The following is a 144,179-nucleotide window of genomic DNA, read 5'->3' as shown; positions in this document are numbered from 1 at the left end:
ACATGTACTTGAATGAAAAAAGGAAAAGTCAAATATTGCTGATATTGATTTTTCATCCATGTTTTTAAAGGAAGTCAGCCATTATGACGATGTAGAATACTACCTTAAAACTTTTCTTCGGCAAGAGTTCATTTACATCCGAGACTGATCACATCTACGATTAACACACCTGCTATCATAGACAGATGCAACTAACTAACCAAACGGCATAATGCATGCACATTCAAATGATAGACAATACGGATTTCTAGGAAAATATAATATGATCATGATTTGGTAACGGGGGAGGGGTTAATTCATAATTTACAAGTGAAACGTTTCTGTAAAGTTTTACGAATGTCGTTAAAAATGTAATTTACAAACTATATACACAAATAGATGGACTCTTGGAGTCCCGACCCTTTGTTAAGAAGTGCAATATCAACAATAATCTTAAATATAATGATCTGAATTATCCATGTACATCATCGCGTAAAGCCGGAAGTACACATGTTTAATAGGCTAAACCGGGGAAAATGCAGAGTCCGTGATTGAGAGGACAGTCCAGGGTCCGTGATTGAGAGGACAGTCGGGGTCCGTGATTGAGAGGACAGTCAGGGTCCGTGATTGAGAGGACAGTCGGGGTCCGTGATTGAGAGGACAGTCGGGGTCCGTGATTGAGAGGACAGTCAGGGTCCGTGATTTGTTTGAAATTTGTACAGCTACAGTACCAACCATGCCCAGCCTGACACCAAGCTGTCCCAGGGACTGCTCTCTCAAAAAGTGGGACTGCTCTAGAAAGCAGTCCCATCAGTGCCCGGGACTGCTTTTTGGGATTGCGTTGTTCAGCCAAGCGTGAATGAATCACGTGATGTTATGATTGACAAGAAAAGAAAGCAGTTTTTGTTAGTTTAATATATATACGATAAGAGAATAAATCATATCGGCGACTTTAAACACATTCATTTCAATAACCCAGTCAAGAAATAATTATAATTATGCTACATATTTTCACTCGTATTCATAAACTATCATTTTGTTAGAAATTCACGAAAAAGTGTCCAGAAGTATTTTGAATATGTGCTGTTTTCACGTATAATGTATTGTTTTTTTTTCTTTAATTACATTGTAAGTCATTTATCTTTGATTTGGACTACCGTATTGAAGCGCTCTAGCGATTATCGACAATGTTTATTGATAATCTCACTGTCGGCTTAGCTCCTCTCACTAGTTATTTTAACCCCGCCTACTGGGACTGCTATTCGGTTTGTTTACTGGGACTGCTGCGGGACTGCCCCGGGACTGCTTTCTGTCATGTTGGAACTGTATATATCAGCAGTGTTGTAGTGTATTTACAACAAGCGATAAACGAATACATGTATATATCCATGGTTTAAAGCGTGTTCGATGCTGGACGAAATTTACCATATACTTTTTGTTATTATCATTTCTTTTAAGATCTTCATCATTTTATGTTCTTATTCTTTTTTGTCCTTTGAATATAGTTTATTTATTGATTGACGGAAACTTGTCTTACTTTAAAAGATCGATACATGCTTAAAAATGACATTTAAAATTCTATAAAATGTAGATATTTTATATTACTTGTTTTTTAATATATTTCTTCTATAATATTATAAGTTTCATTTAAAAAAACCCACAATAAACATTATCCTATTAATTTATAAATCTAACATTCTAGGAATTGTCAGTACGTTACACTAGAGATCGGGTTCAAGATTTTTATTATCTTCATCAACAACATGGATTTGTCATACATATTGTACACATGTAGATTACTGCAGACGGTAAGGATGTATTCAAAGTCATGAGGAAATCATGACTGAACTTTTCTCTCCACAGTAAGATTAATTTTAAATGTATCTCCGTAGAGAGAAAAGTTCTAAAACGTCAGACGCAATCGTAAGTGTTACGCCTACGACAGGTTTCGTGAAACGCTGGTATACCTGCGCGTCAGAGTGATCGTAAAAGTAATCGTGCGTTTACGACTTACGACCAGTTAGTGAAACGGCCGTCTACTGCAGGTCTGTGGCACTCAGTTCTTCAGACGAGCATTTGATGAAGGAACAGTCATACCCCGTACATGTACCATGTTCAGGTCTAACAGCATTAAGAGACTTTGTCTTTTGATCTCGCATAATAGTGTACTGGTCCCCACACAATAGTGCACTGGTTCCCCACACAATAATGTACTGGTTCCCCACACAATAGTGTACTGGTTCCCACACAATAGTGTACTAGTCCCACACAATAGTGTACTGGTTCCTACACTATTGTGTGTACTGGTTCCCACACAATAGTGTACTGGTTCCCACACAATAGTGTACTGGTCCCCACACATGAGTGTACTGGTTCCCACACAATAGTATACTGATTCACCACACATGAGTGTACTAGTCCCCACACAATAGTGTAATAGTCCCACACAATAGTGTACTGGTTCCCACACAATAGTGTACTGGTTCCCACACAATAGTGTACTAGTCCCACACAACAGTGTACTAGTCCCCGCATTATCGTAATGTATCAATTGGTAGCGGGTTTGTGGTCGGGCCACCAGCTTCGTTTTTAGGGTAGTACTTACGACGGTATAGCGTCTCTGTTTTGCAGGAGGATGTGTGAGGGACATACACATTAGCGTACCTCTTCACGTCTAGGCTTACTAAGGGGAACTTACCAGCCTGAAAGTCGTATCTATTTTCTTTGATTAGGCTATTTAACGCTTTCAAGTCCAATATTCCGTATTTTCTAAACTCGTTTATTAACTCCGAAAATACGGGAAGGTCCAACTCACGTATGATTTTTCTTTGCTTTGCTCTTATCATCAGCACTTCGTACTGAGAGGCCATCAAAACCCAGTTAGACTTCCTGTTTCTCTGATGGTCCATATAGAATTGGTTGTCCTTTGTATGAGAATCGTGAATCACGCTCAGAAAGAACTCAATGTCCATTGAGGATTCCGCCTTAGAGAGGAGAACAATCAGGAGAATCATGACACGGCGCCAAAACTCCAGGACAACTGCCACGTTCCAGGCCGCAAAGCGGACCTCCAGCTCCGAACGGCTGACGTGCTTCAGAATCTGTCGACTCACGCGGAAGTCATAGAGAAACCTTGCCCCCCAAACGTTGTGCGTTTTATGTTCAATTATGTTTTTCCAAATGTTGGTCTTTGTCAAAAAATACGTAGGCATACATGTTTGATCAAAACACTTGGCAAAGTGGATAAGAACGTACAAAAGAAATTGAAATTCATTCTCATAATCCTTCTTCGACTTGTACATGATGGTGGATTTCAGCGCATATGACGACAAGAAGTTTGAGTTATCAAATTTTTCACTGTTCACAAACAGCAATTTTAACACACGGTGACATTTCTTTTTCTGCGCGTCCATATTCCTAATCAAGGTACTTTCGGCATGAGCAAATGAGTTATGCCAACACTTTCCTTCATAATGGTGTTCGCATGAACGCGGGATCAGAAAACTAGAATGATCGGCTCCTAGCTGCTCCATCCTGCTGTCAGTGCACGGTTCACGTAAAGTTTGTGGTAAATCTCGGTAGTGGACAAGAAATGCCGGCATCACGTCCACTGCGATGATCATGTGATCGTCACGATTCTCCCAAATCAAGTCAAATGTCCGCTTCCGTCTCTTCCAACCACGCAATGTCCCGGATGTAGTTTTGACTGGTTCCAGGTCCCCTAGTTGATTCGGAAGAAGGCTCTCGAACCGCCTCATACAGATATGGGGGGACAAATAGTGACCCTGACAGTAATCGAACCACTCATTAGCGTTGCCCTGTACGCGGATCTTTGTAAAACCAGGTCTACAACCGGGTTCTAAGCGCATTTTCTTATCATATATGATATTGTAATCAAATACTGCAAAGAAGTCGAATTCATTCTGCTTCACAATTTTCGTCTCCTCGTGGACGCTTCCAATAAGCTGAAGAAACTGAACTTTAAATCGATGATCGTCTTCCGAGGACTTTAGTATGATGTTACTCATCAGAAATCTAACGGCTTGAGTGATGTCTGCCTCCTCACGAGGCGTAGAGGTTCTCGTCTTTCCGGATTTTTGGGAACTTCGAAATAAGGTGGCATCGTGTCTGATATCGATAAAGTCTGAAACAGCTTGGATGGTCTTTGTCGTGAAACATCTGGTGGGGACCCGGATGTTTTTGACCAAAGCTTTCCTTAATGTGGATATGCCAGTGAACATAGCCTGTAAATAAATAAATAAAAAATTAGACAAAAACCAAAGAAATACTCTCTCTGTCTCTCTGTGTGTGTGTGTCTCCCTCTCCCCCTCTCTCTCTCTGTACAATCTCTCTCTCTCTCTCTGTGACTTTCTCTCTCTGTGTGACTCTCTCTCTCTCTCTGTGACTCTCTCTCTGTGTGTGTCTCTCTCTCTGTGTGACTCTCTCTCTCTCTCTCTGTGACTCTCTCTCTCTGTGTGTCTCTCTCTGTGTGACTCTCTCTCTCTCTCTCTCTCTCTCTCTCTGTGTGTGTGTGTCTCTCTCTCTCTCTGTGCGTGTGTCTCTCTCTCTCTCTCTCTCTCTCTCTCTCTCTCTCTCTCTCTCTCTCTGTGTGTGTGTGTGTGACTCTCTCTCTCTGTGTGTGTGTGTGTGACTCTCTCTCTCTCTCTCTCTCTCTCTCTCTCTCTCTCTCTCTCTCTCTCTCTCTCTCTCTGTGTGTGTGTGTGTGACTCTCTCTCTGTGACTCTCTCTCTCTCTCTCTGTGTGTGTGTGACTCTCTCTCTCTCTCTCTCTCTGTGACTCTCTCTCTCTCTGTGACTCTCTCTCTGTGACTCTCCCTCTCTCCGACGAAAAGTGCATATTGATTATGTACTCACAATGCCTAGCAGAAAATAAACACAAAGTTAAAATTATAATATCTTATACAGTTAAAATTATAATATCTTATACAGTTAAAATTGTAATATCTTATACAGTTAAAATTATAATATCTTATACAGTTAAAATTATAATATCTTATACAGTTAAAATTATAATATCTTATACAGTTAAAATTATAATATCTTATACAGTTAAAATTATAATATCTTATACAGTTAAAATTATAATATCTTATACAGTTAAAATTATAGTATCTTATACAGTTAAAATTATAGTATCTTATACAGTTAAAATTGTAATATCTTATACAGTTAAAATTATAATATCTTATACAGTTAAAATTGTAATATCTTATACAGTTAAAATTGTAATATCTTATACAGTTAAAATTGTAATATCTTATACAGTTAAAATTGTAATATCTTATACAGTTAAAATTGTAATATCTTATACAGTTAAAATTATAATATCTTATACAGTTAAAATTATAATATCTTATACAGTTAAAATTATAATATCTTATACAGTTAAAATTATAATATCTTATACAGTTAAAATTATAATATCTTATACAGTTAAAATTATAATATCTTATACAGTTAAAATTATAATATCTTATACAGTTAAAATTATAGTATCTTATACAGTTAAAATTATAGTATCTTATACAGTTAAAATTATAATATCTTATACAGTTAATATTATAATATCTTATACAGTTAATATTATAATATATTATACAGTTAAAAGGTCTATATAAATGTTTGTTATTCTCTGTGAATAAAATGTTGGTTTTCCTTTATTAATTGATATCAGTAAAGACAACACCATTCCCCTCTACTTTCATTCTGTGAGTCCTGTGTGTGGGAACGAAATAATAAGAACACAATATTTGTCCCCATACAAAGTAAATCACAGGCTCGACTGACAGAAATCGTCCTTGTCCCTTCTCTCTTGTAATATAATACACGTACAAAAATGTGTCGCGACGTGATCAATAAAAACAATATCCAATATCTCTGCCCCTCTTACAAATCATTTCTTCAAATATTAGTGGTTGAAAAAATTCTAATACGGTGATAAGAAATCACACTGCCTATGTGCATTGACCGATATATTCAAGTTATTCTTTATGATTTAAAGTTCAAGACGCGGATTGTTACAGCCCAATACACCCGTATTTCTAGCGTGTACATAAATAGAGCTAGATTTCTACAGTGTATAAATAGAGCTGTACAGGTAGATTGTGAAATATAGGATTAAAAATTCGAACTGTTAAAGACAGAGAAAAAACACTTCTCACCCCATACAATGTCCACTTTCTACTGCACGCCCTTTAAATGTCCATTAACATGTATACAGAGAAGCTGAGTGGGTCCTCACCCTCCCTATAACTTACCCATAGTCAACATGCAATACCTATAAAAAGAACGGGGAAAACCCGAAGTTTCTGTTTTCCATTTCCTGTTACTGTTAAACTCTAAATATCAACACTCAGGTTTTCACCCTTTAGTGAATAGTACACAATGGTGTAAGTACTTGTGGTACTAAGTTAAGCCAAATTCTATACCACTGCACCGTCGCTAGCCGCGGCCCGGTAGTACACTGTACCGATGTGTTCACGGAGACAATAGGCGTGGCCTGCGACGATGATACCTGTCTCCTGGAGTTTAAGCATATCCAAATGAAATAAATACATTGATAGAATGTTGTGATTTATTTAGTCATACCAGTGCCAAAATTACATTCTAACACTTTTATTTCTTTAGCAACTTAATATCAACATTTTCATTATATATTTTTCATTTAAACATTGTGTCTCTTCATAATTTTAATCTGTATTTTTATTTTACTAAATCTATTTGTGTCCATTTAGAATTTTTATTGTTATTTACTTTTGTAATAACAAATCTGTTTCTGTTTCCGATTTTGAAATATATTTTTGTTTTTAAGAAATTTATTCAACATTTTTATTTCTGCTTATTATTTTAATTCTATAATTTAACTAACATTTTTATTTTAACATTTTTGTTTGTGTACAGTGTATGTTTACAATTTTTATTGCATAGTTTTGTGTTAATATTTCTGTTTCTAATTTTGATTCAATTTAATTCAGCATTTCTATTTCTGCTTATAATTGCAATTCTATAACTTCATTTCAGCAATTTTCTTTTAACATGATACATCTGTTTATGATTTTGGATTAACAATTCTATTTCGTTATAGGTACGTTTTCCTAGTCTCCCTAACGCCTAACGAACCCGTTATCTGTATTTTCATGTAGTTTCTAATTTTAATCTCAACTTAATTAACAATTAATTTGATAGTCAGACATCAAAATCTACAAATATTAAAGATTTCCTCATTCACTTTATCATAATGTAAGGCGTTAAACTGAAATATTTAATTAATCAATAGAGCAGTATATTAGCAGTCAATCAATACATCTAAAGAAGGTTTGTCTTATGTTTCCAGTGTCACAACAACACTTACCTGAGTATATGTACCGAACAGATTGCAGACAGTCACCGTTCATCAATTCACCACGAACATTGAAACAATGCGTGTACTGAATATATACCTATACCATCATATACAGGTACCGTCCATTAATTCACTACGAACATAGAAACAATATATACCTATACCATCATATACAGGTACCGTTCATTAATTCACTACGAACATTGAAACAATATATACCTATACCATTAATATCTGCCTTGTATCATGTTGATTTGGGGGTGGAGGTGTTAATGCCTGCCTTGTTGAGTTGGGAGTGAGGATGTTAATGTCTGTCATGTTGAGTTGGGGGTGGGGTGTTAATGCCTGCCTTGTATCATGTTGAGCTGGGGTGGGGTGTTAATGTCTGCCTTGTATCATGTTGAGCTGGGGTGGGGGTGTTAATGCCTGTCTTGTATCATGTTGAGTTGGGGGTGGGGTGTTAATGCCTGTCTTGCATCATGTTGATTTGGGGGTGGGGGTGTTAATGCCTGTCTTGTTGAGTTGGGGTGGGGGTGTTAATGCCTGCCTTGTATCATGTTGAGTTGGGGGTGGGGTGTTAATGCCTGTCTTGCATCATGTTGATTTGGGGGTGGGGGTGTTAATGCCTGTCTTGTTGAGCTGGGGTGGGGTGTTAATGCCTGCCTTGTATCATGTTGAGTTGGGGGTGGGGGTGTTAATGCCTGCCTTGTATCATGTTGAGCTGGGGTGGGGGTGTTAATGCCTGCCTTGTATCATGTTGAGTTGGGGGTGGGGGTGTTAATGCCTGCCTTGTATCATGTTGATTTGGGGGTGGGGATGTTAATGCTTGCCTTGTTGAGTTGGGGGTGGGGGTGTTAATGCCTGTCTTGTTGAGTTGGGGTGGGGGTGTTAATGCCTGCCTTGCATCATGTTGAGTTGGGGGTGGGGGTGTTAATGCCTGCCTTGTATCATGTTGAGCTGGGGTGGGGGTGTTAATGACTGCCTTGTATCATGTTGAGTTGGGGGTGGGGATGTTAATGCCTGTCTTGTACCTTGTTGAGCTGGGGTGGGGGTGTTAATGCCTGCTTTGTATCATGTTGAGTTGGGGGTGGGAGTGTTAATGTCTGTCTTGTACCTTGTTGAGCTAGGGTGGGGGTGTTAATGCCTGTCTTGTATCATGTTGAGTTGGAGTTGGGGTGTTAATGCCTGCCTTGTTGAGTTGGGGTGGGGTGTTAATGCCTGTCTTGTACCTTGTTGAGCTGGGGTGGGGTGTTAATATCTGCCTTGTATCATGTTGAATTGGGGGTGGGGGTGTTAATGCCTGTCTTGTTGAGTTGGGGTGGGGGTGTTAATGCCTGTCTTGTATCATGTTGAGTTGGGGGTGGGGGTGTTAATGCCTGTCTTGTGTCATGTTGAGTTGGGGTGGGGGTGTTAAAGTCTGTCTTGTATCATGTTGAGTTGGGGTGGGGGTGTTAATGCCTGTCTTGTGTCATGTTGAGTTGGGATGGGGGTGTTAATGCCTGTCTTGTATCATGTTGAGTTGGGGGTGTGGGTGTTAATGCTTGCCTTGTTGAGTTGGGGTGGGGGTGTTAATGCCTGTCTTGTTGAGCTGGGGGTGGGGGTGTTAATGCCTGCCTTGTATCATGTTGAGTTGGGGTTGGGGTGTTAATGCCTGCCTTGTATCTTGTTGAGTTGGGGGTGGGGGTGTTAATGTCTGTCTTGTATCATGTTGAGATGGGGGTGGGGTGTTAATGCCTGTCTTGTATCATGTTGAGTTGGGGTGGGGGTGTTAATGCCTGTCTTGTATCATGTTGAGTTGGGGTGGGGGCGTTAATGTCTGTCTTGTATCATGTTGAGTTGGGGGTGGGGGTGTTAATGCTTGCCTTGTTGAGTTGGGGTGGGGGTGTTAATGCCTGTCTTGTTGAGTTGGGGTGGGGGTGTTAATGCCTGCCTTGTATCATGTTGAGTTGGGGGTGGGGTGTTAATGCCTGTCTTGCATCATGTTGATTTGGGGGTGGGGGTGTTAATGCCTGCCTTGTATCATGTTGAGTTGGGGGTGGGGTGTTAATGCCTGTCTTGCATCATGTTGATTTGGAGGTGGGGGTGTTAATGCCTGTCTTGTTGAGCTGGAGTGGGTGTTAATGCCTGCCTTATATCATGTTGAGTTGGGGGTGGGGGTGTTAATGCCTGCCTTGTATCATGTTGAGCTGGGGTGGGGGTGTTAATGCCTGCCTGGTATCATGTTGATTTGGGGGTGGGGATGTTAATGCTTGCCTTATTGAGTTGGGGGTGGGGGTGTTAATGCCTGTCTTGTTGAGTTGGGGTGGGGGTGTTAATGCCTGCCTTGTATCATGTTGAGTTGGGGGTGGGGGTGTTAATGCCTGCCTTGTATCATGTTGAGCTGGGGTGGGGGTGTTAATGACTGCCTTGTATCATGTTGAGTTGGGGGTGGGGGTGTTAATGCCTGTCTTGTACCTTGTTGAGCTGGGGTGGGGGTGTTAATGCCTGCTTTGTATCATGTTGAGTTGGGGGTGGGAGTGTTAATGCCTGTCTTGTACCTTGTTGAGCTAGGGTGGGGGTGTTAATGCCTGTCTTGTATGATGTTGAGTTGGGGTTGCGGTGTTAATGCCTGCCTTGTTGAGTTGGGGTGGGGTGTTAATGCCTGTCTTGTACCTTGTTGAGCTGGGGTGGGGGTGTTAATATCTGCCTTGTATCATGTTGAGTTGGGGGTGGGGGTGTTAATGCCTGTCTTGTTGAGTTGCGGTGGGGGTGTTAATGCCTGTCTTGTATCATGTTGAGTTGGGGGTGGGGGTGTTAATGCCTGTCTTGTGTCATGTTGAGTTGGGGTGGGGGTGTTAAAGCCTGTCTTGTATCATGTTGAGTTGGGGGTGGGGGTGTTAATGCATGTCTTATTGAGTTGAGGGTGGGGGTGTTAATGCCTGCCTTGTATCTTGTTGAGTTGGGGGTGGGGGTGTTAATGTCTGTCTTGTATCATGTTGAGATGGGGGTGGGGTGTTAATGCCTGTCTTGTATCATGTTGAGTTGGGGTGGGGGTGTTAATGCCTGTCTTGTATCATGTTGAGTTGGGGTGGGGGCGTTACTGTCTGTCTTGTATCATGTTGAGTTGGGGTGGGGGTGTTAATGCTTGCCTTGTTGAGTTGGGGTGGGGGTGTTAATGCCTGTCTTGTTGAGTTGGGGGTGGGGGTGTTAATGCCTGCCTTGTATCATGTTGAGTTGGGGTTGGGGTGTTAATGCCTGCCTTGTATCTTGTTGAGTTGAGGGTGGGGGTGTTAATGTCTGTCTTGTATCATGTTGAGATGGGGGTGGGGTGTTAATGCCTGTCTTGTATCATGTTGAGTTGGGGTGGGGGTGTTAATGCCTGTCTTGTATCTTGTTGAGTTGGGGTCGGGGTGTTAATATCTGTCTTGTATCATGTTGAGTTGGGGGTGGGGGTGTTAATTTCTGCCTTGTATCATGTTGAGTTGGAGGTGGGGTTGTTAATGCCTGTCTTGTATCATGTTAGATACACAATCGTCGTCCCCATCCTGGGTTGACCTGTCAATAATGTTGATTATCATTTACTAGGACCATCTTACACTACAGATGTTTTGATTGATTGCTTGATTGTATCTTGTTTAACGTCCCACTCGAGAATCTTTCACTCATATGGAGACGTCACCAAGACCGGTGAAGGGTTGCAAAATTCAGGCCTACGCTCGGTGGTTATGGCCATTGAGGAAGGAGGGATCTTTATCGTGCCACACCTGCTGTGACGCGGGACCTCTGTTTTGGCGGTCTCATCCGAAGGACTGCACCATTTCGTCGCCTCTTACGACAAGTAAGGCACTGAGGACTTATTCTAACCCGGATCCCCACGGGACACAGATGTTTAGAACAATTAACTGAAAATAATATTTACAGAGCACAAAGGACAGCAACAATAGCATCAAAGGGGAGGGGGGGGTGCTTCTTTTCGATTCCCCATAACTAGCAGAAACAGTTATGCGCTCACCGTTATAAAAACTCCCGTAATCCAACAAATCAACTGAAATAAATCGTCAATGAAAATATCATGTCTCAATAAATTATTGCTGGTCCCATCCACTTCCGCTTGATTTTGAAGATTCTAATTAATGTACCAAACATTCTAATTTTGAAATTATATAATATATGATCAATGCATATACTTTAACACAGTTTAAGAAGCTACTACACTGTAAGTCTTCATAGTACTTTTACGAGCCAGTAATTCAGTTCTCAAGAAATGGATTAATACACGTGGACCTATTTTTACAGTAGTTTTACCGATACTAATTTTACAATTGTGTTAAGAAACTGCTGGCATCCTGAGTTATACTGTGACAATCTTATCAAAACCTGAAAAGACCCCAGAGATTTTTTTTAATATAAAAAAGCCGCCCTGCATAATTAGCGGTACAATTAATTATTTCATTCGAGCTTAAATCATCTATACAAAAGTGTTCACCGTGCTTCAATACGTTTTCACCCCCGCTGTTTTACACTTTGAAATGATAATATTTTCAAATAAAGAATTTGTTAAAACTATAATTCCCTCTCTTTATAACAATATCTCTGTATGTAAAATTTGGCGATAAAATCTGAAATGCAGAATTTGAAATAGAGATGGACGCCGTTTCATCAAATATCATAACTAGTTGCGTAAGCTTAGTTTGGCGTAACTTTCTGACTAGACTAAATATTCTACGTAAGTCCGTTTCATCAAATGGCGTAAGATTAGAATTTACGCAAGTTTTCTACTAACTAGTACAAACACTACGTCAGGTCGAACCCTTACGTAAGTACCTACGCAAGCAAAAACCATGGCCGACTGTTAGCTGTTTGTAAATATATATGGAATTTTTACCGACGAGCTTTGCGTCGTGATCGATTTTTTAAGACAGGATGCTTTTAGACGTTTACAACGATAAATATGTAAGGCCATAAGGGTTACTTCCCTTTGAAAACTAGTAAATTTATGGCTTGCCTTTACTGTATGATTATTTTTCACACGTATCTATCTGTACATGAATGATGAATGTACAGTGTTATTCCCAAATCCCTTTGTAAAGTAGTCCACCGTAAAGGGAACATTCACTTTGTTGTATTATATGTAAGCTATTTATAAATCTCTTCAAAACTTCCACTCTGACTAACTTGGAACAAATGACAAGCGAGCCCGATTCAATTCGATCCCTGTCGTATGGTGGGTGGATTGACGGGAGTGTAATGTATATTTCATGAACAGTTACTTTAAGATCTACTATCTTCCATTGTATATCTTAGATCTTGAAAAAAATATCCTGTCTTAAGAGATACATCATATATTAACTATATTATGATAATAAAGTTCTTCCAAATAAAATAAAAGTTTGATACTTGACGAATTTCGGTAATAAGTGATGTGCAAGATAATCCGTGCAGATATAGATTTTATGTCATCAAATAAAGAAAAACATCTACATGTGCATGTATATTAGGCACGAATCGGAGTGAATGGGGGGGGGGGGGGGGGGGGGGGGGGGTCACCCCGCGTTGCTACTCCACTTATTTTAACAATACGATTTTCAAAATTTTGTACTGTAAGTGAATGAGAGTAATTTATGAATAAAAACTATATAGTGAGGTATGATCATGAACATTAATAGAAGTAGTCTAACACCCACCCACCCCCACCCCACACACACATGATGTTTGTAGGAAAATGTTTTGAAGCACTCATAATAGAAGACTCTAGCACTCCCACGATTGAAGAAAATGAAACCTGAGAGAGAGAAAAATTGTGTAAATCACTGCAAAAGATTCCAACACCATCCAGTCCACCCCGCCTCCGAATTAGGATTTTGCAGATAGGACAAAACATTTTTTTTTTTTTTTTTGCGTTATAACGCAAGATAAAAAGATTATTTGAAAAGCCAACATCTAATTTATGTCCCAGCTGCACCCCCCCCCCCCCCCCCCCCCCCGTCATTTTGCAAAACGATGGTACGTGCCTGTATATAATCCCAAACTGTAAAATATGCACACATATTCAATTTGTTCAAACAGATTTAGGCTACAATAATTATCCAATTAAAGTATGAATATAATTATAGTTAATATCTATACACAATGTAGATGCATCGTGTCGACCTACATGCACTTAGAATATAATAACCTTTGAAATCATAAAACAACTACTTTTTGTAGAAGAAGAGATGTACAATATATACATAGGCCTATATAGATAAAAACAATTTTTGTTTATGGAGTGATATCTTTGATTTAGTATATAGTGCACAAATAGTATGGTATAGGAAAATGTTACTGCCTCTGCCAACACGGCCACCTCCGTCTCCTCCCAATTCCGCTTGTGCATTTTCTTTGCGTTCTTTTCATTCATTATTTTGGTCCAGACACCAAGTGAAAAAAAAAGTATGATGTACGCATGCTCAGGACGCGGTAACTAAGCACGTAAGCTTAGTTGAGAGCTTAGTCTAGTAGTAACGTACACATATATTTACGTCGTTTCGTGAAACGCAGTTTGCGCTAAACTAAGATTGTACGAAACTAGATTTACGTAGTCGCATAAGACTTAGTTGAAATTTTACACTTATTGATGAAACGGCGTCCTGACCGTTTGTTCCCATCTTGGCCTAAAGCGTTCGTTCCCGACCCAAACCGCTTGTTCTCTATCTTGTTCTCTATCTTGTTCTCTATCTTAAACCGTTCCGTTGTTTGTTCGTGTAGTACTACGCGTCATGATTTGTAACAACTCATCTTGATGACAAACGGCCGCAGTGCTGGGAATCGGTGAGAATTTCATAATATTTAGATGATTGGTTTACGTTAACGAATTATCAATTATTGTCGGACATTTAGAAATTCTATCATAAAGTCATGTAACTACTGAAAAATTGTAAATGAATATTTTCTACGTTTATATTTGTTGTTTCTATTGCTGAAAAAGTGCAAACGAATATTTTCTGTGTGTATTTGTTATTCTTTAACTATTTTGATATCTTTTAATTACGTCAATTCGACTTTTAGAAGGGTCTACGCGCCAAATATGGATATCGTTTGCTTCAGTGATATTCATCAAATTTAAATCCGTCATAATTAAAATTCAGCAAAGGAAAATAACGAAAGAAGAATATTTTATATTTTTGAAAAATCAGATCTATTGTCACCAATTGAAAACACGATATGCACGTGCAGAGCAACAGTGACCCTTGAAAGCGGTTTTATGTACTTAATTCTATATTCTTAATGGCTTTGCTCGTTGAGGCTTATATGCCCGAATCAAAGTACGTCTATCTGACAATGCGAACATACTTTATCCCCGTGGTATGGATACTTTCGCTTCCATCTGCACCGACATTACGAAACAAAATATTTGGGCTAATAAATAGGTGACCTATATTCTTTAAGAAAATAAAATCTAAACATCGATTGATTTGAATAAAATTTTCATAATCGAGTGTTTAAAATTGCCAGCAATCGACTGGTTTTCGATGATAATCGATGCGTGGAACACCATTACCAACGGGATGACTTTAGCTTCTTCATGGGCAAAGGTGATGTCCCCATTGGGATGAAAAAATCTCGAGAGGGACATTAAACAATATAGAATCAACCAATCGGCTTTTCCGTCGTCAACTTCCTATATTTATGTAGCAACATTCCATTATCATCTGCGTATGGTGGTTATGTCTCTCAACTGATTCTATACGCAAGAGAGTTTTCTGTGTGTGTTTAGTTTTTAAGGTAGCTCCATCCTCATGTGACTTATCAATATTAATGGTTAAAAGTGGGAAAACTGTATTAATTTCCACTCAATATAGCTTAATTTAATTAATAACCAAAGAAAATATATATGCTGCCACATTTTTAAAGATGTCAGACATATTAGGTAAACAGAATAATAAAAATAAATAAAGACTTGTTGAAATGACAAAATTTAAATATCAACAGTTTTAAAAAAAACTGATAATTCATAAATATATATAGATTAATTGTGAATATTAGGTAAACCAATGTATATCCAGTAGAGGGAATTCCAGCATAGGAGTTATTGCCCTTGACAAAATTATTTTAATAATAAATAATTGATTATCAATGAAAATATAAACTTTTTCAGTATTAATACTTTACCAGATTTTTTATTATATCCAGTGAATAGAATTCCTCAGATAGATATATTTCTATCATGCTCAAAGTTTGATTTATTAAGATTTTTGCAAAAACCTATGACATCACATGAGGATCGATCAACCTTACATTGAGGCAGGCTGCTGTCAAATAAGTTTGTTTTACAAGGGTTTCAACAGCCGCGTTCAAAGTCAGCATTTCGCGAATTGTATGGTCACTACGATGATCTGGATTACCACCCTGCCAGGTGACAGGGGACTGGTTTTTTTGGTTCCGAAACATGTGGGTAGGGGGTATACATCACAGTCAGTTTATGACAAGCCAATGAAAAGTCATATTTCCCTTTTTTGTCAAAAATTGTATTTCATATTGATGTAGTTAATAAAGCATGACCCTAAATTACATGTAATCTATAAATACTGGTGCTGGTGCACACAAAATGCTCTGAGCAGGTGTCTTTTCTCCCTTTGATTTTCTCTCCTTTGGGCTAATCCACACCAACCACACCACATCACAGTACCATGCGAGGGGCTTTATACACTGTGCACTATCAACAACCCTGCCAGTCCTTAAAATATACCGTTCATATGGAGTCATCTCCCTTCTTTCTCAGCTGCAGACTTTTTCTTGGCTATGCATGTTTACCCCGAATTTTCTTCAGCAACTGACCACGTGTCTTACTTTCGTATTTGAATCTATATGCTAGGAATCATGTTGACACCTACATGTTGCATATCAACATTTTCATGAAGCACTTAGCTACATTTGACATGTATCCTAAAATTTTTGTATACATTTATAATCATGTAATATTACTTCAGATATAGGGTATTTCTTTTTTAAAGAAAGTTGGCCAGTCCTATAATGCGAAACTATGCCGTTACTTCAGTGGGTCAACAGCTGTCTGACGTCTTTTCTACCTATTGTTAGGCTGTTCTTGGCACACTGATGTTGACTACGGATTAGTCCGTTTACTTATTCAAGATATGGGGCTTGCGGTAGGATAATAGCCTATTATGTTTATCCCCCCTAGGCACCTGATCCCACCTCTGGTACATCCAAGGGTCCGTGTTGCCCTATACTTAATTTTGCATTTTTTATAAGAGTTATAAGATTGGCCATCACCTTTTCATTATGTGTGTCATCCCAACACCTCACTGCTTGTTCAAAGTAAAGAGGTCCCAGTTCAAATCAACATAGGTCAAACTAGACAGTGATTCTTCCCTCATCAGCTTCAAAGCTCTAATAGAAAGTCACAGTACCAGATGTATAACAACCATGGTCTAGCATCAATATAGATAATGGCACATTCATGAACCTAACTAAAGACAAGAAAGACAAGAAAGGTGACACATATTTCATACAATTCAAAGTTCGAAGGAGCACAACACAGTATGTGCACTAGGTTTTATAAAACTTTGATATATATCATCGCTGACTAGAGTACTACACGCAGCAAAAACAATCAGCGAACCGTTTACATTAAGATTTTTTGGAGGGGGAAGTTAGATAGTTTTTGACTACGCATTACTCCATTTACCTGTTCAACGTGGGCCGCTCACGGCGGGTGAGGACAGAGGTGGGATCAGATGCCTAGGAGTAGTAAGCACCCCCTGACGACCGTCCACACCCACCGTGAGCCTTATATCTTGACCAGTTAAAGTATACTTACTTATACCACATGTCAATTTTATGAAGATGTATTTTTTAATATGGGGATATTGATAAGATAAAGTTGTACATCTTTATACATGAGATCATGTGTTGTAGCACTAGATCACGGCTTTGCATTGCTACATAGATTGGATACAGAACAGTGGTCAATAGTAAAAACAAATATCAAGTTTGGTTGTTCGTAATGTTATCAGCTTAGACAGAAGATTTAATGAGATATAATACTATTAAGAAATAGAATTGTACTCAGTGAAGTAACATCACACAGAAACATAGTCCATTATACACACAGATCAACACAGAAAAATAGTCCATTATACAAACAGATCAACACAGAAAAATAGTCCATTATACACACATATCCACACAGAAACATAGTCCACTATATACACATATCCACACAGAAACATAGTCCACTATATACACGTATCCACACAGAAACATAGTCCATTATACACACACAGGTCCACACAGAAACATAATCCATTGTATACACACATATCCACACAGAAACCTAGTCCATTATACACACAGATCCACACAGAAACATAATCCATTGTATACACACAGAAACACACAGAAACATAGTCCATTACACACATGTACACAGAAACCTAGTCCATTATACACACACAGATCCACACAGAAACATAGTCCATTGTATACACACAGATCCACACAGAAACATAGTCCATTGTATACACACACAAACACACAGAAACATAGTCAATTATATACACATATCGACACAGAAACATAGTCCATTATGCACACACAGAGACCTAGTCCATTATACACCAACAGATCCACACAGAAACATAGTCCACTATACACACACAGATCCACACAGAAACATAATCCAGTACACACAGAAACATAGTCCATTATACACACACAGATCCACACAGAAACATAGTCCATTATACACACAGACACATAGTCCATTATACACACAGACACATAGTCCATTATACACACACAGATCCACACAGACACATAGCCTATTATACACACAGATCCACACAGAAGCATAGTCCATTGTACACACAGAAACATAGTCCATTACACACACACGGACGAATTTGAAGCTGTACATTAATATAATAACTGAATCCACAGGAACAACAGACTGCGTCACTTACAAGCTATATCAAACTATGTATATCAATTACAAGATTCCTATTTCATAATTTATACGAGAATTGTGTACAGTATAATTATGTAGATACATACAGGATGAAAGTGCATAATGTATACATGTTGATATTAATATTGCAGAAATATAAAGGTAAATGTATATATTATAACAGGGCTAATGTACAAAATGAATAAGATATATGTATATATTATAACACGACTAATGTACACAATAAGGTATATGTATATATTATAACAGGGCTAATGTACAGAATGAATAAGGTATATGTATATATTATAATACGACTAATGTACACAATAAGGTATATGTATATATTATAACAGGGCTAGTGTACAGAATGAATAAGGTATAACTGTAGACAGGTGTAAAATACAATGAATGTAATGATACAGAAACCCAGTACAGATTACTATGCCTTTATAAGAATTTGATAAAATCCTGTAACTTTTCATTCTGTGAAATTGTTCCGTATAACTATTCTGAAACATTGTGAATAAATTGAGAGAAAAGAAGACAACTTTAGTTTCCTCACAATATGAGTGTTCTGAGACACTGGACAAGAATAAACAACACTAAGCCTCCCTGTTGAATGCCTTTTGCGGAATTGTCCCTTATAAACGTCTCTGGTGTAGTTGTGGGTTTCTGTGTTAGTCTGTCAGGCAGATCTTCTGTCCAGAACTTGACCCTGGAGTCGGCGTATCTTAACTCGGGTTTGGTGCCTGTGTCCAGGATTATATAGCTTCTGCTCTCCGAGTTGTAGGCTGGCCATCTCACCATAGAATTGTCATTGGGGTCACTATAAATGATAAAGATATCCCATTACTATCTATATAGCGAATACATTTCAGAGCCTTTTCTTCAATTTAAATGAAAAAAGGCACATAATGGAAGTGACACATGCATCCTATCATTCAAATCAGTAACTGCATTTTCCAATATATGTTTGAATTTCTCAACGCGCATTTCGGAAATTCTATGGTCGCTATAACAATATAGTTCGTCAATATAACCTATCATTGGGTCAAATGCTGTCTGACGTGTTTCATAACGATTGTGAAGCCGTTCTTGGCACACTGATTTTGACTACGGATAACTCCATTTACATGATTAAGATATAGGGCTCTGGATATACCAGAGGTGGGATCAGGTGCCTAGGAGAAGTAAGCATTCCCTGTCGACCAGTCACACCCGCCGTGAACCTTATATTTTGAGCAGGTAGAATCTACATTGTATATAGAAACTTTCATAGCTTTTCAGGGTAAGTAGTTATTAAAAGGTATCAACTGAAATACCCATTCTAACATAACCCTTTCTTGAATGGTCATCACTGGGTACAGGACACTTTCGTTTGTAAAACTGTGTTTTTTTGGGTTAGTTTAACTGATCCTTGAGAAGTTGAAAACGTAAAATAATGAATAAGACAAAGATCGGTAGGCAGAGGACAAATAAACTTTCATGATAAAAATTCATTTGAGCTTGCTGTGTAGGAACGCTAATGATTGATTTGATTTGAAATTTGCTTTAAACTATTTTTCAACATTTGAATTTTTTTAGCTTACCCATTTTTTGCAAAATTACTCCAGTAGGAAATCATTTCATCGGATACTGCTAAATACTCTTGCAAACCATCTTTGGGCGGAGTGTAAAATTGGAATATAAAACCAACATCATCTCCGTGAGCTGGACCTTTGAACCAACTGGGATACGCGTAGTATGGGTAGGGGTAGTCTTGAGTCACAAGATACTGGAAAGTCCTGGCGTGCAAATTTTTGGAACTGTGAGCATCCAGCACGTTCACCATAGGTACAGTGAATAGCAAGTCTGCAATGAAATTCAGTGTTTGTCTCGCCTGGTGTGCCTGGGATCTGATATCTTTATATTCATCACACGCTGCAGATTTTATCAACTGTTGGTTTCCCGGGAGGTGGACGAAATCAATAACTGCGGGGATGTAAAAGTTGCAAACGAACTCAGTTGGTATGCCAACGCTCAGATTAAAGTTGTAATGTGTCTGTATATCGGGAGTGATGTAGTCAAATAGAACAGATCCTTCCTCCTTCATAACACCAGATATCAGATCTAAGGAGGAAAAGAAATTAAACTCCTGGGATGAAGTGTTTTTGAATATGTCGGACGGTGTTTTTCGGAAAAGTTCATTGTCAATGCCTGGCATGAAATCGATACTGGGTGCTAATTTTTTAGGATTCCTTAATACAAAAGTCAAATAATGCTTTGATAGGTCCTCGGCAGATATATTACGCATGCAGCTGATAAATTTCACACTATCAGAATTATGTTCACATTGAGATAATTTGCCAATCTCGATTGTGCCGGGACGAGAGTCGCCAAGAGCAATAGGAGCGAGAGCTGTTCCACTCTGAGCAATAACTCTGTGAAAGAGTCCTTGATTCTGTGGTATAAGAGAGAGAAGCGATACACTGAAGCCTCCAGCCGATTCCCCAAATATTGTAATGGAGTTCGGATTTCCGCCAAAAGATGCGATGTTGTTTTTCACCCATTGTAAAGCTAAAATTTGATCCCATAGTCCATAGTTACCTTTCGATGTACTGTCATTCAAGCTGAAGAAACCAAACACACCAAGACGGTAATTCACAGTCACCACAATAACGTTTCCTTTAGTAGCCAGGATGGATCCGTCATTTTGAACGGCGGATCCCAGCGCGTATCCGCCTCCATGAATCCACACCATCACCGATCTCTTGTTTGATGTGGAGATATTGTGAGGTACATATATATTAAGCTGTAAGCAATCCTCACTATACTTTTCAATGTCTGTATAAACTGGTGGTTGTAAACAAGCGCTACCAAGTGTTGTTGCATTGTACATACTGTTAAATCTACCATAAGACACAGGTTTAGCAAATCTCAAATCCCCTACAGGCGACTTGGCAAATGGGATGTTATAGAATACAAACACCCTGTTGTTCGGTTTCTCTGGTAGAACTCTTTCTATCCCCCGAATTTTGCCCACAAGAGTTTGAACAACTGTACCGGAAACGGATGTGCTTTCTGTAATTCTGGGTATATCGTCTATCCAAAGTTTCATGCGATCCTCCTCGTATTTCATCTGTACTGTTGGATTGTCATCAAATAATAAATAAGCCTGTTTATTGGTGTCAAATGTTGGCCAAAATGGTAACAATGGATCGTTGGGATTGCTGTTTAAAAACAAACCACTCATAATTTCTTACCAACCAAAGATAAATGAATTATAAACATTAGCTTCATTGAAAGTTAAAGATAGATTGTAGGTTATATACACATTACATTTAGAAACTGGATTACCACGTGCATTTTCAGATAAATTTATTGCTTAATGAACAAACTCGGATACGGGTTAAATAAATGATCAGATATCGGATATACCTTAATATTTTAACAATACGAATCAATTTTGGTTTAAATCAGTATTCTTTAAAAAGAGTGTTGTGCTTAGAAATGTATGCAACCCCCTTCCGATATTTGGTCCTTTATTCAACCTGTCACTGAGTCTCTTCATAAAAACGAAAAGCATGGCAGTTTGTTCACTTATACATTTCAAAATTGAAATCAACAATTAAGGTTTACATTCTAATTTGATTTCGGTTGGAATTCCCAGCCATAGAAATATACACACCTTAATTATTTGTATTGATACGCGAATTATTTACAGCCAGATCAAGTTCGTGAGGAAATGTCTAAGATGTTCGGCATCAAGAAGGTTAACGATCAAACATTATATTATTAGTGTTGCACTCATGAATATAGTGGATATATTCCCGGCATTTGCTTTTAACAGACGACCGTAATAAACCACGGGCCTTTAATTTATTATGATAAACTTAATCAGATATATATAAACACTCATTCTCATTTCATTATCTTATCAAATTGAATTGCGGTAGGTAGAGTTTGATCAATAATGCTATTTTTCCATGTGTGTTTAATCATTAGTGGTATTGGAATTGCGATAGCAAAATGGAATCAACTCATCCTATTTATTTTCGTACTGAGGGAATCTATTAACTCATCCTATTTATTTTCGTACTGAAGGAATCTATTAACTGATATAATTTAATTTCGTACTCAAAGATACATATTTTCCTTTAAGTAAATAGCTGTGAATTCTATAACTGTTATCTTATTTTCATCACACGCTTTATTTCGTTGACACTTTTCAATATTTATTTGGTGTATCTTTCAACACATAAATATGACATCGGTTTCTACTTGTACGAAATGCATGTTTCACGGGTATTCTGTTTGAATATACATATAAGGTGAAGATAACGAACAGTGGTCAATCTCATAACTCCTACAAGCAATACAAAATAGAGAGTTGGGCAAACACGGACCCCTGGACACATCGGAGGTGGGATCCGGTGTCTAGGAGAAGTAAGCATCCCCTGTTATATTCGCATATTTTCTCCGTTTGTACTAAAACCAAAACTCAAGTAGCGTAATGATATTCTCTGTGATTTAACATTTCAACTCTGCAGTCACGACTGAATGACATGTTTATTTTTTTTCTTTATAGATATATCTATTTACCATTAATACTTGCGTATTTACATATTCATTGCTTTTCTTGCATACTTGTAAATACTGTTTCATGAAAGAAATGCAAATGATTGGTATAAATGGATTCTGCAAGTTTGGAAAGTATATAATATCTTCAGGTTTAATGTTTTTGGAACATTTGATGAAACAACTTCATTGCGGTTCTGTATTTGTTATTCGTGTATTGTTTGTCGAATGTCTTAAAAGTTGATATGCCATACACATTTGAAAACAAAATGTGTTCTGGGTTTCAGCCAATCCAATGATCTCCTAAGTATCCGGGACTTTCGATACGGATCCTCTCTGACGTTTATCGCGCGTTAACCGTAATTTGTAGGGCATGTCACTTCCGGATCACAATAACAACTAAGTAAACAAGCATAGAATATTTCAATTGCTATCTTTGAAAGAAAGGAATCACTACAACCATTTTATAGGAAAATGCATTTGATTAAATTATGTGAGTTGGCGAAGAAAATAAATCTAGGGAGTATCTTGAGGATATCGGTAAAACTTCACGTCTTGCATCCAATGATACACGTCGAAATGCGCCTTTTCCATTCCATCTAATCTACACCCAGGTACTGAGCACCAATACTGACTAGGATCGCCATCGTAGGACTGCGCCTAGCTCTTTATGGACCGTATGCTAGCGAAACACCATTTGTACCTATGTCAACTTTGCCCTACAATTGGTTATTATCACGTGCCCGTGGTGTATAAACTTCAGATATAACTGGTCGTTCCGGCATATCCCGAAAGTTCCGTATTGATAACTATATCTGTAACAGACACGCATGATAGATCTGTTATTTCACCGTTGTTTAGAGGTTCTTGAATAGCGATAAAAAAGATTGATTTTGTAAAAGCCAAAACCCTATATCGTAATTTGTGCGGAGGCTGTAATAACTACAAAAAATGATGGGGGTAAGTTTGGTAGATACTTTTGATGGCTACCAATACGTTTCGGTCGAATTTGAAGCTTTGGTAAATAAGTTACCTTGCTACTATTTGCAGGAAATGTAAATATAATCAAATAAAATTGAAAGGAACAATCTGAAGAACAAATGAGTGATTAGAAAATGCTAAATGACATGTTTTCAGACAATATTTAATATCCAAATATGAATGTTCGAATAAAAATCGGAATTAACCAGTTAAAAATATAAATAACTCACCCAGTTTTTGCAAAGTTAATCCAGTAGTGTCTCATGGTAGAGCACACGTGTTCCTTCTGTGCAGAAAGAGGAGTGAATGGAAATAAACAGACTAAATCATCTCCGTGGCCAGGCCCTATATACCAAGGGGGAGGTGAGACTGGTAACGTCGATTCCAAGTTCAATTCAAACGCATAATGAAATGTGTTGGACTGAATATTATCGTGACTATGAAGGCGGAGGCTTTCAAATGCTGGATAAGCAAAGAGAAAATCTGTGTACATGTCAATCATCTGACGACTCTGCTGCGAAATATTATTTTTGATTTGGTATTTTTCGCAGATTGTTTCATAAATCAATGAATTGTTTTTAAAGTAAACTGATGTGAATGGCAGGGCAAACACGGTGCAGAATTCATCGGATGAAATTCCGGTAGTTAAATTAACACCATTATTTTTTTGGAAAAACTCAGATATTGCAACTAACACTATATTGCCATCCGCTCTGACTGAACCTGTCATAAAATCCAATGAAGAGAAAAATTGATATTCCTCGCTTGAATAGTTTTTAAGAAGGCTCCCTGGTGATAACCTAAACAACTCTCCATCAATAACAGGCCCATTCTCTGCAACGGAGGGGAATGCGGTGGGATTTCGGTAGGTATATCGCAAAAAGTTATTTAGAAGTGTGGTGGGACTTAGACTTTGCAAGCAACGGACAAAGGCTGCAGTTTGTAGAGTTTTTGAACACCCCGACATTTCACCTATCGCGTGTGACGCTCCTGTAACATTGGACATCGCCCACGGTGCCGTCAAAACGCCACTCTGTGCGATCACACGATGGAATCTATTTCTGTTTCTAGGAATCAACGACAGAAGGGACACGCTTGCTCCACCGGCAGACTCCCCAAATATTGTCACGGACGTTGGGTCCCCGCCAAAAGAGTCAATGTTCTGGTGAACCCACTCCAACGCAAGCATTTGATCCCAGATACCATAATTACCCAGTGCTTCTGATGTACCTAGAGACAGGAATCCAAAGATACCGAGTCTATATTGAATGGTGACAACAATAACATCCCCTTGTAGTGCCAGGTGTCTTGAATCATATATATGTGCAGAGTCACTCCTGAATCCGCCGCCATGCACCCATACCAAGACAGATTTCTTCGCAGACATAGACACATTGTTTGGGACATAAATATTGAGAATTAAGCAGTCTTCTGAGGGGACCACTCCTGGTAATTGGTAATTAGGATTTACTGCTTGCATGCATTGGTTCCCGAATGCTGTAGCATTCAATGTACCAGTCCAGCCTCCATGAGGAACGGGTTTTCTGAATCGAAGATCTCCAACAGGCGGTTTAGCAAAAGGAATATTGTAAAAAGTCAGAACTTTTTTGCTGTAATCATTATCGACATAGTTTATTTTACCAGTTACTACACCAAGTCTTGTTGGGATTGTAACAGTTTCTGCTGGTGCTGGTCTCATCAAAAGAGGAATGTCTCTTTCCCAAAAGTACATCCGCTGTTCCTTGTATCTCAAGGCTGTAGACTGGTTGGTATCTATTATCAGGTGAGCTCTCTTCTGATTATCGTACTCCTCCCATGGTGTAAGCGAAGGCCCATTTGGATCCCTATAAATAGAAATCTTGACATATTTATGACACAGCGTCAATGTATCAATTTGTCATTTAAATGCAGTGATAAACGTGAAAGTTTAATTCCGATTTTTAACAAGAGAGAGAGAGAGAGAGAGAGAGAGAGAGAGAGAGAGAGAAAAATGGACATCTTTTAGATGTTACATGCATTTCTACATGCTCTAAAGTTTCCCTTATCATATGCCCCATGTATTTATTCCTACATTATTTAACTAAAAACCAACCATACCCATGTCTAGCAAAATTTGTCCAGTATTCCATAATGAGGGAAGACACATGGTTTTCTTCCTCTGATAATGGGAATATATGAAAGAAATAATTCACTTCATCTCCATGACCAGGACCGATGTACCAAGAGGGAGGCGAAGGAAAGAGAAGCGATCTTCCATCGAATTCAAATACATAGTGAAATGTACTTGAATAAACGTTGTCCTGACTATGAGAACGCAGGCTTTCAAACGCCGGATAAGCATAGAAAAAATCAGTGTACATATCCATAATTTGCCGGGTCTGCTCTGAAACATTGTTTTCCACCTGGTATTCATCGCAGATATGTCTGGAGACTACAGAATTGTTTTGGAAGAAGATGTTGACAAAAGGAGGAATAAGTATGTCACAAAACTCGTCGGACGATACACCAGTGGTTACATTGAAACCGTAATACTTCTGTAAGGGTTCAAACATAGCATACAGCATTACATTTCCATCTGCCTTCATAGTCCCTGCAATGAAGTCTAAAGAAGAGAAAAACTTATACTCTTCGGATGAAGAGTTTTTAAGGAGGATTTTAGGTGCAGTTTTGATCAATTCACCATCAATAACCGGCCCGAATTCCGGACTATAAACAAATGCATTTGGATTTCTGGAGAAATATTCCAAATAGTGCCTTAAAAGCGTGTTTGCATTTGAAGTTCGCAAGCAATTCATAAATGCAGATGTTTCTAGATTTTTTGCACAACCTGCTTTTTCTCCTATCGCATATGAGGCTGCCGTAGCATTTATCAGTGCCCCTGGTGCTGTCATTGTACCACTTTGAGCGATCACTCGATGAAATCTGTCTTTGTTTCTAGGAATCAGAGACAGAAGGGACACACTTGCTCCTCCCGCAGATTCCCCGAATATTGTCACGGACGCCGGGTCCCCGCCAAAAGAGTCAATGTTCTGATGAACCCACTCCAAAGCGAGCATTTGATCCCACAGACCATAATTACCCAATGCTTCTGATGTACCTAGAGAGAGGAATCCAAAGATTCCGAGTCTATATTGAATGGTGACAACAATAACATCCCCTTGTAGTGCCAGATGTCTGGAATCGTAAATATGTGTTGATCCACTTGCGAATCCACCTCCGTGTATCCAAACCATAACTGGTTTCTTTACAGAAGTGGATATATTATTAGGCACGAAGATGTTGAGTTTTAGACAATCTTCAGAGGATTTTACCCCCGGCAGTAGTAACAGGGGATCACTAGGCTGCATGCATTGATTTCCAAACACTGTGGCATTATGAATCCCAGTCCATCCTCCATAGGGTATTGGCTTAGCGAATCGGAGAGCTCCTACTGGTGGTTTTGCGAATGGAATATTGTAAAATGTTAAAACTTTTTTACGATAGTCATTATTCAGATAGTTCATGTTACCGGTAATCAGACCAAGCTTTGTCGGGATCGTGATAGTTCCTGTGGGAGCTGATTCCTCTAAATATGGTATATCTCTTTGCCAGAACTCCATCCGACGTTCCTTGTATTTCACTTCTGCTGATAGGTTGTAGTTTATTGCCATGTAAATTTCCTTCTCATTGTCATATGGTGGCCACCTGGTATGTGAACGATCGTTCGGGTCACTAGTAGAAGGACATAATTTGAAAGTTTAGTAAGTAATACTTATTTAAAGACGGAATTATTTACTATGAACAAATAACTTTTGGTGTTGTTTGTTAACATTAAAGTCCTGATAATTTTACCCGATTAAGTTGTTTACAATCTAATTAAAATCAGACTTCTTAGATCCGTGCCCTATACTCTGCGTAAGTAGATCGTACATAACCCGACCAGGGGTCATGTTCATTTGAACTTTATGTTAACCAATTAGCGCGTCGCCAATGAAATTGTTGGTGTTTACAATTCAAGGAAAATGGATGAGATACTTTGCTTTAAAAGAAAACAGATCGCAGCTAGATGTAACGTCACAATGCTTCATTTACGTTGACTGGCGTTATATTGCTCGCGTTAATTAAGTAATTAAGTAAACCATTTTGAAAACTATTGAGATCGTACCCATTCCTGTTGATACATAAATCGCATTTCACAATTAATTTAATTTGGGTGTATTTCATATCGTACAATATATTGTTTGAATGAACGGAATAGATTATGCATTATTCCGAAAGATTAAATTGCCTTATGTGAGGATAATATAGGGTTATTGAACTCATATTGGTGAATATTGGTACGAGTTGGTTGTGAAAATGCACGAGTGCCAATATTCACCAATATAAGTTCAATTATATAGTTAAAGTATTTAGTGGTTAAATTACATTCCTTTTCACCTAAAATACTCCAATAATTCATCAATACTGGCAGTGTACAATAACAGCATGCATTTCTTAACTGTTCAATATTTAACCCGTCATTAATGCATGAAGCAAACTGATATTTTGAATGGGGACATCATAATCTATGTACAGTAAAGTATTTTGTTTAAATAAATGCGTATGATATAAAATACCGGCTCTGTCAGATTTGGAGGACCGTCGTCTGCCATTTTGGCTTGTTTATGTCGTTACGGTAAGGTTGATATTGAACGCTCATACATGTACTAGGAATGTTTCGGGCGCACACAATTTACGCAATGCAATGTTAGGGTTCATTGTAAAACTTATATGGTACCAATTTTGATGCACCAGATGCGCATTTAGACAAATAATGTCTCTTCAGTGATGATCAACGAAAATGTTTGAAATCCGAAATAACAATGAAGGTTTAGAGCTATTATAGGGAAATATAAATTTTCAGGATATTGAACGCTAACATTCTCTAAATTTTACGAAGATTTTGTAATAGACTATATAAAACAACAATCTTATAGTGTGAAATAAACTTCGTGGGGGAGATATTACTGCAACTTACATGTATTTACGAATTGCCGGGAACGGCCTAAATAACTATCATTGTTTGTGCAAGGTGAAGATAACGAACAGTGATCAATCTCATAACTCCTACAAGCAATACAAAATAGATAGTTGGACAAACACGGACCCCTGGCACACCAGAAGTGGGATCAGGTGCCTAGGAGGAGTAAGCATCCCCTGTTGACCGGTCACACCCTCTGTAAGCCCCATATCCTGATCAGGTAAGCGGAATTATCCGCAGTCAAAATCAGTGTGCCAAGAACGGCTTAACAATCGGTATGAAACACGTCAGACAGCATTTGACCCAATGCGAGGTTGTATTGACGAACTAGATCGTTATAACGACCATAGAATTTGCGAAATGCTGACTTCAATTGAGACTGTTGAAATCCCATTACCATCAACTTGTTTGTCAATAGCTTACCTCGATTTAAAAACTGACTATACGCAGAACAAGCTCTTGCATATCGAATCAGTTGAGATATATAAACACCATATGGAGGTGATAATGGAATATTCCTATATAAATGGAGAAGCTGAAATCATCTCGTTTGTCATACAGTTGAGTTGTTAGTTTGCCGTTAATGTCTACTTTCAATAAAATGTCTAAGTATGAAGCAGAAGTGGACGACTCTGTGGTGTCCTTTATTTCGAGCTCACGGGGATATATGCGCAATCTGACTGGTTGATAGTTCTTATGAATATTCCAAGCGAAAGGTCATGTGGTGTTATGTTAGAGCCCATTTTAGCGATTGTGAACGTATCTTAAGATCTGATTTTGGTAATCAAACTTTCAGACAAATGACAACAGCTAACAGAATGCATTAACCTTCCATAGAACATGACATTTTTCAAAACCATGTTTTAGTTTTAGACACATTTAATATCCCAATCAATGAGTCGAATGAATATGAGTTACCGTACCTATAATGGATTCATAAATTACATAAAACCCTTACAAAGAAAGATACATTGCAGGATCTAGTAAGTGCTCTAACAAGCCCTATCTATTCACAAAAATATTAACAGCTGCGGAGCAGAGACGTAAAACGTACTGTGCAACTATATATACCGCGAAGGGTGCAAATCAAATATGGATTCTAAAAAATTCAAAAGAACTTTTATTTAACTAGAAATCGCAAAACTCCTCAAATCAACAACATCAAAACGTATGACTTCTCAACATTTCACACGATCATTCATCACGATAAATTAAAGACTAGACATTTTACATTATAGACAGTTGCTTCTTCAATAAAAATGGAAACCGGAGATAGTCATATCTAGCGATGAGTCATCCAAAATTATTTTGTTAAACAACACTCTGATTCCACGCACAAGTACTCTGAAGTTGAAATAAAACGTATGCTAGATTTCCTCATTGACAATATTTCATGGTCTTTGGTGATCAGGTCTTCCAACAGTCTGTTGGAATTCCCATGGGCACGAATTCTGTTCCTCTTTCTATCCATACGATGGATGAGAAGAACAAATATCTTGTGGTCTTCAATTTGACATTTAGATCTATCGAAGACGTTTTATATATTAAGTATGATAACATTCATTCATATGTCGATTCGATATATCCCTATGAACTCGAAACAAAATACCACAGAGTCGTCCACTTCTGTTTCACATTTAGATATTCTATTGATAGTGAATAACGCGAAACTAGGAACTCAACTTTAACACAAACGGTATGATTTCAGCTTTTGCACCGTCAACTTCCCATATTTGTGTAGAAATATTCCATTATCACCTTCAAATGGCGTTTTTATGTCTAAACTGATTCGATACGCAAGAGTTTTTTTTCCGGGTATGGTCAGTTGTTAAATCAAGGTAAGCTACTGTTAAACACGAAGACGATGGTGTAGATTTATAGTGCAGACTGCCCAGTAGGGGCCCTGCTACACTAGGTTTGTTACCGCGAGGCGACGAAGGTGGTCGACCCTCGGATCCCCTGGAAACGGGGACGGGTCTTCTTGAAGATTCTGGGATGGTTAGGTCCTCCAGAAGGCGGTGGATGGGTCCATCTCCTCTGCCTAGAGTTGATCGTCCACGGATCCCCACAGTGTAGTCAGGGGAAACTTGACATTCTTCATCTGTGGTCGATCGACGATCGGATCTCACTGAGAAACATGTTGATGGTACCGGGGTTTCTAAAAGTCTCGTTTCAAGTAAGGATTTCGCAAATCCTATAGTCCTTATAACGATCTAGTATGCAAATAGAACCTATCATTTCGGTCAAAAGCCGTCTTATGTGTTTCATACCGAATGGTAGACCCGTTCTTGGCACGCTGATTTTGACTACGGATAACTCCTTTTATTTGAACAAGATATAAGGCTCACCGCGGGTGTGATCGGTCGAGAGTGGATGATTATTCCTCCTAGGCACCTGACACCACCTCTGGTATGTCCAGGGGTCCATGTTTGTCCAAATATCTTTTTTGTGCTGCTAATAGGAGTTACGAGATTGATTTCCGTTCCTTAGCTTTGGGTAACTGTCCCCACCCCACTATTTCGATAGTAGCATCAAACGGGGAAGAATGTTAGCTTAATGTTATGAATGTTGACCCCATGTACTGAATGACTAGCGCTTACCTTGCCGGATATGTGGACCCCATGCACTGAAGAAGTAACGCTCCCCACGCCTCGATACAGGGTTATGAATAGGTTGACTCCATGTAATGAGGGACTAGCGCTTCCTACCCCCGATATACGGTTATGAGATTGATGAGTGCTCATTATCTACACCTTCATTTACTGAATGACTAACAATCTCCACCCTCAGATATGGGTTAAAAATATTTCTAGAACTAACATTTGGGTTTGTCTGCAAACCTGTTTTGTTTTTCAAAACTTTTAGAGTACTCCGATTGCCCTCTACCTTCATTTTGAAAAGTGATGTTGCGTGCTTGTAACATCATCTAAGCAAATCTAATTTCATAGTGGATGCGCCCTTTCCATACATTTCGAGGTGACGTTATTTTCCTCCAGCTTAACATTCCATAACTGGCGTACGTACTCTCGATCTCGTATTCTTTAACGGATTCATGATATTGATCTCTATTGTATCTATTCAATTTTTCATCATCAACAATGGACAAAAGGAATATTCAGTGAAATATAACTTACCCATTGTAAACAAAGTTCGTCCAGTACGCCATCATGATAGAGGAAACTTTCTGCTGTTCTGATGATAGAGGACTGAACGGAAAGAAATAACTCAATTCATCTGCATGTCCAGGACCGATGTACCAGGCAGGGGGCAGTGCATACATCAGCGATGGTCCATTCAACTCAAATACGTAGTGGAACGTGTTTGATTGGAAGTTATCTTGGCTATGGTGGTGAAGACTTTCAAATGCAGGATACGCAAAGAGAAAATCTGTAAACAGATCCACCATTTGACGACTCTGCTCAGATACATTGCCTTTTACCTGGTATTCACTACATATTTTTTTGGAGATGAAAGAGTTATTTTTGAAAAAATCGCGAGTAAAGGCATTTACGATTATGTCACAAAACTCATCGGATGATATGCCTGTAGTTAAATTGAACCCATAATGCTTTTGAAAGACTTCATTCATTGCAACTGGTATGAGACTACCATCTGATTTCAACGTTCCCGTCATGTAGTCCAAAGAAGCGAAAAACTTATACTCTTCACATGAATAGTTTTTCAGAAGGATTTCCGGTGTCATTTTGAATAGATCACCATCAACAACAGGGCCGATTTCCACAACATAAGGAAATACATAGGGATCTCTATAAACAAATCCCAAATAATTATTCAAAAGCGTGTTGGCATTTGCATTCCGCAAGCAATGTACGAATGCAGAAACGCTTTGATTCTTTGGACACCCCGTTAGTTCACCTATCGCAAAGGAAGCTTCTGTAGCATTTGTCAGTGCCCATGGTGCTGTCATTGTACCACTTTGAGCGATCACTCGATGAAATCTGTCTTTGTTTCTAGGAATCAGAGACAGAAGAGACACACTTGCTCCTCCCGCAGATTCCCCGAATATTGTCACGGACGCCGGGTCCCCGCCAAAAGAGTCAATGTTCTGGTGAACCCACTCCAACGCAATCATTTGATCCCACAGACCACAGTTACCCAGTGCGTCGGATGTACCAAGAGAGAAGAATCCAAAGATTCCGAGTCTATATTGAATAGTGACTACTATAACACTGCCTTGTAGTGCCAGTGCTCTTGATTCGTAAAAATGAGACGATCCGCTGATGAATCCGCCCCCATATATCCACACCATCACTGGTTTCTTCACTGACGTAGATACATCCCCGGGTACATATATATTCAAATTAAGACAATCCTCCGAGGTTTCTACTCCTGGAGGATAATTTGGATCAACAGGCTGCATACATTGATTCCCCCAAACCGTAGCGTTCAGAGTACCTGTCCAGCGTCCATATGGCTCTGGTTTGGCGAATCGGAGATCTCCTACAGGCGGCTTGGCGAATGGAATATTGTAAAATGTTAACACTTTTTTACGATAATCATTATTCAGATAGTTTATGTTACCGGTGATCAGACCAAGCTTTGTGGGGATCGTGATAGTTCCTGTGGGAGCTGATTCCTCTAAATATAGTATATCTCTTTGCCAGAACTCCATCCGACGTTCCCTGTACTTCACTTCTGTTGATAGGTTGTAGTTTATCGCCATGTAAATTTCTTTCTCATTGTCATATGGCGGCCACCTGGTATGTGAACGATCGTTCGGGTCCCTAGTAGAAGAGCATAATTTGAAACTTCAGTTAGTAGTTTTTATTTAAAATGGGAATTAAATAACTTTTGGTGTTGTTTGTTAACATTAAAGTCATGATAGTTTATCCCGGTCACGTTGTTCATCTCCTGGCTGATATATTAAGCAAAGTTTCAAACGAATGACAACGGCTAACATAATGCATAAAACTTGCATAGATGCTACGTCATGATAATGTACACTCTCTCGAGGTTGCTGTGGGTTAGTATTTCTTTTATGCTATACTCCGTCCGTGTAAAGAAGAGGATACAAACCCTGTAGTAATATTTAATCTAAGAACATCCTATCGTTTTGATTAGTTGCGATAGAGGAATTCACTACAAACATGTGACGATTGTAACAACATTGTTCATTTATGCACATAAACTGCATAATTTTTAAAATCTGTCCTACACAGAGAGAGGGAGCTGTCTTAAAAATTATTTTGATTGTTTACATGATAATATTTTGTATTATAACAACATGACATACATGTGCTTCCGTATGACGTCATTGCATGACTGTTATGAATAGATCACGGATGTACCTTAATAGAACATGGAAAGTAGCACACTGTCCTAGGATTTAAATATTGGTCTAACTGGCGATAATGACTGTAAAATACCGATAATATATCAGAGTTCCTGATAGAATCCTACCACTTTCAGTAAGAAATAATTAATAAACATTTTAACACGAAACCCTCTACCGCATGTTTTACATTTTGCACGATGAAATGTAATTTTCTTTAAACGTTTTCTTAACAGACGATTCTATCAGTAATTGTCGTGTACATTAGTTTATAACCTTTCATACGATGTAAAAACGTTTCTAAAAGTATGCGGCGTAGTGTGCTACTTTCGCAGTTTTATTTCAGTGTGTTACAGAAGAAAATCGAATCGGCATGCTAAATAAAATATTTTCCCCGTTAAACAAAATTGTCAATGAACGACATCAGCATACCTTCATAATATCAATGAATTCTCAGCGTTTCACATATATATTCCATATATCCCATATCATATATTTCAAATACTCCACATTTTGTCGATTTTTGTATGACACACATTAACAAATTCCTTCCATGTGTCAACGTCACTCGATGTATAGTCATGACGTCATCAGTGTACTTTCATGTTGATCAGACAGAAATTACACGACAGCAGTATAACATTTCGAATTTCTTTGGATCTTAGTAGTTGCATGTTCTATTTTATGCATAAATAAAATCGGAATTTAAAGTATACTTAGCGATATACTTAATTCAATTATGACTTCACATTGTTTCGCAGATTTTATCCCAGTAAATATTTTCATAACCTGCCTAACGTACCCGCGCAGTTTTAGACACATTTAATATCCCAATCAATGAGTCGAATGAATATGAGTTATCGTACCTATACTGGATTCATAAATTACATAAAACCCTTAAAAAGAAAGATACATTGCAGGATCCAGTGAGTGTTCTACCAAGCCCCTATCTTTGCTATTCGCAAAAATATTAACAGCTGCGGAGCAGAGACTTAAAACGTACTGTGCGACTGTATTGACCAGGCAGGGTGTAAATCAAATATGGATTCTAAAACAATCTAAAGAACTTTTACTTAACTAGAAATCGCAAAACTTCTCAAATCAACAACATCAGAACGTATCACTTCTCAACACTTTACACGATCATTCTTCACGATAAATTAAAGACTGTACTTTTTACATTATAGACATTTGCTTCTTCAATAAAATGGAATACAGAGATAGTCATATCTAGTCATCAGTCATTCAAAAATTATTTTGTTAAACAACGCTCTGATTCCACGCACAAGTACTCTGACGGTGAAATAAAAAAAAATCATGCTAGAGTTCCTCGTTGACATTATTGTCATGGTCTTTGGTAATCAGGTTTTCTACCAGTCTGATGGAATTCCCATGGGCACGAATTGTGTTCCCATGTTAGATGACCTGTTTTTCTAGTCATTGTTATTTCGGATTTCAAACATTTCGGTTGAGCATCACTGAAGAGACATTATTTGTCGAAATGCGCATCTGGTGCATCAAAATTGGTACCGTATAAGTTTTACATGATGCAGAATATTTTTAAAGAAACACTTTTACATGAAAAGAAAAAAAATATCTTGTTGTGGCCTTCAATTCCACATTTAGATCTATCGAAGACGTTATATATGTTAACAATGATAACTTTCATTCATATGTCGAATCTATATATCCCTATAAACTCGAAACAAAAGACCACGGAGTCGTCCACTTCTGCTTCAAATTTAGATATTCTATTGAAGGTAGAATTACGGGGAACTAACAATTCAACATTAAAATAAACGGGATAATTTCAGCTTTTCCATCGTCAACTTGACATATTTATGTAAAAATATTTGATCATCATCATCATATGGTGTTTTTATCTCTCAACTGATTCAATACGAAAGAGCTTTTTTCTGCATATGTCCAGGTGTTAAATCGAGGCAAGCTACTGACAAACAAGTTGATGGTACAGGGGTTTCAAGAGTCGTTTAAAGTAAGGATTTCGTAAATTATGTCGTCGTTATAACGATCTAGTTTGCTAATACAACCTATCATTGGGTAAAATGCTGTCTGCAATCATACCGATTGCTAGACCCGTTCTTGACACGCTGATTTTGACTACGGATAACTCCGTTTACATGATCAAGATATAAGAATCACGGCGGGTGTGATCGGTCGAGAGCGAATGCTTATTCCTCCTAGGCACCTGATCCCACCTCGGGTATGTCCAGGGGTCCATGTTTGTCCATCTATCTTTTTTGTACTGCTAATAGGAGTTACGAGATTTATTTCCGTTCCTTAGCTTCACCTTTCACGTAGAATCAGGAAATCCTGTCCTCAGCTTTATTTAACGTTTAGTTTCCGTGATTTACATATGCAAATAGTATATATATATAAGGTAACTGTCCCCATCCCACCTCATACTATTTTGATAGTAGCATCGAATAGGAAGAATGTTAGCTTAATGTTATGAATGTTGACCCCATGTACTGAAGAACTAGCGCTTCGCACGTCCGGATATAGGGTTACCAATATGTGGACACCATGCACTGAAGAATTAGCGCTCCCCACGCCTCGATACAGGGTTATGAATAGGTTGACTCCATGTAATGAGGGACTAGCGCTTCCTACCCCCGATATACGGTTATGAGATTGATGAGTGCTCATTATCTACACCTTCATTTACTGAATGACTAGCAATCTCCACCCTCAGATATGGGTTAAGAACATTTATAGAAATATGATTTGGGTTTGTCTGCAAACTTGTTTTGTATTTCAGAACTTTTAGAAGAGTACTCCGATTGCCCTCTACCTTCATTTTGAAAAACAATGTTACGTGCTTGTAACATTATCTAAGCAAATCTAATTTCATAGTGGATGCGTCCTCTCCATGCGTTTCGAGGTGACGTTATTTTCCTCCATCTCCACATTCCACAACTGGTGTACGTACTCTCGATCTCGTATTCTTTAGCAGATTCACGATACTGATCTCTATTGTATGTATTCACTTTTTCATCATTAACAATGGACAAAAGGAATATTCAGTGAAATATAACTTACCCATTGTAAGCAAAGTTCGTCCAGTACGCCGTCATGACAGAGGAAACTTTCTGCTGTTCTGATGATAGAGGACTGAACGGAAAGAAATAACTCAATTCATCTGCATGGCCGGGACCGATGTGCCAGGCAGGGAGCGGTGCATTCATAAATGATGGTCCATTCAACTCAAACACATAGTGAAACGTGTTTGATTGAAAGTTATCTTGGCTATGGTGGTGAAGACTTTCAAATGCAGGATACGCAAAGAGAAAATCTGTAAACAGATCCACCATTTGACGACTCTGCTCAGATACATTGTCTTTCACCTGGTATTCACTACAGATTTTTCTGGAGATGAAAGAATTATTTCTGAAGAAATCACGAGTAAACGCATTTACGATTATGTCACAAAACTCATCGGATGATATGCCTGTAGTTAAATTGAAACCGTAATGCTTTTGTAAGACTTCGTTCATTGCAAGCGGTATAAGATCACCGTCTGATTTCAACGTTCCCGTCATGTAGTCCAAAGAAGCGAAGAACTGATACTCTTCACATGAGTAATTTTTCAGAAGGAGTTCCGGTGTCATTTTGAATAAATCACCATCAACAGCAGGGCCGATTTCAGTGATAACAAAAGGAAATGCGTACGGATCTCTGTTGGCATATCCCAAATAATTATTCAAAAGCGTGTTGGCATTTACATTGCGCAAGCAACGGGCGAATGCAGGAACGCTTTGATTCTTTGGACACCCAGTTAGTTCACCTATCGCAAATGAAGCTTCTGTAGGATTGGTCAGTGCCCATGGTGCTGTCATTGTACCACTTTGAGCGATCACTCGATGAAATCTGTCTTTGTTTCTAGGAATCAGAGACAGAAGAGACACACTTGCTCCTCCGGCAGATTCCCCGAATATTGTCACGGACGCCGGGTCCCCGCCAAAAGAGTCAATGTTCTGATGAACCCATTCCAACGCGAGCATCTGATCCCAGATACCATAATTACCCTGTGCTTCTGATGTACCTAGAGACAGGAATCCAAAGATACCGAGTCTATATTGAATAGTGACTACGATGACATTTCCTCGTTGTGCCAATGCTCTTGAATCATAAAAATGAGCCGATCCGATCGTGAATCCACCCCCAAATATCCACACCATCACTGGTTTCTTCACTGACGTAGATACATCCCCGGGTACATATATATTCAAATTAAGACAATCCTCCGAGGTTTCTACTCCTGGAGGATAATTCGGATACACGATCTGCATGCATTGATTCCCAAAAACCGTAGCGTTCAGGGTACCTGTCCAACGTCCATATGGCTCTGGTTTGGCGAATCGGAGATCTCCTACAGGCGGCTTGGCGAATGGAATATTGTAAAATGTTAACACTTTTTTACGATAATCATTATTCAGATAGTTCATGTTACCGGTGATCAGACCAAGCTTTGTGGGGATCGTGATAGTTCCTGTGGGAGCTGATTCCTCTAAATATGGTATATCTCTTTGCCAAAACTCCATCCGACGTTCCTTGTACTTCACTTCTGCTGATAGGTTGTAGTTTATAGCCATGTAAATTTCCTTCTCATTGTCATATGGCGGCCACCTGGTATGTGAACGATCGTTTGGGTCCCTAGTAGAATGAAATAATTTGAAACTTTAGTAAGTAAATAAGTAAATTTTATTCAAAGTCGGAACTATTCACAATGAAGACGTAACATGAGATAAAAAGTTCTCTATGAGAAGTGAAGATAACGAACAGCGATCAATCTCACAACTCCTATAATGTAAAACGTATACGGTACCAATTTTGATGCACCAGATGCTCATTTCGACAAATAATGTTTCTTCAGTGATGCTCAAACAGAAAATTTAGAAAGCCGAAATAACAATAACATTGTAAGAACTAAAAGGAAAAACAGAGTGCCAAAGACTGGAGCAAAATTTGTCTAAGGATCAGAGCTATGCATGAGGGAAATAATCCTTAATTTTGAAAAGAAGTAACAAAACAAAATAGATCGTTGGGCAAACACGGACCCCTGGACACAACAAACGTGGGAGCAGGTGCCTAGGAAAAGTTAGCAACCCCTGTCGACCGGTCGCACCCGCCGTGAGCCCTATATCTTGATCAGGTAAATGGAGTTATCCGTAGTCAAAATCAATGTGCCGAGAAGGGTCTCACAATCATTATGAAACAAGTCAGATAACATTTGACCCAATGATAGAATGTATTGGCAAACTAGATCCGTTTCATTGTTTAGGGATCATGAAGAAGTTTAGAAAATAAATATGCATATCAATAGTTAATGAAAGTTATGCCCCCTTGTATACTATCTATTGACGAGTACCCAATTTTGCTACAGTTAGTTTTTGTAGACTACATCTCATGGTTTTTGTTTTAAAATGAATTGATTTGAGAAATTGTGTTGTCCTGAAATGGAGGACAGCATAAATCAAAACAGAAGCTTCAAATTCACCTGTTCTAGGTGTGTGTTTATATATTTAGCATTTAAATAAGGCATAATTCCATTTCCACCCCATGAAGGCTGTTTAAGGACATAATATCTGCTAACTGTTGATGGATTTATAAGTAAAATTTATATTTCTAAACGATAATCTAAATCGCTTGTTTTTATTTTACAAAAATCATTAAATGTTGGCATAAATATAGGTGTAAATTGATGTTACATGTTTAAAGAGTCTGGTGACATGTTCCATACCAATTCTCAGGTCGTTATTTACTTATTTTGACTAAGGATTACTCCGTTTACCGGATAAAAATAAATCAGTTTACGACATTAGTATGTCATTCAATGCAAATATTTTGTTTGAATAAAACTAAATGAGTCATCTATACTTTCGTAATCGGTGCCTAGGACGAGTAAGCATATAATCAAAATAGTGAGATTATTAATGATACCAAGGTTATTTATGGAATACATGACTACTTTTGGTGTTGTTTGTTAAGCACTAAAGTCAAGGTAGTTTTGCCTGATTAAGTTGTTCATCGTCTGTCTGATGCCACTAAACAAACTTTTATACAAATGCCAACAGCTGACACAATACATAAAACTTGCATAAATCCTAAATCATGATGGTATACACTACCTCGGGGTCAGAGAATAGAAACCCTGTGGTAATATTTCACCTAAGGTTATCCTTCCGTTTTGATTAGTTGTGATACAGGAAATCATTACAAGAACGTAGAATCAGACCATTGTGTCTTCCAATATATCTAACGTTTAAATTCCGTGACAGTATATTTATTAAGTAACTTCCCCCATCCCATTCCACCTAATATTATTCTTCATAGTAGATGCGAAGGCGATGAATGCAAGATTAAATTTATCAATATGTTGACCCCATGTACTGAAGGGCTAGCGCTTCCTACGGCCCTAAATAGGGTAATGGGGATTTTTAGAAATAAATCTGGGTGGTTTTCTGCTTGCATGTCTGATTATCTTTTTGTCTTATCAGAATACAACGGTTGCCATCTCCCTTCACTTCAAAAAAAAAACAACCCGGATGCCGCGTGCTCGTATTATTATCTAATATATCTAATTTCAAAGTACCTGACCCACCTCCCCCCTACGTTTCAAGGTGGAGCCATTGTCCTACTAGCACCTGATTCCACCACTGGTGTATTTACTCTCCATCTTGTATTCTCCATCGGATTCATGATGCTTATATCTATTCCATGTCTTTACTTTTTCATTATGAACAATAGACAAAATAAATATTCATTGAAATAGAAGGGTGAAGATAACGAACAGTGATCAATCGCATAGCTCCTACAAGCAATACAAAATAGATAGTTGGGCAAACACGGACCCCTGCACACACCAGAGGTTGGATTAGGTGCCTAGGAGGAGTAAGCATCCCCTGTCAAACTTACCCATTGTATGCAAAGTTCGTCCAGTACGCCATCATGGCAGAGGAAACTTTCTGCTGTTCTGATGATAGAGGACTGAGCGGAAAGAAATAACTCAATTCATCTGTATGACCAGGACCGATGTACCAGGCAGGGGGCAATACATTTATCACCGACGGCGCATTCAATTCAAATACGTAGTGAAACGTGTTTGATTGGAAGTTATCTTGGCTATGGTGGTGAAGACTTTCAAATGCAGGATACGCAAAGAGAAAATCTGTAAACAGATCCACCATTTGACGACTCTGCTCAGATACATTGCCGTTCACTTGGTATTCGTTACAGATTTTTCTGGAGATGAAAGAATTATTCCTGAATAAATAACGAGTAAAGGCATTTACGATTATGTCACAAAACTCATCGGATGATATGCCTGTAGTTAAATTGAAACCGTAATGCTTTTGAAAGACTTCATTCATTGCAAGTGCTATGAAACTACCATCTGATTTCAATATTCCCGTCATGTAGTCCAAAGAAGCGAAGAACTGATACTCTTCACATGAATAGTTTTTCAGAAGAATTCCCGGTGCCATTTTGAATAGATCGCCATCAACAACAGGGCCCATTACGGTGGCAACAAAAGGAAATGCATAAGGATCTCTGTAGACATATCCCAAATAATTATTCAAAAGCGTGTTGGCATTTGCATTGCGCAAGCAACGGACGAATGCAGGAACGCTTTGATTCTTTGGACACCCAGTTAGTTCACCTATCGCAAATGAAGCTTCTGTAGGATTGGTCAGTGCCCATGGTGCTGTCATTGTACCACTTTGAGCGATCACTCGATGAAATCTGTCTTTGTTTCTAGGAATCAGAGACAGAAGAGACACACTTGCTCCTCCGGCAGATTCCCCGAATATTGTCACGGACGCCGGGTCCCCGCCAAAAGAGTCAATGTTCTGGTGAACCCACTCCAACGCGAGCATTTGATCCCACAGACCATAATTACCCAGTGCTTCTGATGTACCTAGGGAGAGGAATCCAAAGATACCGAGTCTATATTGAATAGTGACTACGATGACATCTCCTCGTTGTGCCAATGCTTTTGAATCGTACAAATGAGCCGAGCCGATCGTGAATCCGCCCCCATATATCCACACCATCACTGGTTTCTTCACTGACGTAGATACGTCCCCGGGTACATATATATTCAAATTAAGACAATCCTCCGAGGTTTCTACTCCTGGAGGATAATTTGGATCCATGAGTTGCATGCATTGGTTCCCAAAAACCGTAGCGTTCAGGGTACCTGTCCAGCGTCCATATGGCTCTGGTTTGACGAATCGGAGATCTCCTACAGGAGGCTTGGCGAATGGAATATTGTAAAATGTTAACACTTTTTTATTGTAATCATTATCAAGGTAGTTTATATTTCCAGTGACTAAACCAAGTTTTGTTGCCATCGTGACCGTTCCAGTGGGTGCTACCTCAATCAGATGAGGAATATCTCTTTGCCAGAACTCCATCCGATGTTTCTTGTATTTCATATTTGCTGATTGGTTGGACTTTATAAGCATGTACGCTTCTCTCTGATTGTCATAAACTGGCCAGTCAGCAAGGGAAGGACCGTTTGGGTCTCTAAAGATATAAGGAAATGCATTCAACATCAAGTTTTAACAATCTGTACCTCAATGAAAGCATTATCAATTGACAATCGAATTTACATTTTTAAATAGTCGAGCAAATTCAGAACAAAATCCTAATACGGATCATGCTGTGACGGGTGTGATAAAGATCTCCCCTCAGAACTCCCTTGCGCCGAGCCTAACCCTAAATTTTGTAACCCTTCACCGGCGATGGTGACGACTCCATATGAGTGAAACATTCTCGACCGGGACGTTAAACAATATACAAACAATCAATCAATCGCCTTCCCTTGATGTTGATTGTGTTTTGTTTTGGAATTTGTCACCATATGTTTACGGTTGACTTTATGTGTTTCCGTTATTTCTCTATAATGTCACAATCGAATGATTTCTGTCTTGTTAACACTCCGCCATATGTCTGAGATTTTGCTTAAACAGCGTTAAACTCTAAAATATTAATCTCGTTAACACTCGTGTAACTGCATAAAAAAACTAACTATCAAAACGCAAATTATAAAAACAGTTGTATGGAACTAGACAGTACCCAGGGAAATCTTTAGACTGGTGTTGTTTTTTTTCCAGATGTACTAGACATTTGATCTTTCCCAGTTCTCAATGAGCCTAAATTAAATTTTGCTACTTCAAAGAAATGGATGAATTAAATTTTTAATTTGCCTATTTCTCATTAAGACGAATTCGACAAACATAAGCGGTGCGTATTCACACATTAGTATATGACGGACATTTGTGATGTTATATGCAAATTAATACACGTTCAAAAATGATGATAATCACAACAAGCAAGCGTACCCATGTTTGGCGAAATTCGTCCAGTACGTCATCATCACAGACGATACCGAATCCTGCTGCTGCGAGAGAGGAAAGAAAGGAAACAAATAACTCAGTTCATCTGCATGACCGGGACCGATGTACCAGGATGGAGGCGAAGGCAACATCAATGAGACGCCATCATACTCAAACACGTAGTGGAATGTGTTCGAGTGAACGTTGTCTTGACTATGTGATTGCAGACTTACAAACGCCGGGTAGGCAAAGAAATATTCCGTGTGCATATCCAGCATTTGTCGACTTTGTTCAGAAATATTGTTTATCACCTGATATTCATCGCAGAGTTTTCTGGAGATAAATGAATTGTTCTTGAAGAAAACTGGAGTAAAGCTGTGGACAAATATGTCACAAAATTCTTCAGATGATATACCTGCAGATAGATTGAAGTTGTACTTATTCTGCAGGTCTTCAGTCAGTAGTAGTATTTCGTTACCGTCCGCTTTCATTGTCCCAGTCATAAAATCTAAAGAAGAAAAGAACTCGTATTCTTCAGATGAACGGTTTTTCAAAAGACGCTCTGGAGCCATTTTGAACAGGTCGCCATCAAGGACAGGTCCAAAGTCGATAGTATATGGAAACACGGTGGGATCTTTGTAGATATATTCATAGTATTTTTCTAAAAGGGTAGTGCTATTCATGTTTCGCATGCAACGGACGAACGCAACAGTTCCGAGATCTCTTGAACAACCGATTGCTTCTCCAATTGCAAATGAAGCTTCTGTAGGATTGGTCAGTGCCCATGGTGCTGTCATTGTACCACTTTGAGCGATCACTCGATGAAATCTGTCTTTGTTTCTAGGAATCAGAGACAGAAGAGACACACTTGCTCCTCCGGCAGATTCCCCGAATATTGTCACGGACGCCGGGTCCCCGCCAAAAGAGTCAATGTTCTGATGAACCCACTCCAACGCGAGCATTTGATCCCAGAGACCATAATTACCCAGTGCTTCTGATGTACCCAGAGAGAAAAATCCAAATATACCGAGTCTATATTGAATAGTGACTACAATGACACCCCCGTGTAGTGCTAGAGGTTTCGAATCATAGAAATGCGCAGACCCACTTGTAAATCCACCTCCGAAAATCCAAACCATCACAGGTTTTTTGACAGATTCAGACACATTCCCGGGTACGTATACATTTAAATTCAGACAATCTTCAGATGGTTCCACTCCAGGTGACTGATCCCCGCTCTGCATACATTGGTTTCCAAACTTAGTAGCATTCAGAGAACCTGGCCAGGCTCCGAATGGCTCTGGTTTAGCGAATCGGAGGTCTCCAATAGGCGGTTTAGCGAATGGAATGTTATAGAAAACGGAGACTGCATCCTGGTCGTGTGTCTCTTTCGTGCCTACTATCTGCCCTAATCGTGTGTTGATGATGACGTCATCCGCATTGCACAGACTCAGTAGGCATATCAGCACGATAACGGCGCACGTACAACCCGCCATCTGGAAGAGCATAGAATACACAATTTAATATGTGTCTACCGAACTCTCTATTTTGTATTGTATAAGTAGTTACGAGATTGATCACTGTTTGTTATTTTCACGTTTCTTTTAATACATTTTGAAATATATTTGATATGAAGTAATGGATACTCTCGCAGAAGAATTAGAAATATTAGCGGACTGTGCATGGGGTATTTGTTGGGGTACTGGCATCAACAAAGAGGGTACAAACACATGGCGATTTAGCACTGACCCGGGAAAACTTCTTAACATTTTATTTCTCTGTTATGAAATAATAATATTGATGATGCTACCAATAAATCCACGCAAAAGGAGTATTTTTAGCATACATAATATATGATATATAAACGATTTTTGCAACAACAAAAAACTAAGACGTAAAATGAGGGCGAAGGTATCTATTCAAGGAAGTAAGCTCCCGAGCTTCTGAGCACAACTGCGCATAGTGCTACAACTAAGTATTTAATACTGATCCCATTGGTGCAAACCCATAACACCTCTATTACTGAACCCTGTCCAGATGGGAAAAAATGTGTCAATTCAAATTTTGAAAGAGATTTCCAAGGACTATATTTTGTGGCGGAAGGATTGATTAATCAAAACGTTCTAAATCTGCGTGATACATGTATTACATATTCTGGTTCATCTAATAAATCTTTTATTTTTATATTCCTATACATGCAAGGTGAAGATAACGAACAGTGATCAATCTCATAACTCCTACAAGCAATACAAAATAGATAGTTGGGCAAACACGAACCCCTGGACACACCAGAGGTGGGATCAGGTGCCTAGGAGGAGTAAGCATCCCCTGTTGACCGGTCACACCCGCCGTGAGCCCCATATCCTATACATGTATTTCAGTATTATAATTTATATTACAAGTAGTTAATATTTGGAACTTGATCAACTGTCGTAATTTATTAGTTTGGTTTATGTAGACCTAATTTTCCAAATAGAACACTGATTTTTAAAAACCTTTAAATGGATTTACTCGAAATTTTGTATAAAAATTCAATATTTTCGCGCATAATTAAAAAATCTGGTCGCCAATCCTCTTTTTTAAGTTCCATGTTAAATTTTACGACAAGACCTTGAAAATTATGTGAAATTTTAGAAATCGACATTGCTCATAATGTGTCATTTTAAAATCTCAAATTCGATATCATGATTTTTTCGCATATCAAGTGCAAAAATGTCATTATTTATTTCCGTGAATTGAATTAAACTTTTCGTTATCTGTAGTGTTATAAGACATGATTATGTATTGAATTAAACTTTTCGTTATCTGTAGTGTTATAAGACATGATTATGTATTGAATTAAACTTTTCGTTATCTGTAGTGTTATAAGACATGATTATGTATTGAATTAAACTTTTCGTTATCTGTAGTGTTATAAGACATGATTATGTATTGAATTAAACTTTTCGTTATCTGTAGTGTTATAAGACATGATTATGTATTGAATTACACTTTTCGTTATCTGTAGTGTTATAAGACATGATTATGTATTGAATTAAACTTTTCGTTATCTGTAGTGTTATAAGACATGATTATGTATTGAATTAAACTTTTCGTTATCTGTAGTGTTATAAGACATGATTATGTATCTTTTTTATGCAATGATTGATTCCTGCTGCTTATACAGATGTATATTTAATTGCTGTTATAAAATTAAGAAATTCATTTCAAAATTAAGGATTATCTCCCTCATGCATAGCTCTATCGTTGGACGAATTTGGCTCCAGTTTTTGGCACTCTAGTTTTCCTTTCAGCTCTTACAAGCTTATTGTTATTTCGAATTTCCAAAATTTCAGCTTAAGCATCACTGAAGAGACTTTATTTGTCAAAATGTGCATCTGGTGCATCAAAATTGGTACCGTGTAAGTTTAACATTGTTTTGACATCAACAGACAAATCAAATTTAATTGAATAAATTTTAGTGCAAAAAGGTCATGTTTAGAACACTGTAGCCCAATAACAGGGATTGTGACGCCAATTTTTCTTTTTAATTTTCTAATTCTCTGTCAGAGTAAAAATTAAAAATACGCATCCCAAAAATAGACATTACTCCAAATGTCAAGTGCGAACCTCTTTAATAGAAGTGTTAACTCTCCCCAATAACAAACAAAGCTTGGCTATTTCGAAACAGCACGGTAACGATATTATGCAATCTCGTTTTATTATTTCGAGCACGGGGTGTATTAACTAAGTGCGAAAAAATACGTATCTCATTTCATTAACACAAAACAGATATTTTTAGACATTTCATTAACACAAAACAGATATCCTTAGACAATGGACATGTGCCTATTGTAGGACTAGCTGAATATTAAATTCCTCTCTTGAAATATCTCCCTCAATCAAATGACAATTCGGAATATGCGCTGGTTAGTCATCGATACCTAGTAAGATTACTGACCAGTGGTGTTTACAAATCTCTGAATCCCTTCATTCTGTCCTGCTCGGGATTATATCGCTTTGTTGGCTTTGTCAAGAAAAACAAACATGTCAGCTATGAATGCTTGATTTTGTTAAAGTACACTTATGAAGTATCTCAAAGTGACAATGTGTGTGTTTAACGTGGGAGATTAAATGTATAGACCTTTATCTGTACAGTGTCTGAATATACAATCCCCACCGCCATATTCCATACGAACAGATTAATTAGTCCGTAAGAACGGGCACATGTTGGAGTATCGACCATTTCATATCCACAACTTATATCATCAAGAAATCATACTCCTTATATAATCATTTTAATGAATAGAGAAGGCTTATATAGTATCGGACTGTGATTTGTGATGACACTACAGATCTTGTGAAAGTCTTTATATGACAATATGTGGATAATTACGTAATGCGTTTTGTAAGACAACAGATGTAAACTAAACTTTCGTTCTCATTATGTTTCATTCTAAAGTACGAGTCGCCTGCGTTTTACCTGTGTGTTTTAAAGATATTTTCTCTTATTTTGGAAATGGAATCCATGAATTTTAGGTTATTAGTAGCAGATAGCAATGGGTATTTTCATTTCATTTTGATATTATCTTATTTACATACATTTGTTTTTGCATTTCATTTAAGTATTTAATAATTATGTTAATGGAATCCATGAATTTTAGGTTATTAGTAGCAGATAGCAATGGATATTTTCATTTCATTTTGATATTATCTTATTTGCATACATTTGTTTTTGCATTTCATTTAAGTGTTTAATAATTATGTTAAACGTCGGTTATGTTATTAGTAGGCAGTAGTGTGTATAGAAATGAAATATGACTGCATATCACTGCGTGTTGTTACCAAAAAATATATGCTCCAAAAACTTAACGTTCAAATTTCCTTTCACTTAACTCATAAAGACTAGAATTATCCACACTGTTATTGTATTTTGTAATAGTACAGTTCCATAGAGCGCTCCTTGCTTGCAAGGTAAACTCTCATTGTACAGTTATATACATATAGAGCGTTCCATGCTTGTGAGACGACAAGCTCTCATTGTACAGTTCTACAGAGCGTTCCTTGCTTGTAAGACAAACTCTCATTGTACAGTTACATAGAGCACTCCTTGCTTGTAAGATGACAAGTTTGAGTCATTAATGAATTGGATACTGGCAATGTGGCGACAATGTTAATGTGTGATATGGTATTTAGTGCCATTGTGAATGTGGTATTTAGTACCATTGTGAATGTGGTATTTAGTGCCATTGTGAATGTTCGTCAAATGAACCTCTAAACGTACACATGTTTTGATTGGAACAGCCAATTCAAGTTGGAGAGTAGGCACAATTTAAAATGTAATGTTTTGTCAAGAATTAAACAATCGAGACTTCTTGGGCCTTTCCGGCAAGCGGAAAACAACCCCAAATGTATCAGGATAACCTTTATATATATCAATTCGTTATCTAAAAGATGTTTTTGTCTTTTTACGATAAATATTTGCTAAAACGAAAATATATCCCTAAAGTAAGTCTAAAACACGTTGATAATTACTAATCACACAGCTGTTGGAAAAGGTAATTTTTTGCCATAATTGTGTACCCAATGAATGTAGCACATTCTTAGCGGGTTTATTTTAGCTTTCTAGGAAGACGCGAGAAGAGTTGAGATTTCAGATTGCAAAATCACGTGGGAGAGGGGCACTGGAGCGGGACTAGATTTCTTATGGTACGTATTGAAAAAGTGTTTCATCAAAATATTGAAATGGGTTGGTTTCCATTGTAAACAATTTCAAATTTATATTCTAAGCGTACCTTCTTCTTTCATTTCATTACACAGAATTGCTTATTTGCTTACAATATATTTTATTTGGATTAATATAAATTAAACACTTAATTCATGCAAAGCTATTTACATTGCCAATGTATTTGTTTTTTGATGCTCTTACAAATGATAGCCATTCACCCTTAAGGTAGCGACGGATAGCAACCACGTGATCAGTAAGAATTGTGTATTTTCACGTGAATTCATTTTCCGGAATTCCTTACTCTGTCATAGAATAGTCGAAAAACAAAGAGGGGTTCTGAAAGTGTTTTGCTGCTGTGACTGACTCACCTAGAGAAAATATTCACATATCACATAAGTATACGTCAATATCTGTAATAATGGTAGATCAAATGTTTCATCTGTGTTAAACTTTCTGCTAATCGAAATGTTTCACCAACCACCAATCCATATACTTAGATGCGCTACGTAAACAAAGTTGTTGGTTGATACATCGTAATGTCCGAGTGCAGCATGCTGCGAGATTAGATACTGTTTATACAGTCATTGAGAGGCAAAACAAAGTTTCTTGCAAGAAGAGGAAGTTGGTGGATGCATTCAACTTGGACAACGAAATCATAGTTTCGTTTCGTGAGTGAAAAAAAATGCCATTTTGTATTCAAAAGTTCAACTCACATTTCCTCTGCTACTTCACAACGCGATTTATAATAACATCTGTAAGTTTAAACACACGACATACAGTAGATGTATTATTTTGTATGTATATATGTATTCCATGTGTGCTTAAAATATAACTCCCACCTGTGCATGTGATTGTAAACGAACGGGTGTCACATGTAAATGTAGATCTATACCACATTTGTAAACATGGGCTCTCACAACTCTTTTATTAAGAAAATATCGTTATGAAAATAACCGTTACGAAAATAACATACCTCGAACTATATGTATAAAAGTAAAACTTATACGGTACCAATTTTGATGCACCAGATGCGCATTTCGACAAATAATGTCTCTTCAGTGAAATGTTTGAAATCCGAAATAACTATGAAGTTTTAGATCTAAATATAGCCAAAAAACAGCGTGCCAAACAAGTGGAGCCAAATTCGTCCAAGGATAAGAGCTATGCATGAGGGAGATAATCCTTAATTTTGAAATGAATTTTTAAATTTTATAACAGCAATTAAATATACATCCGTATTTTCAAGCTAGTAACGAAGTACTTAGCTACTGGGATGTAGAGACCCTCGGGGACTAACAGTCCACCAGCAGAGGCCTCAACCCAGGGGTGTAAGTAATGAAAAACAAATATCTGTATATAGACCTACTATCTAGGGGTATGAGGGAATCGGATAGAAAGTGGAGGGGGGGGGGGGCATGTGTTGAATTATAATTCCCTAGACTATAGTATACACATACTATTACTTTGAAATTTCAGTGTCCTAAGAAATATATCAAACCTGAGGTTTCGTGTTTCACACAAACATGTAGGTTGGCAAAACCTTTTTAAATAATGTAAATTAATCACAAGTCTGCATATTTCCTCTCATAGGCAAATGTATGCACTGTATACATGTATAAGTAAGATATGTATACTACACACACGTCCTTCTCTTGACCCACATTTTGTAAATAAAACAGATATGATAAGTCTATGGCAGTTTATGAAAACATATATTGCAATTTATAATTTTGAAACATCAGTATTTAAATTTTCACTGAATTGAGACACAATTTTAAAATTCACATTGTCTGACACAGTCTAATTACTCAATGGTATAATATAGACCTAACTGTGCAAATATCAATTATGATGATCTTTTTTCTAGGCATAAGCCTGAGGACCAATGGATGTTAGATAGGACCAGTGCAGGTTGAAGTGGATTTCGAATCAACAAGTATAACAGCAAGAGAGGTACTATATTTTCTTTTGATAAACATTTGTAAAGACAATTCTGAGTATATCAGCTATTCATCTTGTTTGCTATATTTAGATATATTTATCTATATTTTGAACAAGTATTCCAGTTACAGTGATGATAACATATCCCCTGGACCCCCACAACTCCATAAATTCAAAAATGTTTGATCAAGTTCCGAAGATTAAAGAACCACTGCAAAATTTGGGACTTGGATGAATTCACTTATATGAGCTCAGAGCAGTGGATGTTGTACAACATACTTTAAACTAAATTGTGAATTTGAGGAAAAACAAGTACATGTACTCGTGTATTACATGTACATGCCTTTCGAAAGACAATAATATTGCATATATGTAAAGGAAATTTCAATGTTGATTATTCTTTCTCAGATATATTAATTAGTAACAAATGTGCACATGATAGAATATCAATTTTATAGCTTCAATCAATGTGTATGAATTTTCCTTGTAATTCAAAATTTAGTTGAAACATACATCATTGATACATTAATGCATGTCAAATTTTTAGAAAAGTTTCATAATGGAACTAATTCACCCCCCCCCCCTATACATAGAGTGAACATAGACCTTCACCTGGGGAAAACTACAGTTAGTTAATGCAATATTCATGTACATGCATTCTCAGTTATCCAATAGTGAGTTTTTGGTTCGTTGTGAAACTACAATTAGAAATCTTAAACTTATGAAAGACACACCTGTCTCTGAGGGCAAGATGACTCAGATGGACTTAGTGATCCATGGGCAGTCCATGGGTCTCTTTCCATTGATATTAATTAATTATTGAAATATGAAATGGTTATTTAAACATATTTGGTGTATTATACTGTCTAGTGATATAAATTTCTATCAAAAAATATGTATAGGTAATAGATTTGGTCCAGTTATTACAAGAAATTGTATGAAAAATAACTAAATATTTAGGCAATCATTGTGAGTGCGAAAAGGTCAACTGCAATAGCACACATTATATATCATTCTTAAATGGCTCATAGAAACTTCTAGTATTGTGAGTTTGAATGCTCAATGTGGTAATTTGGGAATGCTTAATCATTTAAGGTCAACAGTTTATCTCTGCTGACTGTATCTCTTAAAATTCATTTTTTGAAGGGAGGGGGTAGGGTTACAAAATCTGACATAGTTTCAGCTTAAACCTCATTTGGTATATTTTTTTTTCTATTCAATATTTTAGATACTACTTGACTTATTGTAAAAATGAAATAAAATCGGAAATTTTATGAGCAGAATTTTGTTGTTGTCAGAAAATGTATGCCTGATAGTATTTGAGAAACGCCATATTTAGGGTAAATTTGGCCAATTGCCAAGTCGAATCATCCCAATATTTTCCTTAGATGCATTTTGAATTTCTAATCAATGTTGATTTTTTATCTGTTTGTGTTCAATTTACATAACTATATATGAACAAACAATATTTCTGGTGTCAATAAAATTTTTATTGGCTTCTGTGTTAATTTGTTCAATTTTGGCATTTTTTGCCTTTTGGGGCTGCAAAACAGGGGATTTCAATCTCGCTTTCCTCGAAAATGAACCTGATTACTTTTGTTGATTTTTATATGTTTTAGGATAAGGTCAAAATGTTATAATAAATAAAACTGAAAAAAATTCAATGAGCGGTTTTTTGGGGGCTAGCTATCAATAGCTACATGTATCTTAATGTGTTATAATTGTGAACACGCGCGTATTAACCTTGATAAATATAGTACATCTATTCTATTGGTTGGAAATTCTGACAGAGAAGAAAGTAGAATGTAAATATCAATAAAATTAATTTCGTTTTTGAAAATTCATAAAACATCATAAATAACGCGCTTCATGAGAAGTGTGCCGTTCTAAAGCGTTGCAGTTCATACCAGCATGTATTTTCAAAAATGAAATTCATATTTTAAATAATGCCAAAAATAAAACAGTGAACAGGAAAAATCTTAGTAAAAAGTCTGCGTGTGAGTCAGAGCGAGTCCTATATGGAATAGAAGGCTTTCTATATGGAACAGAAGGCTTTCTATACAGAACAGAAGGCTTTCTATACGGAACAGAAGGCTTTCTATACGGAACAGAAGGTTTTCTATATGGAACAGAAGGCTTTCTATACGGAACAGAAGGCTTTCTATATGGAACAGAAGGCTTTCTATACGGAACAGAAGGCTTTCTATATGGAATAGAAAGCTTTCTATATGGAACAGAAGGCTTTCTATAAGGAACAGAAGGCTTTCTATACGGAACAGAAGGCTTTCTAAACGGAACAGAAGGCTTTCTAAACGGAACAGAAGGCTTTCTATACGGAACAGAAGGCTTTCTATACGGAACAGAAGGCTTTCTATATGGAACAGAAGGTTTTCTATACGGAACAGAAGGCTTTTTATATGGAACAGAAGGCTTTCTATATGGAACAGAAGGCTTTCTATACGGAACGATGCGATCTCTACATACTGTGATCAGAACGCTTTTCACACGGTTTTCACGAAACGTTTTACTAGCTCTGGACTTGTACATGTAAGAAATTACTTAAGTATTTTTTTTTCGACTTTCAAAAACAATTACTTATTTACTTACAAGTCAAAAGCGTGTGAATCGTTTCGTGAAAACCGCATGAGAAGCGTTCGGATGACATTTTGCAAACTGTGTGAGAAGTGTGTAAAAAGCATATTCCGTGTAGAAAGCCTTCTGTTTCGTGTAAGAAACATATCGTATCCTGTAGAGAACGTGACGTATCGTGTGAGGAACGTGACGTATTGTGTGGAGAACGTGAAGTATTGTGTGGAAAATGTGACGTATTGTGTGGAGAAAGTGATATATTGTGTAAGTAACGTGACGTATCGTGTGAAAAACGTGACGTATCGTGTGAGAAACGTGACCTATCGCGTGAGGAACGTATCGCGTCATGTGTAGAACGTTTCGTTTCATGTGAGAAACATTTTGTGTAAGACATGTATCGTGCAAAAAACGTGAAACTAGTGTAGTACTGAGTACGTTTCAGAGTCTATATACACGCATGATATTAGTATAGCTTTTCAGAGTCTATATACACGCATGATATTAGTATAGCTTTTCAGAGTCTATATACACGCATGATATTAGTATAGCTTTTCAGAGTCTATATACACGCATGATATTAGTATAGCTTTTCAGAGTCTATATACACGCATGATATTAGTATAGCTTTTCAGAGTCTATATACACGCATGATATTAGTATAGCTTTTCAGAGTCTATATACACGCATGATATTAGTATAGCTTTTCAGAGTCTATATACACGCATGATATTAGTATAGCTTTTCAGAGTCTATATACACGCATGATATTAGTATAGCTTTTCAGAGTCTATATACATGCATGATATTAGTATAGCTTTTCAGAGTCTATATACACGCATGATATTAGTATAGCTTTTCAGAGTCTATATACACGCATGATATTAGTATAGCTTTTCAGAGTCTATATACACGCATGATATTAGTATAGCTTTTCAGAGTCTATATACACGCATGATATTAGTATAGCTTTTCAGAGTCTATATACACGCATGATATTAGTATAGCTTTTCAGAGTCTATATACACGCATGATATTAGTATAGCTTTTCAGAGTCTATATACATGCATGATATTAGTATAGCTTTTCAGAGTCTATATACACGCATGATATTAGTATAGCTTTTCAGAGTCTATATACACGCATGATATTAGTATAGCTTTTGGTAAATCTTGCCGTCTTTAGGAAGGTGAAGATAACGAACAGTGATCAATCTCATAACTCCTACAAGCAATACAAAATAGATAGTTGGGTAAACACGGACCCCTGGACACACCTTAATCAGTAAACTGATATAAATGTATAAGATGCTTTAAGTATTTATATTTCTATTAAATGACCACATAATCAAACTTTTCTAAAATGGTGTATAAAATCTAATTTTTTAAATAAAATCCCAAGCTACTAGAAACTACTGTACAATGATTTTTCTAATATACCTTGAAGTAAACATGTTATCTGTACTATAAATAAAAAGCATTCTTTCTTCTCAATTTCAAGAAAACAGTAAAAAGCAGATGTTCAGTGTGTTTAATCTCTCACAAAGCAAGAAACATAAACTATTAGATAACTGAAAATTGTTCATATTTTAACATGAAGAATTTTGAGGTTTGCGTGCAAAAAAAAATATTAATAAATATAAAAAAACAAAACAACCCCCCCCCCCAAGAAAATCTGCCATTTGTTGAATTATAAAAAGGTTTTTTGATAATTGTTATGAATAAAAATAAAATGTCAGTTTCATCATAATGCAATTTTTCTTCTCCCATTCTCTCTCTCTCTCTCTCTCTCTCTCTCTCTCTCTCTCTCTCTCTCTCTTTTTAAGATTGAAAATCTTGTAAAATTGTTAAGACTCGTATGTAAATTAGATCATCACAAAATTATTACCATTGCGTTAAACAGATGATTTCAACCAGTGAAATGAATTAGAATTTTCACATCATACATTTTCTACCAATCACAAAGTAGAGGAAGTGCATTGTCTGAGGACTGTAAAATATTTCAACTATACATATATATACCGTCTTCCAAAACAGATTCTTCAATTTAAAACAAAATGTCATTTTTTTTATTAATGAAATTTCTTTTATGTAAAATCAATCTAAAGACAATGCATTCATATTTTAAAAAAAGAAAAAACATTACATGTACATAATGGGAATAGCATAAAAAGGAAAATTACCGCAGTGCTTTTTGGGTTGTTTTTTTTTTTGGGGGGGGGGGGCTAAGTCAGCAATAGGACGACATTTGATATAATACATATTTCTACATTCGTTCATAAGCATGTACGCTTCACACACTCATTTATGTAGGCTTGCTAGAGGTTAGTGTTTTCACTTCGCGTTCAGGAAATTCAAACCTATGTCACTTAAAATACATATCAGACAATGACCAGGGCATCCAGAAGGAGACAGGGAGCGATATTCAGGCCTAACCGTGAACGAGAGAGAGAGAGAGAGAGAGAGAGAGAGAGAGAGAGAGAGAGAGAGGAAAGAGAGAGAGAGAGAGAGAGAAAGAGAGAGAGAGATACAGAGAGAGACAGAGAGAGAGGCCTAACCGTGAACGAGAGAGAGAGAGAGAGAGAGAGAGAGAGAGAGAGAGAGAGAGAGAGAGATTGAGATTCAGGCCTAACCGTGAACGAGAGAGAGAGAGACAGAGAGAGAGAGAGAGAGAGAGAGAGAGAGACAGACAGACAGAGAGAGAGACAGAGAGAGGCCTAACCGTGAACGATATCGTTCACGGTTAGGCCTCTCTGTCTCTCTCTGTATCTCTCTTTCGTTCACGGTTAGGCCTGAATCTCTCTCTCTCTCTCTCTCTCTCTCTCTCCTTCGTTCACGGTTAGGCCTGAATCTCTCTCTCTCTCCTTCGTTCACGGTTAGGCCTGAATATCGCTAACTGTCTCCTAGATGTCCTGGTCATTGTCTGATATGTATTCTAAGTGACAAAGGTTTGAATTTCCTGAATGCGAAGTGAAAGTACTAACCTCTTTCTCTCTCTCTCTCTCTCTCTCTCTCTCTCTCTCTCTCTATATATATATATATATAAAGTCAAAAAATAAAATCCAATATATACTCAAACTTTTATCTATGTCGGTTTCGCCCAGCGGGCTCATCGGTAGATTTTTTAAAATCTACTGATGAGCCCGCAGGGCGAAAACGTTATAGATACAAGTTTGAGTATTGGATTTTATTTAATTTTTTGACTTTATTCTACCCCGATACCAAGAAAAAAATAATTGGAGAGAGAGAGAGAGAGAGAGAGAGAGAGAGAGAGAGAGAGAGAGAGGTGGGGAGGCTAATCGAGAACTAGAAAGAGAAAGCAAGATTCAGGCCTTACCGTGAACGAGAGGGGCGTCCTGGGTCGCGTTCTAGAGCGTGCAGTTTCTGATCCTTCTCCAGCACTCTTCTGTTCTCAGGGTGAAAAAGTAGGACAAAGAATTTAGCAATGGAAAGCGCAGAGAATACGTTACAAGACAGGCAACTGGTACAGCACGATTTACAACTCCACTATACAGAGAGAAAACCCACAGTACACGAGACCGTACTCAAACATTTATAACCCCACTATACACAGAGAATACGTTACAAAATAAACCCAGTACACCAGACCGTACTCAAACATTATAAACACCGACAGTACAAATATTTGTAAATAAAAAAAGGGCATTTTGTGTATACGGGTCATTAGTTTCTTCCGTCAATCTTATAAAACAGTCTAACGAGATCACCAGGCAGCTTTTCTTACGGTGATCGTGTCCAGTAGATCTAATATTTTCCATAAATAAAGCGAAATCGCTGAGTACACTGAGCTGTATTTGAACAAAAGTTCACCTTTTATTTAATTTTGATCGTCAGTTTAATGTCCTACTTTTCCTCTTTTAGCGATATGGCTGGTCATGGTGGCATTGTCACCTCATGCAGATCGACAGCATTCAATTGTCGAGTAGTTTGTAAAATCGCGGGTAGGGCAATCCACGGCGCAGCGTCATTCTAATTTTGTCCTTCACTGCATACAAGTTATCGCTTAAAGTGCGGTATTTATTCGATACCAGTCACGATCAAACACTTCAAAATCAAACTTACCCAGGACGGGGAAATAGAAATGCTATTCAATAAGTGTGTTTTCTTAGTCACAATGTTTAGATCCGCAAGACAAGGTGTCGTACAACGCGAGTTATCGTTCGTTCATTGTGCGTTATCATGTGTGGAAAGTACTTTTTTAAAATGATATTTCTCATTTCAGATGACCCACAGGCACTTGTTTCTGCAAATAACTTACGACCACGTGCTATTATTAGTATACAGAGGTCGTAAGTTATTTGCAGAAACAAATGCCTGTGGGATGACCAATGAATTCGCCAAAGGTGGAGAAAACCATAACCTTGTGTAATAAGTACGCTGTGTTTAACATTTAAGATATTCAATGTATAAGGAAGGGAGATTGAACAAAATCCAATGATTTGAATTTATGGAATAGAAAATTTCTACAGTTCGAAGTATAGTAGAAATGTGTTGTCTTGGCGGAATGATGCAGTAACAGCAATGTGATTGGTCAAAGGGAGTGACAGTGTTTCACGTGCGCTATTCGTGCTTCTAGTTAATAGAGTGGTCACTTCTAGCCTAGCACCCGAGCAGTGCGCAATATTTTTTTCTTCTAACATTTAAAGAAATGTTGCATACTTTTTTTTTTTTTTTTTTTTTTCAATTTTGATTATTGATTTTCATTATGTATCTGACTTTTGAGATAATATGTATTATCGAGTACACGGCGCAGCCTCTAGCGTTGTATATTTTCTCATTTGAGCTTGCTAAATTAGCATCTGGTATGAAACATTTTGCACAAGTTCTCCACATTTTCAATTGGTTTATTGGTTTTGACAATTTGATTTCTACTACAGTCTAGTGCAGAATGAGTCGCCTATGTCCAGAGGGCACGTTTTTTCCGGCTTGCCGTTTATTCTTTTTTTTCTTTTTCTTTTTCTTTTTTTTATCTTTTTTTTTTTTTATTTGTTTTTTTTTTTCGTGAACGGCTATGGAAGCTGGATAAAGTATTATTTTCCCCATGCCGTAGGGGAGTGTTTGCATTGTACTCGATTTTCAATATAATATCAATCTATTTAAAAGCAGACTTCTTAGATCCGCGCCGTATACTTTGCGTAAGAATAAATACTATTATAGTGATTGTGAGCGTATCCTAGTAAGAATATATACTATTATAGTGATTGTGAGCATATCCTAGTAAGAATATATACTATTATAGTGATCGTGAGCGTATCCTAGTAAGAATATATACTATTATTTGGAGTTGAACTATGTTCAATCTCCCTGGGTCATCACGCACTTTTCTGCGCAGTAATTTGTATTGATTTGTATAGTGGTCGTCAGCGGGGGTTCTGTGTCAGCTGATTTACTCCTAGGTAAATCAACATAAACTTTTATAAACATCCGCCATTTAATAATCCATGTAACTTTTCTGAATTAATCTAATTTTGATAATTGACATGTAAATAAATGCAATGATATTGTATTCAAATCAATTTGAATACAAGATTTCGATCAAATTGATACTGATAGACATAGAAAAATAAAAGATAAGGTTGAAAATTGTCGTTTGTAGCACAGCGTCACCTATAAACATAGATAGGGAAACGAACGACAACTGCACACAAGCCCTATTGACACCGTGGCGCGAAATATCGAATATGGTGCGAAACCTCAGAAAATTTACAAGAAATAACTCTACAACATTGTGTATGTGTATATATTTGGTTTTTTTTTTAATGTGATATAAAAAAAAAATGCTTGATGTTACATGTAGATTGAATTAAAACACGTCATTCAAACCTATGTCACTTAAAATACATATCAGACAATGACCAGGGCATCCAGAAGGAGACAGGGAGCGATATTCAGGCCTAACCGTGAACGAGAGAGAGAGAGAGAGAGAGAGAGAGAGAGAAAGAGAGAGAGATACAGAGAGAGACAGAGAGAGAGGCCTAACCGTGAACGAGAGAGAGAGAGAGAGAGAGAGAGAGATTGAGATTCAGGCCTAACCGTGAACGAGAGAGAGAGAGAGAGAGAGAGAGAGAGACAGACAGACAGAGAGAGAGACAGAGAGAGGCCTAACCGTGAACGATATCGTTCACGGTTAGGCCTCTCTGTCTCTCTCTGTATCTCTCTTTCGTTCACGGTTAGGCCTGAATCTCTCTCTCTCTCTCTCTCTCTCTCCTTCGTTCACGGTTAGGCCTGAATCTCTCTCTCTCTCCTTCGTTCACGGTTAGGCCTGAATATCGCTAACTGTCTCCTAGATGTCCTGGTCATTGTCTGATATGTATTTTAAGTGACAAAGGTTTGAATTTCCTGAATGCGAAGTGAAAGTACTAACCTCTTTCTCTCTCTCTCTCTCTCTCTCTCTCTCTCTCTCTCTCTCTCTCTATATATATATATATATATATATATAAAGTCAAAAAATAAAATCCAATATATACTCAAACTTTTATCTATGTCGGTTTCGCCCAGCGGGCTCATCGGTAGATTTTTTAAAATCTACTGATGAGCCCGCAGGGCGAAAACGTTATAGATACAAGTTATAGATACAAGTTTGAGTATTGGATTTTATTTAATTTTTTGACTTTATTCTACCCCGATACCAAGAAAAAAATAATTGGAGAGAGAGAGAGAGAGAGAGAGAGAGAGAGAGAGAGAGAGAGAGAGAGAGAGAGAGAGAGAGAGAGGTGGGGAGGCTAATCGAGAACTAGAAAGAGAAAGCAAGATTCAGGCCTTACCGTGAACGAAAGGGGCGTCCTGGGTCGCGTTCTAGAGCGTGCAGTTTCTGATCCTTCTCCAGCACTCTTCTGTTCTCAGGGTGAAAAAGTAGGACAAAGAATTTAGCAATGGAAAGCGCAGAGAATACGTTACAAGACAGGCAACTGGTACAGCACGATTTACAAACATTTATAACCCCACTATACACAGAGAATACGTTACAAAATAAACCCAGTACACCAGACCGTACTCAAACATTTAAACACCGACAGTACAAATATTTGTTAATAAAAAAAGGGCATTTTGTGTATACGGGTCATTAGTTTCTTCCGTCAATCTTATAAAACAGTCTAACGAGATCACCAGGCAGCTTTTCTTACGGTGATCGTGTCCAGTAGATCTAATATTTTCCATAAATAAAGCGAAATCGCTGAGTACACTGAGCTGTATTTGAACAAAAGTTCACCTTTTATTTAATTTTGATCGTCAGTTTAATGTCCTACTTTTCCTCTTTTAGCGATATGGCTGGTCATGGTGGCATTGTCACCTCATGCAGATCGACAGCATTCAATTGTCGAGTAGTTTGTAAAATCGCGGGTAGGGCAATCCACGGCGCAGCGTCATTCTAATTTTGTCCTTCACTGCATACAAGTTATCGCTTAAAGTGCGGTATTTATTCGATACCAGTCACGATCAAACACTTCAAAATCAAACTTACCCAGGACGGGGAAATAGAAATGCTATTCAATAAGTGTGTTTTCTTAGTCACAATGTTTAGATCCGCAAGACAAGGTGTCGTACAACGCGAGTTATCGTTCGTTCATTGTGCGTTATCATGTGTGGAAAGTACTTTTTTAAAATGATATTTCTCATTTCAGATGACCCACAGGCACTTGTTTCTGCAAATAACTTACGACCACGTGCTATTATTAGTATACAGAGGTCGTAAGTTATTTGCAGAAACAAATGCCTGTGGGATGACCAATGAATTCGCCAAAGGTGGAGAAAACCATAACCTTGTGTAATAAGTACGCTGTGTTTAACATTTAAGATATTCAATGTATAAGGAAGGGAGATTGAACAAAATCCAATGATTTGAATTTATGGAATAGAAAATTTCTACAGTTCGAAGTATAGTAGAAATGTGTTGTCTTGGCGGAATGATGCAGTAACAGCAATGTGATTGGTCAAAGGGAGTGACAATGTTTCACGTGCGCTATTCGTGCTTCTAGTTAATAGAGTGGTCACTTCTAGCCTAGCACCCGAGCAGTGCGCAATGTTTTTTTCTTCTAACATTTAAAGAAATGTTGCATACTTTTTTTTTTTTTTTTTTTTTTCAATTTTGATTATTGATTTTCATTATGTATCTGACTTTTGAGATAATATGTATTATCGAGTACACGGCGCAGCCTCTAGCGTTGTATATTTTCTCATTTGAGCTTGCTAAATTAGCATCTGGTATGAAACATTTTGCACAAGTTCTCCACATTTTCAATTGGTTTATTGGTTTTGACAATTTGATTTCTACTACAGTCTAGTGCAGAATGAGTCGCCTATGTCCAGAGGGCACGTTTTTTCCGGCTTGCCGTTTATTCTTTTTTTTCTTTTTCTTTTTCTTTTTTTTTTCTTTTTTTTTTTTTTATTTGTTTTTTTTTTTTTCGTGAACGGCTATGGAAGCTGGATAAAGTATTATTTTCCCCATGCCGTAGGGGAGTGTTTGCATTGTACTCGATTTTCAATATAATATCAATCTATTTAAAAGCAGACTTCTTAGATCCGCGCCGTATACTTTGCGTAAGAATAAATACTATTATAGTGATTGTGAGCGTATCCTAGTAAGAATATATACTATTATAGTGATTGTGAGCATATCCTAGTAAGAATATATACTATTATAGTGATCGTGAGCGTATCCTAGTAAGAATATATACTATTATTTGGAGTTGAACTATGTTCAATCTCCCTGGGTCATCACGCACTTTTCTGCGCAGTAATTTGTATTGATTTGTATAGTGGTCGTCAGCGGGGGTTCTGTGTCAGCTGATTTACTCCTAGGTAAATCAACATAAACTTTTATAAACATCCGCCATTTAATAATCCATGTAACTTTTCTGAATTAATCTAATTTTGATAATTGACATGTAAATAAATGCAATGATATTGTATTCAAATCAATTTGAATACAAGATTTCGATCAAATTGATACTGATAGACATAGAAAAATAAAAGATAAGGTTGAAAATTGCCGTTTGTAGCACAGCGTCACCTATAAACATAGATAGGGAAACGAACGACAACTGCACACAAGCCCTATTGACACCGTGGCGCGAAATATCGAATATGGTGCGAAACCTCAGAAAATTTACAAGAAATAACTCTACAACATTGTGTATGTGTATATATTTGGTTTTTTTTTAATGTGATATAAAAAAAAAAATGCTTGATGTTACATGTAGATTGAATTAAAACACGTCATTCAAACCTATGTCACTTAAAATACATATCAGACAATGACCAGGGCATCCAGAAGGAGACAGGGAGCGATATTCAGGCCTAACCGTGAACGAGAGAGAGAGAGAGAGAGAGAGAGAGAGAGAGAGAGAGAGAGAGAGAGAGAGAGAAAGAGAGAGAGAGACAGAGAGAGAGGCCTAACCGTGAAGGAGAGAGAGAGAGAGAGAGAGAGAGAGAGAGAGAGAGAGAGAGAGAGAGAGATTGAGATTCAGGCCTAACCGTGAACGAGAGAGAGAGAGAGAGAGAGAGAGAGACAGACAGACAGAGAGACAGAGAGAGAGACAGAGAGAGGCCTAACCGTGAACGATATCGTTCACGGTTAGGCCTCTCTGTCTCTCTCTGTATCTCTCTTTCGTTCACGGTTAGGCCTGAATCTCTCTCTCTCTCTCTCTCTCTCTCTCTCTCTCTCTCTCCTTCGTTCACGGTTAGGCCTGAATCTCTCTCTCTCTCCTTCGTTCACGGTTAGGCCTGAATATCGCTAACTGTCTCCTAGATGTCCTGGTCATTGTCTGATATGTATTTTAAGTGACAAAGGTTTGAATTTCCTGAATGCGAAGTGAAAGTACTAACCTCTCTCTCTCTCTCTCTCTCTCTCTCTCTCTCTCTCTCTCTCTCTCTCTCTCTATATATATATATATATATATATATATATAAAGTCAAAAAATAAAATCCAATATATACTCAAACTTTTATCTATGTCGGTTTCGCCCAGCGGGCTCATCGGTAGATTTTTTAAAATCTACTGATGAGCCCGCAGGGCGAAAACGTTATAGATACAAGTTATAGATACAAGTTTGAGTATTGGATTTTATTTAATTTTTTGACTTTATTCTACCCCGATACCAAGAAAAAAATAATTGGAGAGAGAGAGAAAGAGAGAGAGAGAGAGAGAGAGAGAGAGAGAGAGAGAGAGAGGTGGGGAGGCTAATCGAGAACTAGAAAGAGAAAGCAAGATTCAGGCCTTACCGTGAACGAAAGGGGCGTCCTGGGTCGCGTTCTAGAGCGTGCAGTTTCTGATCCTTCTCCAGCACTCTTCTGTTCTCAGGGTGAAAAAGTAGGACAAAGAATTTAGCAATGGAAAGCGCAGAGAATACGTTACAAGACAGGCAACTGGTACAGCACGATTTACAACTCCACTATACAGAGAGAAAACCCACAGTACACGAGACCGTACTCAAACATTTATAACCCCACTATACACAGAGAATACGTTACAAAATAAACCCAGTACACCAGACCGTACTCAAACATTTAAACACCGACAGTACAAATATTTGTTAATAAAAAAAGGGCATTTTGTGTATACGGGTCATTAGTTTCTTCCGTCAATCTTATAAAACAGTCTAACGAGATCACCAGGCAGCTTTTCTTACGGTGATCGTGTCCAGTAGATCTAATATTTTCCATAAATAAAGCGAAATCGCTGAGTACACTGAGCTGTATTTGAACAAAAGTTCACCTTTTATTTAATTTTGATCGTCAGTTTAATGTCCTACTTTTCCTCTTTTAGCGATATGGCTGGTCATGGTGGCATTGTCACCTCATGCAGATCGACAGCATTCAATTGTCGAGTAGTTTGTGAAATCGCGGGTAGGGCAATCCACGGCGCAGCGTCATTCTAATTTTGTCCTTCACTGCATACAAGTTATCGCTTAAAGTGCGGTATTTATTCGATACCAGTCACGATCAAACACTTCAAAATCAAACTTACCCAGGACGGGGAAATAGAAATGCTATTCAATAAGTGTGTTTTCTTAGTCACAATGTTTAGATCCCCAAGATTGGCAAGGTGTCGTACAACGCGAGTTATCGTTCGTTCACTGTGCGTTATCATGTGTGGAAAGTACTTTTTTAAAATGATATTTCTCATTTCAGATGACCCACAGGCACTTGTTTCTGCAAATAACTTACGACCACGTGCTATTATTAGTATACAGAGGTCGTAAGTTATTTGCAGAAACAAATGCCTGTGGGATGACCAATGAATTCGCCAAAGGTGGAGAAAACCATAACCTTGTGTAATAAGTACGCTGTGTTTAACATTTAAGATATTCAATGTATAAGGAAGGGAGATTGAACAAAATCCAATGATTTGAATTTATGGAATAGAAAATTTCTACAGTTCGAAGTATAGTAGAAATGTGTTGTCTTGGCGGAATGATGCAGTAACAGCAATGTGATTGGTCAAAGGGAGTGACAGTGTTTCACGTGCGCTATTCGTGCTTCTAGTTAATAGAGTGGTCACTTCTAGCCTAGCACCCGAGCAGTGCGCAATATTTTTTTCTTCTAACATTTAAAGAAATGTTGCATACTTTTTTTTTTTTTTTTTTTTTTTCAATTTTGATTATTGATTTTCATTATGTATCTGACTTTTGAGATAATATGTATTATCGAGTACACGGCGCAGCCTCTAGCGTTGTATATTTTCTCATTTGAGCTTGCTAAATTAGCATCTGGTATGAAACATTTTGCACAAGTTCTCCACATTTTCAATTGGTTTATTGGTTTTGACAATTTGATTTCTACTACAGTCTAGTGCAGAATGAGTCGCCTATGTCCAGAGGGCACGTTTTTTCCGGCTTGCCGTTTATTCTTTTTTTTCTTTTTCTTTTTTTTTTTTTTTTTTTTGAACGAAAGGGGCGTCCTGGGTCGCGTTCTAGAGCGTGCAGTTTCTGATCCTTCTCCAGCACTCTTCTGTTCTCAGGGTGAAAAAGTAGGACAAAGAATTTAGCAATGGAAAGCGCAGAGAATACGTTACAAGACAGGCAACTGGTACAGCACGATTTACAACTCCACTATACAGAGAGAAAACCCACAGTACACGAGACCGTACTCAAACATTTATAACCCCACTATACACAGAGAATACGTTACAAAATAAACCCAGTACACCAGACCGTACTCAAACATTTAAACACCGACAGTACAAATATTTGTTAATAAAAAAAGGGCATTTTGTGTATACGGGTCTTTAGTTTCTTCCGTCAATCTTATAAAACAGTCTAACGAGATCACCAGGCAGCTTTTCTTACGGTGATCGTGTCCAGTAGATCTAATATTTTCCATAAATAAAGCGAAATCGCTGAGTACACTGAGCTGTATTTGAACAAAAGTTCACCTTTTATTTAATTTTGATCGTCAGTTTAATGTCCTACTTTTCCTCTTTTAGCGATATGGCTGGTCATGGTGGCATTGTCACCTCATGCAGATCGACAGCATTCAATTGTCGAGTAGTTTGTAAAATCGCGGGTAGGGCAATCCACGGCGCAGCGTCATTCTAATTTTGTCCTTCACTGCATACAAGTTATCGCTTAAAGTGCGGTATTTATTCGATACCAGTCACGATCAAACACTTCAAAATCAAACTTACCCAGGACGGGGAAATAGAAATGCTATTCAATAAGTGTGTTTTCTTAGTCACAATGTTTAGATCCGCAAGATTGGCAAGGTGTCGTACAACGCGAGTTATCGTTCGTTCATTGTGCGTTATCATGTGTGGAAAGTACTTTTTTAAAATGATATTTCTCATTTCAGATGACCCACAGGCACTTGTTTCTGCAAATAACTTACGACCACGTGCTATTATTAGTATACAGAGGTCGTAAGTTATTTGCAGAAACAAATGCCTGTGGGATGACCAATGAATTCGCCAAAGGTGGAGAAAACCATAACCTTGTGTAATAAGTACGCTGTGTTTAACATTTAAGATATTCAATGTATAAGGAAGGGAGATTGAACAAAATCCAATGATTTGAATTTATGGAATAGAAAATTTCTACAGTTCGAAGTATAGTAGAAATGTGTTGTCTTGGCGGAATGATGCAGTAACAGCAATGTGATTGGTCAAAGGGAGTGACAGTGTTTCACGTGCGCTATTCGTGCTTCTAGTTAATAGAGTGGTCACTTCTAGCCTAGCACCCGAGCAGTGCGCAATATTTTTTTCTTCTAACATTTAAAGAAATGTTGCATACTTTTTTTTTTTTTTTTTTTTTTTTCAATTTTGATTATTGATTTTCATTATGTATCTGACTTTTGAGATAATATGTATTATCGAGTACACGGCGCAGCCTCTAGCGTTGTATATTTTCTCATTTGAGCTTGCTAAATTAGCATCTGGTATGAAACATTTTGCACAAGTTCTCCACATTTTCAATTGGTTTATTGGTTTTGACAATTTGATTTCTACTACAGTCTAGTGCAGAATGAGTCGCCTATGTCCAGAGGGCACGTTTTTTCCGGCTTGCCGTTTATTCTTTTTTTTCTTTTTCTTTTTTTTTTCTTTTTTTTTTTTTTTTTTTTATTTGTTTTTTTTTTTTTTTCGTGAACGGCTATGGAAGCTGGATAAAGTATTATTTTCCCCATGCCGTAGGGGAGTGTTTGCATTGTACTCGATTTTCAATATAATATCAATCTATTTAAAAGCAGACTTCTTAGATCCGCGCCGTATACTTTGCGTAAGAATAAATACTATTATAGTGATTGTGAGCGTATCCTAGTAAGAATATATACTATTATAGTGATTGTGAGCATATCCTAGTAAGAATATATACTATTATAGTGATCGTGAGCGTATCCTAGTAAGAATATATACTATTATTTGGAGTTGAACTATGTTCAATCTCCCTGGGTCATCACGCACTTTTCTGCGCAGTATTTTGTATTGATTTGTATAGTGGTCGTCAGCGGGGGTTCTGTGTCAGCTGATTTACTCCTAGGTAAATCAACATAAACTTTTATAAACATCCGCCATTTAATAATCCATGTAACTTTTCTGAATTAATCTAATTTTGATAATTGACATGTAAATAAATGCAATGATATTGTATTCAAATCAATTTGAATACAAGATTTCGATCAAATTGATACTGATAGACATAGAAAAATAAAAGATAAGGTTGAAAATTGTCGTTTGTAGCACAGCGTCACCTATAAACATAGATAGGGAAACGAACGACAACTGCACACAAGCCCTATTGACACCGTGGCGCGAAATATCGAATATGGTGCGAAACCTCAGAAAATTTACAAGAAATAACTCTACAACATTGTGTATGTGTATATATTTGGTTTTTTTTTTAATGTGATATAAAAAAAAAAATGCTTGATGTTACATGTAGATTGAATTAAAACACGTCATTCCCAGTCAACAACTTTCGATTGGGATCGGAATACGAAATAAAATTTCTTATATTCGGTGGCAAAGTGAAACTGCTTCATGCTTCAAGTTATTGAATTACGTAGTAATTGCACGTTACACATTAGAGAACTGTTCCTTTTAATAAAGAAAGTCACAAAATAGATACAAAATGAGTGTACCTTATTCATTACTGTTACCGAGCTTTCGTCGACTATAATCTCGAAATGGCGTGTTTCGCTGCGCTTGATGATCTGACGGTAAGGTCCACATTTTCTACGTGAGTAGTGTGATATTTGTTTATGAACTTTTTGCGCATACATGGTATGTCTCGGCTAGAAATAATGGAAACTTTCTCACCTATGTATGTAAAGACATATTAATCTCTATTTTTAAAAATGTAGAACACTTTTATCAAATGACAATGTTTGAAAACGCTTAGAGCCCCGATGTCAGAATTTCCTTTTCCAAGACATCAATATGTCAAATTCATTATCCTTTTTGAATAGTATGTAACATATTTTGTACCAGTTATCCATTTTGAATCCCCTATTACAATGGGATTTTGCTGCACTCTGTAATGTTAGAGTGGATGTCATGAATGTGTGTCAAACAGAAATTTTAAGAGCATGGGATAAGGTGATGCCATGTATGACTTCACTATCAAAGTTTAACCCAGTTGCCACAATGTTGAATTTATGCTGCAAAAAGGACTGGAAATTGCTCTGGTCAAAACACATTGTTTATTTGTCTACAGATCAAAGAGACATGAGGATTCTCCCTCACAAACTGAAAAAAAAAATAGTTATGGATCTTGTACATGTATAGTTTATTAATCACTATAGATTTCCAGCATCACAAGTCTGATTCCACTATATGCTTCCCATACTGTCAGGTTCATTCACCCCCTGTTTGAGTCACAGTATAATATCCCAAATACCTTGGCAATAAATAACATTATTTGACTAGTATTTCATTTTTAGCGGAGTTGCGATGAAGTCGAACTCGGCTTATGATCTGATGAAGTGCCTTTGGGTGGGCAGGCGGGCACGCATCAACATTTCATTTCCGCACCATAGCTCTTGAGCAAATTATAGGATCTCATTCAAACTTAGATGGATTGTCACCCTCAGTAAGATGAGAAAGCCTATCGATTCTGGGGTCACTAGGTCAAGGTCACTGGCTATAAATAGACTGAAATTTGGAGAAAATTTTGTTTTCCGCACCACAGTTCTTGAACAAATTATAGGATCTCAATCAAACTTAGATCGATTAAGTAAGACAAGAAGCCTATCGATTCCGGGGTCACAAGGTCAAAGTCACAGTGGCTATAAATAGACTGAAATTTGGAGAAAATTTTGTTTTCTGCACTATAATTTTTTAACAAATTATAGGATTTCAATTAAACTTAGATGGATTATCGCCCTTGATGAGACAAAGAAGCCTATTGATTTTGGTCAAGGGTTAAAGGTCAAGGTCACAAAGGATTTAAGTCGGCTGAAATTTATGTACTCAAAATTTTGCTCCCTGTTTGATAATTCTTGAAAACTTTTCTGCCGGTTCCCTCTATTCCCATTCCTTGCGCAACTCGGCTTGTGCATTTCCGATGCCCGACAATTTTTAATTTTTTTGCATTTCATTTATTTTGAGTTATTATACAATTATTTACCATTCCATTGATCCTCTACAGGACTGTAGTATACTCAGGTGACAGTTTAGCATATTGGACTACCTTTTCAAGTAATGAATCCTTAGAATTAGTTATAACTAGGATTAAACTTGAATGTATATATACAGGGGAAAAACTTCTTCATAACTGCAAGGCATTGATAACCATATTGATTTGAATGTTTGGGCCATAATATGTGGTCACATTTTTCATGAGAATATAAAGGGGTGAAATTCTAGAAAACAACAACACGACTTCAGTTACTCGAGGAGCGTTGTGGCCCATGGGCCTTTCATTATCCATGTTTGCTGTTGTAACGCTTTGAAAAACAACAACAGTTGATTTGTATCTAAAATCATGATAATATTCAGTCATTTATCCCCCTACCCTTCCAGTACTATCTTTTCTAACTGAATTTCCACAATGTTCAACTCCCACGAGTACTTTAAGTACTTTGATAGCAGGTCAAACAGTGATCGTGAGCGTATCCTAGTAAGAATATATACTATTATAGTGATCGTGAGCGTATCCTAGGATCTGATTTTAATTACATTGATATGCAATATACATGTACGTGTATGTATAGTTGTAATTTTGTATCATTTGCATTTTTTAGCATTCTTAGAACATGCTCTTGCAATTCTAACGTAATGCACTTTATACTCATATTTGGTATATTATCTTCACAATGAGTATTTGTTGAAACATTGATTTATGTAATTTTTTGTAGATTAATAAATTCCGACGAATTTAACATTTACGGCAGGCTATCGGCAAAACAAGATGTGTGTTTTGTGTATTGTAAGAAATGTAGACCAGACAAGTGTTTATTGCTAAATAATGATATAAACGTGAAACAGCTTAGATTCACATGCCTGGTAAATGATTAAAAGCTGACCATTTGGAACTTAAAGTTTTGGAAGAGTTATCCGTCCTTGATAAAAAAAAAATAGAGTGATCTAATTTTCTAAAAATAGCTGCGATCAATGATCCCCTCACTCAACCCCATCCACCCCCCATATAAAGAGACAGTTTATGAATTTTTTTTTACTAAGGAATATTTATGAAAATACAATTTATTTTAAAAACATTTTGATAAAACATGCTCTTCGCATAGACTTCTATGTAAAATTCAAATTGAAATAGAGTAAGCAAAAATCAAAATTTTGCAAATTCCTATTTTGGGTTATTTTTATTTGATAAACCACTCAAAATGATATCATGTTTACAAACATCATATCATTCATTTATTAGATATGTAATATAGGTGTTAAACATTGAATGCCTAAATGTTTGATGGATGAGTAATATCGTTTAAGGGTTGATGCGGTGATGGCATATAGCAAATCGTATTATGTATTCGGAAATTCCATTCGCCTCTCATCTGAAAAATTACGAGAGCGAGGTTTAACAAAGCCCTTTGGCTTGTTTTTCAGTCGTTCATGCATGCTTATTTTAAAGAATGATCACTAATTATTGAATAAATATTGTTTAAACTAGAATAATCAATTGCGGTATTTTAATTGCCAGAAGTAAACCGATTGAATTTTGTTCGTGGTCGTTTTCGATTTGGATGCCAGGGTGGGTGGGGTGGGGGTGGGGGCAATCTTAAAATCTTACTATCTGACGATTGCTTTCCTTCCTCTGATGTGTTGCTTAGTGACGCAATCATTTGTGACCTAAACGTATACATGTATCTGACGGTTGTTTCATTTCCCCAGTGATGTGACATTTTATCGTATATCGGATAATTCTGGCGGATTCATAATAGGCCCGATGGAAATGCTGACCGTTATGGGGCATGAATAAAATTCTCTAAAAATAAAATCGCAATAATAAATAAGTGAAATACCTGTTAAATAAACTTTTCTAAATATATAGATTTGTTTTCAATCACATATCAATAGAAGTTCAATACATCAATGCAGTAAGAGTAACGATTCAGTCGATTAAATAAAACAATACATTTTCTTTTAATTTAATTTCTCGGCAGCCTTGTGTAAAGTGTGTGTAAAATAAGCGTATTGTTTTTATATATTCTCCAGCCTTAGTCCATCTTAATAATCGGTCAACGTAAGGAGAGCCTGTACAGAAGATCTAAATAATGATATTTCCAACATTGATCTGTTATTAAGATGGACTAAAACTGGAAAATAGTCTGACGGAAATGAAAGTAAAATGTGAAAAAATAAAAAATAAATTTCATTTTTTGGAAATATGGATTTGAACTACGATACTTGACGCCAGCATACGTGAAGAAGGGTCTTATTTTGTTTCTATTTTACAAATCTTTTATTTGCAAAAGTCTATTTTTCTGGCGGTGTAACATCTGTTATTGATTTTACAAAAGTCTCTATTTTTTCTGGAGGTAATAAACGGATTTGTTCTTGATACTAAAATCTTAATGAGTAAACTACTAAGTGTAAAACTTTGCAATATCAACCTGTCAATCTGAAGTATTTAATGTCGCCACGACAATGCCTCCATCTCATGAATACAGGACGTCATATCATGCTACCGTCATCAGAAGTAGGCACACATTCTAACAAGATATGTGTTAGTAATAATTATACACGTACTACGTCATCAGAAGTCAGCACGCATTCTAACAAGATAAGTGTTAGTAATAATTATACATGTACTACGTCATCAGAAGTCAGCACGCATTCTAACAAGATAAGTGTTAGTAATAATTATACACGTACTATGTCATCAGAAGGCAGCACGCATTCTAACAAGATAAGTGTTAGTAATAATTATACACGTACTATGTCATCAGAAGTCAGCACGCATTCTAACAAGATAAGTGTTAGTAATAATTATACACGTACTATGTCATCAGAAGTCAGCACGCATTCTAACAAGATAAGTGTTAGTAATAATTATACACGTACTATGTCATCAGAAGTCAGCACGCATTCTAACAAGATAAGTGTTAGTAATAATTATACACGTACTACGTCATCAGAAGTCAGCACGCATTCTAACAAGATAAGTGTTAGTAATAATTATACACGTACTATGTCATCAGAAGGCAGCACGCATTCTAACAAGATAAGTGTTAGTAATAATTATACACGTACTACGTCATCAGAAGTCAGCACGCATTCTAACAAGATAAGTGTTAGTAATAATTATACACGTACTACGTCATCAGAAGTCAGCACGCATTCTAACAAGATAAGTGTTAGTAATAATTATACACGTACTACGTCATCAGAAGTCAGCACGCATTCTAACAAGATAATGTTACGTGTAGTAATAGATAAGCTACACTGAAGTAATGTACAACATTTACAGGACTAATAGCGATGATTTGTTTCTTAAGTTTGCGGTCATAGTAGCGGGAAAAAAAATCATTGATCTCTAAAATAAACAATAGGAAACCATCTCGTCATTTTCAATATTGCTTTAGAGTTAATGGCTGTTTGAATGTGTTGGCGTGAGTTGATTTTATTTTCATTATTGTACAATTGATGACACGACAATCTATACAGTGTATGCGAATGTTTATAGTAATCCATTACTGATTGGGTTATTCAATAACATACATTTCGTGTCAGTAGAGGAATGCACGTTGTAAGAGATCGCTTAAGAGATCGGAAACTTAAAATGAAATACACAGTCTTCTGCTTTCTGGGGCACGTTCTCTGGTGTCCCGGGTGTGATGCGTTCACAGAATACATGAAGGTTGACGTCAGATTCGATAATTTCCGTTTTGACAGCGACATCTTGCAGACGCACGTCGACACTGATGTTTTAGACTGCGCCTTTCAGTGTTCAGTTAATGTTAATTGTTTGTCCATTCAGTATCGGAGATCGGTGGGCCACTGCCGAATGTTCAACTCTGTTGTCATCTCACTCGCGGGGTCGTCTGTTGAGGATGGCTGGAGGTATTACCTTAAAGTCGGAGGTAGGAGATAGAGGTGTTCTTTTCAAAGTGTATATCTCAGTTTATGCATATCAATTTGGTTAAACATGTGACTCATTTACATTGTATGTATATATAAAGGGTTAATTACAAAAGAAGCTGGAGTACAAGCAATAAGATTGATTGAATATTGCTTAGTGTCCCTCTCGAGAATATTTCACCGATATGGAGACGTCATCACTGCCGGTGAAGGGCTGCAACATTAGGGCCTATGTTCGGCGCTTACGGCCTTTGAGCAGGGAGAGATCTTTATCGTGTCACACCTGCTGTGACACGGGACCTCGGTTTTTGCGGTCTCCTCCGAAGGACCGCCCCATTTAGTCGTCTTTTACGACAGGCAAGGGGTACTGAGGACCTATTCTAACCCGGATATAGGAAGCTGGAATACAAGCAAGAAGATATGAGAGGGATAGGAAGCGAACCTGTCTTTTAACGGTTCAAGCCCAGTATTCCGACGGTCCGATAGTCCGACGGGCAGGTAGTCCGACGGTTCAATATTCCGACGGTCCGATAGTCCGACATGTTGACCATCACCAAAAATGTTAATTAATAGAGTTAAAATTTATTCATGTCAGGCATTATTTTAAGGAAATTACCAGAAACCGCCAAAATCGACACGGCCTGATTATAAATCAGACAATCAATTTCTGACCAAAACCATTCAAGTGTGAACTTACGGCGGCGTAAAAAGGCCATATATAAATATATTATTCGTTCGGACGAATTAGCTATTTGTTCGGACGAAATAGAAAATCGTTCGGACAAATTAGCAATTTGTTCGGACGAATTAGCTATTTGTTCGGACAAATTAGTAATTCGTTCGGACGAATTAGCTATTTTTTCGGACGAATTAGCGATTTGTTCTGACGAATTTGTTTTTAGCTATAAGGCAACGCCAATGCCGTAGTCAAATACCGTAAAGTGTTGGTAGGAGAGCACAAAACTTAGATTGGGGCACATGCTAAAATGGGATTCAATTCCAAAATTTTCCACATAAACGTCATGAAGATGGCGACGGAAACCTACATAATCACCCCCAACCCCTGAAATAACAAGCTAAAAATGGTAGGAATCCATATACCCTGCTCAGTCTTAAAAGTTTGAAGTGGGCCTCAAGTCCCCCCCCCCCCCCCCCCCCCCATCCACGGGCAAAAGTTTATTAAATGAAAATTTTCTGTATAACGGGGCATAACACAATCAATAAGGAAATCAATTTTTGTATGGGACGACAATAATGCAATTATGCGCCAATCAGAGCCTATCTAAGTTTTTCAACGCAAATCTGTTTATCCGAATTTTATACCAATTTTATGGTATACCTTTCTTTATAGCAAATAACAATTTTTGAACAGAAATTTCTTGCACTAGAATTAAGGGGAGGATGTTATCAAACAACATTTGATATAAAGATGAGGATCTCGTTTGGGTCCCAGAAGTGTAAGGAGGGGGCACATACATACTCTTGTCCCCACTCCCTACTTTTGAAAATGTTAAGGGGACACGAGCAGGCGCGTGGCATCGTTTTTGAAAGGGGAAGCCCAGCAAGAAAGGATTGGTGGTGGTGGTGGGGGGGGGGAGGGCAGCCGAATCAAAAAGAGTTTTAACATTTAAAAAAGAAGAAAGGGAATTTTTTTTAAAAAGTGGGGAAGGGATCAGCCCCCCCCCCCTTCCTCTGTTGCTACGTACCTGACGATTATCCGCTGTCAGCCCTCCCTACAAGCCTATAGATATCTGTATATATATGTATACCTACATGTATCTACATAGCTCTCTATAAAGACACGATGAAAATGTTCCTTAAATTCAGCATACATACAGACAGACATACATACAGACACACACACAGCAAGTAGGAATGAATGAACCCACGGGTGATGGAGAAAAGAAAGAAGCGTAATCAACCGTGGGCTTTCGACGATGCCGAAATATATACATGTAGATGTAGGTGGGTACCTGTAAAGTGCGAAACGAAACGAAATCTACCGAAACGAAAACCCACCGAAATGAAACGAAACAGATTGTATAACCAATCTAATTGAAATTAGATGACTGTTGGATCCGCTTGCATACTCGCTACACAAACATCTAAAAACATCCCATAGAGGGTCACGTCAGAGGTCAAATTCGGTATCACTCTAGACTTATCGGCTTCAACAAACATTCAATGATTTTGCCAGCGGTGATTTCATTGGTCAATCGAATTTGAACTCTGACGTGACCCTCTACGGGATGTTGTTAGATGTTTGTGTAGCGAATATGCGAGCGGATCCAACATCTAATTTTAATTAGGTTGATTGTATAACCGAACTCTTTTATTAGAAATGGTATCTTAGGCCCCTGTGAAAATTGCCACATCTAAATAAAATTCGCTTCCCCTTTGATGTAGGCTTTCAGCTTGACTGATACACAGTTTTAAAAGCTGGAAAGGGGGGGGGGGGAGGGGGTGGTGAATAAGCAAAATATACATATCCGAAGTTGATTAAATAACATGTGCAATTAGTTTCAGATCAATAAATTTCAGAACGGAGAGTTACAGTCTCAGAGGTCTGGCGAAACACACTAAACAAGGGGTGGGGTCGCTGGCGATGGATCCGCCTTTGGGTATAGATACATTGTTTTAAGAAACTGGTGTCCGAGAAATTTGAAAGCAGGAAGAGCTCTTAACCTTTTATTTTATCTCTAACTGCTGAGGTGCGAGTACTTTCAATAATGGAAAAAGTTAGATAGTAAACCATATTAAATGAATGCAATTCGTTAAAATATATATACATGTGTTATTAAAAATTATTATTGATATGTAGTGAGTCTAAATATAACTCTATACATTTGTTTTGTTGCTAGGACGGGGAATAGAAAACGGGACGGAAAACATAATTTTTTATGCAATAATATCAGGAGGTCAGCATTTTGTAAACTCAAAAGGCTTATGTACAAGGGAAGCAAAAATTACAAAGAGAACGGGAAGACACACTCAGAATCCACCGTTTGACCGTCGGAATACTGGGCGGTCACCCTTTGAACACCCTCACCTTGAATGCACATACCAATATTTCATCAGGGAATATAGTTCTATTTTGCAGGAACAAATATAATGATTTACGGGGTGGGGGTAGGGTACGTGCACTAGTAATTTGATGACGTAGTGAAAAGTATGCTAGCTATTGTAACGTTTTTAGAAACTCCGAAATAGGTCATGTGATATAAAATCTCTTTAAATTTCAGGTGCAAAATCAATGTATGAAGCATTTTCTGTATATTGGATATTCCAACACCCGCCAGCCAAATAAATAGATAAATGAATAAATGAATTAAAACAGTGGAAAACAATCGTGTAGAAATGGGGGGGGGGGATAATGCTTATAATTTAACATTCATTTACATTCCCGTTTTGTGTCCATTAACTCTGACAAGGGTTCTTTTCCTGTCAAGATCTTTTTCACATAGGGTCATTCCAACAAAGATCCCATCACATAGGGTCATTCCTACATAGATCCCATCACATAGTGTCATTCCTGCATAGATCCCATCACATAGGGTCATTCCAACAAATATCCCATCACATAGGATCATTCCAACAAATATCCCATCACATAGGGTCATTCCCACAAATATCCCATCACATAGGGTCATTCCCACAAATATCCCATCACATAGGGTCATTCTCACAAATATCCCATCACATAGGGTCATTCTCACAACTATCCCATCACATAGGGTCATTCACACAAATATACCATTACAGAGTCATTGTATGTGACACAAACAGAAATAGTACACGCCTTATTGATGATATTGAGTGATAGATGATGAGAAATGCTTTTATATTGTGCGTGTAGGAAAATGCCCGGATGACTTCACATATTCTGGGATTGATGGTCTTTGCTTCCACGATGGCGGAGAGCGAACAAAAGAGGCGGGAAGAGAGTACTGTGACACGCTGGGTTCCGGTCTGGTTCCCGTTACTACGCCGGGGATACAAGCGTTTATAGAGGCTCTTTTAGGTTTGTCAGTGTTTTATTTTCTGATACACAAAACACTTTATAGCACAACACGTTGGTGTCAATAATTGTTGAAATCGAGGCAAGTTGATGATGCAGGGATTTCAACAGTCTCGTTTAAAGTCAGCATTTCGCAAATTCTATAGTCGTTATAACAATCTAGTTTGCCAATACAACCTATCATGGGTCAAATGCTGTCTGACGTATTTCATACCGATTGTTAGACCCTTCTTGGCACACTCATTTTAACTACGAATAACTCCGTTTACCTGATCAAGATATAGGGTCGACAGGGGTTGCTAACCCCTCCTAGGCACCTGTTCCCACCTCTAGTGTGACCAGGGGTCCGTGTTTGCCAAACTACTTATTTTGTATTGTTTATAGGAGTTATGAGATTGATCACTGTTCGAAAGCTTCACTTTTCATCAAAATGTGAGCGCTGTAGTCATCATCGGTGTTATTTAAGTAAGGGATACAAGACGAAGATGGTCTATTATGTCAGATACGGGACTGGCACGAGCCGCGTAGCGGCGAGTGATCAGTCCCGTATCTGACACAATAGACCATCGAGTCTTGTATCTTACTTAAAACATTGTTCTATCTAAAAACAAATGCATTCAAACGCACACAAAAAACCCACGTACAAATAATCATTGGTATAGACAAATATATTTACACCTTTCGTCTCTGATTTGTTTTTAATAATTTTGATATATTAGGAATTCATAAACTTTAATGACACACAAGGTCAAATCTTGTCTTTAATTCACAAAAAAACTGTTAGCTCATCATTTCAATTGTCATAATACGGTACTCCTCAAAACAGGGTTTTGTTCTTCATGGAAAGCGATTCGAACGCTTCTATTGTCTGAAGACTGTACTCAACAAAACAGATTTTCTTTTTTGGGTGAATGAGGGGACGTAAAGGGTGTTCGGAAAGAATGTTTTAGATAAAACAAAACATTGATTTCCCCCGTTCCTTTCTGGGAACCCTAGTAATATGATACTGACACATAGGCTTATAACTGGTATAAAAACAGAAGCCGCATCCGTCTTTTAGCATTTAGTCCGGGTGCCTTGAAGAAATGGACTCAGATGATGACTACCCTCTTACTCAAAATAAATTTCGCAATACTACTACGGATTTAGCAGACGAGAATTCTGATGCTATTTTGAATGATATTCTGGATTTAGAGGAAGAAAGAAGGAAGAAACCAAATTTTAAATTGAACTTTGACCTTAAAAGTGACTGTTTTTCTGATATATCAGATGCAGACAATGACCTCTTAGTTCAGGCCTCACAGGAAATAGAGAAAGTGGACAATTTCGAGCGATTTGCATTGCCTTTACAGGAACACGATGTACAAGACTTTGTTTTGAACTCCAAACCTGTCAATACCATTAACAAGACACGTTGGGCAGTGAGCGTCTTTAATTCTTGGAAAACCGCGCGGAAATGGCACGGCGAACTTCTGACTATGTCTAATGAACATTTGAATTCGGCATTGAAATTCTTTATTCTTGAAGTACGAAATAAGGCAGGAAAAGAGTACTATCCGAATACAGTGTATGAAATAATCATATCACTGCAGCATCATTTGAGAGCAAATAAAAGATTCGTCAGGTCATCTGCGATTCGCAACTACAAACGCACCTCCGATTAACAATTACAGAGTGTTAGTGATTTAATTCAGAAACCGTCCACAGTGTCCCCGTCGGAGCCGAAAAAAGTGAAGCTCAATGAAAGTGTTTCCTTTGGATCGAGAAAAGAAATAAACATCATTGCCGGGGATGTAACAGTGAATTTGCGACTTTAATGTGCATGTGTTTAAATGAATGATTGTGACATGGATTTATAACTGTGGTGCCTTAACGATTTCATATCCGGATTATATCGGATTATTCATGAAACACTCATTTCGTATAATTTACTGGAATATTTCATGCCTTGAATATTGTATTTGATAAATAATAAATATGTTTTCTCGAACAACAAAGAGTGGTCTTTGTTCCTGGTTTTTACTGCCAGTCCAGTATTTTTCATAATATTGGCCTGCTCTTAATAATACTGGACTGCTCTTAATAATACTGGACTACGTTCAGTACAGTATGAAAAATAAAGTACTGTCAAAACAATGAACTGACGTCACAACAATGTTTTAATACTACATAATGACATGTAAGTAGACCAATATTTACAAACTTGTGTCTTAGCTATTTGTTTTTCAGAAAAGGCAACTCCTTCCTATTCATCGACAAAATCCGCTTACATTCAAGGGAATTGGAACTCATCACACTGGGTAGATGATAATGGACATGAGCTAGGTTACACAAAATGGAAGGATGTCGGTTATCTCAAACCCGGACCGAAAGTAGACAGTATCAAGATCAAGCAATTTAACACCGGGTATTTCTGGGCACTAACATCCAGTGGGAGGCGCTATGTCAGAAATGTTTTCTGTGGAATGATAATTGATTAGGTGATGAGTTGAGAATGTTTTCTGTGGAATGATAATTGATTAGGTGATGAGTTGAGAATGTTTTCTGTGGAATGATAATTGATTAGGTGATGAGTTGAGAATGTTTTCTGTGGAATGATAATTGATTAGGTGATGAGTTGAGAATGTTTTCTGTGGAATGATAATTGATTAGGTGATGAGTTGAGAATGTTTTCTGTGGAATGATAATTGATTAGGTGATGAGTTGAGAATGTTTTCAGTGGAATGATAATTGATTAGGTGATGAGTTGAGAATGTTTTCTGTGGAATGATAATTGATTAGGTGATGAGTTGAGAATGTTTTCTGTGGAATGATAATTGATTAGGTGATGAGTTGAGAATGTTTTCTATGGAATGATAATTGATTAGGTGATGAGTTGAGAATGTTTTCTGTGGAATGATAATTGATTAGATGTTGAGTTGAGAATGTTTTCTGTGGAATGATAATTGATTAGGTGATGAGTTGAGAATGTTTTCTGTGGAATGATAATTGATTAAATGTTGAGTTGAGAATGTTTTCTGTGGAATGATAATTGATTAGGTGATGAGTTGAGAATGTTTTCAGTGGAATGATAATTGATTAGGTGATGAGTTGAGAATGTTTTCAGTGGAATGATAATTGATTAGGTGTTGAGTTGAGAATGTTTTCAGTGGAATGATAATTGATTAGATGTTGAGTTGAGAATGTTTTCAGTGGAATGATAATTGATTAGGTGATGAGTTGAGAATGTTTTCAGTGGAATGATAATTCATTAGGTGATGAGTTGAGAATGTTTTCAGTGGAATGATAATTGATTAGGTGATGAGTTGAGAATGTTTTCAGTGGAATGATAATTGATTAGGTGTTGAGTTGAGAATGTTTTCAGTGGAATGATAATTGATTAGATGTTGAGTTGAGAATGTTTTCAGTGGAATGATAATTGATTAGGTGTTGAGTTGAGAATGTTTTCTGTGGAATGATAATTGATTAGGTGATGAGTTGAGAATGTTTTCAGTGGAATGATAATTGATTAGGTGTTGAGTTGAGAATGTTTTCAGTGGAATGATAATTGATTAGATGTTGAGTTGAGAATGTTTTCTGTGGAATGATAATTGATTAGGTGATGAGTTGAGAATGTTTTCTGTGGAATGATAATTGATTAGGTGATGAGTTGAGAATGTTTTCAGTGGAATGATAATTGATTAGGTGATGAGTTGAGAATGTTTTCAGTGGAATGATAATTGATTAGGTGATGAGTTGAGAATGTTTTCAGTGGAATGATAATTGATTAGGTGATGAGTTGAGAATGTTTTCAGTGGAATGATAATTGATTAGATGTTGAGTTGAGAATGTTTTCTGTGGAATGATAATTCATTAGGTGATGAGTTGAGAATGTTTTCTGTTTGTTTGTATGTTGTTGTACATACCAGCTGGTAATTTTTCACTGACATAAAGCATATCCAGTTTTAGGTAAACTCCGCAATACAAAGCATGTGGATAAAAGAGTTCTTTATCGTGCCAACGCCTACCGCCTTTTTCGAGGTCATATCCGAGAGATCCTGTAATGTCGGGCGGTTAAAACAATTCACAACCGATGATAAACATTTGACGTTTGATGCGTCGCTGGGGTCGAAAGTAGAACTCGATACTTCCGATTGTGAAGGGAGGGCCCTGCTCACTAGGGTACCGCGGGGATTTTAGATGTCCTTGTTCAGGAATATATTCTAGTTTTTGAGAGAGAGAAAATAGTGCATGAACTGTGACGCTGTAACGCGCCTCGTGACGTCATGACGTATGCTGACGTAAAGCCTCGCAGTTCAGGCCCTCATATGTTTTTTTTTTCAAAAATAAAATTAATTTCTTTCTATATACATGTATATATTACTTTCATTTCTGTTGGAATATTCTCAGCTGTTCAAATAATCGTCCTATATTTAACAAGAATCTTGTTTGAATTTTAAAAAAAGTGTTGTTGCTTGACGTGTAGAATTGTCGTTTATAAAAATATCTAAAAGTGCAAATTTAAGCTTATTTGTAGTAATTTGAAGTACCAACGGTTTCTTGAACAAGACTGATATCTACACATCGTAAATATGTGAACAGTGAAAATTTACATGCAAAATATTCATCTTGTTCAAAATGTCGAAGATACATAACAAGCGTAAAAACCATTGGCGAAACACGCACATTTGTCCACCACTTTAGTGTGGACGTCACGTGTACGTACTCCGTGCATATAATAACTGTCACGGTGTTCATCACTCTTGAAATTTCATCCAAGTAACATTATATTATGCTATACATTACAATGATGTTTTTAAACCTTGTATGTATCAATACTACATGTAAATTATGATACCAAACATTGTGGTTATCACCACATTATGATATTAAAGAGAGATATTTGAAGGCTTTTATTCAATCTTGTGTGATTTTAATTGCATTCCAGAGGTTCTTCAGATGTTTGTTTTCACTTAAACATCTTTATTCCATCAGTAGATACATTTGTACTAATTTTATTAACGTACATGTACCTCATATATATATATATATATATATATATATATATATATATACACACGCCGTTAGCCATATATCTTCATCAGGTAAACGGAGTTATCCATAGTCAAAATCAGTGTGCCAAGAACGGTCTTACAATCGGTAGGAAACATATCAGACAAGATTTGACTCAACGATAGGCCGCACTGGCAAACTAGATCGTTATAACGACCATTGGGTTTGCGAAATGCTGACTTTAAACGAGACTATTGAAACCCCTACACCATTAACTTGTTTGTCAGTAGCTTGCCGCGATTGCAGGGATACCACACAGTACGTGTCTAACTTTACAATCTCTTCATTAGTACCATGATATTTCCTGAACGACACTAGACTGTATATCATTTTACCTACAGCAATGACTACAAACATAAGCATCATTGAAGATGTAGGAAGCATTGAAGTGTTTGGACTTCAACGTGTTGTGCATGTGTCACAAATCATATAAATAATGATAAATCATATAAATAATAATAAATCGAGAAAAGGAAAACGCGGACACTTGGAAATACCATGGATCAGGTATCTAGGAATAAACCAGTCACATTCACCATGAGCTTTCTGTCTTGATCAGGTAAATGGAGTAATCCGTAGTTGTTAAAATTAAAATAACGATTTAGTAAATGACATGATAATAATAATAATAATAACCTTTATTTATCCAGGATAACACAAATTAGCATATAGCAAGTTTCCATTGTGGTCCTGCATTAAAACATATACACAAACATAAAATTAACATCTAAAATTAGTATCTAAACATGAATACGATATAAAAGGAAAGGGGGGGGGGACATAGCGTAAGACACACCTAATTAGTGATAAATTATTATCTAAATATGAATACATGACATAAAAAATAGCATAATACACACGCGCACACAGTGCCATATCACAACTACATTTGGCACACCTGAACAAAAAGAGGAAAGCACGATGTTTAAGTGCTACTTCTACGAAAATATTCCATCAAATACATAGCTTTAAAAATGTCAACTGAACCAGAGCTTCGAAAATTTTCAGATAGTTTGTTCCAAAGGAATGCAGAAGAGTAGCTGTGTGAACGTTTAAAATTTTCAGTCTTAGCTCTTGGTAAATATAACAAGAGGTACTGTGAGCAATGCTCACTAAGAATACCCCCATTACCCCAATCTCCCAAAGGTTGTTGTTAATAGGCATAAATTACCTCTTTCCTGAGTGTAAAAATATGGTATGCCTGTGTAGAAGAAAATGGAAGATATAGTTCGAACACAAATCCATGGTATAAACCTATAATTTTGACCTTGAGATCAAAGGTCAAGGTCATAAAGAGGTCATAAATGTACATGACACATAGTCTCATGGTGATAATCCATGTCTTATGGTATGACTATGTCAAAACCCTATAATCAATTTTGACATTAAGGTCAAAGTTCAAGGTCATATAGAGGTAATGAAGGTACCCGACACATCGTTTCATGGTGATACACTCATGTGTCAAACATGGTATGCCTATGTCAAAGAAGTCATGGCCCTGACACGAATCCATTGTAAAAACCTTTAATGTTGACCTTGAGGTCAAGGTCATATGGAGGTCATGAAGGTACATGACACATCGTCTCATGGTGATACACTCATGTGTCAAATATGGTATGCCTATGTCAAAGAGCAAAGAAGTTATGGCCCTGACACGAATCCATTGTAAAAACCTTTAATTTTGACCTTGAGGTCAAGGTCATATAGAGGGTATGAAGGTACATGACACATCGTCTCATGGTGATACACTCATGTGTCAAATATGGTATGCCTATGTCAAAGAACAAAGAAGTTATGGCCCAGACACGAATCCATTGTAAAAAAACCTTTAATTTTGACCTTAAGGTCAAGGGTCAAGGTCAAATAGAGGTCATGAAGGTACATTATAAATCTTCAAAAATCACACTGTATGCTTATTGGCACGTCTCAAAGGTTACGGAAATGTCGAATGTTGAATATAGATATTAATGGTGTACGAATTGAATTTGTGAAGCAGGCTAAACTATTAGGTGTTTATATAGATAATACTTTATCATGGGATGCACACGTGGAGTTTATTTCAAAGATAATTAAATAAACTAAAATTGACCCCTGAGGAACTCCTAAGGATATTTTTTTCTCTAGATAACACACCTCTCCAACTGACACATTGCTTGCGATTTGTAAGATATGATTGAAACCATTTAAAAGTATTGTGACAAATTCCAAAAGACATACGTTTATGCAAAAGTACTTCATGGTTGACTGTATCAAAGGCCTTACGTAAGTCAATAGACAGAACCCCTGTAAGCCTTCCATCGTCCATGTTTTTGAACCATTTATCAGTAAGACCATTCAACGCTGTTTCACATGAATGACTTGGCCTAAATCCAGATTGACTATCCGTAATTAATTTGTTTGCGGATAAATATTCATAAATGGAATTGAAGACATGTCGTTCAATAATCTTACTGACAACTGCTAAAATAGAAACTGGTCTGTAATTATTTACCAAATGCTCATCACCTGCTTTATACAATGGGACTACCCTAGCTCTTTTCCAAGCATCCACAAATGTGCACGAGGATATGGATTTGTTAAAAATAAAATGTAAAATATCACCAATATCATTAAATGACAACTTTAAGAGTTTTACAGACAAACCATCAATACCTGTGGCTTTCGAAGATGCCATTTTGATAATTTCATTTGCAATAAATTCAATTGTAATTTCTGGAATTTTAAATGAACCTGACAGTTTTAGATGTTCCACATCCGGTAAAGAATAATCAAAATGCTTTCCTATTTCATGTCCTACATTACAAAATAAATCATTAAAACAATTAGCCATTGATTCAAAAGAGGTAATGGTAGCGTTGTCAGTTTGCAAATGTGTACATGCTGTCGAATTCTGCCTCGATGGTAACAATGTTTTCAATCTGGACCACATCCTTTGGGCGAGTGGTACATTGATCAACTGCCTCCTCCACAAAGCCCCGTTTCGCTTCTCTGATCTTAAGAGTGACACGGTTTCGGTAGAAAGCCCAGTCATCCTCTGATTTGGACCGTAATGCTCTTCCATGTAGGTACTCACGATTATGCATCTCATTCAATATTTTATCATTTATCCATTCCTCTGATTACACCTTTATTCGTGTATCTTTAAAAGGAATATGTTTGTCAATGACTTTGAAGAAACGAGAGTTGAATTCACACCAAATTTCATTTACATCACTCATTTCTTTAATATGATTCCAATCGACATCTTGGACGTCACGATGGAATCGGTCCTATTCTAAATTCCGGAAACTGCGGTATTTTACATTAATGTGACAGTTTGTACCAGACTTTCATTTCCCACGGACAGCATAAACTAGATGATGGTCACTGATGCCTATGTGTATTACGCCAGATTTACAAACATTCAGTGGTTCGGACACATATATATGGTGAATGAGAGTGCTGGGGTCATTTGTTACTCTAGCGGACTCTTTAATTATTTGAAGAAGTCCGTACGTTTTCATTAGGTTCTTAAGATTTGAATTCTTATTTTCATCGATGTTAAAATCGCCCATAAATACAATGTTATTTTTGATAGTAGACATGAAACAACATTCAACACAAGGAAAGTATTTATTTGCAAAGAAGATTATAACAACCATAAAACTTCTGATATGTTAAATGTAAACCACACCATGAAACCAGCCACCGTCTAGAAATTAGTAATATGGAACATATACATAAACAACTACATGTACACTAAACCGAATGTAAAGCTTCAAACAGGAATCGGGATAAAATACTTGGGTCTAAACCTACGCTTGGTGACGTTCCTCTATCTAAACATATGGAATACGACGTAAAGCAACAAAATATTTATTCAAATTGGAATTACTTTTGGCCTTCTTTGTATGTCCATTAAGCCGCCCCTTCTGAGTTCCGAGTGGGCAAAAGGGTATGCCATGAATTAATCAAAACCATTCACGATAAATATTGATACTTAGACGTGACAAAGTTTAAACATTCACGATAAATATTGATACTTAGACTTGACAAAGTTTAAACAATCACGATACATACTGATACTTAGACGTGACAAAGTTTAAATATTCACGATATATACTGATACTTAGACGTGACAAAGTTTAAACATTCACGATATATACTGATACTTAGACGTGACAAAGTTTAAACATGTGTGACATTGTCTGACGCATTCGCTATTTGACAGCAAAGCCAGTAAGTCGTCATGACGCCTTTCCCCTGAAATTTAGATAAGGGAATTAAGTACGGCTCTAGGTAAGAATAAAACACAGTCCTTATTCAAGGTCATACAGCATCATGATTTTTTCATTCACAATGCTTATTGATTAATTTCAAATCAAACACTGCCACACTATAGTGAACCCCCCTCCTTACCTTGATCTATGGATTCTCTCTCTCTCTCTCTCTCTCTCTCTCTCTCTTGTCGCGCTATAGTGAACCTTGTTTACCTTGATCGGTACTTCGGATGAGACCGCAAAACCCGAGATTCCGTGTCATACCAGGTGTGGCACGATAAAGATCCCTCCCCCTCAAAGGCCGTAAGCGCCAGGCATAGGCCTAACTTTGTCAACCCTTCATCGGTCATGGTAACCTCTCCATTTGAGTGAAAGTTTCTCCAGTGGGACTTTACATAATATGAAAAAAAAAATCAATCTTGATCTGCAGATTCCCTCTCTCTTGTCACACCATAGTGAACCCCTCCTCACATTAATCTGTAGATTCCCTCTCTCTTGTCACACCATAGTGAACCCCTCCTCACATTAATCTGTAGATTCCCTGTCTCTTGTCACATTATATTGAACCCCCTCCTTACCTTAATCTGTAGATTCCCTCCCTCTTGTCATATTATAGTGAACCCTTCTTACCTTAATCTGTAGATTCCCTCTCTCTTGTCACATCATAGTGAACCCCTCCTTACCTTAATCTGTAGATTCCCTCTCTCTTGTCACATTATAGTGAACCCCTCCTTACCTTAATGTAAAACTTATACGGTACCAATTTTGATGCACCAGATGCGCATTTCGACAAATAATGTCTCTTCAGTGATGCTCAACCGAAATGTTTGAAATCCGAAATAACTATGAAGTTTTAGAGCTAAATATAGCCAAAAACAGCGTGCCAAAAAAGTGGAGCCAAATTCGTCCAAGGATAAGAGCTATGCATGAGGGAGATAATTCTTAATTGAACCCGTCCTTACCTTGATTTGTAGATTCCCTCTCTCTTGTCACATTATAGTGAACCCCTCCTTATCTTAATCTGTAGATTCTCTCTCTCTTGTCACATTGTAGTGAACCCCTCCTTATGTTAATCTGTAGATTCTCTCTCTCTTGTCACATTGTAGTGAACCCCTCCTTATGTTAATCTGTAGATTCTCTCTCTCTCTTGTCACATTGTAGTGAACCCCTCCTTATGTTAATCTGTAGATTCTCTCTCTCTCTCTTGTCACATTGTAGTGAACCCCTCCTTACCTTAATCTGTAGATTCCCTCTCTCTTGTCATATTATAGTGAACCCCTACTTACCTTAATCTGTAGATTCCCTCTCTCTTGTCACATCATAGTGAACCCCTCCTTACCCTAATATGTAGATTCCCTCTCTCTTGTCGCATCATAGTGAACCCCTCCTTACCTTGATCTGTAGATTCCCTCTCTTTTCTAACACAAATTCATGGTGTCCATTAAGAAGATTCCGTGTGCTTTCACTGCAGTGTATCTTCATGGCTTTAAAATGAACATCCATATTAAAGATGAATAACAGAACTATTACATTGACAGGAACTACTGTGGTATATATGTACCGAGATAAATTACCAACACGATGTACCGAGATAAATTACCAACACGATGTACTGAGATAAATTACCAACACGATGTACCGAGATAAATTACCAACACGATGTACCGAGATAAATTACCAACACGATGTACCGAGATAATTTACCAACACGATGTACCGAGCTAATTTGTATAGAGTCCAATCGATTCTTTACAGGAGACGTCTGAAACCAAATACATAGATAGGACAAATAATTTCTTCAACTGGCTTATATTTATTTTGTATCGTTTGTTCGCATGTTTTGTATATATATTCATATTTTGTACACAAATACATGAAACACAGAGAACTTTCGGTTATTTGTAACAAATATCATATACAATACGAAAGGCATGTTCTTACCCTGTCCGTTGGACTCCATTCGTGACGCTGTATTCACTGTGTCACCAAACAGGCAGTACCGCGGCATTTTACGACCAACCACTCCAGCACAAACCGGACCTAAAATATCTAATTATACATTCTACGACCAACCACTCCAGCAAAAACCGGTCCTAAAATATTTAATTATACATTCTACGACCAACCACTCCAGCACAAACTGGTCCTAAAATATCTAAATATACATTCTACGACCAACCACTCCAGCACAGACCGGTCCTAAAATATCTAATTATACATTCTACGACCAACCACTCCAGCACAAACCGGTCCTAAAATGTCTAATTATACATTCAAGAGTTCTGTCGGTGCATTGGCTATCTCTCTATATAACGCATCACTTACTCGAAGGGAAGGAACCTTCTTTTAAATGACTTTTTTTCTTCATGGAGAGCATACAGATGATTACTATTTATTAGTAAGAAACGTTTCATACATTCTTTTACAGGCCGGAATGATAATGATTCGCTAGGCCTATATATCTATAAAATCTGAGTCACTACACATCTGAAGATTGTTACGGTTATATATCTATAAAATCTGAGTCACTACACATCTGAAGATTGTTACGGTTATATATCTATAAAATCTGAGTCACTACACATCTGAAGATTGTTACGGTTATATATCTATAAAATCTGAGTCACTACACATCTGAAGATTGTTACGGTTATATATCTATAAAATCTGAGTCACTACACATCTGAAGATTGTTACGGTTATATGTCTATACATATATAGATTGTTACGTTATGCTCCACTTTTTTGGCACGCTGTTTTTGGCTACATTTAGCTCTAAAACTTGATCTGTGAAACCCCTTGATATAATTCAATATATTGCCAAACGCCGTAAAACAATAACGAATGAATAATAGAATGAATGAATCAATCAATCAATTAATTAATTAATCATTCAACCAACCAAGTTTAGAATCAATTCGGTATCTGTAGGGATATTAAAAAACGTCCGTCAAAGCGGAAGCATTAACTTATTACAGGCTTCACAACCCGTCCGATAATCAAACCACTTGCATGAGAGTAAACAATTTAAATATATATTATGGAGATGTATGTTAGACGATCGTATGTTGTGTATGTAGTTGTACCAGAATGTATCCCGATCCGCGTGGACAGAGGCGTGTTGGGTTTGTGTCTAATTTTGAAAACATTCACTTTCTGTAGAATAGAGCATGACATCTTAGCTATTTCTACAACATGTTGATCTCCATTCCTCACAGGCAGACCAGAAACAACCATGTATGCATCGCCAATAGTCTCAACCTATAACATATATTGATATATTAACTCTAGAAGCAGTGTATCTTAATAGAAAGATAATAACAGTTCGAAATACTTCTATCACAGCGTGTTTTCAAATATTACCTTGTAGACGTCAAAATTGTCGATGATTTTGTCGAAGCACGTGTAAAGGTCATTTAACAGGTCAACAACCTACGAAAATATACCAAGTGCTATCAATTATTGTATATCAAAGATTTTCCCAAAGCTTTCCTATGGATAAAACAGCCCAGACTAATATTGGTTTGTCACCAATACTAATTTGGTTCGATTTTTCCTACATGCCATTTTCCATATCATTAGAAATTACATCAATATATTCATGCAAGTCTTGTATTCAACAAATACATGATTTTCTATTTAACGTTTGACACTGATATACTACAGACAGTAGTTGGAAACAGGGGTAGAACAAATACAAGATATCAAGCAGTATCAGACTGTTACATTCTAATATTTTTTGTATTATTGACTGGGAATCATTACAGTAGATACCATCCAGATGTCCGTCGGATGGAACGTTAAAGGGTGTTCCGTGCCTCCTTGGCATTCAAAAGATCGTTTCTTTGATATTTTAAAAAGAGTAAGCTCACTGGGGTCAACAGGAAACCCAAACACTCACAATCAAACATATTTCAATTCGTTAACCGCGGTAAAATGGGTGAAATATTGCCAAAACGACATCAAACCATAATCACTTACTCAATCAATCAATAAAATCTAGCCGCTTAACAAAGGAAACTACCTGCATCGGGGTACTATCTGATGAAATGTCCGTAAATCCAACGATATCACTGAAATAAATCGTGACACACGTGTAAGCTTCCGGATCCACTACTCTGCCACTCTTTAATTTGTTGACGACACTTCTGAATAAAAAGGAAGAAGAAATCGATATAAAAAGACACATAAGCAACTGCCTTTTTTTTATATATCAAACGTCCTTAGCATTCAAAAGTTTAAGTATGACCTTGGTCCTCTGATCGAAATATCAAACAGGGTAATACAATTCCGGAATGTTCTATTATATCAATGTCCCTATCAAATTACGTCTATCTGTGATTACTATGGATATCAATGAATGAAAGGTGACGATAACGAACAGTGATCAATCTCAAAACTCCTACAAGCAAAACAAAATAGATAGTTGGGCAAACACGGAACCCTGGACACACCAGAGGTGGAATCAGGTGCCTAGGAGGAGTAAGCATCCCCTGTCGAACGGTCACACCCGCCGTCAGCCCTATATCCTGTTCAGGTAAACAGAGTTATCCTCAGTCAAAATCAGTGTGCCAAGAACGGCTTAACAATCGGTATGAAACACGTCAGACAGCATTTGACCCAATGATAGGTTGTGTTGCAGAACTAGATCGTTATAACATCTAACTTTAATATATGTCCGATATCCAACTTTTAATATATGCCCGATGTCTAACCTTAATACGTATAAATGCTGGAAAATATCACCTTGTATGGTTTTCGACGAGACGAATAGAAACTAAATCCATCCTGTTTAAATTTTCACAAAACATTTATGAGTAGTTAGTGCAATACATTTTGCGTAGTTTGAATTTATTCATTTAGGATTCCAGTGAAATTTTCGCAATAAACAACCTCGTTTGTTTGTTCCGATGAGCTAGTCTGTGTATGAAAGATAATCCTCTGTTTACAACGTCATACCTCGGCAGAACTTGATACAGTAGCTCCTCTGATTTCCTCTTCTCTTCTATCAGGTTCTGTGTCCTTTCTTCTACCAAGCCTTCCAGGTTATCAGCGTATTCCTCCATACGGGATAGTAGCGTATCCAGTAGTTTGTCACCAGATCTATCCCTATAGAGACAGGAAACGAGAAAGTAGCGTATCCAGTAATTTGTCACCAGATCTATCCCTATAGAGACAGGAATGAGATAGTAGCGTATCCAGTAATTTGTTACCGGATCTATCCCTATAGAGACAGGAAACGAGATAGTAGCGTATCCAGTAATTTGTTACCGGATCTATCCCTATAGAGACAGGAATGAGATAGTAGCGTATCCAGTAATTTGTTACCAGATTTATCCCTATAGAGACAGGAAACGAGAAAGTAGCGTATCCAGTAATTTGTCACCAGATCTATCCCTATAGAGACAGGAATGAGATAGTAGCGTATCCAGTAATTTGTCACCAGATCTATCCCTATAGAGACAGGAATGAGATAGTAGCGTATCCAGTAATTTGTCACCAGATCTATCCCTATAGAGATAAAAATGAAGATCAGAAAGTAAACAGTATAACATTTATAGCTCTTACCTTCTCTAAGCGAATACAATCTACACTCAGTCCTGTCTAATCTGACATTTGCATTATCCGCTTTACTATGAATATTACATCTTAATTTCATTTCCAACAAAGTTTGTCACAACATTACACCACGCTGTACAAGCATCGCGTTTCAGGGGAACTAATTTCCCTTGGATTTCATGGATACCACTATCCCACGAATGCCAAAACATAATGAAAGTCACAATATATACCTGTTTCAATGTAAAAAAGGCCATATTGACTGAATCACATCCCAAGAAAACTATCTACTGTAACAACATGACAATCCGCATTAAGTGGCGACACGGATTTAAATGAATCACCTATGTTGTCTAACCAAACACAAAATTAATCTTCCAGAATCTGTTGGATTAACCTGACCTCAATGTATTTCAAAATTCACTTTTACCATTGCAGTTTTCTCGATTCTTTCCGTATGGCGTGGAAAGTCGGTCTTAGTTTGGGGTCTTCGTCCCAGCACTTCTTCATCAGTCTATCTATATCTCTGTTGATCTCTACCAAGTCTAGACGTGGGCGAAATGGTGTTTGGTTGACGTATTTCAGTTTCGTTATAACCTCTGTTAAACATATTACATGTACACATGAAACTTTAATTTACCACACCTAGTATATACCATGCTTTTTTTGATCACTGTTGTTTACAAAATAACTGCTACATCACAAATAGTTTGCGTTCTGTATACTTCATCATGGAGTACTTCTAGATGACTAATGGTACCACAGCATTTACGATTTGTGGGGGGAAACTTTTAGATTCCTATTAATCATTTTGCATTTCTTTAGCAAAAGATAAATATAAGAGACCTAAAATAAATACCATCCAATGTCAAAAAGTCTCTATCGTCTTCAAAAGGTCCCTTCCGAGAGAGAACTTCATACAGTATTATACCAAAGCTGTAGATGTCAGCGCACTGCATCCCGATGATGTCTGTATTTGTTATTGACTTTCGAAGAAGCTCAGGAGCAGCCCAGAGACACTCTACAGAAAGGACGTGAATAAGAATCAGCCCGGGGACACTCTATGCCATTTCTTTTTAAGCTGGAACCTACGTATATTCCTCAATTCTTTCATCATTTCTGGTTCCAAGTTTTGCAGTCACTTGCAATGGAATCCACATACCGAAAAATTTGATATTCCATTTATTGCATGGACAAGTGTAACTATCAAACAGTGACCAATATCTTAACCCTTCTGAAAAATACATTATAATTTGGGTTCCTGAATAAACAAGAGATGGGATAAGGTACGTAGGAAGAGAAAGCATCCCCTTTTGACCGGTCACATTCGTCGTGAAACCTATATCGTGATCAGGTAAATGGAGGAATTCGTAGTAGATATGTGTTTGATTTAGGATCGGACAAAAACTACTTCACTCATAATCTTTTACTCACATTAAGGCATCGGTATCTGTAGCACTAATGCTAAGCGCTCAAGGTCGTAGCCGTGAGAATACTGTAACAGGCAAACTCCTGCCACGACAAGGGAACCTGTGTGTAAGGTCATGTACTATCATTTGGTCAAATGTTGTTTGACGTGTTTCATATCGATTGTTAGGTCATTCCTGGCACGCTGATTTTGACTACGGATAACTCCGTTTACCTGATCAAAATATTCGACTCGCGGTGGGTGTGACCGGTCAACAGGGAATGTTCACTCCTCTTAGGCACCTGTGCCCTTATTCACAAAATATCTCACATTTAAGATAAAAAATTTCGAACACTGTAATTTTCTTATTTTTCATTTCTTGTAGATTGTCCTAATTAATATGTAAAGTACATCCAAGGTCTATAAAACATGAATACATACTTATGACCCTGTGATCGGTATTTAATTATCAGACAGGTTTTTTCCCCAGTCGTAAGATGTTTAGTGAATAAGGGCCCTGGCACGGACCCTACACATACCAGAGGAAGGATCAGGTGTCTACGAGTAGTATCACCTGTCGACCAATGATAGATCTAATCTAAGCACGAAGCACACGTGTCCAGGGGTCCGCGTTTGCCCAACTTTGTATTTTGTATTGCTTATAGGAGTTATGAGATTGATCGCTGCTTGTTATTTTCACCTTTCATATTTAGAACGCAGCTAGGTTAAGGGCCTCCATAGTCAAATGCACAATAACCATGAGGTGAAATTACACCTTAAATTCACAGGTATCATTACACCTGTTACAGTTAAACATCGAAACGATACTACCCATATGTTGACTGTAACTGAGCTACCGTAAAATCACCTTATGGTAATTTCCCGTAACATCATTTAAATATCACGTAACACTTTATTTTTAGGAAAACATCAAGAGGCCCTACTTGTGAACAAACGTTCAGATTCATGCGGGTAACCAGCTGAATTTTTATTGATATACTCAGAAAAAAAATTAAAATCCTTAACATGAAAAGTGTTGGGAGCAAATGCATACTCAAACTAACCATGCTGTAATTTAACAACATATCAACAGTCATCAGCGAATTACCGGGGTTGTCCACATTCTTATATATATCAAACCGTTAATATACAAGACAGAAATTGTTCCCCGCACTTTTCAAACGCATAAATATATCTAGATTATATAGTAGAAAAATTCATATTGGTTTTTTTTTTTTTTTTTTTATAGCAGATGAACCTGAACTTTGCCGCAGTTTCTGTAGTATGAGATAATTCATTTACATGAGGGAATTTTTAAACGCATCAGTCATTCAGATTAGCGGCGATTTCATGGTCACAATATAATATGAATATCACCTTTGTGCATACTATATCTTAAAAATGGAGAATGATTTGCAAATTTCGCAAATTCTATGATCGTTATAACTATCTAGTTCGTCAATACAACCTCGCATTGGGTCAAATGCTGTCTGACGTGTTTCATACCGATTGTTAAGCCGTTCTTGGCCCACTGAGTTTGACTACGGATAACTCCGTTTACCTGATCAGGATATAGGGCTCACGGCGGGTGCGACCGGTCAACAGGGGATGCTTACTCCTCCTAGGCACCTGCTCCCACCTCTGGTGTGTCCAGGGGTCCGTGTTTGCCCAACTATCTATTTTGTATTGCTTGTAGGAGTTATGAGATTGATCACTGTTCGTTATCTTCACCTTGCATTTGATATCATAAAGGAATAATAAATATATTATATGTATATTCATTTGACAAGATATATTTTCACGTATACAGCTTATCACTTGATAACAGTAGTAAATAACGACAAAATATTATGACATTTTCCCCGCAATACAACTGTCAGAAGATGTACGCTGTGACGTTTTTTTTTTCCATTGTGACGTCATATGGTGCGAAGTGCACAGAGGCACATTGATAATAGCACTGTGATTTTTCTCGGATAGCCTTAACTCAGCTGCGAAGTCTGTTGTGTCTTCTATGTCGATGGACATGCATGGATATAATCATTATAGAGCAAGCGTCGTTGACATATTGATTTTAAAACATATCTAAAGCACTTTTAGAAAATTTGAAATAATAAAACTTTTCACAAATCAATAGCATCAAAGTTTGTGAGTTTTCAACACTTCACGCGACCATTCCTCACAAAAAATCAAAGGCTACAGTTTTTGATATAATAAGCAATTGCTTTGTCAACAAAAATAGAAAAAAGGAATATGTCATATATAGTGACCGTCTATTCAAAAAATATTTTGTTTAACACCTCTCTAATTCTACCCACAAAATATTCTGAAGTTGGTTTTAAAATGATGCCGGAGTTCCTCTTTGATAATATCTCCGTAGTCTTCTAGGATCATGTCTTCCAATTGTCTGTTGGAACCATAAAGAACTGTACTCCTTTATTAGCTGAACCCTCTCATATTATTTTGAAGCAGAATGCATTTAAAACCTTCTACGTGAGAAGAAAAAATATATATCACTGTCGCATTCAACGCGAAATTTGGATATATCGACGACATTGTTCTATCAACACTAATCATTTTCATTGATCTGTCGATTCGATATATCCCAGTGAACTCGAAATAAAAGACGCTACAAAGTCTCACACATCTGCTTCGTAATTAGATATTAGATATTTACTGAATGAAAAGTGAAGCTGTATGCATATACATAAAATAACACCAACCAAACATAGATAACATTTGTTTGTTTTTCCTTCACAATATTCATTAGTGTAAGACCTACTTTCATTGCGTTCATCGATTTCAAAATCTCTCAAGGATTGTATTCCGAAATCTGTAACTTTAAGAACGAATCTGCTGTCGATGACACAGCTTCTACTGTTCAGGTGCCCGTGATACTGGATGTTAGAGGTGTGGATGTATTCCATTGCCTACAAGTGAACAAGTAAAACAGCACGAACACGAGTTGTCCAGTTTTCATCGGTAGTTGCAATTGGAAAACGTCTAGGATCAACAGTGTATTGAAATGTGATACAGATATGGAAGAGAACTACAAGGAAAATCCTTAATCCTTAATCGGGGATATTGTTCCAAAATATCACGTTGATGCTTACATGCAGTATAGCTAATCAAATTATATTGGTCAATATTTACAAATTTGAATATGTATGTTACATGCAGGGAAATTGTACCTGAATTATGTCACGTATTAGGGATATTCGAAATTCCTTGTTCAAGTTGAATGAATCTTTTGTTAAAATATCCTGTAAAAGAATATAATGAGAACATTGGAAGCTACAGTTGGTATGTGAGAAAATGATAATCACATGGTGAATGTCAGGGGCTTATGGATATACCAGAGGTAGTATCTGGTGCCTAGGAGGAGTAAGCATCCCCTGTCTACCGGTCACAACCGCCGTGATCTCTATATTTTGGTCAAGTAAATGGAGTGATGCGTAGTCAAAATCAGTTTGCCAAGAACAGCTTAACAATCGATATGAAACAAGGATATATAAATATATTTCTATCCCCAAATCTGAACTTCTGAACTTCATTAAATAACTTACTAGCTAAAATAAAACTATTAAATGGGATATTGATGTTTGAGTGTAGACACATTTGAGCTGAAGATCATCATCTGCATTGCATGCATCAGATGAAGCTAGTTCATATTACACACAGTGAAGTTACTTCACTTCACTTTTAAGGTGAGGCCAGTTAGATTGCTCAAATAGCAAAATCTGAAGCTCACAAATCGCATGACGTTGACTTCTATATCTTTTACAAGCATGCTTTAATATTACCAGAAAATATGTTTGCTTCATGCTTTTTATTTATCATTATGAGATTCCAGGAGTTCAAATTGGATTGGATCTAAAATATTTGCAGAATGTTTGAAAATATAAGCTTACCCTTAAATCACCACGTGAACAGAATTCAGTTACAGCATACAGCTGGTCAGTGTCGCTCTCAGTGAGTCCAATGAATTTAGTCAAGTTGGAACAATTTACATCTCTTAGCTAAAACGATGCAAGCAGATGCATCAAGTTATTGAGTTAAATTTAATGTACAATAAACATCCATTGTATTGTGAATCGCGTTTGGAATGACACCACCTTTGTAATAACCAGTCCCTTCCTCAGGACCAACGAAAATGTTAACATAAAATGCTTTAAGATATACAAAAATGTTAGTACTGAAACGACTCTAACAGAACAAAAGCGATTTAGATCGATATTGGGTGTTATTTTGTTTTTGTTTTTTGTTTTGCTTAGAGAGAGAGAGAGAGAGAGAGAGAGAGAGAGAGAGAGAGAGAGAGAGAGAGAGAGAGAGGGGGGGTGTGTGATTCATTGTTTATATAATTACCTGTAACAATTCCAGGAAGAGAGTTCGACTGCTTGAGAATGACTTTTTCTTGAATTCGAAAAGATTAACTTTTGATCCCTGCAATGAATATCTTTATGTATGAATACAAATACTTGTATGTTGGGACATCGTTGTACTACAGGTATGATACAATCCTGTAAATGCAGTCTATCAAAGGTACAAGTATGAAAGGTGAAGACAACGAACAGTGATCAATCCCATAACTCATATAAGCAATTCAAAATAGAGAGTTGGCCAAACACGGACCCCTGACACATCAGATGTTTGAGAGTAAGTAACCCCCGTCGACCGGTCATATCCGCCATGAGCCCTATATTTTGTTAAGTCAAAATGTCTAAGCACTTGACATTTTCACGATTGCCGGAGAAGAAGTTGATAGAAAATGAAGTTAACGCCCATTCGTAACCACTGTGTTTAGACTTAACACAATTATTGGATGCAGATTAAATTTAACTCAATGTTAAGAAAGAAGTAATGCCAACTCCTTTCGGGGAAAAAACCCAGTTAATGACATGGTTTCATGTGACATTTACACAGAAGATAACACAAGAGATCACACAGGTTTGAATTAACATAGAAGATAATACAAAAATAACAGAGAATTAAATGAAAGATAACAATCAAAAATAACAGAGAATTAAATTAAAGATAACACACAAAAATAACAGAGAATTAAATGAAAGATAACACACAAAAATAACAGAGAATTAAATGAATGATAACACACAAAAATAGCACATAATTAAATTACAGATAACACAAAAATAACAGAGAATTATATTAAAGATAACACACAAAAATAACAGAGAATTAAATTAAAGATAACACACAAAAATAGCACAGAATTAAATGAATGATAACACACAAAAATAGCACATAATTAAATTACAGATAACACAAAAATAACAGAGAATTAAATTAAAGATAACACACAAAAATAACAGAGAATTAAATTAAAGATAACACACAAAAATAACAGAGAATTAAATGAATGATAACACACAAAAATAGCACATAATTAAATTACAGATAACACAAAAATAACAGAGAATTAAATTAAAGATAACACACAAAAATAACAGAGAATTAAATTAAAGATAACACACAAAAATAACAGAGAATTAAATTAAAGATAACACACAAAAATAGCACAGAATTAAATGAATGATAACACACAAAAATAGCACATAATTAAATTACAGATAACACAAAAATAACAGAGAATTAAATTAAAGATAACACACAAAAATAACAGAGAATTAAATTAAAGATAACACACAAAAATAGCACAGAATTAAATGAATGATAACACACAAAAATAGCACATAATTAAATTACAGATAACACAAAAATAACAGAGAATTAAATTAAAGATAACACACAAAAATAACAGATATTAAATTAAAGATAACACACAAAAATAACAGAGAATTAAATGAATGATAACACACAAAAATAGCACATAATTAAATTACAGATAACACAAAAATAACAGAGAATTAAATTAAAGATAACACACAAAAATAACAAAGAATTAAATTAAAGATAACACACAAAAATAACAGAGAATTAAATTAAAGATAACACACAAAAATAGCACAGAATTAAATGAATGATAACACACAAAAATAGCACATAATTAAATTACAGATAACACAAAAATAACAGAGAATTAAATTAAAGATAACACACAAAAATAGCACAGAATTAAATTAAAGATAACACACAAAAATAGCACAGAATTAAATGAAAGATAACACATAAAAATAGCACAGAATTAAATTAAAGATAACACAAAAATAACAGAGAATTAAATTAAAGATAACACACAAAAATAGCACAGAATTAAATTAAAGATAACACACAAAAATAGCACAGAATTAAATTAAAGATAACACACAAAAATAGCACAGAATTAAATTAAAGATAACACAAAAATAACAGAGAATTAAATGAAAGATAACACACAAACATAGCACAGAATTAAATTAAAGATAACACACAGAAATAGCACAGAATTAAATTACAGATAACACACAAAAATAGCACAGAATTAAATTACATATAACACACACAAATAGCACAGAATTAAATTAAAGATAAGACACAAAAATAACACAGAATTAAATTACAGATAACACACAAAAATAGCAAAGAATTAGATTAAAGTTAACACACAAAAACAGCACAGAATTAGATTAAAGTTAATGAAAAACTGGACCTACTTCTGCATTTGTATCTATATTTTATAAAACACATAGATATCTTGCACAATGGGGTTTCTGATCCTAGTACATTCAAGAACATAAGATCTTGTAGCGATTAACAAAGAATTGCTTAAGATTCAATTAATTTTAATGTTGCAATGCGTTATATTTTGTGCAATATTTCAATGAATTCTGCAAGACAATCCCTTGTACTTCAAAACACAACTTACGTTATTGGTACATGTATGTCAACAAAATTCGTTGTTTCTTGCTGAAATAGCGGAGGAAATGAAAACAAACCTTGTACGTAGCTACTCGATAGTCCATCGACCTGTCGCTTAGAGTAACGCCATCCGACATGGATTTCAACTAAAATTGTAATATTTCAGATTTAGAAATTTAAGAAGGTTCAGTGATTTATGATTTATACTACATTTTGTACGTATTCATGACTTATTCCATTCAGTTACAATTTCACTGTTTTTAAAGGTTTTTATCAATAGACTTTTCACAAACGATGTGATAAAGCGCATGGCTAAAAACAGTCGAGGAAATTTCGAGAGTGATCTGTGGAGAACAGTTAGAGAGAGAGAGAGAGAGAGAGAGAGAGAGAGAGAGAGAGAGAGAGAGAAGCCATGACGGTAGTTTGCAGTCTTTAGGCGTGTTGAGATTAGTTTTAAAAAAAGAATGTATATAATAGTATATAATTTAGACAAACCCTTGCTTCAGATCCACACAAAGCGGAAAATCTGCTGTGGCAAAACGAGGACCAGGTGATATCTCTCCATGGAATCCTCCACCAGTTGCTGAACAAGTCGGCGTTTCTTTTCATCTTTCTAAACGGAAGAAAAACGACATGTAGACGGTTTGACTATTCGATATAAAGTACGTGATGCGTGTGCGTTCTTCTGTTAATGCATAAGAAAAAACATATTGCAACATTAACATGTTTTCGGAAACAAGCTTTCCCTGCTGCCAATCGGTATGAAACACGTCAGACAGCATTTGACCCAATACGAGGTTGTATTGACGAAATAGATCGTTATAACGACCATCGAATTTGCGAAATGCTGACTTCAATCGAGACTGTTGAAACCCCTGTACCATCAACTTGTTTGTCAATTTCATAACTCCTATAAGCAATCATACAAAATATAGAGTTGGGCAAACACGAACCCCTGGACACACCAGAGGTGGAGGTATGTGCCTAGGAAGAGTAAGCATCCCCTGTCGACCGGTTACACCCGCTTTGAGCCCTATATCTAAATATTTTATGACCGAATTCGCCCCTATTTTACAGCACGATAATAGTACTTAGCCATTCTAATTAAAGACGCAATGTTTTATTATGCGACCAAAAATGATCATCAATAGTGAAGCAATATCATTGTATCATTCACACATTTACAGTGATATAAGAGGGCTTTTGAGTAAACTACCTAATTGTCACGGTGTATAATTAAACCGATTGCTTATGCTTTGGTGAAGGGAATTCAATTCTGTTCAAAGGAAGGGTTAGCCCTTCCAGGCAGATAATACACAAAGGCATAAAATAGAGTGGAATCATTTGAAATTCTTCTCAAACGGAGAAAGTAAGTGGAGGCTCTCGCGTATGGAATCAGTTGAGATATATAAATGAATAATATAATAAATAATATAATATAATGAAAATCAAAGTTTCTTCAACTGTTGATCATAGTTTATGGTAATCAAAACTGTACACGAGAATACACGCAAAATCATTCAATATGTCTCCTTTCACAAATAGCAGTGAAGGAAGGTGAAATTACCGATCAGTGATCAATCTCATAACGCCCATAAAGGAATACATTATAGATAGTTGGTCAAACACGAACTTCTGGGCACACCAGAGATGGGATCAGGTGCCTAGAAGGAGTAAACATCCACTATGAACCGGTCACTAACGCCGTGCCCTTCTATTTTCATAAATTATAATGGGATGATCCAAAATCAAAATTAGCATGAGATTCAATGATTTTATACAGTTCCATATACTTCAACATTGAAGGTGTGTAAACAACTCTTACCTATACACGATCAATACTGTGATGCAAAAGATCACTATTATTATCGAAAATGCGGAGGAAAAGATTGGCACCAATTGGCTCTCTGTAATACAATGGAAAGAAAACATTTTATACTTCACAAGGAACTGTGACACAACTGTTCAGAACATCATAAATGCGCTAAAATCCGGGATCGTTAATTATATGATTAAATCCACTACTTTCCCTTAGTATAAGCTGCACATGTAACAAACACAGTTCATTGCCACACAAACATTCACATTAACATTTTCGTAACACCTCCCCAAGACATTAAATATAATTAACAGCACACAAACATAAGCATTGATCAACGTATTGATAATACTGATAGCGGGGGAGAGATCGAGACATTTTAAGTCCATTTTTTGCATAGAATAGTTGTGATAACATATACAATTACAGCCGAATTGGGTGTATACAAATGTACATCAGATTGATAGAACGAATCACACTGCTACCAATATTCGATATTTATCATCAATCTCTACTGCGAGAAATATAATTCTTAAACTAGATCTTGCTTCTTAAAGTAAAATCTACACTTCAATAATTAATTGCATATTAACCTCCTTCTGAATGATGTGTATTGTGTTATGTTTGGGAAACTTGTGCTACAAGTTAACAAACGTGTCCTCTATCCCTATGACTTATCTAGAATTCAATAAAATACATCTATTCCTTGATCTAACGACAACTGAGGAATCCAATTCGATTAAAACAGAAAAATCTGCATATATAGATGTATAACATCACTAAGTATAACCTGTTAATGTAGATATATCATGTCTCTACTGCGTAATCTATAGATATAACCTGTTAATATATATATATATATCATGTCTCTACTGTGTAATATATAGATGTATAACATCACTAAGTATAACCTGTTAATGTAGATATATCATGTCTCTACTTTGTAACATATAGGTGTATAACATCACTAAGTATACTCTGTTAATGTAGATATATCATGTCTCTTCTGTGCAATGTATAGGTGTATAACATCACTAAGCATGACCTGTTAATGTTGATATATCATATCTCTACTTTGCAATATATAGATGTATCACATCACTAAGTATAACCTGTTAATGTATATATACCATGTATCTACTGTGTAATCTATAGATATAACCTGTTAATGTAGATATATCATGTCTCTACTGTGTAATATATAGATGTATCACATCACTAAGTATACCCTGTTAATGTAGATATATCATGTATCTATTGTGTAATATATAGATGTATAACATCACTAAGTATGACCTGTTAATGTAGATATAGCATGTCTCTACTGTGTAATATATAGATGTATCACATCACTAAGTATAACCTGTTAATGTAGATATATCATGCCTCTACTGTGTAATATATAAATGTATCACATTACTAAGCATAACCTGTTAATGTAGATATATCATGTCTCTACTGTGTAATATATAGATGTATCACATCACTAAGCATAACCTGTTAATGTAGATATATCATGTCTCTACTGTGTAATATATAGATGTATCACATCACTAAGTCTAACCTGTTAATATATATATATCATGTCTCTACTGTATATATATATATATATATATATATATATATATATATATATATATATATATGTGTGTGTGTGTGTGTGTGTGTGTATCACATCACTAAGTATAACCTGTTAATGTAGATATATCATGTCTCTACTGTGTAATATATAGGTGTATAACATCACTAAGTATAACCTGTTAATGTAGATATACCATGTATCTACTGTGTAATATATAGGTGTATAACATCACTAAGTATGACCTGTTAATGTAGATATATAATGTCTCTACTGTGTAATATATAGATGTATAACATCACTAAGTATAACCTGTTAATGTAGATATATCATGTCTCTACTTTGTAACATATAGGTGTATAACATCACTAAGTATACTCTGTTAATGTAGATATATCATGTCTCTTCTGTGCAATGTATAGGTGTATAACATCACTAAGTATGACCTGTTAATGTTGATATATCATATCTCTACTTTGCAATATATGGATGTATCACATCACTAAGTATAACCTGTTAATGTATATATACCATGTATCTACTGTGTAATCTATAGATATAACCTGTTAATGTAGAGATATCATGTCTCTACTGTGTAATATATAGATGTATCACATCACTAAGTATACTCTATTAATGTAGATATATCATGTATCTATTGTGTAATATATAGATGTATAACATCACTAAGTATGACCTGTTAATGTAGATATATCATGTCTCTACTGTGTAATATATAGATGTATCACATCACTAAGTATAACCTGTTAATGTAGATATATCATGTCTCTACTGTATATATATATATATATATATATATATATATATATATATCACATCACTAAGTATACTCTGTTAATGTAGATATATCATGTATCTACTGTGTAATATATAGATGTATAACATCACTAAGTATAACCTGTTAATGTAGATATACCATGTCTCTATTGTGTAATAAAAAATGTATAACATCACTAAGTATAACGTGTTAATGTACATATATCATGTCTCTACTGTGTAATATATAGATGTATCACATCACTAAGTATAACCTGTTAATGTAGATATATCATGTCTCTACTATGTAATATATAGATGTATCACATCACTAAGTATAACCTGTTAATGTAGATATATCATGTCTCTACTGTGTAATATATAAATGTATCACATCACTAAGTATAACCTGTTAATGTAGATATATCATGGCTCTACTGTGTAATATATAGGTGTATCACATCACTAAGTATAACTAGTTAATGTAGATATATCATGTCTCTACTGTGTAATATATAGATGTATCACATCACTAAGTATAACCTGTTAATGTAGATATATCATGTCTTTACTGTGTAATATATAAATGTATCACATCACTAAGTATAACTTGTTAATGTAGATATATCATGTCTCTTCTGTGTAATATATAGGTGTATAACATCACTAAGTATGACCTGTTAATGTAGATATATCATGTCTCTACTGTGTAATATATAGATGTATCACATCACTAAGTATAACCTGCTAATGTAGATATATCATGTATCTACTGTGTAATATATAGATGTATCACATCACTAAGTATAACCTGTTAATGTAGAGATATCATGTCTCTACTGTGTAATATATAGATGTATCACATTACTAAGTATAACCTGTTAATGTAGATATATCATGTCTCTACTGTGTAATATATAGAGGTATAACATCACTAAGTATAACCTGTTAATGTAGATATATCATGCCTCTACTGTGTAATATATAGAGGTATAACATCACTAAGTATAACCTGTTAATGTAGATATACCATGTCTCTATTGTGTAATATATAGATGTATAACATCACTAAGTATAACCTGTTAATGTAGATATATCATGTCTCTACTTTGTAATATATAGGTGTATAACATCACTAAGTATACTCTGTTAATGTAGATATATCATGTCTTTTCTGTGTAATATATAGGTGTATAACATCACTAAGTATAACCTGTTAATGTAGATATATCATGTCTCTACTTTGCAATATATAGATGTATCACATCACTAAGTATAACCTGTTAATGTATATATACCATATATCTACTGTGTAATCTATAGATATAACCTGTTAATGTAGATATATCATGTCTCTACTGTGTAATATATAGATGTATCACATCACTAAGTATACTCTGTTAATGTATATATATCATGTATCTATTGTGTAATATATAGATGTATAACATCACTAAGTATGACCTGTTAATGTAGATATATCATGTCTCTACTGTGTAATATATAGATGTATCACATCACTAAGTATAACCTGTTAATGTAGATATATCATGCCTCTACTGTGTAATATATAAATGTATCACATTACTAAGCATAACCTGTTAATGTAGATATATCATGTCTCTACTGTGTAATATATAGATGTATCACATCACTAAGTATACTCTGTTAATGTAGATATATCATTTATCTATTGTGTAATATATAGATGTATAACATCACTAAGTATGACCTGTTAATGTAGATATATCATGTCTCTACTGTGTAATATATAGATGTATCACATCACTAAGTATAACCTGTTAATGTAGATATATCATGCCTCTACTGTGTAATATATAAATGTATCACATTACTAAGTTTAAACTGTTAATGTAGATATATCATATCTCTACTGTATATATATATATATATATATATATATATATATATATATATATATATATATATATATATATATATCACATCACTAAGTATACTCTGTTAATGTAGATATATCATGTATCTATTGTGTAATATATAGATGTATAACATCACTAAGTATAACGTGTAAATGTACATATATCATGTCTCTACTGTGTAATATATACATCTATCACATCACTAATTATAACCTGTTAATGTACATATATCATGTCTCTACTGTGTAATATATAGATGTATCACATCACTAAGTATAACCTGTTAATGTAGATATATCATGTCTCTACTATGTAATATATAGATGTATCACATCACTAAGTATAACCTGTTAATGTAGATATATCATGTCTCTACTGTGTAATATATAAATGTATCACATCACTAAGTATAACCTGTTAATGTAGATATATCATGGCTCTACTGTGTAATATATAGGTGTATCACATCACTAAGTATAACTTGTTAATGTAGATATATCATGTCTCTACTGTGTAATATATAGATGTATCACATCACTAAGTATAACCTGTTAATGTAGATATATCATGTCTCTACTGTGTAATATATAAATGTATCACATCACTAAGTATAACTTGTTAATGTAGATATATCATGTCTCTTCTGTGTAATATATAGGTGTATAACATCACTAAGTATGACCTGTTAATGTAGATATATCATGTCTCTACTGTGTAATACATAGATGTATCACATCACTAAGTATAACCTGCTAATGTAGATATATCATGTATCTACTGTGTAATATATAGATGTATCACATCACTAAGTATAACCTGTTAATGTAGATATATCATGTCTCTACTGTGTAATATATAAATGTATAACATTACTAAGTATAACCTGTTAATGTAGATATATCATGTATCTATTGTGTAATATATAGATGTATAACATCACTAAGTATAACCTGTTAATGTAGATATACCATGTCTCTATTGTGTAATATATAGATGTATAACATTACTAAGTATAACCTGTTAATGTAGAGATATCATGTCTCTACTGTGTAATCTATAGAGGTATCACATTACTAAGTATAACCTGTTAATGTAGATATATCATGTCTCTACTGTGTAATATATAGAGGTATAACATCACTAAGTATAACCTGTTAATGTAGATATATCATGCCTCTACTGTGTAATCTATAGATGTATCACATCACTAAGTATAACCTGTTAATGTAGATATATCATGTCTCTACTGTGTAATATATAGATGTGTAACATCACTAAGTATAACCTGTTAATGTAGATATACCATGTCTCTATTGTGTAATATATAGATGTATAACATCACTAAGTATAACCTGTTAATGTAGATATATCATGTCTCTACTTTGTAATATATAGGTGTATAACATCACTAAGTATACTCTGTTAATGTAGATATATCATGTCTCTTCTGTGTAATATATAGGTGTATAACATCACTAAGTATAACCTGTTAATGTAGATATATCATGTCTCTACTTTGCAATATATAGATGTATCACATCACTAAGTATAACCTGTTAATGTATATATACCATGTATCTACTGTGTAATCTATAGATATAACCTGTTAATGTAGATATATCATGTCTCTACTGTGTAATATATAGGTGTATAACATCACTAAGTATACTCTGTTAATGTAGATATATCATGTCTCTTCTGTGCAATGTATAGGTGTATAACATCACTAAGTATGACCTGTTAATGTTGATATATCATATCTCTACTTTGCAATATATGGATGTATCACATCACTAAGTATAACCTGTTAATGTATATATACCATGTATCTACTGTGTAATCTATAGATATAACCTGTTAATGTAGATATATCATGTCTCTACTGTGTAATATATAGATGTATCACATCACTAAGTATACTCTATTAATGTAGATATATCATGTATCTATTGTGTAATATATAGATGTATAACATCACTAAGTATGACCTGTTAATGTAGATATATCATGTCTCTACTGTGTAATATATACATGTATCACATCACTAAGTATAACCTGTTAATGTAGATATATCATGCCTCTACTGTGTAATATATAAATGTATCACATTACTAAGCATAACCTGTTAATGTAGATATATCATGTCTCTACTGTATATATATATATATATATATCACATCACTAAGTATACTCTGTTAATGTAGATATATCATGTATCTACTGTGTAATATATAGATGTATAACATCACTAAGTATAACCTGTTAATGTAGATATACCATGTCTCTATTGTGTAATATATAGATGTATAACATCACTAAGTATAACGTGTTAATGTACATATATCATGTCTCTACTGTGTAATATATAGATGTATCACATCACTAAGTATAACCTGTTAATGTAGATATATCATGTCTCTACTATGTAATATATAAATGTATCACATCACTAAGTATAACCTGTTAATGTAGATATATCATGGCTCTACTGTGTAATATATAGGTGTATCACATCACTAAGTATAACTAGTTAATGTAGATATATCATGTCTCTACTGTGTAATATATAGATGTATCACATCACTAAGTATAACCTGTTAATGTAGATATATCATGTCTTTACTGTGTAATATATAAATGTATCACATCACTAAGTATAACTTGTTAATGTAGATATATCATGTCTCTTCTGTGTAATATATAGGTGTATAACATCACTAAGTATGACCTGTTAATGTAGATATATCATGTCTCTACTGTGTAATATATAGATGTATCACATCACTAAGTATAACCTGCTAATGTAGATATATCATGTATCTACTGTGTAATATATAGATGTATCACATCACTAAGTATAACCTGTTAATGTAGAGATATCATGTCTCTACTGTGTAATATATAGATGTATCACATTACTAAGTATAACCTGTTAATGTAGATATATCATGTCTCTACTGTGTAATATATAGAGGTATAACATCACTAAGTATAACCTGTTAATGTAGATATATCATGTCTCTACTTTGTAATATATAGGTGTATAACATCACTAAGTATACTCTGTTAATGTAGATATATCATGTCTTTTCTGTGTAATATATAGGTGTATAACATCACTAAGTATAACCTGTTAATGTAGATATATCATGTCTCTACTTTGCAATATATAGATGTATCACATCACTAAGTATAACCTGTTAATGTATATATACCATGTATCTACTGTGTAATCTATAGATATAACCTGTTAATGTAGATATATCATGTCTCTACTGTGTAATATATAGATGTATCACATCACTAAGTATACTCTGTTAATGTATATATATCATGTATCTATTGTGTAATATATAGATGTATAACATCACTAAGTATGACCTGTTAATGTAGATATATCATGTCTCTACTGTGTAATATATAGATGTATCACATCACTAAGTATAACCTGTTAATGTAGATATATCATGCCTCTACTGTGTAATATATAAATGTATCACATTACTAAGCATAACCTGTTAATGTAGATATATCATGTCTCTACTGTGTAATATATAGATGTATCACATCACTAAGTATACTCTGTTAATGTAGATATATCATTTATCTATTGTGTAATATATAGATGTATAACATCACTAAGTATGACCTGTTAATGTAGATATATCATGTCTCTACTGTGTAATATATAGATGTATCACATCACTAAGTATAACCTGTTAATGTAGATATATCATCTCTACTGTGTAATATATTAATGTATCACATTACTAAGTTTAAACTGTTAATGTAGATATATCATATCTCTACTGTATATATATATATATATATATATATATATATATATATATATATATATATATATATATATATATATATATATATATATATATATCACATCACTAAGTATACTCTGTTAATGTAGATATATCATGTATCTATTGTGTAATATATAGATGTATAACATCACTAAGTATAACGTGTTAATGTACATATATCATGTCTCTACTGTGTAATATATACATCTATCACATCACTAATTATAACCTGTTAATGTACATATATCATGTCTCTACTGTGTAATATATAGATGTATCACATCACTAAGTATAACCTGTTAATGTAGATATATCATGTCTCTACTATGTAATATATAGATGTATCACATCACTAAGTATAACCTGTTAATGTAGATATATCATGTCTCTACTGTGTAATATATAAATGTATCACATCACTAAGTATAACCTGTTAATGTAGATATATCATGGCTCTACTGTGTAATATATAGGTGTATCACATCACTAAGTATAACTTGTTAATGTAGATATATCATGTCTCTACTGTGTAATATATAGATGTATCACATCACTAAGTATAACCTGTTAATGTAGATATATCATGTCTCTACTGTGTAATATATAAATGTATCACATCACTAAGTATAACTTGTTAATGTAGATATATCATGTCTCTTCTGTGTAATATATAGGTGTATAACATCACTAAGTATGACCTGTTAATGTAGATATATCATGTCTCTACTGTGTAATACATAGATGTATCACATCACTAAGTATAACCTGCTAATGTAGCTATATCATGTATCTACTGTGTAATATATAGATGTATCACATCACTAAGTATAACCTGTTAATGTAGATATATCATGTCTCTACTGTGTAATATATAAATGTATAACATTACTAAGTATAACCTGTTAATGTAGATATATCATGTATCTATTGTGTAATATATAGATGTATAACATCACTAAGTATAACCTGTTAATGTAGATATACCATGTCTCTATTGTGTAATATATAGATGTATAACATTACTAAGTATAACCTGTTAATGTAGAGATATCATGTCTCTACTGTGTAATCTATAGAGGTATCACATTACTAAGTATAACCTGTTAATGTAGATATATCATGTCTCTACTGTGTAATATATAGAGGTATAACATCACTAAGTATAACCTGTTAATGTAGATATATCATGCCTCTACTGTGTAATCTATAGATGTATCACATCACTAAGTATAACCTGTTAATGTAGATATATCATGTCTCTACTGTGTAATATATAGATGTGTAACATCACTAAGTATAACCTGTTAATGTAGATATACCATGTCTCTATTGTGTAATATATAGATGTATAACATCACTAAGTATAACCTGTTAATGTAGATATATCATGTCTCTACTTTGTAATATATAGGTGTATAACATCACTAAGTATACTCTGTTAATGTAGATATATCATGTCTCTTCTGTGTAATATATAGGTGTATAACATCACTAAGTATAACCTGTTAATGTAGATATATCATGTCTCTACTTTGCAATATATAGATGTATCACATCACTAAGTATAACCTGTTAATGTATATATACCATGTATCTACTGTGTAATCTATAGATATAACCTGTTAATGTAGATATATCATGTCTCTACTGTGTAATATATAGGTGTATAACATCACTAAGTATACTCTGTTAATGTAGATATATCATATCTCTTCTGTGCAATGTATAGGTGTATAACATCACTAAGTATGACCTGTTAATGTTGATATATCATATCTCTACTTTGCAATATATGGATGTATCACATCACTAAGTATAACCTGTTAATGTATATATACCATGTATCTACTGTGTAATCTATAGATATAACCTGCTAATGTAGATATATCATGTCTCTACTGTGTAATATATAGATGTATCACATCACTAAGTATACTCTGTTAATGTAGATATATCATGTATCTATTGTGTAATATATAGATGTATAACATCACTAAGTATGACCTGTTAATGTAGATATATCATGTCTCTACTGTGTAATATATAGATGTATCACATCACTAAGTATAACCTGTTAATGTAGATATATCATGTCTCTACTGTGTAATATATAAATGTATCACATTACTAAGCATAACCTGTTAATGTAGATATATCATGTCTCTACTGTGTAATATATAGATGTATCACATCACTAAGTATACTCTGTTAATGTAGATATATCATTTATCTATTGTGTAATATATAGATGTATAACATCACTAAGTATGACCTGTTAATGTAGATATATCATGTCTCTACTGTGTAATATATAGATGTATCACATCACTAAGTATAACCTGTTAATGTAGATATATCATGCCTCTACTGTGTAATATATAAATGTATCACATTACTAAGTATAACCTGTTAATGTAGATATATCATGTCTCTACTGTATATATATATATATATATATATATATATCACATCACTAAGTATACTCTGTTAATGTAGATATATCATGTATCTATTGTGTAATATATAGATGTATAACATCACTAAGTATAACCTGTTAATGTAGATATACCATGTCTCTATTGTGTAATATATAGATGTATAACATCACTAAGTATAACGTGTTAATGTACATATATCATGTCTCTACTGTGTAATATATACATCTATCACATCACTAAGTATAACCTGTTAATGTACATATATCATGTCTCTACTGTGTAATATATAGATGTATCACATCACTAAGTATAACCTGTTAATGTAGATATATAATGTCTCTACTATGTAATATATAGATGTATCACATCACTAAGTATAACCTGTTAATGTAGATATATCATGTCTCTACTGTGTAATATATAAATGTATCACATCACTAAGTATAACCTGTTAATGTAGATATATCATGGCTCTACTGTGTAATATATAGGTGTATCACATCACTAAGTATAACTAGTTAATGTAGATATATCATGTCTCTACTGTGTAATATATAGATGTATCACATCACTAAGTATAACCTGTTAATGTAGATATATCATGTCTCTACTGTGTAATATATAAATGTATCACATCACTAAGTATAACTTGTTAATGTAGATATATCATGTCTCTTCTGTGTAATATATAGGTGTATAACATCACTAAGTATGACCTGTTAATGTAGATATATCATGTCTCTACTGTGTAATATATAGATGTATCACATCACTAAGTATAACCTGCTAATGTAGATATATCATGTATCTACTGTGTAATATATAGATGTATCACATCACTAAGTATAACCTGTTAATGTAGAGATATCATGTCTCTACTGTGTAATATATAGATGTATCACATTACTAAGTATAACCTGTTAATGTAGATATATCATGTCTCTACTGTGTAATATATAGAGGTATAACATCACTAAGTATAACCTGTTAATGTAGATATATCATGCCTCTACTGTGTAATATATAGAGGTATAACATCACTAAGTATAACCTGTTAATGTAGATATACCATGTCTCTATTGTGTAATATATAGATGTATAACATCACTAAGTATAACCTGTTAATGTAGATATATCATGTCTCTACTTTGTAATATATAGGTGTATAACATCACTAAGTATACTCTGTTAATGTAGATATATCATGTCTTTTCTGTGTAATATATAGGTGTATAACATCACTAAGTATAACCTGTTAATGTAGATATATCATGTCTCTACTTTGCAATATATAGATGTATCACATCACTAAATATAACCTGTTAATGTATATATACCATGTATCTACTGTGTAATCTATAGATATAACCTGTTAATGTAGATATATCATGTCTCTACTGTGTAATATATAGATGTATCACATCACTAAGTATACTCTGTTAATGTATATATATCATGTATCTATTGTGTAATATATAGATGTATAACATCACTAAGTATGACCTGTTAATGTAGATATATCATGTCTCTACTGTGTAATATATAGATGTATCACATCACTAAGTATAACCTGTTAATGTAGATATATCATGCCTCTACTGTGTAATATATAAATGTATCACATTACTAAGCATAACCTGTTAATGTAGATATATCATGTCTCTACTGTGTAATATATAGATGTATCACATCACTAAGTATACTCTGTTAATGTAGATATATCATTTATCTATTGTGTAATATATAGATGTATAACATCACTAAGTATGACCTGTTAATGTAGATATATCATGTCTCTACTGTGTAATATATAGATGTATCACATCACTAAGTATAACCTGTTAATGTAGATATATCATGCCTCTACTGTATAATATATAAATGTATCACATTACTAAGTTTAACCTGTTAATGTAGATATATCATATCTCTACTGTATATATATATATATATATATATATATATATATATATATATATATATATATATATATATATATATATATATATCACATCACTAAGTATACTCTGTTAATGTAGATATATCATGTATCTATTGTGTAATATATAGATGTATAACATCACTAAGTATAACCTGTTAATGTAGATATATCATGTCTCTACTATGTAATATATAGATGTATCACATCACTAAGTATAACCTGTTAATGTAGATATATCATGTCTCTACTGTGTAATATATAAATGTATCACATCACTAAGTATAACCTGTTAATGTAGATATATCATGGCTCTACTGTGTAATATATAGGTGTATCACATCACTAAGTATAACTTGTTAATGTAGATATATCATGTCTCTACTGTGTAATATATAGATGTATCACATCACTAAGTATAACCTGTTAATGTAGATATATCATGTCTCTACTGTGTAATATATAAATGTATCACATCACTAAGTATAACTTGTTAATGTAGATATATCATGTCTCTTCTGTGTAATATATAGGTGTATAACATCACTAAGTATGACCTGTTAATGTAGATATATCATGTCTCTACTGTGTAATACATAGATGTATCACATCACTAAGTATAACCTGCTAATGTAAATATATCATGTATCTACTGTGTAATATATAGATGTATCACATCACTAAGTATAACCTGTTAATGTAGATATATCATGCCTCTACTGTGTAATATATAAATGTATCACATTACTAAGCATAACCTGTTAATGTAGATATATCATGTCTCTACTGTGTAATATATAGATGTATCACATCACTAAGTATACTCTGTTAATGTAGATATATCATTTATCTATTGTGTAATATATAGATGTATAACATCACTAAGTATGACCTGTTAATGTAGATATATCATGTCTCTACTGTGTAATATATAGATGTATCACATCACTAAGTATAACCTGTTAATGTAGATATATCATGCCTCTACTGTATAATATATAAATGTATCACATTACTAAGTTTAACCTGTTAATGTAGATATATCATATCTCTACTGTGTATATATATATATATATATATATATATATATATATATATATATATATATATATATCACATCACTAAGTATACTCTGTTAATGTAGATATATCATGTATCTATTGTGTAATATATAGATGTATAACATCACTAAGTATAACCTGTTAATGTAGATATATCATGTCTCTACTATGTAATATATAAATGTATCACATCACTAAGTATAACCTGTTAATGTAGATATATCATGTCTCTACTGTGTAATATATAAATGTATCACATCACTAAGTATAACCTGTTAATGTAGATATATCATGGCTCTACTGTGTAATATATAGGTGTATCACATCACTAAGTATAACTTGTTAATGTAGATATATCATGTCTCTACTGTGTAATATATAGATGTATCACATCACTAAGTATAACCTGTTAATGTAGATATATCATGTCTCTACTGTGTAATATATAAATGTATCACATCACTAAGTATAACTTGTTAATGTAGATATATCATGTCTCTTCTGTGTAATATATAGGTGTATAACATCACTAAGTATGACCTGTTAATGTAGATATATCATGTCTCTACTGTGTAATACATAGATGTATCACATCACTAAGTATAACCTGCTAATGTAGATATATCATGTATCTACTGTGTAATATATAGATGTATCACATCACTAAGTATAACCTGTTAATGTAGATATATCATGTCTCTACTGTGTAATATATAAATGTATAACATTACTAAGTATAACCTGTTAATGTAGATATATCATGTATCTATTGTGTAATATATAGATGTATAACATCACTAAGTATAACCTGTTAATGTAGATATACCATGTCTCTATTGTGTAATATATAGATGTATAACATTACTAAGTATAACCTGTTAATGTAGAGATATCATGTCTCTACTGTGTAATCTATAGAGGTATCACATTACTAAGTATAACCTGTTAATGTAGATATATCATGTCTCTACTGTGTAATATATAGAGGTATAACATCACTAAGTATAACCTGTTAATGTAGATATATCATGCCTCTACTGTGTAATCTATAGATGTATCACATCACTAAGTATAACCTGTTAATGTAGATATATCATGTCTCTACTGTGTAATATATAGATGTGTAACATCACTAAGTATAACCTGTTAATGTAGATATACCATGTCTCTATTGTGTAATATATAGATGTATAACATCACTAAGTATAACCTGTTAATGTGGATATATCATGTCTCTACTTTGTAATATATAGGTGTATAACATCACTAAGTATACTCTGTTAATGTAGATATATCATGTCTCTTCTGTGTAATATATAGGTGTATAACATCACTAAGTATAACCTGTTAATGTAGATATATCATGTCTCTACTTTGCAATATATAGATGTATCACATCACTAAGTATAACCTGTTAATGTATATATACCATGTATCTACTGTGTAATCTATAGATATAACCTGTTAATGTAGATATATCATGTCTCTACTGTGTAATATATAGGTGTATAACATCACTAAGTATAACCTGTTAATGTTGATATATCATGTCTCTACTGTGTAATATATATATATATATATATATATATATATATATATATATATCTATATATATATATATATATATATATTTATATATCGCATCACTAAGTATAACCTGTTAATGTAGATATATCATGCCTCTACTGTGTAATCTATAGATGCATATAGTGAATATATACGTATATGTTGTTTTTGCGTAAGTATGTCTGGATTTCTGTATATAATGCTTCATTGTGGGTATCCGATCAGTGGATACTATTGTTGGGTGTATCCGATCAGTGGATTTTATTTGCTATTGTTGTGTGTATCCGATCAGTGGATACTATGGTTAATTGAAGAAAATCTTTTCCTGCAAATACAAGGAAAACATACAAGGAAACAGAATCGAGTCAACTATTTCTGTTTTTAAAACTTGAATCTACAATTTACCCTCTATATTTAAACACTCTGGTGCCTCCCCAGTAAATCCACATGGCGGTCTGTTTGCGGGGGGTCCTTTATTATTCGGCCAATGAATTGTGTTGTAATTACTGAGATGAAATTCACCTAGAGCTCCGTGTCCAACACGCTGTAATTATAACATGTGAAGATCCATTCAGTTTACACGTGAAATACTGTACGTTTACTTATTTCAATGTGTTTGATAATTAGCGCATTACTATCGGATGGGTCATTCCATGTACTTATGATTCAATGCATTTTTTAAGGTATGATATTAAATAGGAAAGACATTCGTATTTTAGCGCAACTATGATTAGAGCTTTAATTTAACCACCAAAGCAGTTTACATTTGGTATTTTTGCTTTGTGCCATTGACCCACTGATCCACAGACAAAATAAAAGGTGAAGATAATGAACAGTGATCGATCTCATAACTCCTGTAAGTAATACAAAATACCTTAGTCAAAATCAGTGTGCCAACAATCGGTAGGATTGAATTTGACTCAATGATAGGTTGTATTGGCAAACTAGACTGTTATGACAACCATATAATTTGCAAAATGCTGACTTTAAGCGAGATTGTTTAAACCCCTGCGCCGTCAATTTGTTTGTCGGTATCCTGTATCGATGTAAAAACTGACAACATGCAGAACAAGCATACATTACAAAGGTCGGCACATCATTAGTTCGATCAGCTGTTCCAGACGGAGCTTTTATTGAATACCAAAACCCTCAACCCCAAGCTGTACGGAAAATCATCTTCCACGTGACTGTACAAACAAATTCATGGTGTGGTACATTGTATGCGACCCAGGTGTGGATTCACCTGAAAAACTTCAAGAAGGGCGTAGATGCTGGTATAATGCTGGTGGGTCTTAGAAATGGCATTACATGTGACACAAAGTTGGGTTTCTAGGGTTCTTTACATCAATCTATGTTCAGAGGAACATGGAAAAACTGAAGTTCTACTTAAGTACTCTCTAAGTCTTCAGACCTAAGTTGTATGCAAGGTGAAGATAACGAACAGAAATCAATCTCATAACTCGTATAAGTAATACGAAATAGATAGTTAGTCAAGCACGGACCCCTGGACACACCAGAGGTGGGATCAGGTGACTAGGAGGAGTAAGCATCCCCTGTTGACCGCTCACACCCGCCGTGAACCCTATATCCTGATCAGGTAAACGGAGTTATCCGCAGTCAAAATCAGTGCTCCAAGAACGGCTTAACAATCGGTATGAAACACGTCAGACAGCATTTGACCCAATATGAGGTTGTATTGACGAACTAGATCGTTAAAACGACAATAGAATTTGCGAAATGCTGACTTCAATCGAGACTGTTGAAATCCCTTTACCATCATCTTGTTGTCAGTAGCTTACCTCGATTTAAAAACTGACTATACCCAGAACAAGCTCTTGCATATCGAATCAGTTGAGATATATAAACACCATATGTAGGTGATAATGGAATATTGCTACATAAATGTGGGAAGTTGACGATGGAGAAGCTGAAATAATCTCGTTTGTCATACAGTTGAGTTGTTAGTTTGCCGTTAATGTCTACTTTCAATAAAATATCTAAGTATGAAGCAGAAGTGGACGACTCTGTGGTGTCCTTTATTTCGAGCTCACAGGGATATATCAAATCGACATATGAATGAAAGCTATCATTGTTAATAGACAAAACGTCATCGATATATCTAAAAGTCGAATTGAAGGTCACAGCGAGAGATTTTTTCTTCTCACGTAGAAGTTTTTGAATAAATTCCGCTTCATATGAATATAAAAACAGGTCAGCTAACAAAGGAGCACAATTCGTGTCCATGGGAATTTCAACAGACTGTTGGAAGACCTGATCACCAAAGACCACGAAGATATTGTCAATGAGGAACTCTAGCATATTTTTTATTTCAACTTCAGAGTACGTGTGCATGGAATCAGAGTGGTGTTTAACAAAGTAAGTTTTTGAATGACTGATCACTAGATATGAATATTTCCGTTTTTGTTGAAGAAGCAACTGTCTATGATTTAAAAAAGTCTAGTCTTTAATTTATCGTGAGGAATGGTCGTGTATAGTGTTGAAAAGTCATAGGTTTTAATGTTATTGATTGGGGGAAAATTCTGTGATTTCAAGTTTACTAAAAGTTCTTTAGAATTTTTTAGAATCCACATTTGATTAACACCACTTCTGGCATATGTAGTCGCACAGTAAGTTTGAAGTTTCTCCTTCACAGCTGTTAACATTTTCGTGAGGAGCAAAGATAGGGGCTTGGTAGAGCACTTACTGGATCCAGCAATGTATCTTTGTTTGTAAGGGTCTTTATGTAGTTTAGGAATCCAGTATAGGTACGGAAACTCATATTCATTCGACCCATTGACTGGAAGATTAAATGTGTCTAAAACTGAAGCATGGTTTTGAAGAATTTCATTTCTTGAAAGGGCAATTGGAGTATAAGTATGATTACCAAAAGTGGAATTAATGCCAAGTTCGTTAAAAATACAGTTGTAATAATGAGCCTTACAAACAAAGACAATGTTGTTACTACCTTTGTCAGCTGGAACCAAAACATATTCCTCATGTAACCTATATAATTCTTTTATCACTTCTGGTTTACTAAACACAGAAGGATAGATGGTACGTACTTTTGTTTTCATGTGTCTAATGCGGGATTTTGGTATAACTCTTATGCTTTTAACCCATTCTGACAATGTATGAAGTTCTTCTTTTTCATATTAAGCCCATCGCCTGGCATAACCTTCGACAGAACTCATAATAGAGATGAAGTTCTGTCGCCAATTAAAAGACCGAGGTTCTCTGTATTTAGGACCTTTAACAATTAGTGATTTGAGGTCCTCATTTTCAACTATATCAACATCACCAGTAATGACATGTCCAGCTGGACTATAGTTGAAAGAAGATGAAGAACATGTTGGTGGATTACGTATAAGATGGTCTATATCTAAGCACTGCGAAGTATGTTTATAATTAAAAAGTTTGGATGCAATAGTAGAAGTATAGCTGTAGGAAATACAGGGTGTAGACTTGAATTTGAAATAAGTTGGAATACGCGACTGAACCCTTTTATGACGAAGAATGTTGCTTGTGTTGACGACATCTATTCCTTTGTTTGTAACTTTGAGATTAAGGAACTGGCGGCATGATTTGGAAGGAATATCATTCATAGTCCATGCTGGTTTATAGAGCCTGTGGTAGGCAACATCCATAATCATAGAGTTCAGTCTATATTCAGGTGCTGAAAATCCAAGTATAGACTAGTCATAGCTTCTTCAAATAACGTGTGTTAAACCCTCAAAGGAATAGAGTAAAGTTTTGTACGAATATGATGTGAACCTAATTGTCTATTGACGTGAGGCAAAAGTGAATTAAACGTGACATCATTTATACTTGGTCTTTTATATGAACGATGTCCATGACTGTGTTTTCGTCTTTGGGTATTGGGAAAGAGTCCCATCACATTCACGTTATTTCCTTGTGGACTAGTCAAATTTCCCACATCACATACATTATCATTGCATCCATATGGAAATGCAGTGCCTAGGGTCCTGATCAAGTGATCTTCTCGTTGTCTACGAAAAGGGGTGCTTAATGTAGGATTGTTTGTGTGATGGCAATTTTTTTTCTAAAATCCTTACCCTCATTGACAAGATGGAGTGGTCCGATGCATTAAAGTGCTTGTAAAGAAGTTGGTTACCACCATTATTAATTTGAAATATGTGCCCCGATATTAATAGGCTTCTGTAGATCAAGTTTCGAGTAAATCGTTGATTAAGAGGCGTAAGTCGTGGATTGGTGTGGATATTCCACAAGTTGAGTCTGGAAAAATGTCAGCACGACGGAAAAAACCCCCAAAGAATTGGTTGAGGATGGGAAGAAAAACCGAGTATGGGCTATTCGAGATACTTATTGGCCGTGCCTCTCCTAGTATTGCGTATGTCTGGATAATGTTTTATATATGCTATATATTCATCTTTATAGTGAAAGGTGAATAACAGTGATTAATCAGCGTTAAACAATAGGAAAACAGTGGTCGATCAAATGACTCCTATAATAAATGTAAAATAGAGTTTTGGATAACCACGGACCCCTGGATATACCAGAGGTGGGATCAAACAAACACGGACCCCTGGATATACCAGAGGTGGGATCACACAAACACGGACCCCTGTATATACCAGAGGAGGGATAAGACAAACACGGACCCCTGGATATACCAGAGGTGGGATCACACAAACACGGACCCCTGTATATACCAGAGGTAGGATCAGACAAACACGGACCCCTGGATATACCAGAGGTGGGATCAGACAAACACGGACCCCTGGATATACCAGAGGAGGGATCAGACAAACACGGACCCCTGGATATACCAGAGGTGGGATCAGACAAACACGGACCCCTGGATATACCAGAGGTGGGATCAAACAAACACGAACCCCTGGATATACCAGAGGAAGGATCAGACAAACATGGACCCCTGGATATACCAGAGATTGGATCAGACAAAAACGGACCCCTGGATAAACCAGAGGAGGGATCAGAAATTATATATTGTTAACATAATTAAATGATATATATGTTAGTTCTACATTTCTTTGATAGAATGACTACCTACAACAAATTCGCCGGTTTTAAGATCCAGATCCAGAATCATCATGTCAACAAGCAGATCACCTTCGGTGTTAACGAATAACTTTCCGCTGACCGCTAGAATGATAGAGAAAAAATCGTATGACTTAAAATGATTTCTAAAACATCAAAATAACAAAACCAATTTTGATAAAATTCTGTTATGTCCATATAGTGGAGATGACCTGCAGCTGACTTGGTATCTCAACTAAAATATATATTTAATATAAATTTTGTTATGACAAATACTGCATCGTTAAGATAATATTCGTACGCGTTATACGTTCCATTCGTGAACTTGAGTGAAATATTTGCCAAGCTTTATGTGGGGAACTGTGCAACATACATCAATTTGGTTGACACTAACAGGTTATTCATGTGCGTTTCGATCAATGTCACATTAAAGTATTGTCATCACCAAGAACACTAACGGTGCCTGTGAATTCCTTGGTGTAGGTTAAAATAAGTCACAACGACACTAACATTAAACTTTAACTAGTATTCTATCAAGACTATTAATCATAGACGTAACGTTCTTAATACTAAACAATATAACTACTGATGCTATTTCGTGAAGATAACGAACAGTGATCAATCTGATAATTCCTATAAGTAAATCAAAATAGAGAATTGGGAAAACACGGACCCCTGGATGTACTAGAGGTGGGACCAGGTGCCTAGGAGGAGTAAGCATTCCCTGTTGACCGATACATGCCATGTTATTATGAAGACTTACATTTTCACTATTGTCTAATATGTATTTTTGTTGTACTGTGTGCATCTCGAAATTTGCCACCAAAATCTTTTTTTTTTCTTACCATTAAATGTTCTGTTCCATAAACGTTTAGTGACTTCTTTGCCATCTCGGAAGTCTTTTCCATCACGAATTATGTTCTTTACAGCTTCTCCATATAATGTAAATGCGACATAAAATGCGAAAGCGTGTGGATTCACCTACAAAATGAATCATGCGTGAGCATGTATTTCCTTAAAAACATTTGGCTAATCATCCATTGGCGAATGTATTTGCACACGATGGTTTCTGAGTTGCAAATGTATTTTTTTTAAAAAAAAATTGCTATTTTATCATTGATTTTAAAGGAGGTTCTCGATTATAAGAAAAGACAAAAAATAAAGCAACCAAAAAGGAAATAAACCCCCCGAAAAAAAAACCCAATAAAATATAGTAAACCCCAGATAAACATATATTTAAGAACAGAATTAATCGGTCAACGTATAGACATGGCAATATTGAATGTTAGCAAAACGTAGAAATTATATGAAGTACTTCGTGTACTTGTGTGTATCCATAATAATAAAGATATTGAAACGTAGCGAAAAGTGTATATAAAAGTGACTAGTGTGTGTATAACAATAAATCGCATACATCTTCCTTTACACCGTAGGTGTAGTTGTACATTTCCAAAGATCTTCTCGTAAGTTCAAACTTGAATTCCGCATATTCATTGGTTTCCGACTGAAAGAGTCCCACGAGGAACAATGACTGGAAGGCCTTTCTCACGATCTGTAAATCAAACATTCATTAGATACCCTCAGTGTAATGTTTACTTTTTGATGTAGGTTTTATTTTTTGTTAGTTTGTTGCTGTTGTTGTTGCTTTAAACAATCATACAATTGAAAAATAAAAGAAATATGTATAAAACTCTTAACGTTATTGTGATTCGCTAGTCTTAAACGTACAATCAAAGGAATGACGTGAAAAAATGGTGGATTCCTATCATAAAAAGTGATCAATCTCATAACTCATCAAGGGTTTTGAGATTGATGAGTTATGAAATTAATCACTGTTCGTTATCTTCAACTTTCTTATAAGGAATACAAAATAAAGAGTTGAGGAAACCCAGATCACCGGATATATCCGAGTTGACCTGGTGTCTAGGAGTAGTAAGTAATCTCTGTCAGAATTGGGACCTGGTGTCTAGGAGTAGTAAGTAATCCCTGTCGACCGGTCACATACTTCATTCTTATTGCCACATTGATTTTGTTCAACCTTCAACTCTTTGTTTTAGTTTTTTCTTCTATAAAATGAAAGGTTAAGATAACGAACAGTGATCAATCTCATAACTCCTATAATCAATACCAAAAAAATAGTTTACCTGATCAGGATATGGGGCTCACGGCGGGTGTGACCGGTCAACAGGGGATGCTTACTCCTCCTAGGCACCTGATCCTACCTCTGGTGTGTCCAGGGTTCCGTGTTTGCCCAACTATCTATTTTGTATTGCTTGTAGGAGTTATGAGATTGATCACTGTTCGTTAACTTCACCTTGCATTCATATCACAAGACTATGATTTACCATTATTGATTATAGTTTATAGGTAAACGTTTGTACTATGTTGAATCATAAACACATGCGTATTATACCTCGTCATTTTCATCTCCCATCTTCCAGTTTATCTCGCCGTTGATGAATCCATTCATCGCAAAGAAATACAGGAACACATACTCTCCATTTGTCATACCAATCGAGTGCGCAGTCAGCATCAACTCTCTGAGGGCAATATTGTTGCAAACAATGAGAAAAACTGGAGAAAAAAAGATTATATTGAAAACACAAAATGTGAAATGTTTTCTTTCTCCACTCTAACTTTCTCTACACCATCCTTGTGAAATTTAGCACAACTTACAAATCTTAAAAACTATATTTTTGAATATTTGTCATGAAATGTCAAGTTAGTATAAATTGACGTTCAATTATGCACTTAATCCTTACTTCTCTCTCATTAAAATCATTGTTTTCCATATATTCCAAGTATTAGATATCCAGAGACGAATGAAAGGTGAAGATAATAAACAGTGACCAATCCCATAAGCAATATCAAATAGAGATTTGGGCAAACACGGGCCCCTGGACACACCAGAGGTTGGATCAGGTGCCTAGGGGGAGTAAGCATCCCCTGTCGACCGGTCACTCCCACCGTGAGCCCTATATCTCGATCAGGTGAATCCATTACATATTCCGAGATAAATCCACTACATACCTTGAGAGGAATCCATGATATACCTCGTGACGAATCCAATATGAATCAACTACATACCCCAGTACGAATCTCTTATTACCCTCCAATCTTTTCGTTACATGTCCCGTAACGAATCCATTCTATACCCCGAGACGTATCTACTGCATACCCCGAGATAAATCCATTACTTACCCCAAAACAAATTCATTATATACCCCAATATGATTCCATCACATACATCGAGGCGAATCCATTACTTACATTTGTACGAATTCATGTCTGTTCATATGCATAATAATAATGATATTGATTTATATAGCGTCCTATATGGCAATAAATAACCACTCTAAAGCGCTACACACAATGAAAATGATACAGCATGTTATAAAAGTAGTAAAAGGATATTATATAATAGCATTAAGACAGATACATTGTAATATCAAAACAATGCTAGAAAAAGATCAATAATGTGAAATAAAATTACTAAAATCTAAAACATGATATGCATGAAAAAAGTTGCACGCCGTACAATCAAATGATATAAAATACAATAGTTGAAATAAATATACAATTATACACTTGAAAAAGTCATGTTAAAATGATGGTAAAGAAACCATGAAGATTAAACCACCTATAATACTAATAATATGCAAGTCTAAAAAGATGTGTTTTTAAATGTTTTTTAAAAGTGTTCAAATTTTGACAACAGCATTACACACCTTAGACGAGCATTTGCATATATCAATACGAATCCTCTATACACCAATGAGAATTCAATATATACCAATAGATGAATGAAAGGTGAAGATAACGAACAGTGATCAATTTCATAACTCCTATAAGCAATACAAAATAGAGAGTTGAGTAAACACGGACCTCTGGATATACCAGAAGTGGGGTCAGGTGCCAAGGAGGAGTAAGCATCCCTTGTCGACCGGCCTCACCCACTGTGAGCCCTATATCTTGATCAGGTAAACAATACATATCACAATATGAATATATTGCATACCCTGAGATGAATTCATTACTTACCTCGAGATGATGCATTTCCTTTGCGCAGTGCCTTGGCATATCCTTGATCAGATTCAGATGAAAATTGAAGCATCGTAGATGAAAGACCGGATCCAAGAAAAGCCGCATGTATATTTTCCGCAATACCTTTATTAAAATCATATATGAGTCTTAGAAAACGAGTTCCTTCTCCTTCATACAAAATGGAAACATCAGTCCAATTGAAATGGGAGAAAACATTGATGTAAAATTCAGCTATCTGATTGTAACTGTAAGAGAGTCTAGTCAGGGTCTTGTAGATCTGCTTGTCGGCTAAGGATTGGAAAGCTCCGCTTAGTGCAAACATAGGGATATTCCATGCAGCAGCCATTCTCCCGATTGTTTCTGTAGGTTGGCTGCAAGCTAGGAATTAAAATATTTCATTAATAATGCTCAATATCATTGTTAATCCATGATTGTATTACGGTAACAAGTTGAAAATTGTATATGAGTTTGAGATTTGGCTCACACGGGCTTGAGTTATAACATGCAATAAATATGGCAATCGTGCCTTCGCCTTACTCTTTACATTAGGAATAAAAGTCCGAAGGTTCTCTGACGATAGAACCTTCATGCAACAATAGGTATTTGTACGAGAGACAAGTTTCACTTGTGACGAAAATCTGCAGCAAATACATTATATTATGGTACGTCACGTTAAAGCTGGGAAAGCTCAATTTAAGCAAAATCTGTTAGGGCTAGAATTAAAAAACCCAGTTATAATCCATGGGGGGAGGGGGGGGGGGTGTCGTAGGCCTAATGAATGAAAGGTGAAGATAGATAATTTAAATTGCGAATTGCTCCATTTATCTTATCAAGATTTTTGATGTTCTAAACATTTTTATCACAATTCCTTGTGAAATCTAACTTGTTTTCCTCTGTATTACTATTATAATAGTGATCTTTTGCATCACAGTATCGGCTGTATATATATATATATATATATATATATATATATATATATATATATATATATATATACAGGTATAATTGAATTGTATAAAATCGCTTAACCTTATAATTTTGATTACGTATTACTCCGTTTTCACCGATCAAGATAAAGGGCTCAGGACGGGTGTGACCGGTCAACAGGTGATGATTCCCCCTTCTGGGCACCTGATCCTACCTATGGTATATCTAAGGGTCTGTGTTTGTTAACTCTCTATGTTGTATTTCGTTTTGGAATTATGAGATTGATCACTGTTCGATATCTTCAAACTTTCATACTGATTAAAATTTGAGTAGGTGCAATCTACACAACCTGATACGTACTACTACACAATTGGAAGGGTAACCTATCTGGGAACGAGGTGTTGTTGATTTTTTTTAGGGGGGGGGGGGCTGAACGGTTCGAACCGTTTCAGCAAGAACGAGACGGTGTTTTATCTGGAAAGGAACGCTTTAAGATTCGGAACGAACGGTTATCATCGAGAACGGAACGCTTTGGTTCAAGATGGGACGTATCAAATAAAATTAATGGTTGCCATGGAGACGTGTGAGATATTGTCACCATGGTAATGAATAAAGGACAAAGGGACTTTACTTGCTATTGTGTATTTTTATTGGTCAAAAAGTATTGAGAATTTTCCCTATATTGAGTAACAATTTCATGCATATTTTATTAGCTATTTTGTGTTCAATTAAAGTAAAATCTAGTTTTAGTAGCATATCTCTGTAAAGATGCATCAGATGACAAAAAATATATCACATATAAAGTTTGTATATATAGGGGTAAAGTATATGATTGAGCCCATTACAAAAGGTCCTTATGGCATATTCAGTAGAACAGAGAAATAACGTCACAAAGATTTGACGTTACGTAGCGCCGCGCCGTAAAGATTCGTGCACCAATAATTCAGAGATCCACGTGTTAAATTTATCAATGTATGTATGCATATGATATAGAGCTCTACACTTTAAACCAAAACGAGAAAGACAATTTGAAAACAATATGTTTGAATGAAACATTTATATATCCAATGATTTTCATGATAAACATATTCTTTCTTTTTTTTTAAAAAAAGTCGGAATGTTCCGCGTCGGTTTCTTTTTCTACATATGCAGCGGACCGAAATAAACTTTTAGCAAATAGGGCCTAGATATAACAACTCCACGAAGATTCATCAAAGATTATGTCATTTCATTGAACAACTAATCATGGATGAGTTTGAGGTAAAAACAATTCATAATTATCAATACAAAAGTTGAACCCACTTTCAAAATATGCAAGATCCGCCTCGTTATTTGCAATGTTTACAGTTGTCAACGGGATCGACGCAATGTCAAACAGACGATTGTTGTACGCCACTATATATAAAGCTATATATTATTAAAATTCATTATATAGTCAATATAAAATTTACAACGTAGTCATGAAAAAATTGTATAAATTTGGGGATAGTACTTAGACATCTACACTTTGTATGAAAAGTCTGTGCGTCTGGTAGTCCTATTTATAAATCCAAGAGAGATAACTCTTTGACATTAACTTAATTGTTGGGGTACCCCAAAGGAAAATCTTATATGTGAATTTAACAAAATTACGATTTCATGCATAGTCGATAGATGTTAATATACTGGTATTGATAAACCGGTGAAACTTTAAAATTTTTAAATATCTTCATGAAAAAAGAAGAATTATTTAATAAAACTTTATCGTCCTCATTAAAAAAAACATATAGTCTATAGGCTAAATGATGTAGAACAATATTTTGACATCCGTAACTTATATATATAGATATATATATATATATATATATATATATATATGTATATGTGTATATATATATATATATATATATATATATAGAGAGAGAGAGAGAGAGAGAGAGAGAGAGAGAGAGAGAGAGAGAGAGAGAGAGCATGATTAACATATAGATGTTTTTAGAATGAACCTGGTTATACGAAAAGAATATTGTCAGTCGAAAGTGAATAGAGGGAAAATTCTCCCGGGAAATAACTTATAACTTGGTTAGTATACATGCAAGTGCAGGGACGTAGCTTGGGGAAGATAAATATGGAAGCAGAAAGGGCAGGGGGTTTGGGGGCTGCCCTATGGCCCCAAATGGGTCCAGGGCAAAGGCCTGGTTGGGCCCAAGAGGCGAAGCCCCCGAAAGCTGGTGCATTTTAGACAATTAAAAAAGGTATTTTCAAAGTCTCCAATACACATATTCTTTAATTTTACACACAGGCACATAGGGTAAGGACATCGTAACTTCCTTCAATTAAAAAAGAAAGAAGATTATCCATTCATTTTAACTTTACTTTAAATTACTTCATTTTTTACGCAACAATGTGGAAGCACATACTTCCGTGTTTCATAGGAAGCTACGCCCCTGAAGTGGTCTATCTTCTGCAATCTACATGTATTTTGTGACTTTCCATTTTTGAAGCCCGACTCTGAGATGCCTTTACTGTCCTGTTTCATTTCTACAGTGTATTGAAATAAGATATGCTAAATTAATTGAATAGATATTGTTAAATTGAGGGGGGCGGTGGTTAAAGTTTTTATTACTAGTAATATCCTTGTGATGTTTAAATCGTTTTTTCTCTTCTCATGTTTCATTAAAATACAAGACATCAATTTTATTTAGGAACTTGATGACCTGTTTCGGGAACATTTTGGGCTCCATCAGGGTGAACGTGATAGCTATACATGTAGTGAGGATGAAGGTTCAGCAAATGAATGCGATCAGCAGGAGCTAATTATGTCTAGAATTTCACAGTATTCAGAGATTGAGAATAGTGTTGTACATGACAGTAATGACGAAAATACAGAAGTGGAAGATGAATTTGTGTGCAATTGTTCTAGTAACTGCTTGGATAATTTTTTGAAATCAGAAATTACAGACCACATTTACAGACTGAGGGAAATGACAAAAGAGGAAAAAGAAATGTATATAATGGGTTCGATAAAAAAGGTTGGGAACAAGAAAGTAACATCCAAACGAAAGGAACGCAAACGTGCGAGATATGAGTATAGTTTTGAAAGTCAGGCAATCTGTAGAAAAGCATTTCTCATCGTATATGATACAACAGAAAAAGTTTTCAAAAATATTGCAAAACATCTTGATGATCATGGAGCTGTTCCACGAGAGCACGGAAATAAAGGAAAAAAAACCGGTTCATGCTCTACAATTCGAGGAAATACAACGTGCCATAATGTTCATAACTAATTATGCTGCTGAAGTGGGGATGCCACAACCAGAAGCCCCCAGAGGAAGTGACGGTATTCCTCCTATTTATCTACCCTCTTCTGACACCAAAAAAGCAATTCACCAGCGATATAACACTTCATGTCAAGAGACAGGAGTTCGTGCTCTGCGAATATCATCTTTTGAGGATGCATGGTTGAAATGTGTTCCACACATAAAGATCAGCAAACCCAGGGATGACGTTTGCCAGAGATGTGAGTGTTTGCGCAAACAAATTATTGATGCCGTGACTGAAGAAGAGAAGCTAGCAGCTGTTGAAAATTTTCAAAAACATATAGCAGACGCAAAGAAGGAAAGATTGCATTATAGGAGCTGCATAGAAACTGCAACAAATGAGATGGCGAGGTGGGAGGGAGAAGAACTAAATAATGTGCACTACACATTCGACTTCGCTCAGCACTTCCAATTACCACATCACTCTCGCCAGATGGGTCCTACTTACTTTGCACAGCTCCGCCGGGTCCAAGTATTTGGTGTGAGAGTCGATAGTGTGTCAAAACAGTTGAACTACATCATAGATGAAGATCAAACAATAGGTACATTCTATATTCATTAATAGATGTATGAAATGGTATGATGTATATTGTTACAAATATAATGATTTTTCAATATCCACTTTTATTTTAAAGGAGCGGATGGAACACTGACAAATGGGCCAAATGCAGTGATCAGCATGTTAGACCACGCCCTTAGTGAGGATGGATTTGGAGAGATGACCTGTTCACTTCACGCAGACAACTGTTCTGGTGAGATGTTTGTAAATTACGAAAGATAAATATACTTGGAAGCTCTGTTTAAGATTTTGATTCTAGTAATGATAGTAAGAACAGTAAATATATACTTATTCCAACAGGACAAAACAAAAACCAGTATGTACTAGGTTATTTATGTTGGCGAGTTATGACTGGTCGTCACAGTGACATCAATTACAGTATGCAGATTCCAGGACACACCCGGTAAACAAATGGGAGTTTCAAAAATGATTTGTGAAAAGAATAAATAATGAAAATGTATGTTAATAGTAAAAGATTGTCGTTTTTGTATTACAGGTGTCTTGTAGACAATGGTTTTGGCCACATTCGTAAGCTCTTCCGAAGGTCAGACGTTGATTCCCTAGGCCAGTTCCAGACGCTAGTCAATAAATCTTCAGCTTCCAATGAAGCAGTGCCTTATGGAGATGCATGGAATTGGAGAGACTGGAAAACCTTTCTCTCCACTTATTACCGAGCGGTTAAAGGCATAAGGAAATACCACCATTTCCGTTTTACATCAGAGGAACCATGGAATGTTTACGTCAAGGAACGTGTCGACTCTGACGAGAAAATGGTTTTCTTGAAAAAGAATGGATCACCTTCATTTGATGCCGCAGCACTACCAGAAATTCTTCTTCCTGTCGGATTGACGAGGGAAAGGCAGCAGTATTTATACAGAAATGTACGGCCTTATGTACGACCTGCACACCAAGATAGTCTGTGCCCTACACCGTCGGAAGAATAGTCACTTGAAACATGCTCTGTATCAATCGGCAGTCATTTTGTATTTTTATTTGAAATTTTGATTAATCAAGTGTATGTGTGTGCGTGCGTGTGTGTGGTGCGTGCGTGTGCTAGTAAACTCGTACAGTGTATTTTAATTCGGAATTTTTATGAATTAAAATGCAATTTTCATGTTTTCATCAAATTGACTGTCTTATGTTCGACTAAAAATGTGAAAATCTAATGTTCCTTTAATTTAAGCCATGAATATCAAATTTAAGTGATTTGATTTATTTGTATTGGAAAAAAAATTTAAGTGCCTAAAATTTGAGTGTCTTTTTTCTCTATCAAATAATACACACACACAAGCATTTAAAGAATTGAAATTAAACTTAAAAGATATATCCAGCACCTTTTCTCTTTCAGATTAAATAAATTGTTGTTCTCCGTAATGACGCCAATAACGTCATGACGTTGCACTGATGTTATAGAATATATCAGTGCATCAAACGCAAAAAATTACGTCTTAGAAGTGAAGGAAGACCATAAAATTACATATTTTTAATCCTCTACCTATTATCTATCTAAATCTGCTAAAAAGTGGAAATGGGTAAAAATTGCCATAAGGGCCCTTTTGTCATGGGCGCAATCATATGTAAGTATCAGGTCAATCCCTGACGGTCGATGTGCCACCCTTTGTATGATTATTATGTGGAACTGCACTTAAGTTCGCGGTTTTTCATATTGGTCTAATTGCGGCGGTTTTATTTTCGCGGAATTCAACTCAATTACTGGATTACTGGTAACTGTTCAAAACTTATTGTGTCAAATCCCTGACCGCGAATATAGCGACATTAAAGCCACCACAATCATTTCCCCATGTTTAGTATATGACAAAACTTTTATTTGGCAGAATAAAAAAAGTAGTTGATGGAAGCTTATCTTACTGTGGCGGTCTTCATGCCGATACATTTTTAATATACTGGCACCATACCATCATGACCTTTTAACAATGAAATTTATTTCTTACTTGTGTAAGAATTAGGTCATGCGGATTTGATACCTGTAGTTCGTCAGACGCAATCATGTAGACATTTCATCGGGTCTCGGGTGCTCGCGGTAGGGTATCGGGGGAAGCGAAATGAGGTTGCATTCAATAGTTTCTGATTTTATGTTACATTTAACACCGATAAAGGATATGTTCCGAGCAGGTTAGTAGGGATGAATCATGTGGTGTAACATATAAGTTCATTTCAATGTAGTGTAATCCTTGATTTTAAATCTATTAATGACGAAAGTTACATTTTCAAATTTCCACTTGCATTGGAACATTTAGAATTACATGTGACCTTAACTGACATACATGAATGATTTCAATATCCGTTATTATCATATATCTATGGTGCTGGAGTGTGGATTAATGAAATCTTATTTTCAATATTTCTAACCTTTTGTAAGAGCCAGTATCAAAATTAATCAACTGAAAATGTAACTACAAGATCACATAAAATCTATCAAATTCAGAAAACTGCAATACAAATAAAACAATGGTCTCTAGAAGAAATTCTAAATTTTAAATTACACCTAAGAATTATCATTAAAATGAATTCGTAAATCGATTGCTATTAGTTTGATGTATTTTATTCAGAGTAGGTTCCAGCGTCAGATTTTTTGGAATATTAGAACAATTGTTGGTGGTGAAACTTGAACTTAGGATACTTTGCCAGCAGCGACCTATCTATTTTCCTTTTAAAGTTGGATGAAACGACACTTTGTTGTAATCCTTGTATTATGTTCAAGATATTAGATAACTTTGGTATGTCCAACGTCCACGCTTGCCCTACTGTTAATTTTGTATTCTTTATAAAAACTATGAGACTGATTACTGTTTGTAGACAAACTAACAAAACAGGAGTATATTTCCATACTTTGTGATATATGTTTTCGATATGTACATATATATATATATATATATATATATATATATATATATGCAAGGTGAAGATAACGAACAGTGATCAATCTCATAACTCCTACAAGCAATACAAAATAGATAGTTGGGAAAACACGGACCCCTGGACACACCAGAGGTGGGATCAGGTGCCTAGGAGGAGTAAGCATCCCCTGTTGACCGGTCACACCCGCCGTGAGCCCCATATCCTGATCAGGTAAACGGAGTTATCCGCAGTCAAAATCAGTGTGCCAAGAACGGCTTAACAATCGGTATGAAACACGTCAGACAGCATTTGATCCAATGCGAGGTTGTATTGACGAACTAGATCGTTATAACGACCATAGAATTTGCGAAATGCTGACTTCAATCGAGACTGTTCAAATATGTTATAGACAGGACCACAATGTAAACTAGTTTATACAACTAATTGTGCAATCCTGTATAAATAAAGGATATTATTTATTATTATTTATAATTATTAAATTATTTGTTTCTATGTCTTAATTAATCGCGTTTGTTAAAAGAAAACCAATGAAATTTCACCCCAACGAAATTAAATACGAAACAAGTATAGATATTGAACATGCATCATTAAACAAGTATAGATATTGAACATGCATCATTAAACAAGTATAGATATTGAACATGCATCATTAAACCAGTAGAATACATACTGGGTCCCACTATTGCCGATATGTTTCCTCTGTGATACATCTCGGCTACAACAGTTGCGAAAAGACCAGTCATCTCCGGTTTACACTCCAAGTCAGAAATGTATCGAATGACTTCCACATCAAATTCATCAGCAGCCAGTTCTTTCAGTTTCTGAAGTCCTAATTCAATCGCTGGTCCACTCCGATGTATTCCGAATGGCAATGACTGGTCCCCGATGAATGCACCTATGGTTATTTCCGGCTTCTCGGAATACACCAAGACACTCAACATTAAAACAATAGTAAAATATGCTAACATGGTCACGACTATATTACTGTATCTAAGATACCGACAACAAAAGTGAAATACTGTGGATAGTTATATTCACATTGTGATAGAGAAAGTGGTAAAACGTTAATGTCTGTTCTTTATATAGTGTGTTCTTAAGCATCATTATCCATCGTCGCTCATTATGCAATGCTGATATCATGTTTGATATCCTACGAACACCAGGGTTTTTCTATTGAAACACTAGATTAACGGCAACTCACAAATAAAAATGGGTTGTTCTTTTCATCTTTCATGATTATGTATCCATGATTTTTTATTAAGCTATCGTTTTGCATTTTCATGTTAATGCTACGTTAGATATTAATCAAAAGATGCTCTTAATTGAAACATAAAAGTATCTATGATTGATGCGAAAGCTCTAGAGAATCTAGGACTCGTTAATTTGTAAAAATAGCTATAAATCACCGGTTCAGTTTATTCTTTAAATGAATTCAGAATGCCATCAAATAAAACAATGCTATGTCTAGGTTCCATTATACTGTGAGAAACAAAGACGTCTATCTTGTTTGAGATAATCGAGGATGAATCTGTTACGCATCCATTCTATACTGCAACATAGGGTTTTGAATACAGAATTTATATCATTTACAAATCTTAGTGTACTCGGTGTCAATTTAGAATCTCGATATGGAATCGGTTTCAATAATAAATATGATTGATTGATTGATTGATGTTTTACGCCAAACTCAACAATTTCTCAGTTATCTGGTGGCGCCCACTTTTTTTTATTGGTGGAAGGAAAAACCCAGATACAATGTACCTGGAAAGAGACCACCGACCTTCCGAAAGTAAAATGGGGAAATTTTTCACTTACCGGCGCGAGCGGGATTCGAACCCGCGCCGACAGAGGTGAGAGGCCGTGTGATTTTGAGCGCGATGCTCTAATATTGATTGTAAATCTGATTATGATTGTAACTGTGAATATTCAATTGGTACCGATTATAGACTTGAGATATGGTATCAGTATCAATTGTAAAGAATACAATTGGCATCGAATATAAAGTGTTCTCACATTGATGAAACCTTTTGGCAGCTGGTCTTTACTGTTCCGTTTGTACAGCAAATTTCCAAACACCAACTCCCCATCCTGTCTCGTCCATGTTAGATGTCTAACGTTCATGGTCTTGTCCAACAGAGTCACTTCCCATCGCTATGTTACTCATATGCACTGTAAATACATGTGTTCTAAGGAAAATTAGTGGAAAGTCAAGTTGTTGGTGGATAAATGTAGAGTTTTAAATGTTTTGGTTATTTTATATAAATGTATAACTCACTTTTCGTAATCGTACTTATACTTCATCTGTCCTTTCAAAAGATGAAATTCTACAAAACCTTTCTTCAGTTTTAGACACATTTAATATCCCAGTCAATGAGTCGGATGTATATCAGTTAACGTACCTATACTGGATTCCTAATCTTCATAAGAACCCTTACAAACAGGGGTACCTGTAAAGTGCGAAACGAAACGAAACGAAATCTACCGAAACGAAACGAAACGACACCCACCGAAACGAAACGAAATCTACCGAAAGGAAACGAAACAGATTGTATAATCGAACTCTTTCAATTATAATAATTAAAAATGGTATCTCAGGCCCCTGTTAAAGTTTACACATATAAATAAAATTCGCCTCCCCTTTGATGTAGGCTTTCGGCTTGACTGATACAAAGTTTTAAAAGTTGGAAGGGGGGGGGGGGGTAAGCACAAAGCACATAAATACCATGTGCAATTAGTTCGGATCCATAAATTTCAGAACGGAAGGTTACAGTCTCACAGGTCAGAGGTCTGGGGAAACACACTAAACGAGGAATAGGATCGTCGGCGTTGGATCCGTTTTTGGGCATAAATACATGTTTCAGTATTTTTGTTCTAAAGACAAATATATGTATACATGTGGATATTGTGTATTTGTATGTAGTATATCAAACGGTGGATTCTGAATTTGTCCTCCCGTTCTCTTTGTGATTTCTGCTTAAAATTCCCTTGTTCATAAGCCTTTTTAGTTTACAAAATGTCGACATCCTCATAATATTATTGCATTAAAAAATTTCGTTTTCCCCGTCTTAGCAACACCCTAAATGTCAATCTCTCACCAGAGGGCGTATTACGCTACGCTACAACGATAACTCTGGGTAGAGATTGCCCAAATGTATAGAGTTTTTCCATTATTGAAAGTACTCGCACCTCAGCAGTTAGAGATAAAATAAAAGGTTAAGAGCTCTTCCTGCTTTCAATTTTCTCAGACACCAGCTTCTTCAAACAATGTATATATGCCCAAAGGCGGATCCAACGTCGGTGACCCCACCCCTCGTATAGTGTGTTTCCCCAGATCTCTGAGACTGTAACCCTCGGTTCTAAAATTTATGGATCCGAAACTAATTGTACATATCATTTAATCAACTACGGATATGTATTTTTTAAGAAATATTGGCGTCTAATAACTGTTGCCCATCTTACATGTTGAATTATCTCTGCTAATTTGCTCTGGCGTTCAACTCAACGTAACGCAATGCCCCAACGCAATGCCTCGAGTGTCGTCTGGCGCCGGTATATATACCTTTTGTCACCGGATACCCAACGTTACCAATGTACACAGTGACGTACTGCACACATGACGTCACGTTCTTTGGTGATCGTGCCAAATTTAGCAACCGGAAGTATGAAGTTACCAATGTCGATTCGGTAGGCTGTATAAGTTATAAATACAGCAAAAATACGTAAAAGCGTTGAGTGACAGTGACTATAATTGATACAAACAAGGTAAGGAAACATTAATGGTTGATTGCAGGTATCTTTCTTTTAATAAAAGTGAGTTAAGCGCTATATTTCGATGTATTTCTCTGCACCAAAGTCGCCAACACGTGCACCGATGTAGTACACAACATGTCACCAGTCATGGGTTATTATCCAGACTCCGATTGGAAATACACAAGCGTTTATAGTTTTATGTATTTTACGTATATATCGATGACTGCACACTCTTCGATAATCCCGTATTATACATCGTAGATTTATAGCGCTAACTTTATCAACACAAAGACCTACACATAACATTCCTATATTCATATAGATCCATCGTCAATTTCCCATATTTTTGTAGCAATATTCCATTATCACCTGTATATGGTGTTTATATCTCTCAACTGATTCGATATGCAAGAGCTTGTTTTGTGTATAGTCCGTTTTTAAATTGAGATAAGCTACTGACAAACAAGTTGGTGGTATAGGGGATTCAACAGTCTCGATTGAAGTCAGTATTTTGCATATTTTGATCGTTATAGCGATCTAGTTCGTCAATGCATCCTATCATAGGGCTAAATGCTGTCTGACGTGTTTCATACCGATAGTTAAACCGTTCTTTGCACACTGATTTTGACTACAGATAACTCCGTTTACCTGATCAGGATATAGGGCTCACAGCAGGTGCGACCGGTCGACAGGGGATGATTCCTCCTCCTAGGCACCTGATCCCACCTCTGGTGTGTCCAGGGGTCCGTGTTTGCCCAACTATCTAATTTGTATTGATTTTAGGAGTTATGAGATTGATCATTGCTCTTTATCTTCACTTTTCATAGTAATGACAGTATTACTCTATAAAAGGTTAACAATTTACGGCATGTACCAACGCGTATTACTCAAAAACCAGCGATAATATCTGTTTACAACCAACCGCGGCAAAGAGGGTAGATTTTTATTTTGCAATATGTCGACCATTCATCAAAACGATACGGAAAATGACTTAAATCCGAATCAATCAACAAATACCGAAGAATAGAGGCAGAGCGGGGGCAATACTTCTCTCTCGACTGACGATAAACATGCTATCGCCCCATACCCATTGGATAGATATTTTATTATACCAAAATAACTCCTCTTCCGACAACAAAGTCAACTGTCCCCTCATAAAAATGTTGAGAACAGCTATAGAACTTTGTGACGTTAAATACGCCGATGGGCTTTGTATTTGACGTCACAATGCCGAATTGCGCGGGAATTCGATGCTGTCGTTGATTACTTTGAAGACTCTCATCCCTAACGCAGATCCTAGCACAGAACCGATCACACGGCAGAGGTACTTCTGTTTTTGCGAAAATAATCAGCTTATCGTCATCATTCCATATAAAGAAAAATATATTGAGGTATAATAATGCTTTAGTTACTCGTGTCTGAGATTGCAATTGCCAATACGCATGTACCACGTATTACATAAACATGTATATGTAATTGCAATCAATACAAGTACGAGAAATGTCAGAATTCCTATATTAGAATAAATTTATGCTACTCTTAAGGTCAACTCATGAAAATGTTTCGGGGAATAAAATTCCATATTTGTTTCTGAGTGTTCATCAGAAAAGTCTTATAAATGAAGAATGACACTTGAAGTACATTCTAGATCATATCATCACCCCTGGAATATTATGCAATGACTTAGTGTTGATATATGATTGATAAACTTTTTCCTAATCCATATAATTCTTTAGTATAAAGGAAAAGTATTAAACTACATGTAGAAACCGAAATTGTGCTATACTGTCTAAATAAAGAATTATTATTATTATATCATCCATTTCTTATTTAATGACATTTTCCTTGAAAACTGGCCAAAAATCGTCCTTTGACATGCTCCCCTGAAAATAGTTTGCCGCTGACCCATCCTTTTTTCCCCCTTACAATTAGTAAGCTTAGTTTCTTTTTAATATCATTCTTTCATTTGGATTAAAACTCTATTGTATATTATTTTTAATTTTAACTTTTATATTACACATTGGAAATTTCCCTATGTTTTCTTTGAAATTACGACTACTTCATAGTCACGTTTTGAAACGGCCCCCGTTGAAAATCAAATAGGATTCAATTTCTTTTTCCTTGATTTTTACCCTTTAATGCCTGCTTTACCTTATATCAAAATTTGAATAAATGCTCTATTGTAGAAACGAATTAGGTCTGTCACCGTTAAATTACAAGTTAAGTTCGTGACGAAATAAGTTCGACGGAGAAAAATGGCAGTACTAGGGTTGGGGGGATAATGAAAATATTGAACCCATGTTATTCGAAATGGTCGACCTGTCGCGAAACAACCCGTTGGTATGTGATTTTTTAAATCTTCTGTTTTGGTAACTCCAATAATTTTGCATTTACCTGTTCTGCAGTATTAAACATAGGAAATGATACATTTGCAACATAATCAAATGAAGTAGAAAGCGTATATATTTAAATTTTTATTAGAGTTAAAACTAATAAATCATCAAATGAAATATATAATTTCAGCCTATCATTGGGTCAAATGTTGGCTAACTTGTTTCATAGCGATTAGTAGAGGAAAAACCAGAGTTCTACGCCAGATACTTTACTATAGCGCCTCCCCATAGCGCCTCCCTTAACGGGAGGCGTCGGAAATGACGGCAGGTGCTTCAGGAGTCTTTTGTCATAAAAACAATGAAGGTCAAGGTAATATCTAAAGGTTAAATGCCAAATATGATGACGTCATTTACGGAATGTGTCAATTTCTTCTTAATCAAGTTTTCTAAAGAGTCCAAAATATCCGAACTCCTTCGGTGAATTTTCTTTATTTTAAGATATATTCAATTTCTGTTTCATTTTCTTCATTATGTTGATTCTTTACAAAAATTTGAACAATACATTTCCTTTGAAAGAGGATCTTGATGTGTGTCAAATTTCCGTTGAAGATTTGCTATTGACGCGCCCTCATCTTATAGTGTACATGACGGAGGACATAAACACATTGAGAGCTGGTATCAAATAGTCAGCTTTACAAAAATCATTATTACTAGTGTTTGTAAAATATCTATAAAAAGATTTTACGTAGGGTGCATTTTTATCACGAGGGTTTAATTTTACATTCTTCTAACTGATGTCTGATATCCAATATTTGAAACAAACTGATAAAAACAATTTTATATTTCTTTCATGCCATGCGCATCTGGTGTATCAAAATTGGTACCGTGTAAGTTTTACTTTATGACCCCTGGGTCGAGGCCTCTGCTGGTGGACTGTCAGTCCCCGAGGGTCTCTACAGCCCAGTAGCTAAGTACTTCTAGCTCTCGAGGGTCTCTACAGCCCAGTAGCTAAGTACTTCTAGCTCCCGAGGGTCTCTACAGCCCAGTAGCTAAGTACTTCTAGCTCCCGAGGGTCTCTATACCCCAGTAGCTAAGTACTTCTAGCTCCCGAGGGTCTCTACAGCCCAGTAGCTGAGTACTGCGTTACTAGCTTGAAAATACGGATGTATATTTAATTGCTGTTATAAAATTTAGAAATGCATTTCAAAATTAAGAATTATCTTCCTCACGCATAGCTCTTATCCTTCGACGAAGTTGAGTCCACTTTTTGGCACACAGTTTTTTCCTATACTACATGTAGCTCTAAAATTTCATTGCTATTTCGGATTTCAAACATTTCGGATGAGTATCACTGAAGAGACATTATTTGTTGAAATGCGCATCTGGTGCATTGAAATTGGTACCGTGTAAGTTTTACATTAACTATATCATTGCACAATTTAACTGTTTCATTGTACCATTCAACTATACCATTGCACCAAAGATACGGATAGCATCAATGGATATATAGTTTTTAAGTATTAAAAAATATTTACAGCGTAGGGAACTTGCAAACCACAGCTTTTGTTTCATGTATTTTTCAGTACGTTCCTTTTTATATGTTATTTGGTGTCATTATAAACCATCGCTCATTATATTACAAAGATCCTAAGCTCATCTTTCTTTTATGTCTTACGAACACTAAATATTTTCCCCACAACAAAAGATTAACGATACCTCACCAATAAAACTCTCAATAACCTTAGTAATTATTCGTCAAGGAAATTTATTAAGCTTTCAATTTACATTATGATCTTCATTTTACGTTGATTATTGATATAATAAAAAAGAGATACTTAATTGAGGCATAAAATCATTTTATGATCGTTACTAGAGATCTAGATAATGTAGAAAGTTTGATACGTGATAATAAATTATAAGGTCAGTTTAACTTTTAGTTCAAATCAGAAAGCAATCAAAATAAAACAATTTTAGGTCTAGATTACATCTTACTGTAGAAGAGAAAGCCCTCTATTTAGATTACATCTCACTGCAGAAGAGAAAATCCCCTATTTAGATTACATCTCACTGCAGAAGAGAAAGCCCTCTGTCTTATGTGAGGTATCCAAGGATAAATGGGAAACATAGCCATCTTTTACTGTTACCGATGATTTTCTGTATAGAATTTATATTATTTACAAACTGTTTACTGTTACCGATGATTTTCTGTATAGAATCTATACCATTTACAAACTATTTATTGTTACAGATGATTTTCTGTATAGAATTCATACCATTTACAAACTTTTTACTGTTACTGATGATTTTCTATATAGAATTTATATTATTTAAAAACTTTTCATTGTTACAGATGATTTTCTATATAGAATTTATACCATTTACAAACTTTTTACTGTTACACATGATTTTCTGTATAGAATGTAAATCATTTCCAAACGTTTTACTCTTATCAATGATTTTCTGTATAGAATTGATATCATTTACAAACCTAAGAATGAAATTGACACCAATTGTAAATGTTACCAAAAGATCGTGTTAATTAGGCTCGGAAATTTTAATATACAGTTTGTATGAATTGTAAACTTTAGCATGGAATTAATATGAAAGATTATGATAACGAATAGTGATCAATCTCATGACTCATATAAGCAATAAAAAACAAAGAGTTGGGCAAACACGAACCCCTTGAAATACCAGAGGTGAGATCAGGTGCATAAGAGGAGTACGTATCGCCTGTCCACTGGTCACACCCGCCGTAAGCTCTAAATGTTGATCAGCATAACATTAGTATCAATTCCAAATGCAAGGTGAAGATAACGAACAGTGATCAATCTCATAACTCCTACAAGCAATACAAAATAGATAGTTGGGCAAACACGGACCCCTGGACACAAATGTGAGTATAAAAGGTGAAGATAACGAACACACGATAAAACAATTATGCAAGTTTGGGGATTCCTTTCTCTAGCGATATCCATACTCCACTAGGAGGAGGGGCCTGTGATATGTTCACAGATGGAGGAGGGGTTGCATTTTAAACAACACTTCTGTGGGTATTGCAAACCTTGACCAATTAAAATGACGAGTTTTCAAGTAAATAGGAAGATATGAATCTCCTATTCATCACTGTATCGCACAATACCATCAAATATTCGAAAATTGAAACATACGTAGAAAGTTTCAATAGCAGAGTAGGTTTATAAACGGCTAATGTTTTTATAAGAGATCCAATGCACTGGTTTTTGTGAATTAAAATTAGAAATATTTGTATTTAGCTAATGACACATTTTCATAATACTGAATCTAATGAAACCGTATTGTCAATGCCTAATCACTCATTTTGATAAACGAGCAAGTGATTTTATAAAATCCATACAATACATATGTTCATATTCAGGAAAGATATTTATCGTTGATGATCAGATAAAACAGACAGGGCATTTGTATCTCATAATCCATACAACAGACATCGGTGCATATAATGAATTGATAGGGGAGGAATATTGCAGATTTATGATAGTGTTTTCCCCATTAAAATCTATCCTCATGATGGTTAATCTGCAGTGTACATCCGGGGCACAAAGTTTCTTTTACAAAAGATACAGTGCGACCAGTCTACCTGATGTGTAGTCATCCTTCGTATTAGGCTTT

The 144,179-nt window shown here is 35.8% G+C and overlaps 4 protein-coding genes and 1 pseudogene across 5 annotated transcripts; 2 read left to right on the top strand and 3 right to left on the bottom strand.

Annotated features, from left to right (window-relative positions):
• Positions 1-1,707: 1,707 nt before the first annotated feature.
• Positions 1,708-6,289, bottom strand: LOC125666538 (uncharacterized). The gene is made up of 2 exons (XM_048899684.2): positions 6,161-6,289; positions 1,708-4,223 (listed from the first exon to the last, which is right to left on the bottom strand). Exon 2 carries the CDS (start codon positions 4,218-4,220, stop codon positions 2,514-2,516), a length of 1,707 nt encoding a protein of 568 aa, XP_048755641.1. The 5' UTR covers positions 4,221-4,223; positions 6,161-6,289; the 3' UTR covers positions 1,708-2,513.
• An 11,023-nt stretch (positions 6,290-17,312) lies between these two features.
• LOC125666537 (uncharacterized) lies at positions 17,313-44,956 on the bottom strand. Of its 2 annotated transcripts, XM_056151646.1 has the most exons (8): positions 43,473-44,956; positions 41,041-42,654; positions 37,165-38,778; positions 31,943-33,553; positions 25,907-27,520; positions 24,040-25,653; positions 19,861-21,480; positions 17,313-19,097 (listed from the first exon to the last, which is right to left on the bottom strand). In XM_056151646.1, exons 1-8 carry the CDS (start codon positions 44,708-44,710, stop codon positions 18,830-18,832), a joined length of 11,193 nt encoding a protein of 3,730 aa, XP_056007621.1. In that variant the 5' UTR covers positions 44,711-44,956; the 3' UTR covers positions 17,313-18,829. The 2 variants fall into 2 exon arrangements, with proteins under 2 accessions (XP_056007621.1, XP_056007622.1); XM_056151647.1 differs by lacking the exon at positions 25,907-27,520 and having other exon boundaries at positions 43,473-44,837.
• A 28,506-nt stretch (positions 44,957-73,462) lies between these two features.
• On the top strand, positions 73,463-80,187 carry LOC125666555 (uncharacterized). The gene is made up of 3 exons (XM_048899728.2): positions 73,463-73,691; positions 77,546-77,710; positions 79,937-80,187. The coding sequence occupies exons 1-3, from the start codon at positions 73,463-73,465 to the stop codon at positions 80,185-80,187; spliced, it is 645 nt and encodes a 214-aa protein (XP_048755685.2).
• Positions 80,188-86,443: 6,256 nt separating this feature from the next.
• On the bottom strand, positions 86,444-135,413 carry LOC125666322 (atrial natriuretic peptide receptor 1-like). The gene is made up of 19 exons (XM_048899500.2): positions 135,116-135,413; positions 125,153-125,313; positions 124,154-124,291; positions 123,585-123,720; positions 122,753-122,844; positions 100,879-100,947; positions 98,351-98,428; positions 97,897-98,004; positions 97,177-97,248; positions 96,768-96,915; positions 93,437-93,598; positions 93,008-93,176; positions 91,978-92,127; positions 91,043-91,166; positions 90,382-90,450; positions 90,105-90,279; positions 88,960-89,058; positions 88,411-88,502; positions 86,444-87,001 (listed from the first exon to the last, which is right to left on the bottom strand). Exons 1-19 carry the CDS (start codon positions 135,411-135,413, stop codon positions 86,927-86,929), a joined length of 2,415 nt encoding a protein of 804 aa, XP_048755457.2. The 3' UTR covers positions 86,444-86,926.
• LOC125679656 (uncharacterized) lies at positions 130,591-132,683 on the top strand (annotated as a pseudogene).
• Positions 135,414-144,179: the final 8,766 nt, after the last annotated feature.

This window comes from Ostrea edulis, chromosome 10, assembly GCF_947568905.1.
Source record: "Ostrea edulis chromosome 10, xbOstEdul1.1, whole genome shotgun sequence".
Classification (NCBI taxonomy): Eukaryota; Metazoa; Mollusca; class Bivalvia; order Ostreida; family Ostreidae; genus Ostrea; species Ostrea edulis.
This window is presented reverse-complemented; position numbering and strand designations above follow the sequence as displayed.

Bases quoted from the DNA above. Each gene is read 5' to 3' on its own strand.
- LOC125666538 (XM_048899684.2), bottom strand. From the start codon at position 4,220: ATGTTCACTGGCATATCCACATTAAGGAAAGCTTTGGTCAAAAACATC.
- LOC125666555 (XM_048899728.2), top strand. From the start codon at position 73,463: ATGAAGGTTGACGTCAGATTCGATAATTTCCGTTTTGACAGCGACATC. The intron at 73,692-77,545 runs GTAGGAGATAGA...TTGTGCGTGTAG, and splicing joins GTATTACCTTAAAGTCGGAG to GAAAATGCCCGGATGACTTC. The intron at 77,711-79,936 runs GTTTGTCAGTGT...TTTGTTTTTCAG, and splicing joins GTTTATAGAGGCTCTTTTAG to AAAAGGCAACTCCTTCCTAT.
- LOC125666537 (XM_056151646.1), bottom strand. From the start codon at position 44,710: ATGCAGAGCGGGGATCAGTCACCTGGAGTGGAACCATCTGAAGATTGT. The intron at 27,521-31,942 runs GTAAGTTATATT...TCCTTCTACTAG, and splicing joins ACGAACTTTGTTTACAATGG to TGACCCGAACGATCGTTCAC. The intron at 25,654-25,906 runs GTATGGTTGGTT...TTCTATTTATAG, and splicing joins ACAAATTTTGCTAGACATGG to GGATCCAAATGGGCCTTCGC.
- LOC125666322 (XM_048899500.2), bottom strand. From the start codon at position 135,413: ATGTTAGCATATTTTACTATTGTTTTAATGTTGAGTGTCTTGGTGTAT. The intron at 98,005-98,350 runs GTAATTATATAA...GCATCGTTTTAG, and splicing joins TCTTCCTGGAATTGTTACAG to CTAAGAGATGTAAATTGTTC. The intron at 91,167-91,977 runs GTATGACGTTGT...CTTTTTATTCAG, and splicing joins CTGTATCAAGTTCTGCCGAG to AAGTGTCGTCAACAAATTAA.